Source organism: Pungitius pungitius, chromosome 10, assembly GCF_949316345.1.
Source record: "Pungitius pungitius chromosome 10, fPunPun2.1, whole genome shotgun sequence".
NCBI lineage: Eukaryota > Metazoa > Chordata > Actinopteri > Perciformes > Gasterosteidae > Pungitius > Pungitius pungitius.
Window position 1 is genome coordinate 12,695,585 of NC_084909.1, and position 129,341 is coordinate 12,824,925.

At 42.9% G+C, this 129,341-nt stretch overlaps 5 protein-coding genes across 11 annotated transcripts; 3 read left to right on the forward strand and 2 right to left on the reverse strand.

The window, feature by feature from the left end:
- Nucleotides 1-793: 793 nt before the first annotated feature.
- Nucleotides 794-5,536, reverse strand: fgf9 (fibroblast growth factor 9). The gene is made up of 4 exons (XM_037487661.2): nucleotides 4,482-5,536; nucleotides 3,932-4,060; nucleotides 3,682-3,785; nucleotides 794-3,545 (listed from the first exon to the last, which is right to left on the reverse strand). The coding sequence occupies exons 1-4, from the start codon at nucleotides 4,678-4,680 to the stop codon at nucleotides 3,363-3,365; spliced, it is 615 nt and encodes a 204-aa protein (XP_037343558.1). The 5' UTR covers nucleotides 4,681-5,536; the 3' UTR covers nucleotides 794-3,362.
- Nucleotides 5,537-6,263: 727 nt separating this feature from the next.
- On the reverse strand, nucleotides 6,264-31,145 carry ccdc93 (coiled-coil domain containing 93). Of its 4 annotated transcripts, none has more exons than XM_037487658.2 (24): nucleotides 30,839-31,145; nucleotides 30,434-30,547; nucleotides 28,645-28,739; nucleotides 27,936-28,047; nucleotides 27,429-27,527; nucleotides 26,691-26,747; nucleotides 26,119-26,219; nucleotides 25,486-25,503; nucleotides 25,196-25,232; nucleotides 24,184-24,282; nucleotides 22,991-23,041; nucleotides 22,639-22,725; nucleotides 22,218-22,331; nucleotides 21,716-21,778; nucleotides 20,024-20,097; nucleotides 19,201-19,282; nucleotides 18,997-19,071; nucleotides 18,810-18,881; nucleotides 18,347-18,455; nucleotides 18,168-18,250; nucleotides 18,013-18,050; nucleotides 17,842-17,926; nucleotides 9,159-9,272; nucleotides 6,264-7,024 (listed from the first exon to the last, which is right to left on the reverse strand). In XM_037487658.2, the coding sequence occupies exons 1-24, from the start codon at nucleotides 30,923-30,925 to the stop codon at nucleotides 6,968-6,970; spliced, it is 1,923 nt and encodes a 640-aa protein (XP_037343555.2). In that variant the 5' UTR covers nucleotides 30,926-31,145; the 3' UTR covers nucleotides 6,264-6,967. The 4 variants fall into 4 exon arrangements, with proteins under 4 accessions (XP_037343555.2, XP_037343554.2, XP_037343557.2 ...); XM_037487657.2 differs by having other exon boundaries at nucleotides 22,218-22,334; nucleotides 30,839-31,144; XM_037487660.2 differs by lacking the exon at nucleotides 25,486-25,503.
- Nucleotides 31,146-32,258: 1,113 nt separating this feature from the next.
- si:dkey-251i10.3 (uncharacterized protein LOC553498 homolog) lies at nucleotides 32,259-35,031 on the forward strand. The gene has a single exon (XM_037487656.2). It carries the CDS (start codon nucleotides 32,537-32,539, stop codon nucleotides 34,823-34,825), a length of 2,289 nt encoding a protein of 762 aa, XP_037343553.2. The 5' UTR covers nucleotides 32,259-32,536; the 3' UTR covers nucleotides 34,826-35,031.
- A 3,140-nt stretch (nucleotides 35,032-38,171) lies between these two features.
- si:ch211-277p15.1 (uncharacterized) lies at nucleotides 38,172-46,004 on the forward strand. 2 transcript variants are annotated; one of them, XM_037448553.2, is made up of 11 exons: nucleotides 38,172-38,466; nucleotides 39,179-39,267; nucleotides 39,541-39,690; nucleotides 39,821-39,963; nucleotides 40,115-40,251; nucleotides 41,058-41,151; nucleotides 41,242-41,353; nucleotides 41,428-41,651; nucleotides 41,742-41,913; nucleotides 42,042-42,169; nucleotides 43,105-46,004. In XM_037448553.2, exons 2-11 carry the CDS (start codon nucleotides 39,186-39,188, stop codon nucleotides 43,420-43,422), a joined length of 1,560 nt encoding a protein of 519 aa, XP_037304450.2. In that variant the 5' UTR covers nucleotides 38,172-38,466; nucleotides 39,179-39,185; the 3' UTR covers nucleotides 43,423-46,004. The 2 variants fall into 2 exon arrangements, with proteins under 2 accessions (XP_037304450.2, XP_037304448.2); XM_037448551.2 differs by having other exon boundaries at nucleotides 38,172-39,267.
- A 1,625-nt stretch (nucleotides 46,005-47,629) lies between these two features.
- insig2 (insulin induced gene 2) lies at nucleotides 47,630-56,641 on the forward strand. Of its 3 annotated transcripts, XM_037488848.2 has the most exons (8): nucleotides 47,631-47,752; nucleotides 48,820-48,851; nucleotides 49,015-49,126; nucleotides 49,354-49,526; nucleotides 50,167-50,291; nucleotides 50,478-50,644; nucleotides 52,134-52,233; nucleotides 54,364-56,641. In XM_037488848.2, exons 3-8 carry the CDS (start codon nucleotides 49,023-49,025, stop codon nucleotides 54,403-54,405), a joined length of 711 nt encoding a protein of 236 aa, XP_037344745.1. In that variant the 5' UTR covers nucleotides 47,631-47,752; nucleotides 48,820-48,851; nucleotides 49,015-49,022; the 3' UTR covers nucleotides 54,406-56,641. The 3 variants fall into 3 exon arrangements, with proteins under 3 accessions (XP_037344744.1, XP_062421017.1, XP_037344745.1); XM_037488847.2 differs by lacking the exon at nucleotides 48,820-48,851 and having other exon boundaries at nucleotides 47,630-47,752; XM_062565033.1 differs by lacking the exon at nucleotides 48,820-48,851 and having other exon boundaries at nucleotides 47,630-47,752; nucleotides 52,193-52,233.
- The last annotated feature ends 72,700 nt before the right edge of the window (nucleotides 56,642-129,341 follow it).

Below are 129,341 nucleotides of genomic sequence, written 5' to 3' on the forward strand. Positions count from 1 at the left end.
AATATTACTAGTACTACTAGTATTTCAACCCCAATGGAGGGAATTCTTACTGTAATGTTTGAGGCCCATCAATGACTTTTTAGTTTTCTTAGCTTAGGGCGACTGTGGGTCAGTGGGGAGCCCGGCCGTCCTCCAATCAGAGGGTTGGCGGTCTGATCCAAGGCCCGGCTAACTTGCATGTCAATGTGTCCTTGGGCAAGACACTTATTCCCAGCAGTGTTCCTCTAGCTGTGACTACAGTGTGTGTGAATGTTAGTTACTGGTTGGGCAGGTGCCAATGTGTATGGTAGGTCCTGTCATTGGTGAGTGAATGGGTGAATGATGTTATGTAGTGTTAAGGTGCTTTGAGTGGTCAGAAAACTAGAAGAGCGCTGTACAAATCTATTTTACCAAGTCCATTTGCTTTGAATAACAAACATTCTGTCTCCCAAACCACCCCCACCCAATTCCATTATTTCAAAATAAAAGCCTCAATGATTATCTGTACCTCAACAATAGGTACACCACAATTGCTTTCAAAAACTAGTGAAACTAGAACTTACTTCTTCTACTGCTGCTAGTACCACTAGTACCACAATTACAACTATAGTACTAAACCTTATATTACTACAAAAAAATGTATTTTTTAATTCTCAGCTTTTCCTATTTCGATTATTTCTGTGATTTCAAATTCATAGAAGCTTCTCCCATTTCAGTTTTTTTGCAATTGTTTCAAGTTCATTTCAGCTTTTCTCATTTCTGTATTTTCAGCCATTTTTAAATGTATTTCAGCTTTTTCTATTCTTTCAGCAATGTTTAGAATAATTTCAGCATGTTTCTTCCGCGCCCCCTTTCAACTCCTTCACACTTTCAGCTATTTAAACCGTTCAAATATTAAAATGTTCAGCTCCTTCAGGAGAGGTCTGCTATGACTTTTCAGCTTTTTAGCTCTTATAATTGAATTAATATAAATTAAAAACATCAAACTTTTTAACATGGTTTCCAATGGATTAAATTTTCAAATCCTCTCAAAACTTGTTCAACTTTCAACTTTTTCAGCAGGAAATGCATTTTCTAGTTTCTAAAGCCTCGCATTAAGACGTACATCCCTTTATTTAAGACGCTACGCTACTTGCAGGTCGCTGTGTTGTGCCAGATCCTCAATAAAGTTTACCCATGGTCATGAAGATACTCATTTAACGTTACATGGACTTTGCATGCCGCTTAATACCTAACTGAGATCGGCTTGTGCCGCTCTGAAAAAGGATCCTTCCACTGACCACTTCTCGCACTCGGCGCTACTGCGGTTCCCTCTCATGGAACTCGAGCTGCGTGAAAACGCTGTGGGAACGCCTCTGCGTGACCGCGTCATGAAGCACGTGTGAAATCTAACCAATGGCGAGCTGGTACGTCATAGGCGGGCGACGCCGTGACCAGGGCGCTATAAAGGAACCCGAAGGGCAGGACCATTCATATCTGTACCTTCATCTAGTGCGTGCGAAGTTTTTCCACATAGTAATGGCTGAGCGGTTTGTCTAGTGTGTCCCCCCTTGCACCCGTTTTATTACGGGCAGTGACTCACACGCCTTGTGTGTTGTCTGCCTGGGCGTGGAGCACGCTCAGCTAGCCCTTGAGGTGATGTAGTGCTCACTTATACCATCGTAATCGCTGCATTGGATATGGGATGCATTTTAAACATTTTCAGCAGTATGTTTGCGAATGTGGGACAAATCAGGTGACCGAGGCAGACAACATCTGCCGCTGTCGGGGCAAAACAAACAAACACGCACGCGTAGCCAAACCAGTAGGTACAAAAACCAGTAGGCACGTAACACCGGTCACCATGCTGGCCGACAAGCCGAAGTTGTATTGGGTGCTCGCTTCTTTTGCTTGACGCACGCTCCTGATCTTGAATCTAGAATCGATTGCTCTTCCTTGAGGGCCCGGATGTTGTGCTTGAATTTTTTGCGGTTACATTTTTTGCAGTATTTTAACGTTGAAAAACATTCAGATACATAATTTCAATCCCTCAATATTCAGTGCTAGAAATTCAATCACCTTTTTCTTTCAAAACCCGATGACAGATTTACTTCCATAGAAGTTATTTTCTCTTGTACTTGTACTTCTCTTGTACATACTCTGGAGTTGCCCCCTGTTGGTCCGTAGAGAGAATGTAATTTTAAGCCACTTTAACCTTGGCTCCACTTTTCAGAACCAGAGGTTGCTGCCATGTAGTTCCATTTGCTAATAAACTCCTGCTTTCATATGTTTTTTTGTCCTAGGTTTATGAAAACTTTACTTTACAAAATTTAATGTCAACTTTACTTACAAAACACTGACATGAACCGGCGACTCATGTTTCCCCACCTTCTTCCAAGCACTGAAAGTGCTGTCCACTATAAAACATCATTCAAACATTTATACACACCGATTCAACACCCTTTAAGGGTTCATTGTCTTGACCAAACCACATGCGGACCAGAGACCTGGGATCTAAGTGGTAATCGCTCTACCTCTGTGCCACGGCCAACACAGAAATGTCAACATTTAGTTTTAGGTTTGCAGGTTACAGAAATTATTGTGGTATTGACCAACTATAAGTATTGGAAGAGTTGAGAGTGGAAATGGGTTAGTACTATGTTCTGAAACAAAAGGTAAACTACACAAATAAAAATAAAAGCAATAGATTTTTGTTTTTACATTTTAAAGGCATTTTCTTTTTCACAAACGCAACGCTGCATAGACAAATTATACACATCAAATCTATTACATCCATAAAAATAAAAAAACAGACGATTCTTGTTTTAATGTAGGTGTTTGGTGATCATTCTCTCTGGGTTCGTCCCTACCAGTAATTCTATACAGTGCACTGTAAAGAATGTATTGGTTAGTGCAGGTTTAAGGGCAAACAAATAAATCTGATTGGTTTCAGTATTAGTATCACGCTTGTGCCATTTTTAAAACATCAGAAAAGAATGTTGTAGGTCGAACAATGTTTTTGTGCCATCAGCTACTGTTGAGTGTTTGACGTGTATATTATTGTATTTTCTCTCGGTGTTCGATTGTAGAGTCAGATCATCACCATTAACACAGTGCTGCGTTGCCCCACAAGCAGTGCATATTTGTTGGGGCAGCCTGAGACTGTTTCATGTGTTGAGCAAGTTGGCTTGTGGCAGGATGAGTAGGTGAGCCACATAGGTTTTGAGCTTTGTTCATTACCCTTATATATAGCAAGTAACACTCTTGAATGTGTTACTATTTTCAGTTATTCCATGTTGCAGTCTTGCAGAACCTGATGCTGTTTGGGGGCCAATTTCCAGTGTGTTGCTTGAGTTCCTAATCGGGCCTGAATACTGCAGAAGCTGTCTGTTAGTGGACATTGATCATGATTTCCTTCGAGGTAGAAAGTGCGTGCAGGACTGGTGGCGACCCACACGGTTGCCTTTCCTTAGCTCTCCCTTGTTGGAAAGAGCCAAATAGATTCCTGGTTGGGACCATGAGGAGTAAGTGGTGAAGTGATTTTCCTCCAGGTTCTCCTTCAACAGGCATTCGTCAGAAAACTGCTCCTGGAAAAGACAAAGTCAGGCAGAACTGTAATGAAATTTACTATTTGATTCAATTATTCATTTGATTTAGGAAGCTCTATTATACATGCATCTGTATTCTGTGTCTCTGGTGTGAGCTGTCCAGGGGGCTCCATACCGCTGCATAGGCAAGTCCTTCTCCAGTCAAACAGAGGTACAAGCCACTCTTTACACCTCTTATTCCCACCACTCCATGTTTCATAGCAAAGACATTCAGCCAACCTTGAGGAGATGAAGAAATGCACAGGGCATGGTAAACACTCTGTAGTTGTGTATCACTTTTCTACAACCCCATTCATAATAGAAATCAGGTTCAACGGAACCATTGACACATGGCCGTTGTGATGGAGTCACGTTGTAGGACTCACAGTGCTCATTGGGTTTGTGGACACCTCCAATAGAGCCGGTGGCTAGAATCTGGAGATGGTAGCCTATCCCCACACGACAGTAGAGCAGCTGCTGTTTGACCCCTCCTCCGAATGGTCGAGGATTAGAAGCTGCATTACAAAAAGACGAACGACTAATTGGTTCACTGGATGATTCAAAAGGATAAATTCATTCATTCATTCTCTTTCAACAAAGTCTGTATTTTTAATCATGTAAATGTATATATTAATGAACATACATATTCTGTGTTACTTGAGAATATGAATTCCCCACATCTATCTCTACACTTCGTCACAAGAGGCCCAGGTCTAAGACTAAAAAAAGAGACTTTCAAGTAGGTTTATGGTCCATTTACGATTCTAGGAAGCAATAATTATTTTTAATTAAAAAATAATTAATAAGTATTTTTTTCATACAGCTGTAACATTTCTTTTGAAGCAAACTTTAAACAAAGTAAACCAGCTAAATATTTAGGAGAATGTCTGGTTTCCATTCTGGGGGCAAGGCACAAGAGTTTGTGTGTTGGCTTACCTTTTTCTTTCAGCAGGATGTCCCTCATGTGCAGCTTCCAGAGCCCTCGGAGGCGAGTACCATGGTCCTCCAGTGAAACCATCGCTTTTTCTATCTTGGCTCCTACACTGAAAACCAGGAGCAGCTGTAAGGCAGACATCAACAGCAAGGAAACTTTCATAATGAAACCCATCAGACAGCGGGAATATCTGTTCAGCATCTGTTCAGCAGGTCCAAGTTGCTTCTCCTCTTACTCTGGAGAGTTCCAGCGCCTTGACTGATCATCCCCTTTACACACACTTTTTGTTTTTATCTCTTCAGTGCCTCTTTCTACACTGAAGCACTGATTGACAGTGAGATACTCAACTGTATTCTATCATATTATCAGTGACAGGTCAGTAATAATACAAACAACTGCCTCAACACATGTGATCTCTCTGAAGCTCGCCTTATATCCACTAAAAGAACTCATCCAGTAAACTACTAACTTGTCCACTTTACAGGTTTGCTTCAACCACTTCAGGACGGATTAAAGTAGTCATGCAAACTTTGACACTCAACTATTTAGGTGTAGCCCGTGTCCATGCACATGTTTTATCTGGCCGCTGACGGGGAGAGACATGCAAACTGTTTGTTCAGTATCACAATCACAGAGATTGGAGAGCGAGTGGAGCTGATAGTGGGAGAAGGGAAACACTTACAATTACAACACATACATTTCAGGGCTGTATTTGAAAGTGAATTTTCCAGCCTAGCAATAACACCACATGGCCAAACTGGGAATCCATTTCCATAAAGGGCTGGGCTAGTCACAGAGGCATTGTCATGTGTTATGTTATAAACCGAGTAAATAGGTTAAACCTAGTCAATGAAAGCTCAAATTTATAGCTGTTAGGGGGCTTGAGATGAATCGTTTAATCTCACATTTTAAGCCAATACAGATCTGCCATTTTGTTTCATGTTATTCAACTCTATTTAATCTAACTCTAACCAATCAAATAAGTAGGCAGCAATTCAGCTCCAGTTATGAGAACTGCTTAAAGACAATGCTTGAAGCAGCAATGGTTTAGTTTAGTAAGAATTATTCACTTAAATCTTCAACAGTGAATTTAAGTTATTGAGCTCCCTTTTCCTAGTTTTTGCATTCATGATCACTTAGGCTACCACCATAGAAAAAAGGAATGGGTGGAATAAAAGTAGATTCTGCAGAATTAACCTCTTTTATTTTTTTACTGGCCATCATGAGTGTGAAAATGATCATTTGCATTATTTATCCAGCCCAAACTCACACATTTCCCGCGGTACACATAGTCTCTCCTGAAACGCTCACATCTTACAACTTAAGGGGGGGAGAAAAAATGAAAAACAGGAGAATCCCTCCATCAGGATGACAGAGTGACAGGTGTCATGTGTACCGATGGACACAATAGAATTACAACACCTGAAACTCCATGATAGAAATTATACGTACGGGCGTGGTTAAGGCAACGGATCCATCAATAATAGCGGAATAAAAGAAAAATGACAACTACTAATAAAACCAGCCATGATAATAACGATAAGAAAATGCAACAATCTTTTTATCATTGTATGGTACATTTGAAAGCTCCAGAGCTGCTGCTAAATGGATATGAATGGAAATCGTGGTAAGCGTGTTAGAGGTGTTGATCTCATGACAGGAGATTGGCAGTCACACAGGATGTTTCCTTCAGACTCAGCATGTGACTTCTGATAGCGTGCTGCATTCAATCAGCACATGCTGTCTGACGAAACACATCCTATCTGAATGAGCCATTTGATGCGTTTATTGTTAAATGATGGTTGTACATTGTCATTGGATAGTGAGGCCAATCTAAGACATGAGGTGAATTCAAACTTCAGAGAAACATACAAACAGCATCATAAAACTTCACATACAAAGAGTGATGTTCCAAGTTGCACTAGGAAACCATTCACACATTTTGTTTGAAATTATTTTTATGAGGATTTTCCTAAAATCCCTGTAATATAATAACAAACAACACTCTCTGAAGCAGCCCCACTTCATGATCAACAAAGAGTGGTGGGTGGATTCTGTACAGCTCTCTAGGTCAGGTTTGAAATTCAACATTGGTAAAGTTAAGATTAGACTTTACATAAAGCAAAACATTTCTCAGGTATTGGTTACAGAGCTAATTCAATAAGAAAGGCCACAGTTTTGTTGGTCTGACGAGATGCTAAAGATGTGGTTAGTAATTTGTGATGATTGTGACCAAAACACACAACACATTTAGAGCTTCTTCTGACTTGAACAATTATTTGCAGTCGGTCAGCTGGATTTTGGCCACTGTAAATGTAATGTGCCGTAATCCTCTCACAGTTAAAGTTAGAGGCATCAAGTCAGAAGGGTTAACAGGGTGGAATATTCCAAAAAAACACCACTAATTGTGTTCAGTTAGTCTGCGATCGATTAACTCCGAAAGATGAAATCATTCATTTGACACAGACGTGTTGCGGTTGTGCTGGATCTACGAGGCTCCTTTCGCTCTCAACTTGGACAGCAACATCTCATTCTTGCGGCACTCCTGGTAACAAGAAATAAATGAAGAACCGTCATGACTAGTTAGATCCTCCTCTATCACACATGGGTTTTAATCTCAGGCAGCTACCAATTGGATACATTATTGCAACAACAAAACAGTCACATAGTACCAACACAGTGTTCACAGAATACACTGCCACGATTACAATACAGAAGCAACACAAATACAGTAGTTCAAACATATTGCTCAAACACTGACAGTAAGGTAAAGTCTATTGCTTCAGGATAAGACAATGAGGCTCAAAAACGATATAAACAATATTTAACATCAGATTACAAGATCCATGCGATTGATCGTGGAATGATATTTTTGGGGGGTATTTGTAGCTCATACAATGCGGATACGCGTCTACATAGCAGTGGTAAAACCATACAGGTAACCATTTAGTTACGCTGTTCCCAAACTCAAGGTGTCCATAGTTGATTGTAGGACAACTCTAAATGAGAAGCGAGGGGAGGAGCAACACCGACTTCTGACTCAATGAGGATGTTCAAGTCAAACTGTGTCATTATAGAATAAAGAAAATCTATTGTCCACCATGTTCTGGGACATCAAATTTCTTGCTCATCTTTCTGGGTGACTTTACTCTCAGTCCTTCGCCTCCTAGTCACCCTGTTCTACCCTCATTCTCAAACAACAGAAAACTCGCAGAGAGCATTGTGAGTGCACTTACTGCAAGTCACTGGATTGGTCAGCTCAATGTAAATGTTAATAAGGGGAAGCACTAATGGGTTTGTTTAGTTGTTATTAATATTAGGTTATTATTAATATAATTGTTCAACAGGAACTCGTATCCCTACCTACCAGACTTTAGAACATTTGCAGTTGCCATTGATGTTATGTGTGTGTTTGGAAATTAAAGTTATTCTGAACCCCAGTGGTTTGAGGAAGAACTAAGAAGAGTGCTCCCAACAGTAGCTGTTGCAACAGTGCTTGAACAACGTTCTTGCTCTTGTTGCTTTTGTTTTGTTTCCAACAGCATGAAAGCATCCCACCATGTGAGATCAGAGGAGCTCAGGGCTGACAGGTTTAGAGATAACATCTCGTCCTTTGACTCTGAATTGGGGATATATTTCATCAAACCACATTTGCCGATTGTAGAAACACGTAAGAATTAATGAGAGCTTGTTTAACAAAGCAAATTGCCACTCCCATGAGATGAATCCCGGTACATTTCCCATGCTTTCTTGATCAATACGACGCAGCCAGGGAAACTGATCACTGTTTCAGATAACATTTGATCCTTTTGGACAGTTTGGTTGTTTAATTTACGCTTTAAAATGAGTGTGTATGTCATGTACACATGTAATTAAAAAAGTTAAGTAAAAGTCAAACATTTACCTCTTAAACTTAGTAACGTATAATGTTGAATCAAAATAGTACAGTACAAGTTCCAAATGGTGACTGTGCTGTGCTACCAAGTTTGTCAGCAGTTGGCGTGTGCCTTTTAGTGCACGTTAGTGAATGTTGATGTACGTGAGCGTGCAACTCTGCAGTGTGGTTTTGCAGCTGATAACACAGGCCCCACTGTAGCCATTGTTTGCCCTGGTAGCTCACTATATCCGGAGCAACATATGTATTTCCTAATGAGCACTTTTTACATTATGGGGTATCTGCTCACCAATACAGGAATATTTAGCAGCTGCAAAGTGCTGACCTAATCATTTAACTGGGAGGATGGCCAATGAAAAGGGCCTGAAACCACACAGGATCACTTTGTTGTGTCTCTGCGTGTATGTAGCTCTGCTATCCGGAACTACATCAGCTTGCCTGCCTGACAAAAGTACACTTCAACAGTGTTTTTGTAATTGACTCTTACTTCCAGAAAGGTAAACCAAAAATGTATCTTTAGGGCTTAGAGAAGCATCCTCTTAGCTAGCAGCTAACTGGCGGTGAGAGTATGACCACCAGCTGCTCTCACACAGCCTGCAGGTCCTCACAGCTCCAAAAACATTGCTGCACATTTCCAAGTATTGGGATAAAGATACAATTTTAGACTTAAACATGGTAACTGAGTAGTTACTTTCTCCTTGTATTGTAAAGGTATTTTGTGCCTTTCATTGAATGCAGCTACACCTGTCCTCTCGTTCACCCACAACTAATGAAGCATCCTCACCTCTTTAAAGTCTTTGACAGTTTTAAAGTACAGCCTCTGCTTGTCGAGCAGCTCCAGGTACTCGTCGTTCAGCTGATCTCTCCTCATTTTGTTCTCCTGCTTCTTCTTCTCCATCTGGAAAAGCAGACGAGCAGGAAGTAGAGATCTCACCGATGCTGTGACAGCTTGTGTTATTATATTAACTGTATCTGTTCCATGAATTGTTAGGTAGTGTTTGTGCAGATTTAAATACAGATAATAAATACATGTCCTTGTGATGATCACTGTTTCACGTTTTTACAAATCCAACCTAGAATGATATCATTTAGTTAATGCAAGACCAGGTTAATATTTGAACGGACCCCAAGCTACTTTGTACTTAAAAAATTGGACCCTGAGGTCAAAAAGGTTAAGAACCCCTGCTCTACAGGCTAAAAAGAGAGGGCAGTCTGACTGTCATTAAGTATCGGGATGAAATTCTTCATGGTCAAAACCTACGCTGGTGCAGTAGGTCCTGGGTTCTTGCTGAGTATGCAGGCAGTAGCTGGAGGATGGAGGGATTGATACCACGAAAATCAACCCGAACAAGACTGAACTACGTCTCTTTCCCGGAAAAGATTCTCCGCCCCAGGACCTGACTCAACTTTGGCAACTCCGTGTTAACCCCCACTGTAAGAGCCATATTTGCCTTAACAAGATGTGTTTATTGTTTTTTATGAAAATGTGTCAAGGCTCCTTTAAGTTTTTTAGCTGATGACGTCATAGCTTCAGTCGAGGTTTATCAGTCTGTGGAGCTATACAGTTTTTTGACCGTTGTGCCAAGTCGAGCACTGAATGTTCATTGTATGCAAGTAAATCTTTATAAAACAAAGTTGCTGCCTACTTTCATTACGCGTCAAGCTCACGCCCCAAAACACGGACTGTTAAAAGTAGTGGTAATATCGATCCACGAGGACGGAATCAAGATTGCCGCTATATTCGAGTCAAAAAACTTCGCTCACACTGGAAAGAAGAAAGGATTATCACGCAGAATAAACCCTTCTACATGGATGAAGACCAAGTCAGAGCCTTCATAAAGAATGATGTAAGTTACTGAGGAAGATATTGATGAGGATTTCGTCACTAACTTGACAGTCAGAAAGCTAAACTGCACGAGGTGCTATCTTATTTTAGGTGCTTCGGCATGGAAATGCTGCGTCCCACCTAACCGGCTTAAGCTAGCTAACGTGGCTCGTATGATGTGGAGGTGGTGAATATAAGTGGAACCGCCACCTCTGGGAAATTGGTGCACACTGAAAGACGCTGGCTTTTAATGAGAAAACGGATCGTTTTGAAGCAAATGCAGACGATTTTGTGCACTAAGTGACGTAGCAGAGCGGCGCAATTGCCATGGATGATTCTAACCACAAGAGGGCGCCAAAGCCCACTGAAAAGGCTTCGGATGACAGAATCAGCCGGCTTATTGGAGCCCGAAGAGGTAAACTATCTCAACTTACAGCCATGATGAAAACTATTGAAAACCTTAAAATTGATGGCACAGATGTTAAGAAAGTGGAAGAGATGCTCAGTCAGAAGTTTTGCAAAACGTTCACAGAGTTTGAGGATGTTAATGCTGAAGTGGTAGCTTTATTGGATGAAGATGAAGGTCAAGCAGATCAACATAATTGGTTTGAACCAAGATCAGCACCCATAAGAGACTTTGTGGAAAATACTGAAAACTGGTGTTCTGCAATGTGGAAAAAAGTATCGAAGCAAAATAGTGACACTGGAAATAATTTAGCAAATGAATCTGACCAATGTGATGTTAATGTTGAGGACAGCGTCTCTCAAGTTGGAAAAGAAAGACGTCGTAAGAGTAAACACGGCTCATCTGTGAGCTCTAGCGCAGTAGCTTCATCTGTAACCACAGGCTGCTCAGTGCGCCTTAAGGAAGAAGCAGAGCATGCAGCATTGATTGCACGCTTAGCTGCGTTAAAAAGGAAGCAATCACTTGAATTTGAGGAAATGCAAATAAAGGCTAAATTGGAACAACTAAACATTGATACTGCTATTGCGGAATCCAGTGCAAAGCTTAAGGTGCTTGAAGAGCATGACAATGCCAAGGAAAGAGCCAGCAGTCATACATCGAAGAAATCTTCTCAAAGTAAGAAAGGAAACCATGATCATGATCCCCATCTGCCAGAGAACAATGAAGGCGGGCTGTATCAAGTTATGCAGAGGCAAAATGAGATCACTGCAATGCTTGTCAAGCAGCAGACTATGTCTTACCTCCCTAGCAGGGACATCCCAGTGTTTAAAGGTGACCCTCTTACTTACAAATCCTTCATTAGGGCTTTTGATCATGCTGTGGATAGCAAAATTGACGGCTATCAAGACAAGCTTTACTACTTGGAGCAGTATACCAGTGGGGAACCACAAGAGCTTGTTCGCAGTTGTGAGCATATGTCAGCAGAAAGAGGCTACTCAGAGGCCAGAAAGTTACTACAAAAACATTACGGAGATGAGCTGAAGATAGCCAATGCATATATGGACAAGGCATTGAAATGGCCTCAGATCAAACCAGAAGATGGTAAAGCATTAGGTGCCTATGCTCTTTTCCTGATTGGTTGTAGAAACACTATGGATGATATAGAATACATGGAGGAAATGGATAATCCTACTAACATGCGAGTTGTCATTTCAAAGCTTCCCTACAAATTTAGAGAGAAGTGGAGAACGACGGCATTTGACATCCAAGAGAGAGGAAGAGGACGAGCAAGGTTTTCTAACCTAGTGGACTTCATTGATCGGCAAGCAAAGGTGGTTCTGGATCCTCTTTTCGGAGTTGTGGTGGAGAGCTACCAAGTAACTAAGGAAAAGGATAAAACTATGAGAGAAAGAAACATCAGGAAAATGGGTCAAAACGAAAGCACCTTTGCTACAGGTGTGCAGGACACAACCTCAAGTACCAGCAGCCCAGTAAAAGATGTTTCTACAGCTTTCCAAAAACCATGTTTATTCTGTCAGAAGAACCATGCCCTATCTGTCTGTAATAAGATTAAAGATCTGACTAACAAAGAACGGATAGACTTCCTGAGGTCTAAAGGCCTTTGCTTTGGATGCCTTACAAAGGGGCACCTTAGTAAAAATTGCAAAAGGAGAATGACGTGTCAGACCTGTTCTCAGGGCCACCCAGACATACTCCATGTCATTAAAGAATATGCTGCAACGGAAGGAGTTGAAGAGAGCAACGTTATCTCAAGTGCCTGTGTGTCACCGGATCAAGAGGTTTGTGGAAGCACTGGGGCTAGAGAAGGAGAGTGTGTTCTAGCTGTGGTACCAGTAAAGCTGAAATCCAGAAAGAGCGAGCAGTATGTAGAGACATACGCCTTCATAGATCCTGGAAGCACTGCAACGTTTTGCAGTGAAGAGCTACAAAAAACACTAAACCTTAAAGGAAAGCGCACCCAGTTTCTTCTCGACACAATGGGTCAAGACAAGTCTAACGGTCACAAATTGATGAATAGTTATGTCCTTTCAGACTTAGAAGTGTGTGGTATTGAAGAAAACACGTACATTGAACTGCCAAAGGTGTTTACACACAGCCACATCCCAGTAAAGAAAGAAAACATCCCACAACAGGAAGACGTTTCACACTGGCCTTATCTGAAAGACGTGCGTCTTCCTCGCATTGAAGCAGAAGTCGGTCTACTTATAGGTGCCAACATCCCAAAAGCCATTGAACCATGGCAAGTCATAAACAGTGAAGGTGAGGGACCTTATGCAGTCAAAACTGCCCTTGGATGGCTGATAAATGGGCCTCTTAAAAAGGATGAAAACCTCAAGACAGCCAGTGGTAAACTGCAAAGCTACACCGCTAATTGCATCTCAGTGGTGGAAATAGAAGAATTGCTAGTGAAGCAGTACAATACAGATTTCCCAGAAAGAAGCTGTGAAGAGAAGGATGAGTTGTCTCAAGAGGATCACCAATTCATGCACCTTGTTACGAGCTCAGCAAAGATGGTAGATGGACATTACTGCATGAGGTTGCCATTGAGAAATGAAAACCTCAGAGTGCCAAATAATCGCTGCATTGCTCAGCAGCGGGTTGATACTCTGAAGAGAAAACTCAAAAGAAATCCAGAATTCCACGAAGATTACAAGGCCTTCATGAAAGGCATTATTGAAAAAGGGTACGCTGAGAAAATACCCACTGAGCAAATCAATCGTCAGGATGGCAGGGTGTGGTACATTCCTCACCACGGGGTGTACCACCCGAAGAAAAAGAAAATAAGAGTGGTCTTTGATTGCACTGCTAAGTATCAAGGAATGGCCCTAAATGAACAATTACTCCAAGGACCTGATCTCACTAACACGCTTGTTGGTGTCCTGTTAAGATTCAGGGAGCACCCAGTTGCACTTATGGCAGATATAGAGTCCATGTTCTACCAGGTGAAGGTCCCGGAAGAAGATGGAGATCTGCTACGGTTTCTGTGGTGGCCGGAGGGTGATTTGGATGGCAAAATTGAGGAGTTTAGGATGAAGGTTCACCTTTTTGGTGCCACATCTTCACCTAGTTGTGCTTCCTATGCTCTAAGAAGAACTGCAGAAGATGCAAAAGAAGTGACCAGCGCAGAAGCCGTGAAGACTGTGCTAAAGAACTTTTATGTCGATGATTGCTTAAAATCAGTGGCAACAAAGGATCAGGCAATAAGTCTAGTACGAGACCTACAGGACTTGTGCTCCAGAGGAGGATTTCATCTGACCAAGTGGGTAAGCAACAGCAGGACAGTTTTGTGTTCCATCCCTGATGTAGAAAGAGTTTCTTAAGTAAAAGACATGGACCTCAGCCACAACACACTTCCCATGGAACGTGCCCTTGGAGTTCAGTGGTGCACTGAGACTGACAACTTCAAGTTTCAGATAAATGTGCAAGACAAGCCCGTTACAAGACGTGGAATCCTGTCCACCGTCAGCTCTATCTACGACCCTCTTGGCTTTCTGGCGCCGCTTATGTTGCCGGCGAAGCTCATCTTGCGAGACCTGTGCAAGAGGAAACACGGTTGGGATGAAGAGATTGAAAATGAACACGCAAAAAGATGGCGTGAGTGGTTGTCAAATTTGGAGATGTTAGCAGGATTTAGCATACCTAGATGCATCAAGCCAGATGGATTTGGGACGCCACAGTCAACAGAGCTCCACCATTTTGCTGACGCTAGTGAGGATGGTTATGCCACTGCCTCTTATGTTGTGTTAACCAGCCAGGACAACAAGAGACACTGTTCCCTTCTAATGGGAAAGTCGAGAGTGACACCACTTAAACACGTCACAATACCAAGATTGGAACTAACAGCAGCCGTTGTTGCTGTCAAAATGGACAGAATGCTCAGACAGGAACTACAGGTCTCATTACAGGAATCTGTTTTTTGGACTGACAGCACTACGGTGCTCAAGTACATTTCAAATGAAAATGCTCGCTTCAAAACCTTCGTAGCGAACAGAGTTACCACGATAAGGGAGCATTCCCACCCGACACAATGGCATTATGTCAACTCTGCATTAAATCCCGCTGACCAGGCTTCTAGAGGGCTGAATGCTGAGAAGTTCATCCAGAGCAAGACGTGGCGCCAAGGTCCTGCATTCTTGCTGAAACCACAAAGTGAGTGGCCAAAGCTACTCGATCAAGATGATCCAGAGACAGAAAAAGATCCAGAAATCAAGACATATGCTACAGTCGTCGTGTGCAGCACAAGGGACAGCTTGGATCCAGTTAACAAGCTCATTGCTTACTTTTCGGGGTGGCTACCATTAAAAAGGGCAGTAGCTTGGTTTCTCCGACTAAAGGATACGCTGATGTACCTGAAAAACAAGAGAAAGGAGCTCCAAGCTACTATCTGCGCCGCAGAAAAAGACCCAGAAAAGCAGGAAAGGCTTATTGTACAGCACATGAAGAAATTAAAGTCAACATTGAAAATAAGTCCACCATCTCTGGAAGATTTGGTTGAAGCTGAACTTGAGCTCATTCGACTTAGTCAGCACCAGGAGTACGCAGAAGAAATCGGTGCTTTGCAAGGAAACTCTCCTGTCAAGAAAAAGAGTCCACTCTACAGACTGGACCCCGTCTTGCAGGATGGGATACTGAGAGTTGGAGGCAGGCTGAATAAATCTGCAATGCCACATGAAGCTAAACATCCGGTTATTCTCTCAAAAAATTCACCCCTTGCCAATCTCATACTGCAACACATCCATCAAGAAATTGGACATTGTGGACGCAACTACATGCTTGCAACGCTGCGTCAAAAATACTGGATCCCTCAAGCTAACTCAGCAGTCAGGAAAATAATCTCAAGATGCACAGTATGCAGAAGGTTCAGCTCCAAGGCTGGAAAGCAAAAAATGGCGGACCTGCCAGAAGACAGGTTACTGCCAGATCAGCCACCCTTCACAAATGTGGGTGTTGATTTCTTTGGCCCTTTTGAAGTGAAGCGTGGACGCAGCCTTGTTAAACGCTACGGCGTGATCTTCACTTGTCTTACTGTGAGAGCTGTTCATATTGAAATAGCCCACAGTCTAGACACAGACTCCTGCATTAATGCCATACGTCGGTTTGTCAGCAGAAGAGGACAGGTATCCATAATGCGTTCCGACAATGGAACAAATTTCGTTGCTGCCGAAAGAGAGCTGCGTGAGGCAGTAAAAAATCTGAATCAGACAAAAATACAGAACACCATGGTTGAAAAAGGCATCAAGTGGATTTTCAACACCCCAGCAGCTTCTCACCAGGGCGGCATATGGGAACGACAAATCCGTACTGTACGGAAAGTGCTGAATTCTGTGCTTAGACAACAGTCACTAGATGATGAAGGACTCCAAACCATCATGTGTGAAGTCGAAGCTATCATCAATAATAGGCCAATTACCTCAGCATCAGACGATCCTAACGACGTGGAGGCCCTAACACCTAACCATTTGTTGCTACTGAAAACACAACCCAGCATTCCACCCGGAATCTTTGTCAAAGAAGATCAGTATGCACAACGGCGTTGGAGACAGATACAGTACATGGCGGATCTGTTCTGGACCAGATGGACCAGAGAATACTTGCCACTCCTTCAGGACAGACAAAAGTGGCACACACTACAGAGGAACTTGATACTAGGAGATATCGTCCTGATAATGGATGAAACTGCCCCTCGCAACTCTTGGATCATGGGTCGTGTAGTAAATACACTACCAGACTCCAGTGGAACAGTCAGGCGAGTTAGTGTGAAAACCAAAACAAACACACTGGACAGACCCATTAACAAACTCTGCCTGCTGAAGCCAGCAGAGTAACCAATTAGACATTAGGTGGATAAAAGAATGTAAAATATTTTTTGCACATGATTAAGTTTTATGTTGTTATTTAGTATTTCAGATTTGATAGTTGCTGCCTACTTTCATTACGCGTCAAGCTCACGCCCCAAAACACGGACTGTTAAAAGTAGTGGTAATATCGATCCACGAGGACGGAATCAAGATTGCCGCTATACCCACTTTGACTACTATGAACCTTGGTGTGACACTTGACAGCCAACTCTCCCTGACTCCGAACATCACAGCAACAACACAATCCTGTAGGTACACACTCTACAAAATCAGGAGAATACCCCTTCTCACTCAGAAGGCGATTCAGGCTCTTGTAATCTCCCGCCATGACTATTGTACCTCTCCTGGGAGGCCTCCCTGCTACCGCCATTTGACCACTGAAGCTCATCCAGAATGCAGCAGCGCAACTGGTCTTTAACCTTCCTAAATTCTCCCAAACTACTCCACTCCTCCACTCTCTTCACTAGTTACCAGTGGATTCCCACATCCACTTCAAAACATTGATGCTCACGTGCCATGCTGTGAATGGATCGGTTCCAGTCTACATCCAGGACATGGTCAAACCCTATATCCCAACCCGCACACTGCGCTCTGCATCTGCCAAGCTGCTTGTTCTTCCCCCATTGAGAGCAAAACACTTAACTAGATCATGATTCTCTGCTGTCCTGGCTCTATACCTCGACTAAAAACACTAACATATTGTTGCACTTAAATTGTACCTATAAATGATGTAAATTTGCTAATTTAATGAAATTGCACTTTGTTTCTCGTTCTGACTTTCTTTATTGTAAGTCGCTTTGGATAAAAGTGTCAGCTAAATGACATGTAATGTAATGTTTCGGTCCATCAGAAGGTTGCTCCTCAGACTTCTCAGACAGGAGTTCATTGATGCCCTTGGACAGAACTAGGAGCACATCCCATGAGACACCACCCACCATGCGTTGTCAAGCATGCATACAAGCATGTGAGGGCCAACAAAGATATGAGTAGCATTTTGAGTTGCAAAAATTGATTTTTGGCAAAATGGACTAGCCTGCCACATCAGTTTTTCACTTTCATTTTTGGAGTGAATAAAGGCCTCTGTAAGCTGAAATTTTATTTCAAATCAAAAGATGTGGCATCCTTTCGTTCATAAGACATTAAACTGTCCATCTATTAATACAGCTATCCAACATGATTTTTTTAAAGATCTTGAGCAGTGGTATGTTCTTGAAACAATCCTCAAATAACGTTTCATAGCCCTGATGCCTCACCGACCATCGCTGCTCTCTCTTTGTCTTTGCTTGTCGAGCTGAGGACGAGTAGCCAGCTCTCAATGTGTGGGTTTACAACTAGCAAAGCTTGAAGACGTTTGTACCTTGATGCGACTCTGTTTGATCCCCTCTACTATTTGCTCCATCTGCCTGAGGAACTGCTCCCTGGCTGCTGAAGACGACATGGCCCTGAACAGGAGGTCTCGTTAGGGCTCATTCTCTGAACATTATTCCATCAAATACAGAATTTATACAAATATATGCATTATACTTACTGGTGGAAGTTGTCATGAATAGAATTCAGCAGATTTACCTATAGAAAGGAAATACCATTTTACTTTTCATTGCTCGGCTTATGGACAGAATTGCTAAAATTAGAGACAAACTAAAAGTCTCTTTATCTCCTGAGTTGGCCGGTGTGGGGACTCACCTCCTTCTCCAGATAAACCTTCTTGTCGTCCAACGTGTTATACAGTGTGAAGAACTGCTTGGTCTCCTTATGTGTGGCAGAAACTGAAAAGGCACCAGAAGATCTAATGTCTTTGTTTCTGCTTATTAAAGTCTTTTAGCACAAAGTGCGGCTAGAGTAGATATTGAGGAGGAACCCACCATGGCTGTAGAGTTCGATGAATCTCTTCTGATACTGGGTCAGCTCAGCCCGGCTAGGCACCTCATCGATCTTCCTCTGCAAGATAGCGATCTCCCGGTTCCTCCGAGCCTGAACAGAGAAGTGGTTAAGCTCAAAAACGAGAGCGTATCTAACTCAAAAGCTTATGGAACTTATAGAGCTATATACTACCAAATGGCGTCTTTACCGAGACGCCATTAACCCATAAACATTATTGTTCTTGTGGAATGATCTATGTTTTTAAACAAAACCATAGTAGCTGCAGCTTTGATATTAATAGAATTGAATAAGTAATACTTTCCCTCGAAATGTGGCAGAAAACAAACTACAATATGCTGATTTTTTGTCTTTTTCTTGTCTGTAGACTTATTTTTTGCTGTGGGACACCGCAGCTGATAAGTATAGTTTGATCTAATCTCATGCTGTGTTATGTGAAGAAGTTACCATGATCAGACGGATCTTCTGTAGTTTCTCTCTGTCTGTGTTGTACTGTTTCTCTATCAGCTGGTTCCTCTCCTTAGAAAAGAGAAAGAGAAAGGAGAAGAGTCCAGTTAAAATAAAGTGAGGCCTAAGGAAGGCTTTATGAATCTTTTTATACTGTAGAAGATACAAGATGCAATGAATAAAATACTTTCTCCTCCTCTGTATCCTGTCCCAAGACCGGGTTCAGCGTCTCAATGTTCTGCTGCAGACGAGCCATCTCTTCCTGGACACACATTTCAGAGGACAATTGTGCCATGAATTTAAACACATTCACCTTGTGTTCTGCACAAACACCCACCAGCTTCAGATGGATGTAGAACCCCAGTGTACATGTGTGTGTGGATGAACTCACTCTGCAATGTGTGCGAAACTCCTGCTCCTGCTGCTTAAGGTTCTCATTTGTGGTCACTAGAGCACTCAGCTTCTCCAGCAAGCTGTTGAATAGAACAAAACATTTGAATATGGAAAAGGAAGTCCATGAGCGGGATGGTGGACATCATTTAGCTCTCGTAGCTGGGACTAAGCTGTGTGTGCGTGAGCTTCTGATGGGCAGGTGGCTCTGTGTATGGTAGCCCCTCTTGTCAGTGGAGGAATGGGTGTCAATGCGTGAATGTAGTGTGAAAGAATAGAGTGGATGGTAGACTAGAGAAGTGTGTGTATGTAACAAACTTCCAATGGTGATCATGCCCACTAGCATAAGAGGGTCGTTAGCCAAGGAGGAGCAGTTTGATTGTATTGAACTGAACTGTAAAGGAGGGTTCCAGTTGTAAGGCATCAGACCCTTTGTCACCAGGTAAGTGGAATATTGAGTCCAAGTCAGGAGAATAGCTTCTGGAAGTGGTGTATCAGTCAAGATTTAAATATATTCCAATGGTCTCATTCCGTAGTTGTACTTGGAGAGTGCATTCCTCCTCTTCTGATCGCTCAACACACTTCATCACATCCAAACCCATTTGTACAATGACTACCATGCAAGATGCCACCTGCCCGTCACGACTATCCAGCCATGCATACTGGAGGTGTCTACGGTCCTTCAATCAAACTGTCCATTGAATTGAACAGAGCGTGTCAGAAAATATCGCATCCCTCACGCCCCCCTCGTCAGGGGAGTTAAGTCACAGTATGTGGCTGGAGAAGGTAACACAATGGAGGCACTGATGTCTCATAGCCCTCACCTGATGTCTGCCTGCTCCTCCAGCTCGTCCAAACTCTTCAGCTCGCTCACCAGTTTCTTGGAGTGCTCATTGGCCTGACAGGAAGCACAAATGGAAGAAACCTTTTGACATAGGTTTTGCCATTGTTCATCCTATAAGATGTTTCCTGATGTTAATTTCTTTAAAGGATTTGATTGTGATTGGCTCCACGATATCATTTAATTCCGGATGATGGACACCTACTATGTAGTTCAACTTAAAATGTCTCTTCACTCTCAACCGTACACGTGCACTCTCATTTGTTTATGACAATATTGACACTGATTTGGGGACAATGACAGGATGAGATAGCTAGCCAGTCATCTTGTTTAACAATCATTAGTTATTGACTTTAGGGCTGCAACAACGAATCGATGAAATCGATTAAAATCGATTATTAAAAGCGTTGGCAACGAATTTCATTATCGATTCGTTGTGTCGCGCGACTATTATGTTTGAGTATTAAAAGAAAGTTGCGCGCGCCGCGCAGAGCTGAGAAAAAAAAAGTTGAGCGCTCGCGCAGCAGAACAGAGGAGCCCAGCAGAGCGTTGCTAAGAAAAATAAATAAAGAGCAGAGCTGAGGTAAAGGAAAGACCATCGGAGAGACCCGTAATACTGTTCTGAAACATGCGGAGGCAGAGAAACCAATGCGACCTAAATCCTCCCAGGTATTTCACACTGAAATGAGGGGTGCGGGGTGCTGCGGTTTTCTTTGCAGCGCCAGTAGTTTTACGTTCTAATCGCCGCGCTCGACTTCAAGGTGTAACCTTTATTATTGTTCGAAACAGCGTGCCCAGTGACGGATGGTGCAGCAATATTGTTGTCCGGGTGGAAATCAGGATAAAGGTCGGTCCGGGATATTTTCGGGAGGGGCTTTGAAATTCGGGAGGGTTGACATGTCTGATTGTAAGATATGCAAAAGCGACATGGCCTGGCACGGGAGCACCACGGCAATGATTCATGATTTTGTGCCTAATATATTTAATTTGGCGGCTGTAAAGTAGCTATACATCATGCGATGTGTGTATGTTTTTTGTGTTAGTCCATTTTATTTGCTTACTTAGGGATGTTCAAGGAGCAATCTGTTAGCGCAAAACATATTTAGAAAGTGCACAGTCAGTTCTTATTAAAATAATCGTTAGTTGCAGCTCTAATTGACTTTAAATCTTGCTAATATAATGTAAGCTTGAAAATGGTTGGATAGCTAGTCGGTTTTGTTAAATACCGTATCAAATTATTTTTGACGTCAATAGTAGTATTGTACTGTATTCAAGTCTTACTTGCTTAGCCGTAGCGTATTGGCACATTGCTCTGCAAAAAGGTTGCATGAGCTGAGCTGAATATAAATAACTCCCTTTTGGAAGTCATATTAATGTCATATTTACTACAGCATGTCCATTGCATGAGATCATTATGAGATGGCAAGTAGTTTCAGGTATTCCCACACCAAATTTGCAAAACCAAAAATCGCAAATTCATGTGATTTGTTAATGACTGAAGATGGGGACAGCTGCTAGAAAAAACACAATTTATCAAACTTGGATTCTATTTTTTGCTTGAAAAGCAACATTCATTTTCCAGGCAGTTGTTCACACAGTTATCCATTGTTCCACGTGGCTGCCAGTATAATACTAGCATGCTTACAAAACTGCAGGCATCCTCATTTTGTCTTACCTCAGTTAGATTTCTCTTGGCATCGTCACAGCCGGTTTTCACCTTTTCATAGTTTTCTTGTAGCTGTCAAAAAACAAATACAATTACAGCGGTTAGTCTTTTGGGGAATGTCTCCGCCAGTTTTTCACATCTACAGATGGAAATAATTGTCCATTCTTAGCAAAAAGCTAAAGTTCAGTCAGATTGTCAACAGCAGTTTTTAAATCTGGCCATAGGTTCTCAATTGGATTGATGTGCGGGCTTTGACTGGGCCACTTTAAAACATGAACATGCATTGATCCAAACCATTCCATCGTGGCGCTGGCTGTAGTTTTTTCCCCATTTAAATACATTTCAATCAGTGGTTATACCATGACAAAATGTGGAAAGGTGTTCATGACAATGAATAATAATAACTCCATATATTATAGAGGCTCTGCATATGTTCTAGATGTGGACCCTGTTGTTAAAGAAACCTGATGGTTTTGTGGCTCTGGTTGTAATGAAGTGTTTGACAGCGGACCTGGACCAGTTCTTTAGTCTTCTGCTGGATCTCTTTGTTCAGTAAGGCCACTGCCCTGCGGTGCTGCTGCAGCGGGCCATAGCGCTCTGAACGCTCCTCTGACGACAGCTCTGACTGCTGTAGGAACATATGGGAAATGCAGTATAGAAGGTTGCAACAACAAATTGCAAACAGAAATCCACTCACTCAATTCTGGAAAAGATGTTTGAAAAAAATGGGGGTCAGGAACCCTTTTCTATTCTCATGGAAACTTAGGACAGCAGGACATGTTTGAAAGTGTGTAGTATCTTCAAAACTGTATTTCGTAGTAACTGCTTTGTGCTTTCTACAGTACAGAATCTTGTTTGGGGAGGGGGGAAGCATTGGTTTATAATAGGAGGTATAACCTGGTCTGTAAACATTAGACCTGATTATTGCTCACCCTTTCAGCGTACTCTGAGACGATCAGTTTGATCTCCTCAAACTGTAGTCCCACTATCTGGCCCACTGCATTCGCGGTCAGCTTCCCCTGCACAAGGACAACATTGAATTTCTGATTCAATGTTGTCTAAAATAATTCTATAATTCACATGCATGTTTTAGCAATTTCCTTGTTCTGTTTACAGTGAATACGGGGGAATAAAAATGATTAAATGACAAGAACACAAGAAAAGGAGCTAGGGTGTATGAATAAAAGTGTAGCTAGGTTCAGCTTTGTGTTAAGCAAGAGAATAATGTGGTGATCCGATTCTAAACAGGCCAAAGATCAGAAGAAAACAGGGTCTTCTGTCTACCTCTTCATTTTCCATGGCAGCCATGCTGGTCATGAGTGTTTTGATACGCATCTAAGAGAAAAAACAACCACAGGAACATCACATTCAAGGAAAGGTCAAATTTATAAGTATATTCTCATTCAATATATAGAACATTTTATTAACAATATATCTTGAATCAAAAAGATTCCCATATTTTATCTAGCCTTTAAAAATATATATCACATGTAGGGTTGGGTATCGAGAATCGATTGGAATCGGAACTAGCCTTGCGATTTACCCGGTATCGTTCAAAAGTTTAAAATTCGATTCCTAGTTTCGATTCTCAGTCCGCCGGCGCCGACCGGAAATAGAAACCGCTGAACACCAACGAAGAAGCGTCCACCGGAAGTGTTGGCGTAACAGCGCGATCGAACATGTATAGCGTGCGTCGGCGGTCCAAAGTGTGGTTACACTTCTCGAAACAAACCGAAAACTCGGCAAAAAACTCCCGGTTGTTGTGAATTTGTGACGCATCAGACCAGTGTGCGCGCGCGGGTGCCGGGTGGCCAGAGCGGAGCTGTCCTATCTGTTAAAATGAGCAGTGAGGCTGGCGCTGCAAAGAAAAAAAAAAGATTGTACTAGCACTCCCCGCGTCGACCGCCAGCAGTCCCCAGTCAGCGAAAGTGTCCCTGATTTGAGGTTGGGAGAGTTGCGCGCCCCCCCCTGTGTGCCCCGTGTTTGACGCGCTGCCTCTTCCTCTGATTAAGTACCTGCAGTATCATACACTCACGTGTAAATGTGTTTTTGTGAGTTTTCAAAAATAAAGCTCTCTGGAGGAAAGTGTACCCCTGTTAAAATATATTCATAAATTTATCATAAACTATGAACTTGAATATAATTCAAGTTCATAGTTTGATATTTATATTGTAGTTGAAAACAGCCCTGTTAGAAATTCATAGTAAAGTTAATAAAAATAATTAACATTGATGGAGAAGGTCAGACTATTTCCTTCAGAAAGACCCTTGGTTAGCTAGCTCATTTAAAATATCTTAAACTTAAACTTTTTTGACCCTGCCTCTTAAAAGAATCGGAATCGAGAATCGCTGGGAACCGGAATCGAAACCAGGAATCTGAATCGCTCAAATTCAAACGATACCCAACCCTAATCACATGTGTACTTTCCCGCTGCCAGTATTAATTCTATGTATTTATATAATGCAGAAAGTGCTCACCTCCTCCACTGTCTGCAAGTGGTCTTGGTCTGACAGGTCGGCCATCCTGGGGGCCGCTGCCTGAGAGCCACTGGCCAGCGAAGCCTTCCTCTGGTCCACCTGGGGGGAGGGGGGGGGAGGGGCAAGACGGACAAGATGAGAAGGACGCCTTCCCCTGCGTCTGCATTACACTCCCATATCACTGCCACTCCCGACGCAGTTTGAAAAACTAGTGTCAAGATCAATGGAGCAGACATTCAACTTCCATACAGCCTACATTACCCACAATGCAACTTCAACACGGACAGTTTTGTTAAAAACCTCAATTGAATCAACTTTCTATTTCAACTGCCGAAAAGGCCATCGAGATCACTGAATTATTAATAGATCTTTATATTATTTAGTTTGAAATGGCTATTCTGTGTCTATATACTGCATTGTTATTGAACTTCTTGATGATATATTGTAATTGTTTGCGCTAGGAAGAGGCTCTGTGGAAGAGTCAGTCAGTGCAATAACTGATCAACACACATGTTACAACACACAAGAGTTAAAGCCCCGTTATTATTGGACATGGCTACAATCCGAAGACGAAGGTGTATTGGGTGCTCGCTCCTTTAGCTTGACGCACGCTCCTCATCTTGAATCTAGAATCGATTACTCTGCCTTAGTGTCCCGGATGTTGGTGTCTCACGGCTGAATTTTTTGCGGCTGAATATTTTAACAGTGATTTTTTTTAGGTTGAATTTTTTTGGTGTTTTTTGGTGTTTTAATGTTGAAAAACATTCAGGTACATAATTTCAATGCATAAATATTCAGTGCTAGAAATTCAATCACCTTTTTTATTTCAACCCCCGATGACACAGATTTACTTCCATACTATAACAATAGTGGTGGGGCAGGATGATGCAGAAGGAAGCAAGCAGTGTGTCTTACGCTATTGGGCTGATGAGTGATCAATGGGAAAGTAAATGCTTCTCCAAGGAAAAAAAGAACATTTCCCCGGTAAAAAACTAATCCTTGACAAGCCTACCGTGTCTTGTTTGGACGGTTTGCTGAATCCATAACGCCTAGAGACAGAGAATATTGTCAAACGTAAAAAAGGAAATACATAATCGCCAATACTCCAAAAGACACCATGCAACATCAACACATCAAGTGGCGGTGATCCAGCCCCTTCACAACAGGACTGTCTGATTAGATACATAGTTTAGACAAAACAACAACACAGTAGCAGCCCAGTTTGCATCCATCATGCCATGACAGTTTGAGAACAGAACATCGTGCTGTGAGTAGAGTACTTACAGCTCATACAGTACTTACAGCAGAAAATGGGACAGTCTAATACAGATGTGGAGATGGATGAATGAGAAATCATTGTCAGACAGATAACACACTGTGCATAAGATGTGTGGATAACAGATAACAATAGGCCATGACAGGGGTTCGGGTCAAAGGTCATCGTGGCTTGCTGATGAAAGGAGAAGCAATATGTTGTAGAACTGTGTGTGTTTCATTAAACAGTTTGGCAACAATGTTTTGGGGTTACTAAATTGTTCATTTTTGCAGTTACCTTCCGGATACAGGGAAGAACAAATTAATGACAGATACTTTCTCCAACATGCCAATTTAAAAATAACATGTCATCTGTCACCCTAACACAACGGGGATTGAGCCTTTGGTCTTTCATCTATATCTGTATCTCTATCTGGAAATGCACTTATTGTAAGTTGCTTTGGATAAAAGAGTCAGCTAAATGACATGTAATGTAATCTAATAAATGCTGATGCCAACAGAACAATTCCTGCTGCTGCAACTTCAAAATAGAAGCATCTGATATGGTAACCAGCTACCTTCCCTTTTGCTGTTCATTTGAACATTATACAGAAAAAAGAAAAAGTGAAAGAGCAACAAAACAACAAAAAAAACACAGCACCTCCCGACGTGAAATCTTACCTGCCGTATTCGAGGAGAGTGGAGTGAACCCTGGAATCTTCATCCAGCAGCTGACCTGCATCTTTCTGCCTCCTGTACTTCCTCTGAGGTTTGTAAACATTCTGAACATAACCATACGATAACGGTGTTCATTAGCAAAGACAAACATTTATAGTATCTAAATAAAAATACTAACTTCTCAGAAATGGCTTGTACTTATTGTTTTCAACTTGCACCATAAAACGTAATCTTAATCACTTCAGCAAATCAAAAGTGTTTCCCCCCTTCCTGGTTTCTTGTGTTTTTGGTTATTTGTCAAACTTAAATGGATGGTTATCCAAATGCTTGATTGCAGTTGTTCCTGCCAGTTATTATGGTTAATTACTTTTTCACATACAGCCAGGTAGGTTTGGATATTTTTAGATTTTGTTAATAAATGAAATCATAAGTTAAAAACTGCAATTTGTAAAAATGTGTCCGGTAATCTGAAACAAAAAGAAAAACAGAAACCAGGAAGGGCGCAAATACTTCCCTGGCCCTGGAGTTACCAGATTAATTTAGTTTATGTGCTGCCTGATGGGCTAGCAACTCACCAATACATCCAGAACGGTCCTAACAGCTTTGTTTTTCCTCTGGAGAAACTCTTCATCCTAAACCAAAGAGTTTCACAGTCCAAAACAACCCTTATTTAGAGGACTATATTTATGCAACATTCTAATAAATAAGAAATATCTAAATCTCTCCCACACCAGGTTAATGCATTATTCCATATGACAGTTCAAATTCTAATACTTGGTTGTGTTTTTCTACTATATATTTCAACTAACTATTTAGGCCAATTTTCACAGGACAAACATGGTTGTTAAATAAGGAAAGAGGATACAAATAAGTGAAAGTATAAGACAAATCACCAGACACTAAGTCACTATTCATTTTAAATGTTCTTTCATACTTCTTGTTCAAGTATTTCATTAATTTGAATTCAGATTCAACCATTCTAACATATCCTAGTTCCTAAATTTTCTTTTTGAATTATTTTTATTCTGCAGTCAAAAACACCTCAAAATATTGATATTAAGACCAGTTGAAACATTGTATGGATTTACAGACTTGAACTTGTCTGGCTTGGGTTATTAAGTGTGTGCTGATGTCAGATAAACTTCATGAGCATATAGATATGTTTTATGTTCTGTGCCTTTGTGTGATTTCTGTGTTATTACATAACTGATCCCAACATGGATTACTCACACTCTCTCTAAATTGTCCACTATCCAGATGCCCTGCCGCAAGCCGATACAAGTCCTGGCTTTGCCAGGATACTGTGTAGTTACCTCTGGTAAGCAGTGGGTCTTCTGGAACTGTGAAATAGAGTAGGCCCTCACATAGTCGCCCATCTCTTCCCTGGTCTCTATCGCTCGCTTCACCAACCACTGGCAGGAGACGCAACACAGATGTGATCAGATACAGGGATGAACCAGAGGAAACTGTGCAGGTCAGGCTTCTAACTGGGTAAATGGTCGATTGAATTGTTCTTGTCTTCAGACCACGCAAAGTGTGTAATACTAAATGTCATCATTCATTCCAGCGCAGCACAATCACTCAGAGGGTAGGGCGCTTATTGTTAGCACCACATTTCCAACATATTGATGAGCAAATACTGAATTAGTGTTTTGATATGAATCAACATTTTCCAACTGGCGCATGTGTGGTCACCTGTGTGTGTCAAATATAAAGAAACATTATCAACCTGAACCGCTTAATATAATGGTCGTGGAAACATTTTTGTGAATATTAATATATGGAGAGTTGGTGTCTCAGTTTAGAATGTACTTCCTGACCTGTATCACTGGGAAAATGTGGATATAATCCAGGCCTTGGATTTGATGTGGCTCGAGGCAATGTGGACACTTCATCTTTGGTAGCACAGAGACTATTTTCTCAGTCAGGGCTCTGCAAAATGAAAGGCGCATCACTGAAGAAATATTTCCCCGCAATGAGCTTCCCCAAAAACAATGGGATTGACCAAGACCCTGAAAAGTCCCAAATTTCATAAAAATGTTCCCATAGATTAAGTCAGTATATACACATTAAAACAGGCTTAATCATGTCTAACCTGACAGTTGAATATTACACAACTGCCTTGCTAAGCAGATCTTTAGCGACTAAATAAAACAAAAAGCCATGCCCTGATAAAATTATAATGTGGACTCATGACTTATCCCTAACACCCAGAAAGAAAGAAAGAAAAGTCTAACTGCTAAATAATCTGACCACTGGACTGGACACAAAGTCAGCTTTGGTGGTCATGTGCGTTAGATGTGTAGATTGGCTACACATTCCTACGCATTCGTTGGTTAGCAGGCATGTAGGTTGGAGCTAGAGTCCAGTTTCAAGAACTTGGTTCCACCTTTCTGACAATATCATAGATCTTTGCATTAGTATCTCTTTAAATTGCCCACCACTGGACTTGATCATGCCTTAATTCGTATCGGATGGTGACCAAACACTTACCCACACTTCTTTCCCTTCTGTCGGAATAACACTTACATTTTCTGGCCAATAGTAGAGTTTTCTTGGAAAAGTAGATCCACGTCGATGTCGAAGTTACATGTGGTGATGCACCAGGTCATACCACCTACCACCTGGAGAGGAGAGAGGGACGGCAGCAGAGGTTGACTTTGGGATGAATCAGTGTTTCACTTCACTGTGTGAGGCCTCTTGGGATTATTGATTCATGGGAATTCAAAGAGTCCCTAGTAAAACGTGTCTCTTTATCCCCTGAGGCTTCAATCAGGATATGTCCTTCAACTCTCATATAACGAAGACTTCATGGACTGCCTTATGTCATCTACGGAACATATCGAAAATCAGGAACTTCCTGTGTCAAAGTGATGCAGAAAAACTAGTTCATGCGTTTGTTGCTTTTAAACTGGATTACTGTCATTCTTATCAATTGTTATCAGGCTGCTCTTGTAAATCGCTTTTATAATTTTATTATACTTTTATTTTATTCTATTTTTATCTCATTTGCACTATGTTGTCTTTATTGTACTGTCTTCATGCACCTTCCGCCAAGACAATTTCCATGTATGTACAACATACTATGGCAATAAACGTTTCCTGATTCCTGATTCCTGATTAAACCTCTCCAGCTGATTCAGAATGCTGCAGCACGTGTATTAACAAGAACAAAGAAATGGGATCATATAACTCCTGTATTATCTTCTCTGCACTGGCTCCCTGTAAAATCAAGAATAGAATTTAAGGTACTTCTCCTCACCTACAAGGCACTTGCTGGTGAGGCACCATCTTATCTTAAAGAGCTTTTAACACCGTATTGCCCTACAAGGCAGCTTCGCTCCATAGATGCTGGTTACTTGTGGCTGCTAGAGTCTTAAAAAGTAGAATGAGAGCCACAGTTTTCAGTTATCAAACCTCCTCTTTTGCGGAACCAGCTTCCACTTTCAGTCCGGGGGGCAGCGTTGGTCAGCTCTTTTAAGATGAAGCTTAAAAATGTCCTCTTTGATACCGCTTATAGTTAGGGCTGGATCAGGTTAGCCTGGACCAGCCCTTAAGTTAAGCTGCTATAGGCCTAGACTGCCGGGGGACTTCTTAGGACACACCGAGCTCCTCTCTCACTCTCTCCTTCTACAATAATCCATGTTTTTTTAATGCACATCACTAATTCAGCTTCTTCCAAGGAGTTTGTTGTGATTTCCAGCCTCACAGGTTTCCATGGATCATGGTTCTATCTGGACCCTGTTCCTGCCTCCTGCTGTGGCCCTACGCACACCATCATCATCATTATTATTTTAAATATTTAGCACATTACTATTACTGTCATCATAAACCAACATTACCCCTTCCTAAAGTCTTTATGCTTTCTCTCCCCACAGGCTTCCGTGGATGGTGGTTCTATCTGATGGGGGTTCTATCTGACGGTGGTTGTCCCTGCAGTGGTCCTGCCGTACACCTGGCTTACTACTCACAATTATTTGAATAATTTCTGTTATAGGAATTGAATGTATTGTACAGCTTTTACATTGTTCATTCTGTACACATGACATCCATTGTAGTCCGAGAGGGATCCCTCCTTTGACGTTCTCAAGGTTTCATCTAGTTTTTCCCCATGGAAGGGTTTTTTTCATTGTTTGGGGAGTTTTTCCTGTGCCGATGTGAGGGTTTTGGGACAGAGGATGTCGCATGTGTACAGACTGTAAAGCCCTCTGAGGCGAATTTGTAGCTAATTGAATTGACGAGCTAAAGGTGTCTCGTGATGCCTCATTGTTGCATAAACAGGTTGTCCTATGATACAAGACACAGCTCCTGGGTGTACCTTATCAAAAGGGGACAAGCCTTTAATTCGAGCTCTGAAGTACCCAGCAGCCAGCAGCAGCTCCAGGATCTCCGCCAGCTTGACGCTCTGCTCTTCATCCTCTCGGGTTTCCACCTGAGGACACACATCCGGGGCCCGGTTAGCAGTGTTAGATGGGATAGCTAATAGCTAACTTTAGTGTTGACTTATTACGGGATGTTTACATCTACCGTCATGTGATTCCTGGAATTATGGAGAATTCTTAACTGTTTTCTTTAAACTATTAAATTCAACTTTACTATGAGATATTTAAAGGATTCAGTTACATTCCCCTCTACCCCGTTAAAAGCTATGTTTTAGCTAATGTCAACCAGGTATTAGTTCTGACGTTACAGTCAAGTTTAAATGGATTCAAACGCGCCTCACCTGAATAAGGTTTCCGTCCTGGTCATACTGGGCTCCGACTTTAGAACCAGTTCCCACTCTGTGGAAAACCGACGGAGCCGCCGCCATGATGAGCTGCAGTGATGATGACGTCACCGTAACACATGACGGGCACGTGGTATTTGTTTTTCTAAATCATTTTACGTTTAACTTCACACAAAATGATACATTAGAATATGGCCCTTTCTCAATATGCGTTCTTGTGTATACGTTTGTTCTCGTGGACTCGTGAAACGTCATCAGTCGCAGCCCGAGTACTGTTCCAATTCTAAAGTCCGCATCTGGCCGAGAACGGTCCTAATACCCGGATGTGACTCGCCCATTTTACCGGGCATGCATCGGAGCAGGCTCGTCTGTTCATGTGAGAGCCACATATCCCAGAATGCACTTCACCTCAGCAACAGGCAACAACGACAGAGGAAAATAAACACAACTTTATGTCGAAGTTTTTAAATACTACTTTATTTAACGTGCATTATAACGTAATGCAATTTTATGACTGAAGTTAGTTGTTAAAGCAACTTTTGTTGTTACAATCTGCTCCGTGGATGGAGATGTGAAGTGTAGTTAACGGACCGTCAGACCCTGCAGCACCGGACGGTCAGCTCGTCTCAGGCCCCAGAAAGCAGCCTGTTTTCGGCGAGTCTTCTGTGAAATGCTCCGCCGGTTTTCACGTCTCCGTAGCGGTTATACATGATATTTAACTGTACTATAACGAGTCTTCATACGTTTTAATGTGGTGTCAGAGACTGATGATGTTCACCGATTACGTCTGTTTGAGTACAGAGTTTAGATTCATAACTTCATGTTTAAATATTATTATATTAAACTTTAACCTATTGTCTGTAACCGCAGAGTGCAGCTTGTTCATTGTCCATCATTGTGCATTGAAACTAAAACATGAGGAGACCGTCATCGAGACTCTAAATCGGCAGCAGAACTTCAGCTTCAAAGAAACTCTGAAGCTCTGAATTATAATAATAATGAATAAAATAATTCCACATATGAATTATTGTATAGTTGTCTGTAAGATCGTTGATGTGTGGTCAGCAGCTTGCTGTACGAGGACCACTATACTGATTATTAGCCTCTTGATGTTTGAGAAACAAGACAAACGGTAGGTGTGTGTGCATTCAAGTATTTTAGTATAATAGTTTATTTTTTGTTACTGTATCCAACCTCCTCCTCCTAAAATGATAAAGCTAGTTATTTAATGACTGATTATATATATATATATATATGTAATATGGTGCTCAATATTATATATACCATTTCTAATTATAAATGAAAATGAGAGGAAAGCTTGTTAATAGTAAAATATTTAAGTCAAAAACTAAATTTAAACGTATTAGCAAGACCAGCTGACGTGGTGACGTCATCAAGTCAGCTGCTGTTCCAATTGCGGAAATGACACTCAGTTGGTCTCCTTTTTTGGTTGTAAACGAAAAAGGAGAAAACGGCCGCCGACTTCCGTTTTACCGTTTTGGATTAGAAACGAAAAACGAGGAACGAGTGTTTTGGTTTTCTGTTTTTTACGGTAAAAGGGACGATCAAAAGGTACACGGACCGATGTGATTTGCGACAGTGCTGCCACAATTACAGCCACTCATTTACGACATCAGCTCCATTGACGGCTCACGTGTATACAGTCCCCTCCATTCCGTCGGCGTGTGCTTCAACATGGCTAAAGCTTCGAAGAAGAAAGTTAGTAAAACCGTTGTCAAGGTATTGGATACAACTGCAGCGGAAACGCCATGTGTGGTTTACGATGAAGAAGATGAGGAGGATTTAAGTAAAGCAGATGAAGTCATTACTAGTGAGGAGGAGTGGGAGGACGGCGAAGATGAACGAAAACGGCAAAAGCTGTTGGAAGCCATCAGCGCTCTCGGTAGTAAGAGGAAGAAAACGCTGAGAGAGAGATCCGAACCGTCAGTCCAGATGTCAGAGTTTACCGTTAAGGCGGACGGGGAGGGCGACAAGATCGACCTGTCGGACCTCATCGGCACCGTAGAGAAAACCTCTGCCGTCCCGGCCAAGACCAAAAAGCAGCTGAAGAATCTGCAGCGGAGCACAAAGCCCATTGCGTGCCCTCTCAGCAAGCAGGAGAGTCAGAGGATCCAGAGGGATGTGGCATTCCAGAAGGCCGCTACAGAGGTGACCCGGTGGAAGAGCATCATCAAACAGAACCAGAGGGCGGAGCAGCTGGTGTTCCCCCTGAACCAGGAGCCCACTGGCCCTAAACCCATGGAAAGGGTGGTGAGCGGCTGGAAGGCGCAGACGCCCCTGGAGCAGGAGATCTTTGCAGTTCTGTCTGTTAACAAGCAGCCCATCAACGACCCCATCTTGACCCCAACCGAAGAGGCTTCAATGAGGGCAATGAGCCTGGAGGACGCCAAGATCCGTCGCGCAGAGCTGCAGAAAGCCCGGGCACTGCAGTCCTACTACGAGGCCAAGGCACGGAGAGAGAAGAAGATAAAGAGCAAGACATACCACAAAGTGCAGAACAAGTCAAAACGTAAAGAGTTCCTGAAGCAGTTTGATGAGATGGTGATGGCTGACCCCGCCTCTGCTCTAGAGGAGCTGAATAAGATTGAGGTGTCCAGGATGCAAGAGAGGATGTCCCTGAAGCACCAAAACAGTGGCAAATGGGCCAAGTCGAAGGCAATCATGGCCAAATATGATGATGAAGCTCGCAAAGCCATGCAGCAGCAGCTGGCGGTAAACAGGAAGCTGACCCAGAAGTTTGTGAGCTCACTGAATGAAGAGGAGGAGGAGAAGGATGAAGGCGACGCAGAGGTGCTTCCCAAACTGGTAAATGATGCAGAGCAAGTACTGGATTCTTTAAATCCCTGGATGAGAGGGAAGCTGTCTGAAGAGCATAAAGAAAAAGACATAAGTAATACTGTGGATCTCACGGCAGAGGGGCTTGGAAATACTGTAGGAGAGGATGAGGAGGACGTTGAGGAAACAGAAGAGGAAACGCTTCTCCGAGAGTTTGACAGCAGGAGGAAACTGCGTCATGCTCTGGAGACTGATGTAGCGCCTTTGACATATGTGGACGATGAGGAGGACAAAGTTGCAGCAGAGAACCCAGATGTGTCAGACAAAGAGGAAGAGAAGCTCTCAGAGTTCACAAATTTATTCCGTGGAATAGCAGACAGCCTCTTAGAGGCTGAAGCAAATACCGCTGAGGCAGGTGAAGACCACTCAACTCAGCTGGAGGAAGATCTGATCAGGGTTAGGACTCTGGAAGACATGGAGCTCCTCATTCAGGAGAATTTACCCAGTGGTGTAGCAGCTGCTCCACCTCAGCAGCCCCCAGACACTGAAATCCTGCCCTCTGCAACTCAAAAGATGGACAAGAACAGAAAGAGGAAGCGAGGGATCGAGCTGAAAGAGGTTCTCACCAAAGGGACTAAGGTCATTCAAGTCCCTCTCATTCTAACCACCGAAGACAATGAGGACACTGAGGACTGTGATGACAAGCTGGACCAGAGGGGACTCATTAAAGAGGCCTTTGCTGGAGATGACGTTATCTCAGATTTCCTTAAGGACAAGAGCAAGCAGGAAGATGCAGGGATGCCTAAGGTGGTTGACCTGACCCTTCCTGGGTGGGGCGAGTGGGGAGGGACGAGTCTCAAGCCATCCCGCCGCAAACGCAGGAGGTTCAAGATAAAGACGGTGTCACCTCCACCCAGGAAAGATCAACATCTGCCCAGCGTCATCATGTCAGAAAAGAGAAATGCCTCCACCAGCCTCCACCAGGTGAGCTCGCTGCCCTTTCCCTTTGAGAACCACGCACAGTTTGAGAGCACCATCCGCTCTCCGCTGGGACGCACCTGGAACACGGAGCGGACGGTCAAAAAGATCAGCAAGCCAAAGGTGGTCACCCAGATGGGCGCCATCATCGAGCCCATGGCCCAGGAGGAGCTGCTGAAGGACAGGAAGCAGGTGCTCACTGGCTTTTAAAGTAGAGTGGACTCATGATGGGAAAGAGAGGGTGAACTCTAATAATGATTCTCCACTACTCACACTCGGCTACTTTAATCCTTTTGAGTTGTGTATTTGACAAAGCATTTGATGGCCTTTGACATTACCCTATGTGTAATCAAGTATATGAAGTAAACTATGTAAGGATGAGTTTATGAAATAAATGCTATCTTTGGAGTGAAAGATATGGTTACAGGCTTGTGAATTGAATCATTTCGTGCTATTCCCTATTTACCCACTAATTAGACTGTAGCCGTGTTAATGGTTACACGCATCACATGCGTTTTATTTCTGTCATTGTCTGATCGTGGTACATTCACAGCTGGTTCTCCAAAGCTTGTCCTGTCCTTTATCTCCATGCTTCCCAGGGGGTCCTGTCAAATACTCTATTACAAGTGAAAGTTCAGTGTTTTTTTTTAACTAGAAGCATGGCGGTATTAACAGTAAATTGCTCCAAAAGAATCAAACTTCTTATTGGGCAGGATGGCTAATTTAATTGCTATAACTATTTTTATTTATATATATATATATATATATATATATATATATATATATATATATATAAACACAAACCTATTTTTACCTATATTTACTTTTGATTTAAGTAAATACTCTTATTCCCAGGTATACTGCTGACAAGCCTTTTAGGGCAGACTGAACTTTATGAAGTTTAGTCAAGGCGTGAAAGTCAGGGAAATTCTACATTGAAACCTAATTGGGACTATCTAAGGTGAATGCATTGTAGTTAAAGATTATACTAAATATTACGAGAAAAACATATTAAAGTAGTGTGGTTGCTCATGTATTTGTCGCCTTCTCCAATGAGATATCAACTCTGTCTATTTAAATCATTTAAGTTGTATGAATGGAACGTATTCTACACATGACATCCATCGCATTCTGTCCATCCTGGGAGAGAGATCCCTCCTCTCCCGTTCTCCCTGAGGTTTCTTCAGTTTTTCTCCCCATTGGAGGGTTTTTAATTATGGGGGAGTTTTTACTTCGCTGATGTGAGGGTTTTAGGGCAGGGGACGTTGCATGTGTACAGACTGTAAAGCCTTCTGAGGCAAATTGGTAATTTTCTAATTTATATACAAATTGAAATAATGGTATAAAAAAGTCCTTCAATATTATACTGGTGAGATGCTGGCTAAAAAGCCTTTATAGGACCTTTTCCAATGATGTACAGTCCAGGGCCTAGTGGGCCAAGTAAAAGTCTACTTTTTCTCTGTTAGATAGTAGTAAGGCTCTGCAGCAGTGTCTAAAAGAAAAGCCATTACAGTTGGGTTAAACCTTCACACATGGGTGAGAGTGCATGCTTTGGCACCTGACATCTCTGTAGTTCACGTGATAGACACTCTTATTAAAGCGGGGGATCCTGTAATAGACTATGCATCAGTTCAGGTAATGGCTGTCAGCTTGAGTGCCCGAGAGGCAGTGAAGAATTCTATTACAAACCTTATAGTTACTAAAGCAGTCATTCCCCATCATCCTCTTAGGGGCAATTACTACAGCTTCATACAGCCTTCAACAATGAAAAGAGACCTCGTCCTTGGACTTCCTCCTGCCCGCTAGACTGCAGCGAGACAAGACATATCGGAAGGCTGTAAATCAGAACTGTGGGTAGTAACGGCCTCCAGCCCCCATGATGGAACACGTTTTTCTCCATAATGCACATTTGTTAGATTTGCTTAAATATTTGTTTTAGGATGAAGGTATGCCTAGCTTATTGGTTGGCTGCAGCGCATTGAAGGTAAAAGCCCCACCTGTGTTCCCCAATCCGTTTTTAGATGTTATGGGTACATAATGTGAGTAAAGACACAACTTAACCCACTGTATTTACCATCATTCATAAATCCATCCTCATCGCCAAACATTAGAGTACGATAATAAATGACAGTTACTTTCTCAGTTACACTGAGCAGAGGATGGTTAAAGCAGCAGCCCCTAACCCATCTCCCCTGGGATTCAAGGGCCAACTCAATTTCCACCATGACAGGTGTAAGATTAACTTAGTTAGGTGCAGAGGCGCTCATGCTCACCAAATTAAATTAATGGAACAAATTTCCCTCCTAATTAAGATGAAAATACATGTCAGTTGTAACCTTGCTGAGCACTAATTAGGTACAAATGATTTATCATCTATTTCATCCGGAATAGCAATGGGCTCACCTCTCCGATAGCCCTGGCTGACTGTTAAGAGATGCTCCTGATTAACAGTGACAGGTTGTGCTGCCGAGAAGCTGCATGTCAGCGGCTAGCCAATCGCAGCCTGCCTGAGCTCAGACTCTTCTCCCTTCCATTAACCTACACTGGGTGTGCAGCTGAGGATCACTGGGCCTCGGATCTACTTGTTTCTCTCCTCAGAGAGTGCATTCCAAGATGAAAGGTGGGAGGAGACGGTGTGACTTATGCAGTCTGAAGAAGAAAGAGCAACAAGAGGGGTGAAAGCTGAACCAGGGTGGAATCCATACTGAGACTATTTAAAAGGCTCTCCACCTCAAATAGCCAATGAAATAATCCAGGATGTAGTTAAGCTTATACATCTACATGTTATGCTCGTCAGCAGCTCATTGCTTTTAGGTGCCCTTGAACCAAACCAGCTTGTATCACCCTGGTACCAGCCTGAGACCAGCAGGTGGTGCAGTAGGTTTAAGACACAGTACACATCCCTGTGAGTAAATAAGCGGGGCTTTATTATACAATTACAGCCTAACTGGGATATTCCATCTAATTTTCTCGTGCCTTGCAAGTACAGATATATTTCAAAGGGGGAAGCTGTGATTAGCATTAGAATCAGAGTCCCTTGTGAGTCTAAGGACACATCAGCCAATCTGTAATCATTGTTCAGCAGGCTTGCTCACAGGGGATACAGCCCCTCTTTGTCATTATCATTCAATATGCCATGCACATACTGCCACAGCTTCTGTGATGCTGTCAGTAACAGGATATTTGCATTTTGGTCCTCATATTTCGAGGAAATTGTTCAGACAATCATGCGCCACAGATTATTCTTCTCTGATTCCGCTGCCTGCAGATGAGAGATGCGCTTCTCCCTGATGCTGCTCAAAAAAGAGAAAAGATCCCTCATTCTTTCTATATTTAATATCCTCCTCGTGTGATTCTCCTGCAAATGTCTGTGTGTGTGTCCTCAAAATGTCGTTACCTACAGGTGTCAGCTCTGGCCATCAGGGATCACTTGACTTTCTATTGTGATTCAGGAGTTATTTAGCCGACACCTTGTTGCAAATTGTTTCAACATTTTGCTTGTTGGATGTTCTTGTGTTAAATGTCAGTATGACAACACGGGTGAGGCACCAGTGTCTACACAGTAAAAAATGGGGTGTTAATATTTCAGAGTAAAGTTATTTTAACCCAGATAGAGTATTTTCAACATTTTTGGGAGTAAAGCTGCTCTATCAATGGAGTTAAAAGTGAGTGTAAAATCTGCAGAAACACAATGACAATTTTAACTCTACAGCAGTGATAAATACCCGCCACAAAAAAAAAAAAAAAAAAAAAAAAGAATAATCGCCATTTCGCTGCTCGTCATCAAACGGCACGCATTTCGGTGGATGGAGATCGCGAAAAGAGCAACGCAAAGCTACTGATATTGCTAGGTAAGTAATATTCTGTGTTTTCCACAACAAACCTGTAACTTTACATCTTTTAGAGATGTGCTGATAAATTGAGGTCATATTACAAGTTATATCAATCCGTATCGGTAACGTTAACTGTGTGTGTTTCTTTATGTAACGTTATGTTGTAGCCTAATATTTTCACGAATGAAGTTGGTCCGAATGATTTATGCGTAAAATAACGTTAACTCGGTCACTATTAACAATACAATATTTAATACAGTTAATAGCTAACTTATTTTTAGCTTCCAAGCTAACGTTAATCTGAGTTAGGTTTTAATATACTGGTCACAGTTAATGTTAGCAATAGCATGCTTCTGATAGTTAATGTTGGTCTTATAAAACGATAGCTTAAATCACTGAATGCATGACGTGTTTGTTTAACATGGGTTAACAATTTTAACGGGTTACTGTTCGAACTAAAATAATGAGCTAGCTAACTTCGGCCCAGTTGCTAATGGACACCGGGCCTGTTAACTTTAACTAACGTAACATTAAGCCTAATTTGCTGCAGTTAACGTTATATTCAACCAGCATAAATTTGTCTAATTCGGGCGCCCTATGTAATTGCAGTATAACATCTAAGTAATGCATAGTGCATGAGACAAATGGATGTGTAAGATAACTCTAACGTTAGTTGAACCAGCCCTAAACTATGATTTTGAATATATATATATATATTCTTTGTTAACAGATACACAATGCTGTTGCGTGTTCAATTCAAGGAAGAGCAGAAATATGTCAAGGTGTCTGAGCTGACATTCAACGCTTTCTTGAAAGAAGGTGGGCACATTAGGTTAAAGCTGTATACATCACACAATGACACAATAATCCAGCTTTAACCTATTATGTTATCTGATATCTAGGTCAATAATCATTTAAAGTTTATTCTGTTGTAATTCAACAGAATTCTGTTGTGCTTTATATTTTCAGTTACATAAAATATTGGCTGCATATACTTGTCTTTCATCATTTAGTGAATACATGAGGCAAACTTAAATATGAACTTTGAATCTTGGGAGAAAGGAATTCATTTTTTTATTTATTTTTTTACAGTGTGTCTAAAATTCAAGATACCAGAAAGCAGGCAGCCAGACATTAAGGTGTATGACCAATCAGACACAGAAGTTGACACAGAGGTTTTTGAAGAAATAGTGAAGGAGTCACCTGGAACTTTGAGAATCATGCTGGACAATGGAGGACATGGTATTCATTCAGACAATTCACAAATTAGTTTGTTTATTTTAAAGGCAAGAAATGAGAACATTTATTGTATTAAAATAACTTTTTTCTTGTAAAATGTTTATATGTTTTGTACCAATTTCATAATGAACAGGTGCCTCTCAATCATCATGCCCGGGTACATCTAAGGACACCGTCATCCTGAATTTCACGCGTTGTGACCCCATTGAAGAAGAAGCCGCTGCAGAAGAAAGCCAGCCTAAAAGGCCATGCCACATTAACCTTGAGGCAAAAGAGGTAAGTGGTTGAAATTGCTAAGTCAAAATTACTTTAATTGTTAAATCCAATCTGAATATTGTTTCACCATTATTCTTTAGATGACATTTTTTTTCATCATTATTACATATGGTTTTACAATAACGGAAAGCACATTTTATTCCACCTACAGCTGATTGAAAAAATCTTAACTTCTAAGCCTGGTGGTGAACGCATCATCCAAGAATTTGGGAAAACTCAATCCCTGACGGATGCTACCAGAAGACAGATGATTAACATACTTGCTGCTGAGATGACAGAAAAACATGGGTGAGCATTAAGCATATTGCTGGGCTGTAAAGAAACAATGTTATTATTTTACAAATATGAATTATGTCAATTATGTTGTAGGGCTGTCACTTTTGAAAAAAATCAAATTTGAACGGATATCGAATATCAAGCAATGCATTCGAATATTCTTTCCTTACTGTAATATTGTTTGCTAGAAACACCAATCTATCAACTTGATCTGGAACAAGTGCGGCCCTCTTTTTATTGGCAATGTTCCCCGCGGTGGAGAATGCATGTTTGGAGCACTCACAGATGTGCCACACACAACTTCAACGGTTACTTTACCATCTCCGGTGTAGAAGCCAACATATTTCTCAACACTGCTTTTTAGATGAGTTCGGCTCGTAATTGCATGTCCGTTCAGGCTGGCTGTTCTGTGCATTATCTCTAGAGAGATGCCAACTCTCACGCATATAGGTTTTACACGCCACACCCCCGATTTCTCAAGCTGAATTGTCCACCCGGTCAGTCTAATGCCTGAAAGATTAGTTTATCACGCATATTAGTTCAAATCTCCCGCAATCTAGAGCACGCGCATGCAAGACAGAGACTGTGCTCCGCAGCATGCGCGCGCCAGAGAGGGAGAATGGCAATCAACTAATCATAGACTGTAAAATTGCGCTATTACACGTCACTCTAAAAAACAAATAGTTTATTCATAGTTCGATTACAGATATTTCACGTCATGTTCGAATGTACCTTCGAATATTGGATAAAAAGTGACAGCCCTATTGTGTTGTGCATTGTCATTTGAGTGTGATGTTAACTTTGAATTCATATGCTAGGACATCCCCCCCCAAAAGTGTCAGAGTGATGTATGCACAGGGGATAGTGGCTTTGTTTCCCTTTCTAAAAGACCCATACTCACAACATGGATATGTAAGTAAATGAGTTATTGCAATATTATGCACATATTCACTCTTTGAAATGTTAATAGTACTCCTTTATAATTTATTTATAATCATTTAGGAACATTACTACGATCCAGAGAGTGGTTTGGGATATCTTGCATGGCGGTTAAAGACCATACAAAGAAAAACAGCAGAGGAAAGAGGTGCCTTAATCAGCAAATCTCCTAAAGGTATGTTTACAGATCAGTGACATGTGATTATATTGGTGACCTGTGAAGTTTTTAACATTTTATTTTGTCTTAAGTTGGTGGGCCAGGTATTGGTCGTCAGCCCTGTACCTTTGACAGAGAGCCATCTGATGAGGATGTGGAAGCAGCTATTTCTGTTTTGAGACACTCTGCTGATGAAAAGACTGTCCGTGAGAAGATGAAAATGACCTTCATATATCGGCAAGCAATGGTCAACGATGTAGCCAAATCATCAGATGTCTTCTCTGTTTTTCCACGATTTCTGGACACACCGGGACTGGTATGACATCTTAATTCATAGCATCACCAAAATATCCAATGTAGCATTAGATTTCACTCATCGCTTCTGTCCATGTGTGTTACATTGCAGATAGAACAAGATTTCAGATTTCTGTTTGGTGAGGTCACGGCCAACAAATTATTGGAGAAGTGGCCAACCACTTTTAAAGCAAAAGTAATAAAAGAAAGCCATGGACTTGTACCCACCAAAGAACTCTTGGATTTGATGCGCAATGCTGAGTCAGCGGCTGAAGTTGAAAATGGTATGAATGGAATTTTACTTGTTATTGTGGGTTATGTAGGTGTGTAGTGTACATTTTTATAATGGTGCAAGTTGTCATTTTGAATGCTATGCATAATGTTAACCAGCTTTTTATTTACTTATTTGTAGGCTGGGACAATGAGATGTCTGCCATCTTGCTGCTGCTACATTTGCTTCCACCATCTGCCCAAGGAAGAAAGAGGCCGGGAAAGCTTTCAGCCTATCAAGCTGTAGATCAGCTCATTAGATTTCAAAAGGTATGCTTAAAGGGTTAGTTCACTTATACTTTTTTTTTTTGCTGATTATTTACTTCCCCCCATGTCATCCAAGAGGTCCATGTCTTTCTTTCTTCAGTCAAAAATAAATTAAGGTTTTTATGGAAAATATTCCAGGATTTTTCTCCATATAATGCACTACCATGGTGACCAACTGTTTGTTGTTTTAAATGAGGGTTCAAATTCTGTCTCAATGTAGCTTCAGAGTCTTGATATCATCCCAGCAGAGAAATAAGGGTCTTATCTAGCAACACGATCGGTCGTTTTCAAAATAAAAATTCCACAATTGCACGTGTTGTAGAATCTCAAGATGCGCCACGCTTCTTGAGATTGACATTGGAAAGGTCGCGCGGGACAGACATAAGCCCATTTAAAGGGGTAGGGAAGTGCGAAAAACTTTCCAAATCGTCCAATATCTTTGTTTATTATTAATTCATAAATATATATTTTTTTGATAAAGGGTGTTTAAATTAGTTTTTGCTTTCCAACATCATGATGTAATGTGTGTCTACAAGACGTGCGATTATGGTTAAAAAGTATATTATTTTAATTTTGAAAACAGATCGTTTCTCTTTATAAGACCTTTATTTCTCTGCGGGGAGTGTTGAGTTTTTGAAGCTACATTGAGAGACATTTGAACCCTCAAACCATTGGTCACCATGGAAGTGCATTATATCCAGAAAAATCCTGGAATCTTTTCCTCAAAAGCCTTAATTTCTTTTTGACTGAAGAAAGAAAGACATGAACATCTTGGATGACATGGGGGTGAGTAAATTATCAGCAAACATTTTTTTCAAAGTGAACTAATCCTAAAATATGTCTTCCATCAGCTCAATCTTATGCGCAGTTGGAGGTGATCTGATCTATTGTCAGAAGTTAGTCACCAAAACAATTCTGTTGAATGTGTTTTGTTGTAGGTTGGAAGCAGTGTGCAGCAGCATCTAGACAACATCACCATGAGCAGTCAGCCCTACCTTCTTGCCCAGGGATCCACACAGAGCACCATTCACTCCTACTACATTGTGGTTGACAAGCATGCCATTCCATGCAAGGCAACAGGTTCAGTTGGAGCTTTTGACGAACTCTTTAAAGCCCATTACGTCTTTGGTACCTCATACAGTTACTCCCTTAGCAGCTTTTTCACTTTCGTGCAAACAACCATCTACAACATCGACATGGGGGAAACAAAGGAGACTCCTAGAGTTGCAGAGTTGAGGGCAAGAATGCTGCGTTAGTTAAGACAAAACCATGAAGTGTTTTCTTTGCAAAAGTGACCATGGAAGTCCAAACAACCTCGTTAAGCACTTTAAGGTCATTCATGGGCTATGTACAGGCAGGACTCTTTTTCTGAAGTGTGGTCAAGAAGGATGCTCACGTTCGTTTGGTAGTTTTTCAGGTTTAAGAAAGCATCTTAATAAGTGCCATGGAAGCAGTTCAGTTGATTCTGTAGAAAATGATCTTTCATATCCTCAAAGTACCGGCAATACAAGTAATGTTTCTCATGTTGAAGAGTCGACTGAATATTTAGAGACTGAATCACAGTTATCTTCGCCATACATTGTAAATAGTTGTTCAGCTGTAATTTCTGATCTAAAGGCAGCAGGTGTTAGTCAAAGTACACTGAATTCTGTAGTCATTTCCATGGAAGAGATTGTTCAAGATATCCATCAGCATGCTAAAGAGACAGTGATAACGCATGTATGTAGTAATGAAAGAGAAACGGAAATGTGCAAGAAAGTTGAGGCGTGTTTTGAGGGGTTAGAGAATCCTTTCACAATTCTAAATTCGGAATACAAGCGATCAAAATTTATGACTGACAAGTGGGAAATAGTAGAACCAGTTGAATGTGTGATTGGTTCAAGATTTGACACAAGACGAAATAAAAAGACTGGAACATATGATCAGGTATTTGTTCAAGATAAATTCATGTATATTCCAATTTTATCTACACTGCAGTCAATATTTAAAAGTCAATATGTTGCAGAAATGTTGCACAGCTCAGCTACCAGCGACTCTAGACTGAAAGATATTTGTGACGGATCTTTTTTTAAAAGTCACCCCCTGTTCTCAACTGAGAAGCAGACAATACAGATCCAGATGTTCTATGATGACTTTGAGGTCGCCAACCCTCTTGGTCCTAAGCGAGGTATTCATAAATTGGGTGGAGTTTATTTTACTTTAAGAAACTTCTCTCCAAAATGGAATTCTTTCTTAGCTAACATACACTTATGCGCCTTATTTCATACTCAAGATGTTAAACGTTATGGTTTTAGTGAAATTTTTGCTCCCATTGTTCGAGACATTAAAGTGTTGGAGAGTGATGGTGTTGAGATTCCATTATACAATGGCTATGTTCGTGGCACTGTAATACAGGTTACTGGTGATAATTTGGGTTTGCATAGTTTGTTTGGTCTGGTGGAGTCTTTCAGTGCAAGGTACTGTTGCAGGTTCTGTTTAGCGGAAAAGGAGGACTTTCAGACAGAATTCTCTGAAGATTCTTCCAAAATAGTTTTGCGCACCAAAGATAGACACACCGCTCACTGTCAAGAAATGGCTGGTAATCCATCCCTTCCATACGTTTTTGGTGTGAAAAGGTCATGCATATTAAATTCATTGGAGTATTTTCACACAACAGAGAACTTCTCAGTTGATGTGATGCATGATGTGTTAGAAGGGGTGGGCCAGTACGAATTGAAGTTGTTATTTCTGTATTTGAAGGAAAAACATGTTACATCAGGCGAAATAAATTCAAGAATACTAAGTTTTGATTATGGTTACACAGAGAGAAACAACAGGCCTGTCGCAGTTAATTTAGGTGAAGGATCAAATGATCTGGGACTGAATGCAGTTCAGTCCTGGTGCTTACTTCGAAATGTTCCTCTTATCTTTGGAGATTTAGTAACTTCCACTGACCAACACTGGGGCCTGCTTCTTTTACTACTTCAAATGATAAACATTATATTCTCACCCATGCTATCTCAAGGTTTATGTGTATATTTGAAACATTTAATTGTGGATCACCATACACTGTTTAAGAAGTTGTATCCTCAGAAAAACCTATTACCAAAGCACCATTTTCTTATCCACTATCCCCGCTGCATCCAGAAAATTGGGCCTGTCCTTCATAGTTGGTGTATGAGGTATGAAGGCAAGCATAATTTTTTCAAAAAACAGCTTAAATCGTTTAAAAATATTACCAAAACGCTGGCAAAAAAGCATCAAAATCATATGGCATATTGTTGGCAACGTTCAACAACTTTTAGTCGGTTAGACATTGGTCCAGGAAAAATGGTGTCTTTAAATATGGTAAAAGGAGGTTCTGAAATTGCAATGGCAATGCAAGTGCCCAGTAGCATTCAGGTAATGAAGGTTAATTGGGCTAAACATAATGGGTTTGTTTATCGCCAAAACTTGGTTATCTGTGGCAAAGTTGAATCTGAAGTGCCTGTGTTTTATCAGATTGAGTCAGTTCTGATAATGTGTGAAAAACTGTTGCTACTCACAGTGCCTTTAGGTACAGTAACATTTCAAGAACATTTCCATGCATATGAGGTGATCAGGACAAAGCAGGATTTTGTTTTTTTTCACGTCGACAACCTGCATTACCCTAGGCCTTTTGACTTCAAAATGTCATATGGAGGGAATGACACAACTCTCTTTGTCGTGCCATATTGCTTTCTCTGGTAAACATTTTGTGATGTTAATGGTGTTACAGATGTTATGTTTCTGTCAGAGACAAGGCAATGTGTTTGCAATGTAAATTCAATTACATTGAAATGCTTTATTTATTTTTTTTACAATAAATTTTAAGTTCTGAGATCTAGTGTTTTTGTGCTTGTTTTTAATTGAATTGTAGTGCAGTAACACTGCATATGATTAATATATGCTAGAGAAATGAAAAATTAATATTACACTTAGTGTCTGTTTTTAAGTAAAATTGTAGATAAATTAACTCTGCTGTGTAATTATATTACTCTTAACCGTGTCATTAAACTATAGTGTTAAATACTTTTACACATTTCATTGTTATTTTTTACACAATATTGAGTAGAATTAACTCTAAAAACGTGACACTGACCATAGAGTAAATTCTACACTGATTTCGAGTGGGACCAAATGTTATCTGAAACAGAGTTAAATTCAACTCTTTAGGAGTTAAATTAACACTTCTGTTTTTACTGTGTACCAGCTTATTTCTTTTAGCTTAGTCTGCCCAAAACCTTGCTAATCCCCTACTGCCGGAGACACAGAATCAGAGCATGCCAAGCTACATAGATGTAGGTCATTATAATATGCATAATTTAAATAGAAATAATGAATGTATTGCTTAAATGTAGGATGTTCAAAATAAGCCTTTATTTCACATAAAAACATTGGACTTTACATTTGTGTGTGTTTTGTGATCCTGAGTGTAATCTTTCTCAGGTTTTGTCATTGGTAAATTTACATTTTATGGATGAAGATTCAATAAAAAACATTACGTTTAAGGCCCTTCAATGCAGATTGCTCAGGTCTAACATTTGACACATTCATGGAAAAAAGAGCAGCAGCCATTTATTGGGATTGGGGTATGGGGCAGTGAAGGAGGGGGTTAGAGGTGAACAATAGACAACAAAGAGGCCACTGGGCGTAATATTTTGGAACCACGACGGGCAGCGGTCTAATGGGAATGAGTTTTATGATGTTGGCCCGACCCACCGATCCATCACCATACACACCCACAAACCGCCCTGCGCTCGCCATCTCTCACATTTATACTGAAGAAGCAGACAGTGAGACTCAATGGTCCAATAATGAAAATGCCCTTAGCGTGTGGCACAGGCAGGATGATCAATTGAATCCCTGGCTGCTTTTTGGTGCCCAAGTAGACCCTGACAACTAATCTGAAGGCCTTGATCATTGCACACATACCATACTTCTTTTGTCACTGGGATTTTAAGTGTTAAGTGAGTTCTGGGGAGTAGGGAGTTTTTAAATATGTAGCATGAAAACTATAAATAAACCAGGATCAGTTAACTCTGGGTTATGACATAATGAGAAATCTAGCTGTTTCCATTCAGAGTATTGTGCAGCAAGATCTAATCCCTAAAACGTGTATCAATATGAATACCATGTGGAATTAGGATCAAAAATGAAAATATAAGAGAAAATATATGATGTTGGAGAAAATAAATATTTTTTGTGGGTTTGTGGATGAAGATTGACTAAATAATACAGCTGTTCCTGAGGCTGAAAGCTGTAACACTGCATTCGTTTTAAAAGAAACTTTCAAAAGTTGCAAATGACTTTAATATTAATGCCAACTTAATCCACCATCTTGCAATTCATAATAAGGTGAGACATCCATATGTAACATTTCAAAATCAACATTTTTATACATACCATTATATATAATGTTAAACGGTTTCTGACCTCAGCTTTGAGTAACGTGGTGACGTCATGGCTTTAGACGCTGATTGGTGTTCATTCTTCTTCGACAGCCGGAAGTGTTCTCAGAAAGAAAGATTCGTGCTATACGCTGAGCTATTTCTATATTATGTATTAGAACGTCCATGTTAACATAAGGTAAGATTTATTCTGGACATTAAGCCGTATGCTACGATAACATGCATTTTTGTAACCATTGATAATGTTAACAGTTTAACCATGTTAGCAAACTGACTGCAAGCTAACTAACCTAGCATACTAGCTGCCACCATAGCTAACGTAATTTGTTCTTTAATACATTTTATCACGTATTAATGTAATGTAGTTATTTTATTGAGTCTTCTCACGGTGTTCAAGTGTTAGCAAGGGAAATACGGTCAAATGCTGTCGTCGCTGCTTGACACATGTTTAGCGACTTTGCTCGAAACAGCACGTTGTTAGACAATCCAATTTCAAAAGTAAAATCTTCTTTCTTAGATGACTACACGTAACCTCTTTTGCATTACTATTGCACAGACTGAGGTCAAAGGTGAGTGTAGTCCAACACCTACCTATACTAACTCACCACCTCACTGTAGGCTCAACGTTAATACATTGAGCCCTGGGTCAAAGGCGATCATAAAGCCATCATGCAAGTTTCATGTTATGTTCGGCCTCTGATGACTGAACCAGTGAATTACAGAACACCTTCAAGGGCGATGTGACCGTAGGCTTCAGAACCGTAAGCTCTTGGCAGTGTTCTACTTAAAGAGTAACATGCAGGTTCGAGACCCCCTGTCAATCAAAGAGTTGGACAATGACTCCCATCGAAATATACCTCTTTATGATTTTACATTAGAGTAAATATTTAGCAACAAAATGAATAGTTCATTGGTAATGGCATTTCTAATTATTTCAAATACAATAACAATGGAAACACACACACACACACACACACACACACACACACACACACACACACACACACACACACACACACACAGCACCAGTCAAAAGATTTCACACATTCATTACATTATGTGTCATTTAGCTGACACTGTTATACAGATATCCTTTCTTCTTGCTTCTTCACTGTAAATGTTGTCTATGCCTTCTAGCGTTTTGGAAATAATCTGGCATGTGTGCATGCGCACAAATTACACTTAATTCAATTTACTCTGACCAGCCCAAAATCACAAATCTGAGTGTGCATCAAATCTTCACAGCATACGGCATCCTGATTCCCTGGACTCCAAAGGTACTGGAAAATCCCCCCCAAATAAACCTGTTAAGGGAAAAAAGAAGAAATGTTAGGGAGAGCGGCAGTGTACAGAATGCTGTAATACATTATGTAGTCTAATATACAATTAGTAGAATAGCTGATAATGAAGTCTTCACCCTTCTGTATTTTCCGGACCTAGGCTCACCAATGTCGCTAACGCTGACCGCCATGAGCGACGGCGCAGTGACCAGGGGCCAGCCGCAGATGCCACGGCCTAACTGGGGCCCCTATATCGCAGTCATCACCAACAGGTTAGTCCTGCATCTTCTCTCCCAAAGCTCACCGTAAGCAGGGGCATACACCTTTTGAGACCGATAACTCCCCACAACCTTTCATTCACAGGATATGTTGGAGTTTGCAGGTCAAAGGTTACAGTATGCTGTATAAGTGTACTTAAACGCCTTGCGTTCTATTAGGTTTTGTCATTTTGCACAGTAGAACTTTTGCTAGTACCCTGACTCCTTTCCCTGTTTTATAGGACTACCAACCTAGTAATCCGAGGGGCCATGTTGTTCTCTGTTGGCGTCTTCCTGGCTCTGGTGCTGAATTTACTTCAGGTGCAGAGAAACGTCACCCTCTTTCCCCCTGATGTCATCAGCAGCATATTCTCGTCAGCCTGGTGGGTACCGCCCTGCTGTGGTACAGCCTCAGGTATGTTTGAACCTATAAAACACACACACACACCTGGGAAATACTTTTGCAGTTTCTTAGTGAGTCAAAGGTCAACAGTCAATTTGTATCTTTACAAGCTTTGGACAAGGAAATTCAATAATGACCTTACTCAGTTGAAGTACAACTGACCCATTCAGATTGAATAAAAGAATGAGTACCATCAGACGTTGCCGGGCCTTTTGACATTCTTTTTTAGTGGTAAATATTCTGATTTCGGTTTTACAATGAACACATTTAGTCATCAGACATAGTCAAATTATGTAATAGCTGCAGAACCCTTTGACAATTTGATATGTATTAATACATTTTCTGTTGCTGTACTCTTCCAATCAAGCAGAGAAAATTGATAGTTATAAAACGCAACATTACATCTTTTTGTAAAGCGACAGGGGGAAAACTGAGCAGTTGTGTCCATTTGCTCGTTTCTTTGGATTTCGTTTCCAATTTGCCTCTAATCTGGGGCCTCTGTTGTGAGAGTGACTATCTCTTTTCAGGTTATTTGCATCCCCTGAAGTTGATTACCAAAAACTCTTGCGCCCAGAACGTAGTCTTCATGACTGAGACCACGCATTTGTTGTTTTTTGTCATACGTTCATTCTGTCTCCATTCCCCCTTGCAGCCATAATCGGGCTGCTGTACCCGTGCATTGACAGCCGCCTGGGGGAGCCACACAAGTTCAAACGGGAATGGTCCAGTGTGATGCGCTGCGTCGCTGTGTTTGTGGGCATCAACCATGCCAGTGCCGTATCCTTAAAGTGTTTGGGCTTGTGCACCTGTTGTTCTTATGTCCAATGATTTGAGATGGTGGGATAGGCTGCAATGTTTCTCTCCCTATAGCTGTTTACACAAACTGCTTAAGTAGAGAAATGCAGTGCTGTTCATTTGATGGATTAGCCATCACTGCTTAATCCTTGACCCTACTTCTGTCAGAAAGTGGACTTTGCCAACAATGTCCAGCTGTCTTTGACTCTGGCGGCGCTCTCCGTTGGTCTTTGGTGGACTTTTGACCGCTCCCGCAGCGGCTTTGGCTTGGGTGTCAGCATCGCCCTGTTAGCGACGCTGGCAACCCAACTCCTGGTGTATAATGGAGTTTTCCAGTAAGTTTGAATTCTGTGTTCTGAACAATTACAAATTGAATAGCGATTAATCCTATTGTTAAGCGCAAAATTCAATAATGAATTCAAAAGTAGTGTACTGCACACTTTATTTTTTAATATAAGTGCAATTAAATTTGGTTTGCACACACGAATACGCTGCTTTTTATTTCCACTACAGTAGATCTCAACTCAAAACATTAATGTCATCAAATATAAAATCAAAGCTATTTGCCACTGCCAGGGCATTAAAGTTTTATCGAGATGGTTTTAGAAAAACAAGTTACCCTCCACAATCTCACAAATATAACAGGAAAGTTAATATTTAACGCTAACCCTTATTTAACCAGGGAGCAGCCTAGATTAATAGTCTGGATGTCCCTGTAAAAGTGAAATGGTCCAGCGCCAAGGATTTACTGTGCACAGCCTTTTTACTCTTAAGTCCATCCTGGACTGGATCAAAAAAAGAGAAACACACTCAGTGATTCAGGTTATGAATAACTTTGGTTCAATTGACTTTGAACCAAAGTTATTGAGATTAAAAATTAAAAGGTTGGTGTGTGTGTGTGTGTGTTTATATATATAATAGGGCTGTCAATAGATTAAACAAATTCATTAATCGCTTATTTTGAAATTCATTAATATTGATTAATGAATCTTGTTGTTGTTTTTAATGAATTTTTCTTCTAAAGACTCAATCTTACAAGTAATGAGTAATCACTTTAGAAAACGTGTATTTGATCATCTTGGAGGCAGAATTCCACCTGGGGGAACATGAACTAGCGACTCTTCCTGCTGTCCTCGTGCACTTTTCTCTCAACTCGCCATAATTTAACGGCTGTGTTTCAAGTACCAATAGTCGCCCCACATTTAGTCAAACCACTGTCTTTAAGGGACACAGTGGTGGTCTACTGCAGACTGCCACGCAGGGTAACGTTGAGATGGAAGTAGCCTAGCAGATAGCTTAGCCGAGCAGTGCTTTAAATGGTCCGTTTGCCACTCACCCCCCTTCTGTTTGACACGTGGAGTAACTCCTCTCCACAGTTCTTTGCTGTATGTCGCGCCCCTGTTTTACTTCTGATGGAAAAAGCTCTCTCAATCTTGATGTAACTGACTGCAGCTAGCGGCCGTTTTGTTTCTGCGGTCTGAAGTAAACAAACGTCCGTTATTATATATTTTTTGCATTAATTCGGCCACATTAATCGCTTGGATTAATGCATTTGTGTTGACAGCCCTAATAAATGAATAAATAAATAATACAAATTGTATATATATATTATATCATTACCTGGCTAAATGTCTAAATCCTCCACCAGCAATGCCCACCTAATTGTCTACATTTTCTCTTGTGATTTGCATTTTAAAACTCTTAGCTTTAGATATTTGATAAATTGGGTCAGTCTGACCAAGATAACTCGCATCTGTTATGCTCTGGTTAAGTTTAGCTAAGTATTGTTGAAGAATTAAGAGCTGCTGCTTCTTCTCTGCACAGGTATACATCACCAGACTTCCTGTATATTCGCTCCTGGTTACCTTGCATCTTCTTTGCAGGGGTGATAACTATGGGAAACATTGGACGGCAGCTAGCCTTGGTAAGAAATTGGAATCTTTTCCAAAATTCTACTTTGCTAAAACTCTTTAAGTTTATTAGGGTCCTCGCTACGACTAGTCGTAGAGGAACCTATTGTATTTCCAGGAATTATTATTATTATTCTCAAAAACCGTGGGCCTTTTTGGGGCCTTTATCATATTTAAAAAGTTATTAAATTTGGATATCTGGACTGTTAAAAAATTTGATAATTTTTGGGTCTCACATTTGGTTATAAAGAAATGTCTCTATAGCGCCCTCTATAAATTAAAAAAAGACCACTCTAGGCCAGTTTCCGCCCCGATGTCTGAACAACTGAACTAGATTTTAACTAGATTCTCCGCCATTTTGAATTTTGTGAAAACACATTTTTGGCAATTTCTCCTAAACGCTGAGTCTGATTGTCACAAAACCTTCAGTGGATCATTGTTGGTTCAATGTGCCCTTGATATATAAGAAGTGCGCATTGTTTTGATAAGATATGGGCTAGTAAACTTTGCAAGGGAAGTGTCACTTCCAAATGACATGGCCTTCCCTCACCAAAATTATAGCATGTGTAAACATTGAACCCTTGAACACACCCTAATTTATTTTATAATTTTTGAATAGGGGGCGCTGTAATTAATGGTTGAACATTTGCCTTTTTTTTTCCTGTTTTTGGCCTTTTCTCATTAATTCATTAATTTGTAAAAGACCAAACTCCTCCCAGGGATTAAACCTGATTCTTTTCAAAATCGCGCAATGTGATCTTGAGACCTTAGGCTCTAAAAATTGCATTGCAAAAAGAATTTCCAAACTTTGTGTGTAGGGAGCATTTTCAAAAAACACCATTCGCCAGAAACGTTGAAGTTGTTTTTAACTCCACTTTACTTTATCTAATCTGCTCCATATTTCTCATATAGCATGAACCTCTCGCCATCCATTTTATCGTTTCTAACCTGTTTTATGGTTTTAAGAAGATATTACGGTTAATGAATTTTGCAAGGGGTGTGGCTTAATCTGGCAAGATTTATAACTTCCAAATGGCTTGGCCTGCCTTCACCAAAATTGCAGGATGTGTAACCATTGAACCCCTGAATACACCAATTTTTTTATAATTTTTGAAGATTAGGGGGTGCTGCATTTAATCATTAAAGATGTGCCTTTTTTCCCGTATTTTCATAATTTCTTACAGTTGTAAAAGACTGAACTCCCAGGGATTAAACCCGATTCTAAAAATTGGTGGATGTGTACTATCAACCTGAAGTGGCATAGTGATGAAAGTATTAATTGTTTTCCTTTTAAATCTAATCTGAAAATGACCAAATGTAGTCTGGTGATAGATTTTGAAGAAAGTTGGGTCATGTATGGTATTTTGAGAGGCTTCAATTTTCAAATGGTACATCCAAAGCTCCTGGTTATCACTAAGTCACACCCTGGCGATGTCTACTCTCTGCCTGAAGTGGAATGGTCATGAAAGTATTCATTATTTCCTTTTAAATCTAATCTGAAAATGACAAAATGTAGTCTGGTGATTGAGATATTGAAGGAAATTGACTTATCTACGGTATTCTGAGAGAGGCTCATTTTTAATGGTATATCAGAAGTTCCTGGTTATATGTTGACATAAAAGGGCTAAGACCATGATAAGGTCAAAGATAAAGTTTGCAAAGTGGCATTCCCGGCGTTGCTCCACGCGGTTAACAACCACTGACTTGCGAACGCTTCGTCGCATTTTTAACCGTTCGGCCAGTACCCCGACGTGCAAGGAGTAGCGAGGACCTGTCCAACGCTGCTTGCAGCTTTAATTATTATTGGATTCATGCTGCATTGTGCACGTTATGTAAGGTAAAGTGTCGGATCAGGAGGCCATCTCACAGTGCCTCTAATTGAATGTCTCCGCAGTGACCAGCATGAGGCCCCCCTTAGGTCTTATAGAAGTCTATGAGTAAACATGAGTTAATGGTCTCTGTATATAGTTTCAAGTCTTCTTTAATACAGCATGGTGTAATATCTGCAAACTATGATCCACTTATACCACAAACATGACACTGCTCACTTTCTGCTGTTACATTGGAGTCTTCTGAAGTTTTATGCTATAATAAACTGGCCATGAGAGTGGGTCTAATGGTATTTCTTGATTGTGTTTTTGCAGTATGAATGCAAATTTTTTCAGGAGAAGACCCATCGGGACTGAGGGACGTCAGCAGGGCTCTGATCACAACATCGTCCTTGCACCTACCTGAAACCAGAGAGCATCTGCATGCAGTCCTGGAGAAGCCAGTTAGGCATGTCAAACAAGACCTGAGCTTCTGATTGGCTGCCCAGTGCTTTCTTCTGACAAGACAGTATTTAATTGGCTGTCATCGGGTTATTCAGATCCTGAGAGGTCTGCTGGCTCGATCATTACATGAGCTGAACAATGATAGTTTTTTCTTCTATACTTACATTAGATGCTTTGCTGCTATCATTTTTCAGATCAGCTGGAATGTTTGAAACCTTTTGACTTTGTGTCAACAAAAAAAAACAAGTGGGCAGAGGTGGGGGGGGGGGGGAAATTCAGTTTTGAAGTCACCTCTTACATGCTTCAAATATCAATGGAGAACCTACAACTGAGCTAAATGATATCTAAGTATACAATAAACTGTTCATGTATTGTATAGTGTATGTAATTAGCTTATATCTACATTTAAGTTTTCTTGAAGTAATGATGTGTACTATACAGTCTGCACTTGGTGTGAGAACAAACCCAACAACATTGTAGTACCAGCCACACCTGCTTATCACCAACATGCGTGGAGTCATCTGATCCAAAGAACCAAGGATGGTGCTTTATTATTCAGTGTTTAAAGCTCTGAGGCTGTGAAGTGAATGCTCCCTTTGGAAAATACACATTAATGAGATTAGTTTTATCCTTTAGGTTCATTTGAAATCACATACAGACATATTCAGAAAGAATTTCCTCCTTATGGAACCATATCTATTTTTATATGAATTATATATACATACCTTTTCAGTTTCTTCATCAGCTACCCCACAACAATAAGAATGGCAAATTATCAAGCCGCCTATCTTTCCCAAACTTCCTTATCCTTTGTGAACCAGAGGTGTTAGAGCCCCAAAATATATGTTCATTGATGGATAGGAGGCTACAGAACCGAAGTCAGTAATGTTTGGGGGTGTAAACAAAGAGTGACGTTACAGATACAACACATTGATAAGCATAAACTCGTGCATTACGTTTGCACTCTGTTATAAAGGGTATTTATGGTGTTCTGAGCAATCCTTTAAGATACTGTCTCTGCTCATGCTTAGCAGCACATTAGACCTGCAGTTAGACGTGATGTATTCATCTGTCCTGTTGAGTCACTGGACGAGCTGTTTCTTTGGATTTTAACACTGCTGGATTACTTTCAACAAAGTCTGTTCAAAATATGAAGTGGTCTGCACGCAGTAGGTGAGAGGTTGGTGAACGTAACGACAACTCTCCTGGTAGGAACTAATACAAAATCAGGTAGAATATCAGATTTGATCTGTTTGAGGTATTATTGGATTGTTTAAGGCAGTGGCTCTGTCAGGGGTCCCTTTGAGGAAATGGGGACATTGTAAGACCCACCAGTTTGAAAACTACTGGTTTATGGGATGCTTTATAACCATTTATAATAAATCATGATAGGTAGAGTTACACCATCTAAATTGTATTACGAATTGTTTTTGTAATACTGTTGTATGAGTCAGTAACGAGGCAAACATGGATAACCTTTAATATGCATTTTATACACTGCAGTTAAATTCAGCAGTCCACTCAAAGCAACCTGTGACACCTGGATACGTGCAATGTGTTGCTGTATTAAAGACCATGGCCTTATGGGTAACTGCATCTGATATGTGTTGGTCTCATCCAGATAGTAACATAAGCAGTTAAACAGCAGTGAAGGATTTGCCTATTGATGGAACACTTTTCCAGATGAATGATCTGCTAAATATACTCTTAAAGGGTAAAAGTGATTTTGTTTATAACCTTTATATTATAGGAAAACGCTGGTGAGATTTAACGTGTTTCTCTGGCTCAGATTACGGCAATGCAAGTAACACGCCACCCAGATACAAGTTTTTACAACTATATGTAACAAAATCCTTATTGTATTCATTTAGTAATACAATCGTATTTAGCCAACAATCTTGTTTTCTTAAGGAACGGTGCAACAGGTTCAGTTATCTGCTGTAACCAACAAAGCTCTTCACCATCTTTACTCCTGATGGAGAACCTGCATTCTCCCAACAATGTCATTGCTTGATTATTAGCTTGTGAATAATATAGATTTCTCCTAACTTACTAACTTAAAGGCAAAAGTCAACTATAGTTCCATGTGTCCTTGAGAGAATACAATCTGCTTTTTGAAAGCCTATTTGAAGTAAACTGCTTAATATTGTATTTTGTTTTTGTAATTATTTATACAGTGCATATGTATATACATCATAACATGTATCAATATTTTACTAAATCAGTCCAGTCGTGTGTGTTGCATTCAAGTTGTGACGCTTTAAAGCTGTGGCTAGTCAACGAGATACAACATATCGTACAAATGCTCAAACACAGGCTCTAGTATCTATGCGAAACTTCACACATCAATTGTTACAGTGTTCTCTGCTAATGTGGATTAATGCATCTTGTCTTTTAATGGCTCCCAGAGTCTGGCTCGAATAGACAAAAGTAATTAAGATTAATAATCAGGATTTAAAGTGCCTTTGTTTGCATTATTGCTAAACTCCAGGATAAGGACACAGTTTCTCAGTTGTTTACATGAGTGTATGAGGACATTTGCTGTGTGAATGTTATTGTTCGTGGCTAACTAGCTAGTAAAACAATAGCCCTGATGTGTCATAGCCGAAGAGATAAATTCCCCACCACTAATGAATTCATTAATCTCTCTATTAATTCCTGACAAGCAATTATCTAGTCTCACAGAATAGGGGCCAGGAGGCAAGGTGGCTCTCACATTTATGCTGAGAAGGGGACATTAAAAGTCCATTGCTTCTTTCCATTAAGCAAATCCTACTAATTTTTGGGGGATAATTCAGGTGCTGATCCAAAGTATTCATTCAAATGTGCTATTGAGTTGCTGCCGCGTCTTTTCTTGATTGGGGGGGGGGACCTTTCTGCCGGAGGCAGGACTAAGCAGCTGACAACTCACAGGCATCACCCCATCTAGTCTTAAAAACTATGATTAGCAAGAATGTATTCAAAGTCAATGAAAACAGGCCGTTTATGGGCCAAATAGTTGAGTCATGATTAACTTCAGCAAAAACAACATTAAAAGAAAAAGTATGCTGCCACAAAGACTCCACAGTCTTAGCAGATGGTTAATCAATGAGCACATTGGTTTGAGGTCTGGCTGGGTCAAACAGAGGACACTCACCTAAGAGGGGTGTTTGTTTCCCATGTGACACTAAAAATCAATGATGACAATTGGATAAACCTTTTCTTTTTAAAATTCAATCTGAACCATGAAACAGTAGCGGGAACGGTTGAACCTCTCAGCTGCTGTCTCCTGTCGTCATTGTTGGCGTATCATGGTCCTTCTTTCCTGCTTGTCTCAAATCGTTCTTTTTAACAATTCATTTTACATATGCTGCATATCCTCTGAATATCGCGGAACACCTGTTGCCAGATCTGTTTTTCTTACTTTCTCTCACGCAGCTGCACTCTTGAAACACAGGCACAACATTTGTCTTCAACTCGTCGACTAGAATGTTTGGATTCAGGTGGGTCTGTTGGTCTAGGTGGTTTGCAGAATGGAGCTCATGTGTGATTGAAGAAGGAAACCAAGTGTAAAGAGTTAACACTTCTGTCTGATATCAGATCCAGTGTGACAAGACGAAAAGTACACTGACCAGCTCCACAGCAGCATTAGTTCACAGTGCCAGTTAATCATAAACTTGCACAATAACCCAGAATCAAACCTACCTTTCAAGTGTGGGATTCCTACACCTGTGTGTAACTGGATGTGGACAGTGGGCAACAAAACATATGAAATTCATGCAGTTATTGCCAATAAGGAGGACAGGCCAAATACAATAAAGTAGGTCTTAGTGGGGAACCACAGCACTCCATCTCCAGCCAGTCTCTGAAGGATGACCGTCTAAACCGGAATACAACCCTGTTAAACGGTGTCACTACATGAATCACTGCCCTGGAGACATCCATCACTGCTTCAAAGGTGACCACGACTTATCTGTGAACCACTAGATATTGATTACTCAAGTGCTGCAGGTGTTAGGTTTAATGTTGCAGCGGCCTGATAATGTCGCCTCTGACAGTCGCTGCCCTAACTCTCCTCTGATAGGTTTTAATGGTGAAATATTGATTTCCTTCTGGCCAAGGTCTGCCAGCAAGGGCCAAATCATTTGTTGGTGTAATGCAGGAGACTGGTCCCTATCAATCATTTTGACAGGAAGCACCAAAGGGTAAAAGGAAAAAAGAGGAAAAAACTCAGACCTGGTGACAAGACATACATCCACAATTAGGACAGACAGAGCGATGCAGATACCTCCAACAATGGCTCCACTACATATGAATACTAATGATGTGTTTATTGAGTGGGAAGGCTCAGCAAATCACAGCTGGCAGCATAGCAGCCAGAGTGAGCAGGGAATGAGGATCTTGGAGAAAGGTGTCTATATTTTATATAAGCGCCTTTCGGCTGGGGTTGGGCAGAAAGACCCAGGTAATGTGTTGTGTTACAACTCAGTGGTTGTTCCCCCCAGCCGGAGCGATAACAGACTGGCTAATGGGAAGCCATCAATCACAATCAGCCTCCTATTCCACTATTGTCTCCACTCTCTTCAGCTTTGTAAGAGGGAGCTGCAATAGAGGTAATAATGGAGTGGCTACAGCAGCGTCATTTTTTCAGCCAAAGCAATAGATTCTTTGCCATGTCAGCATGTCTTTTAATAAGAGAGCCACAAAACGCCATGAGGAGTAGGTAAAGGTAGAACGAGGCCTTGGAACACAAAGCCTGTCTCAGGTGGGATGAGTGCATTGGGTGTTTGGTGCCAAAAGCAGCTAATTGGTTTTTCATTACAATGTTCAGTCTACTGTTACATCCACACAGCAGACAAAGGACCAGAGAGTGTACAAATAAATGAATGAACCAAAGAGCAATCAAAGGTGTGCATGTGTATATCATATATTTTTCTCCATTTCAAATATATTTTATGAATTTTACATTTTATGTTGCCTTCCAGTTTAAACACAATAGCTGTTACAGCAGATTTCAATGTACGGTTTTAATATACAACAGAAAGGAAGAAAAGAGAGGGTTTGTGGGTTGTCTTCCCTCGAGCTGAATGTCTTTAAACCTGCACGCTTTTACTTGGAGGCAGGTATGATCCCACATTTTTATACAGTTTCCATTAAACGAGCACAATGTGCTTCACCGTCTCTCATTACCTAACTTTTACCATACTTGTGGTATTACAGGGGTCCCAAAAAATAAACAATAGTATGCAGGGGACACAAATGTCTTCTGAAGGTCTGTACCAAATATTTAAAATGTGAAGCTTTTTTTCTCATGAACCGTTGCTGTGGCAGTTTTCATCCCGTTTGCTGACAATAGAAAAACTAAAGATACCTAACAGGCCAACATTATCCTGTATATTGACTGTTGTTATGGAAAAATTTGAAGTTAAAATATTGTTGAATTCTAGAATGTAAAATGTATGGTGAGAATTGTGTTTACAGCACAATCACACTTTATTTGTCATAACTAATACGTCATTATACAACCTACCTACAGTCACAGGCATTCTCTGTCTGTTTTTGGTCTCACTGACTTCATGTCTGGACAGCTGTTCCCTGTGCGTTGGACCAGAAGAGGGCACACTACAACACGTCTCCTGATGTGTCAATCCTTTATCTACTACACCTCACCATCCTGACTCTAATAGATGAGGTGATCTCTACCGGGGTAAATAAATATACTCAGGTTATGGACGTCACCATTATTCATTTTGTTGTTTTTCTAAGGCCTTTCAGCGGATGACATGTAAAAATCATGTAATACGAGTCAAAACTCCAGTTATCTTATTAATGGGCCTCTCTGTCTAGTAAAAGATCCACACATATACGCACGTACACACGTGCACACAGACACACACAGCTTCCCAAGAGGGATCAAGTGGAGGTTGAAAACATGCCACCAGACTAATAGCTGACTTCTGCCTTGTATTGTTTTGTCGTCTTCAGGCTGTCTGAGTGGAGAGCGTATGTTAATCAAAAAGGTGTCACCATGTTGCCATGCCGACCTTGGAGCTGATGAGCAAATCCTGCTAGACAGCCCAAATATTCCAGGGAGCCAATGTATCTTTCTTCAAACAAGAAGGACTTATCATGCAAGAACAACAGGCAAGTATTTCGGGTCACTGTATTGTTACTCATGTTTATTGTTTATTGATGTTTCAAAACATCTGGTGCTAACATGATGCTGGGATGCTGTGGTGGCCATACCCACAGACCACAAGATTCCAACACATCAAAGGGAGGGCCGTGTATGAATGGTGAGGTCACACATGAAGGCCTGTGTTTTGTGGGGAACCATCCCCGAATTTCCATAGATGTTGAACCAGTGGGGATCCAACGGACTGGAGCTACAGCAAAGACAGGAGAGTTAGACTCACTTTATTAAAACACATACAACAATCAACTATCAAGACAAATAATGTGTTGGTGAAAATAATACTTCACAGATTAAAAAATTTGAAGAGTGAAAATAATGAACCAAAAACTGCATTAAATATGTGAGAGAAAATCCTTACATAGTAGACAACTACTAGCACCTAAACAAAGACAAAGCTCGATCATGATTTGACCAAATATACAAGAGGAGTCACAAGAGTAGTAAATGCCTTTCATCTAAACACAGCCCTACAGCCATGACAACCCCCTATTGTCAGGGTGCTGAGAACAAAGGCTGGATGTGACAGAAAGTCACTTTGTGTCTAATCACACATGGCATTGTCATCATAAAGTGATTTCCTGCTCTGACACAAACTCCACAGCCACTCTGTCATGGAGGTCAAATCACATTTTCTCAAAGAGGTTCTGAAGATTCAAAGGCACGGTCACGGTCCCCTTAGTGATTTTGACCGACCACCCTCCCAATTTCTATCTCTGCTGGGAGCGTCCAAAGCGAAACTTCAAGCACAGATCCAGTTGGTCATGTGTAGCGAAAATTGAGAAAAGATTTGCGGGCCAAAATCACCACTTTTGGGGATTGCACCCTCATGATGCAGTTTAGTATGAAGATAAATTTGTGTCTTTATCATACAAATAAAAAAATGTTTTGAGAGCAAATTTCTTGCATTGCAGGCAAAAATAAAGTTTGTAAGTAAAAATATATAAACTGAGAATTAATTATTTGTTAGTTTTGCTTATAAAAGTATTGTTTTTGCTCTCAAAACAAAAACTTCTGATCTCAAAACAAAAACTTTTGGTCTCGAAAAAAACCCCTTGCTCTCGAAAAAAAAAACCTTTGGTCGCGAAAAATCTAAAAGTTTTGCTCTTAGATTTTGTACGTAGTGGGCGGGGCTTACGCCGCTGAATGAACCAGGAGTTTCAATTGGTGGATCGACTGGGCGCTGGGCGTTTGTTCCGCCATTAAACTCTGACGGGAGAAGACTGCGAAGAGCAACACGGAGGTAAGCGGACTTTGTATTTCAAATCATTTTAAATGGAGCAGCACTTTACGTTGTTTTTATGTTGTTAGTGTTTTAAGAACGACATGGAGTGCTCCTGTGTTGACATGAAGCCCCACTTTCTACGTGCATGTAATGTTAGCACACATAAGCCTGCAGTGGGCTGACAGTGGTTGCGCGCACCTGGACGTGTCCATGTTAGCTAACGTTAGCTATGCATCAATGATACAATTTAAATAAATCCTATGGGCTTGGTTCTCGCCGACCGAATCTGATGTGTTGGGTCTCAGATCCTCCAGGCTGAAACATGATGAGGAACCTGATTGCTGATCCACAGCCTGGGTCACTGTAGTAGAGGGCCATGAAGGTCCTGCTGCAGTGCAATAGATTCCTCTTCTTCTGGATGGGACATCTACATGCATGTCTTTCAAAAGGCTTGATATTTTGGATGACGTTTCCAATTGACATACTTGATACACATCTCATGTGTTGATTTTGTATGCACAAATAAAGCACAGTAAATATATGTGTGTATATTTTTCTCATACACATTTTAATGAAGTGGCATAAAAAGCTGTAGGATAAAATTATTAATTATTAACATTTTGTTTGTTTTACTAAAGAAAAAAAAAAAGATCACAGAACCATGCTCTTGCCAACATATTTATCACAGCACTGACTGTCAAATTACCACACCATCCAACCAATTGGTTCAACACAGTCATCAGGTGTGCAAACACTCGTTTACTTAATTGCAGACACACCAATCAGGTGCTTACAGTTTTTCTCAATTGTTTACACACAAATACTGGTACTTGACACACAATGACCACAACATATAACTCATGCACCAACACCCTGAATCAATTCTGCTAAACTACAAGCACAATTCCTGCTTTACACTCAAATTTCAGTTCTAAAGCACACTTTTTTCAAAACCCTACACACAATTCTCTGCATTCTCTGCACAATTTTCATGAAGAAAATCTTGTTTTCACAAGAAACACACTGTCATTCAAAATTCTAAAGTCAATTGCCCTACTATGCACACTGACTCATCACATGGGCAAACACCTGTCACACAGTGTTACAATTAGGAATCAGAGCTTTTGCATAAAAGGGCAACAGGTGAGCTCTTCTGTTTTTGAGCAATGGATGCCAACATTAGAAACAGAGCCAGAGCCAGAGAAGTGAGAGTAAGAGTAGGAGGACAAGGGGAGGACAAGGATGAGGAAGGCCAAGGACCGTAAACTCTGATGAGATCTGAGCCACTTTTGTTGACCAAAGCTATTGAGGAATTCTTTTCTGCCTGGAGATGGAAAGTGTATGACCGAAATCCACAAACGCATATACCCCTTCTCTAAGCTATGGATGACGCATGTCGAGATATAGCAGTTGATGCTTTCATGGCTGGATTCGACATGCTAAGCGATATTTCCCCCGCTGCTTGGCCAGGGAAGACATTGCTTGTGATGTGGATGAGGTGCTGTGGAACAGACCGAAACAGAAGAGAGGATGCAGTGTAGTTTTACAATTTTTTTGAAATGTAAGTGTATATAGTAAATTCTTCTGTTGTTTTGTATGTAGACCACTGTATTTGCAACTCTGTGTTGGTTGGGATGTACACTGTGTGCATTGTTGTTGTGGGGAAAATAAAATATATTTGTTACCGTGTATTTGTGTGTTTTGAGTATAAAAACAATATTCTAAAATATTTTACACCACACGTGTAGAAGCCATTCCACTACATTTGTACTGTACGTAATGAAACTGCCTTTTCTGTTGATTTACTTGTGATGAGTTAATGATGACGTCAGGGGGCGTCGGTTATTTAAATGTTACCTGATTAAGGCCAGGTGGGGTTTTCTATTTTGAGAGCGGAAGGAGATACTATTTTTGACCGCATTACGCATTAAGCATTGAATTCTCCGTTTATTATGAGTGTGATTTATGTTGTTTTTTGGCCAAACAATGAATAAAAGAATATTGAAGTGACAATACGAGCAAATGCGCTTTGATTTTACCGACCGCTCCTACAACAAGTCAAAAATACCTCATCCGAACGCGAGGAAGGAACGCCAGGCAAGGTGGAAGTGAACAGGCTGTCCCGGGAGTCACGTCGTCTTGGATTGATCTGGACTGCGGCCAGAACCTTAACATTAAAACCTTAAAACCGACAGAAGGAACCAAAGGAAACGTTCAATAACAACAAATAAATCCATAAAATTTAAATTACTAGATCACTTAAAGACACCGCGGTTCAAACAAAGCACGGCCGCGCGCACAAATAGTAAAAAGTAAAATTAAATAAAGACGTAACTGAAACACTAAAGAATATTGACAGCTGACGCTGAAAACCCAAATAATGGCAGAAGGAACTGAACGGGGAGTCACGGAAGCCGGTATGAGTGAGACGGCACAACAAAATAAAGCGCCACGCGTAGAGGAAAACTCCAACTGTACTCGGAAAATTAATGAAATAAAATTAATGATGAAAGAAGGTGCCAATGTTCATAATGTATATTATAATGTTCATAATATAAGATTGCTGGAGGAATTTAAATTGTGTCATGAATCTGTTCAGATTCTGCTGCCTGAGGAAGCAAGAAGGAATGAAAGTTTGGACTGGTATGATCCAAAAATCGCAGATTATGACATTTTTCTGACTGATGTGGATCAATGGAAAAGGGCTCAGCCCGACCCACATACTCTGGTGGATGTTGGAGACAGTGTCTCACAGACTGGCTCACGACGCTCCAGAGGTTCCAATTCTTCATCTATGGTTTCAGCACGCATGAAGATAGCTGCAGACAAAGCTGCTCTGCAGGCCAGAGCTAAAGCTCTGAAAAGGAAACACGAACTGGAAAAGGAAAAGCTTGAGCTGGGGTTAAAAATGGAATCCCTGGATCTGGAGGCAGATATTGCTGCAGCTGATGCAAGGTTAAAGGCTCTAGAAGAATTCGAAAGTGACGAAGCATCAGAATCAGGAAAAGAAATAGAGGCATCTGACAAAAGAGGAGATCTAACACAAATGGAGTCTGCACGGATAGGAACCATACCGAAAAGATCCTTACAAGGAATAATGCATACTCTGAATCCAACATTGACTGGAATCTCAAAAGGACCTGAGCAACCACCAAGGGTGACAGCAAACCCTCACACACACAGAGCTGTGGTTTCTGACCGACCACACAGAAGAGGCGAAGCCACACCCAGAAGTGAAACACCTCAGAGCATAGATCTCACAAACATTCTACAAAGACAGACAGACTTGACAGATTTGCTAGTGATACAGCAGAAAGAGTCTAAACTCCCCCAAAGAGAGGTGCCGACGTTTGACTGCAATCCTCTCAGCTTCAGATCATTTATGAAGGCTTTTAAGCACAACATCGAGGATAAAACCAACAGTAATGAGGACCGACTGTACTTTCTGGAACAATATAATTTTTGGACAGCCAAATGAGCTAGTTCAAAGCTGCTTTCACATGAACGCCACAACTGGCTATGAGGAAGCAAAGCGCCTGCTTAAATATCACTTTGGAGATGATTTCAAAGTAATTTCTGCATATATCAAAAAGGCCTTAAACTGGAACCAAATCCGTACAGATGATGGAAAGGCACTTCATAGCTACGCCCTCTATCTAAAAGGCTGTGGTAATGCAGTTCAGAACCTCTCATACATGTCAGAGTTGGACTCACCATCATCTACTGTGTGTGACATCACGGAAAGAACACACCAGAGACCTAAATTCAATGACCTTGTCTTCTTTCTGGAAAGGCAGGTCAGAATCATCCAAGATCCAGTCTTCGGGGGATATCCAAGACCCTGCCGGAAGCACAAACAGCAGAACATTCCAAAGAGACCAACAGTATACAAGACCTAGCAGCAAGAAAAGCTTTGCTACAACTGTCATGCCCAAGACAGAAACCCACATGAAAACTAATGCACAGGAGAGGCCGGAGAGGCCAGAGGGCATCCGTAAACCCATGGACGCCTTCATCAAACCTTGTGCTTTCTGTAATGGAGATCATGTGGTGGAAACATGTGAAATGATAAACAAAGATTCCCCACAAAGAGAAAGTTGAGCTACTAAAGAAAAATGGACTCTACTTTGCCTGCTTGGTCAAAGATAATATGAATTAACAATGCAAGAAACGTCTAACATGTCGTTACTGTGAGAAAAAACACCCCACTGTGTTACATATAGATAACTTTACTCCAGGAGACAATAGGCCGGTAGCTAAGTGGGATTCAGACACCAGGAGCAAGTGGATGGCTAAGGTTTCTTCTGCAGCACAAATTGCTATGGTGTCATCAACAGCACAAAAGTGGGGCAGAACCACAGATCATAGATTAGCAGTAGTACCTGTAAAAATAAAGGCACACAAAGGCATCCGTTTGATAGAGACGTATGCATTCATAGATCCCGGAAGCACTGCTACCTTTGTCACAGAAAACCTGATGGAACAGTTGTCTGTCCATCAGGTTTTCCAGAAAACCGAAATCTTACTCAAAACGATGGGTCATGAGAAACCTGTGAAAACCCACGTGATAAGAGGACTGGAAGTATGCAGCCTGGAAGGCAACAGCTTCATAGAACTTCCTGAAGTCTTCACACAAAACGCCGTTCCTGTCAATCAAGAAAACATCCCTACAGAAACGGACATAAAGGAAATTCCTTACTTAAATGAGGTCCACATAAAACCCATCAAAGCAGAAGTAGGCCTATTGATCGGTACAAATGTCCCACAGGCTATGGAGCCACTGAGAGTGATCAATAGCCAAGGCAAGTGGCCCTATGCAGTCCTTACATGCCTAGGTTGGACTATAAATTGACCTCTCTGCAGCACTGCACCTATGGATGAGGACGGTCGACCACGGATAGCATCCAATAGAATATCAGTAGCTAAGCTAGAAGAGCTTCTAAGACACCAATACAACCAGGACTTTTCAGAGTTGGCCTACAATGAAAAACAAGAGCACTTGTTTGAAGACAAGAAATTTTTGAACCTGATGAACAGCTCAGTCAAAAGGAAAGATGTCCACTACAAAATACGACTTCCTTTCCGTCAGGATAACATCAGTATGCCAAACAACAGGAAGGTGGCGGAACAAAGAGTATTGAATCTTGCCCGTAGATTCCAGAAAGACGAATCCTTTCGGAAAGACTATAATGGCTTCATGTGTGACGTCCTGAGGAATGGGCATGCAGAAAGAGTGCCAGAGGAACAACTATCCCGAACAGACGGAAGACTGTGGTATATTCCTAACCATGGTGTCTACCACAAAAGAAAAAAGACTATCCGGGTGGTGTTCGACTGCACTTCTTCATTCCAAGGAACTTCCTTAAATCGTGAGCTGTTGCCGGGTCCTGACCTTACGAACACATTATTGGGTGTACTCCTCAGATTCCGACAGGAACCAGTGGCAGTGATGGGGGACATTGAAGGAATGTTCCATCAAGTAAGAATACCAAAGAATGATGTGGAGTTCCTCAGATTCCTGTGGTGGCCAGATGGCGACACCAACCAACCGCTAGCAGAATACCGGATGACTGTGCATCTCTTCGGAGCAGTCTCATCACCGAGATGTGCCAATGTTGCACTGAAGCGGACAGGTGATGACAACGAAGGAAAGTGTAGCACTGATGCTCTAAACACCATTCGCCAAAACTTTTATGTAGACAACTGTCTGAAATCTATCCCAAACGAGAGCCAATCCGTCTGGTGAAAGAGCTTCGATCAGTCTGCACCACAGTTCAATTCAATTCATTTTATTTTATTTTGTATAGCCCAAAATCGCAAATTACAAATTTGCCTCAGAGGGCTTTACAGTCTGTACACATGCAACATCCTCTGTCCCGAAACCCTCACATCGGCACAGGAAAAACTCCCCAAAATATGAAAAAACCCTTCAATGGGGAAAAAAGGGAAGAAACTAGAGATGAGCCGGATACTCGGCTGAAACGAGTATCCGGTACGGATAAAGCACTTTTGCCGAGTACGAGTATTATACGAGTAATACGAGTCAATATCTGTGCTCGGATTGAATTAAAGTCCTCATTGGGTAGCTGTCTGTGTCTGCGTTCTGTGATTGGCTGGTAGTCACAGCGCCCCTCCACTACACACATACTGTTTGTGTTGCTGTGTCCCGCTCGGCTCACTCACACACAGAACTCCTCTCTCCCTACCTCAGTCACCAGGTTCTTTCTCGATAAATTTAAACGATTTCTTCGCCTTTATTTTTTTTTACTTTGGTTTGTTGTTCTTAACTAGTAGAGTTCAGGTAAACGTGGGGCTTGTTACAGTTTTTTTCAGTCGCTAACTATGGAAGTAAATCTGTGCCATCGGGGGTTGAAATAAAAAGTTGATTGAATTTCTAGCACTGAATATTTATGCATTGAAATTATGTACCTGAATGTTTTTCAACATTAAAACACCGCAAAAAAATTCAACCTAAAAAAAAAAAATGTTGAAATATTCGAAATGGAGGCTACAATATTCAACCCCAAAAAATTCAACCTTGGCACACCAACATCCGGAGGTTACAATATTCAACCCAAATAAATTCAACCTTGGCACACCAACATCCGGGACACTAAGGAAGAGCAATCGATTCTAGATTCAAGATCAGGAGCGTGCGTCAAGCTAAAGGAGCGAGCACCCAAAACACCTTCGGCTTTGGATTGTAAACATGTCCAATAATAACGGGGCTTTAACTCTTCTTCATGTCATCAGTGTGGTTTGTTTCTGTAAGATTCCGTAATAGACAGCTGACATTTGTACATTGTACAGACTGTATTGGACATGAACTAAGCGGAAGTTAAACGAGAACGTACAGCCGCTCACAATACGCCTCTTCTTCTAGTTTTGAATTCATTTAATAATGCTGAGATCCTTGGACAAGATGTTAGGAGTGATTGGCGGAGTTTTGAATCCAGGAACGCGCTTGAAGAGGCACATGAGCCGCTGTATCGTAGTGGGGGGGGCAGCGGCTTTAGCGGAGCGTGCAGACGCATAAACCCGACAGGACATGCAGGAATAACCGCAGTAGCGTCGGTGGAAGGATCCTTTTTCACAGCGGCACAAGCCGATCTCAGTTGGGTATTAAGCGACATTCAAAGTCCACGTAACGTTAAATGAGTCTTCATGACCATGGGTAAACTTTATTGAGGATCTGGCACAACACAGCGACCTGCAAGTAGCGCAGAGTCTTACATAAAGGGATGTACGTCTTAATGCGAGGCTTTAGAATTTATCTCAAAGGGATCCTGTATTTGCTCGTAAAGTCTGAAACGAGAACCCATTTTTCAGTGACGGTGTTACGTGCCTACTGGTTTGGCTACGGGTGCGTGTTTGTTTCCCCCCGGCAGGCAGGTGTTGTCTGCCTCCGTCACTTGAGTCGTCACACATTTGCAAACATATTGTTCTGAAAATGTTCAAAAATGCATCCCATATCCATTGCAGCGATTACGGTTGTATAAGTGAGCACTACGTCACTGCCACGTATGAAGAAATACATTAAAAAAACATTTATTAAAAGTCCGCCACAACCGGGATTCAAACCGTGTCGTGCAAAATGACAGTGTGCCACAGAGCGGCTGTGCTACCCACTCGGCCAACCAAGCTTAAGGAATATTAGTTGATTTGTATATTTTAATAGAGTTGTATATCGTCAGTGGCAAGCAAACGTTTTGGTTTAGGGTGAACATTATATGTTCTTTTATGTATTTCTTCATACGTTGCCACACTGATGGCATGAAGAAGAGTTAAAGTCCCGTTATTATTGGACATGGATACAATCCGAAGCCGAAGGTGTTTTGGGTGCTCGCTCCTTTAGCTTGACGCACGCTCCTGATCCTGAATCTAGAATCGATTGCTCTTCCTTAGTGTCCCGGATGTTGGTGTGCCAAGGTTGAATTTTTTGGGGTTGAATATTGTAGCCTCCATTTCGAATATTTCAACATTTTTTTTTTTTAGGTTGAATTTTTTTGCGGTGTTTTAATGTTGAAAAACATTCAGGTACATAATTTCAATGCATAAATATTCAGTGCTAGAAATTCAATCAACTTTTTATTTCAACCCCCGATGGCACAGATTTACTTCCATACTAACAAGCGTTTGTCCAAACAGTAGTCACATTTTCAAAACTCTAAACACAATTAGCACAGCATCGGTCTTTTGTGGCCATACCATTCACACATTTAATGTCGTTTTCACACAATATGCAGTCAATGAACACATTTCCACAATGCTTACATTTTCTTAACAGACAAGCTATACCTCCCAACAAAATTATGGATTGTTTTTGTAGTATTTACAAATGTTAACACACAACATCCCACAATAGCAAAAACAATATTCCAAACCTTAAATACAGTATAAAAACCTCTGCTTCTGAAATGATATCAGTTCAAAAACAAAATATATCAAAAATATATCTCTATAGCTCTCTATAGCTGATAATAAACAAACAATTGAATAATTGACACAGCTGATTTATGTTTGGTGAATTGGGCCAACCACAGCTGATTCCAGTCTGACTTAGACTCAGTGGCAGGGGCTTATTTTTTCTATTACTATAAAAGGAGGACTTTAAGGAGTGATGTTTTTGGAAACAGTAACAGAAAAAGACAAACATTGTAATGTCTGGACGAGGAAGAGCAAGGGGCCCAGGGAGAAGACCAGGTCCAGTGAGAGGAGCAGTAAGAGGTGCAGTGAGAGGTGGAGGTGCAGTGAGAGGAGCAGTAAGAGGTGCCGTGAGAGGAGCAGTGAGAGGTGCAGGTGCAGGCCCAAGGAGAAGGCAAGGTAGAGGTGTAAGAATGCGTGGTGGTGGCATTCCAAGGGCTGCAAGAAAAGTAGTCAGTGATGAAATTCGTGCCACTATCATTGACCATGTAATCAACCACGGTCTCTCACTAAGAGAGGCTGGTGAAAGAGTCCAACCCAATTTGAGTCGGTCAACGGTTGCCTCCATTATTCGCATCTTTCAACAAACCAACAGGTAAGTATTGCATTTTACATGGTTTGTTTCTATTCTCATTTGACATGTCAATAAGGTCATACAGTAATGCATATGTTGATATTTTTATTTTTCTCTACAGAATGCAACGTCTTCCACCCTCTGGGGGAAGAGGAAAGCTCCTCAATAATGATCAAGAGCTTGCCTCTGTAGAAATGGTTGTTGCAAATAATGCAATTAAACTGCATGAAATCAAAACTAGAATTGTGGAGGACCATGAGATATTTGCCAATATAGAAAGCATCAGCCTCACAACCATTACGCGGACATTGTCCAAACACCGAGTGCGGATGAAGCAACCAGGCCCCTCATGAATTCATTTACATTGATGAGGCAGGATTCAATCTGTCCAAAAGGCGTCGACGTGGACGAAATATAATTGGAAAAATGGCCACAGTTGATGTGCCAGGACAGAGAGGGGCAAACATTACTATGTGTGCAGCAATGGCAAATACAGGATTACTCCTTCACAGATGCCAGGTTGGACCTTATAATACTGAGCGCCTCCTTGCGTTTCTTAATGATCTCCACCAGCGCCTGGTACCAGAGCAGGGTCAGGAGGGTGAAAACATGAGGACCTTGGTAATTACCTGGGACAATGTTGCTTTCCATCATTCACAAGCAATAACAGCATGGTTTGAAGTCCACCCAGTACTGGTGAGTCTCTTCCTTCCACCCTATTCACCTTTCCTCAACCCCATAGAGGAGTTCTTTTCTGCATGGAGGTGGAAGGTTTATGACCATCAGCCACATGACCAGATGTCCCTACTTGAAGCCATGGATGCTGGATGCAGGGATATCACAGTTCAAGATTGCCAAGGGTGGATCCGACATACCAAGCGGTTTTATCCCAGGTGCATCGCCTTAGATGATATTAGATGTGATGTTGACGAAAACATGTGGCCTAACCCTGAAGATCGCAGGGATTAGATACATACATTTTGTGCCATTTTTAGTTCCCCCCCTTTTTATTTGGGCTTTTTGCTGTTTTTTTTTGGTCAGAATGCTCTTGTGTTTCATGGATATTTTGTGAATAAACCTTGAAAATAAAATAAACCGTGTCTGTTCTACTGTACCTTCTTTGGTAAACAGTTACTGTAAGAAATAACTGATTTGCTTTTTACTGGAATGTGTTTGAATGTGAACATTACTGTACATGTGCACATACAGTTCCAAACCAATAAATTTAGTGTAAATGGTGGATTGCATGTTACCTGAAACATAAAAATCTATGCAGTTTTTATAATTTTAACAATAGCCAAAATTCTGAAACCTGGTGTACTTCGTTTGACTGCATGTACCTTGTGAAGTGAAAACAAATGTTACTCTTTGACAGAATTATTTCATTTTGAGTCAGATTTCCAGTGTTTTGGTAAAGTTAGTGTGTGTAAAGAAAAACATGTTCTGTTTTGAAATTAAGAGTTAGTATATATTTAACAATGTGTTTTTGAGAAGAAAATGAACAATTTGGCCAATTGTGTTTTGTATGTGAGTCTGTGTTAAGAGTTTAGAAAAATTATCTAAAGTATGGGCAAGCGCTTGTTAGCGATTGAAAAAAACTGTAAGAAGGAATGCTGTTTTAACCGCAGAAAGGCTTAACCCGACAATTTACGGGGTAAATCCTTCCTACTTCCGGGTTAGGCCCCGCCCAGTCCGAGTACGGATACGGATACAGATAATTCATATGGTTCAACAGATACAGATACAGATAATGCTGTACTCGCTCATCTCTAGAAGAAACCTTAGGGAGAACGTGAGAGGAGGGATCCCTCTCCCGGGATGGAAAGACTGCAATGGATGTCATGTGTACAGAATCAACAATGTAAAAGATGTACAATACAATACATTCAATTTCTCTAACAGAAATTATACAAGTAATTGCAAGTAGCAGAACAGGTGTACGGCAGGACCACTGCAGGGACAACCGCCATCAGATAGAACCACCATCCACAGAGGCTTCTGTGGGGGGGGAGAGCAGAAAGAGGGAAAGAAGGTTTTTGATGACAGTAATATGAATTATATTTAAAGTAGGGCTGTCAAATGATTAAAAATTTTAATCAAATTAATCAGAATTTTCAGTGGATTAATCATGATTAATCACACCTGAATCCTAACCATTTTTTCTTTCTGAAATGCATACTAAAGATAAATAACAGGACACAGATACATAATTATCATTATTATCATCATTATTATTTTTTACATAAATACATGTTATTGATATTTGATTTTTTAATTCATTTCAGAAAATAATCAAAGCAATGTTATTTGACAAGTCACAGACTGATTTCCCTGCATGGCTCTAGAAGGGTCTCGAGCCTCTGCAGTTTATCCCACTCTGCTGTGAGTTTGTGCTCCTGATGGTTCAGGGCTGCGATGACCAGACATGACCAGACATGTCAACCCTCCCGATGTTTCAAAGCCCCTCCCGAAAATCTCCCGGACCGACCTTTCTCCCGATTTCCACCCGAACAACAATATTGCTGCACCACCCGTCACTGGGCGCGCCGTTTCAGACCGAACAATAATAAAGGTTACACCTTGAAGTCGAGCGCGGCGATTAGAACGACTGGCGCTGCAAAGAAATCCGCTACCACCCCCATTTCAGTGTGAAATATCCCCATACCCGGGAGGATTTAGATCGCATTGGCTTCCCTTCCTCCGCATGTTTCAGAACAGTATTACGGGTCTCTCCGATGGTCCTCTACCTCAGCGCTGCTCTTAGCCAAGCTCTGCTGGGCGGAGCTTTTTTTCTCTGTTCTGCTGCGCGAGAACGTGGAGGGGGGGGGGGGGAGGGGTGCAGGTCTCTGGCGCAAACGACTTGCTGAACCTGACGTCCTGACATATGCCTGCAGGTGGCAGTAATGTGTTGTATAGGATGAAGTGCATTCCCTAGAGGAAGAGGCACTTTACTGACCTGAATAATTTGTCACACTGCGCATGCGTGAAATGCGTCAAAAAAATTGACGTAATTAACAACAAACAGCTGATTAACGCCGTTAACGCGCTATTTTTGACAGCCCTAATTTAAAGTAATGATGATGGCCGCAGCAGGTGTCAGCAGAGCCGTGAGCCAGGAGTCAGAACCGGGGTCCGCACGAAACTATGATCCATGGAGACCTGCTAGGCGAGAAAGCACAAAAAAACTCCCGGAAAGAAGCTTAATTAGTGATGTACATTAATAAAACATGGATGATTGTGGGAGGAGAGAGTGAGAGTGTGAGAGTGAAAGAGGGGCTTGGTGTGTCCTAAGAAGTCCCCCGGCAGTCTAAGCCTAAAACAGCTTAACTAAGGGCTGGTCCAGGCTAACCTGAGCCAGCCCTAACTATAAGCAATATCAAAGAGGAACGTTTTAAGCTTTATCTTAAATGAACTGACCGAGTCTGCCCCCCGGACTGAAAGTAGAAGATCATTTGTAATTCTCACCAGTGCCGTTTCTGTGCTATGATGCACTCGAAATCCTGACTGGAAATCCTCGAACAAAGCATTGTTTTGTAGAAAGTCACATAATTGATTCGCAACAGATTTCTCCAGGATCTTAGCGAGGAAGGGAAGATTAGAGATGGGTCTGTAGTTAGCCAACACCTCTGGAGCTAGAGTAGGTTTCTTCAGAAGAGGTTTAATTACAGCTACCTTGAAGGACTGTGGTATATGTCCTGTCAACAAAGACAGATTCATAATATCCAGTAGGGATGTGCTAATTAACGGAAAAACTTCCTTAAGCAGCTTAGTTGGAATCAGATCCAGGAGACAAGTGGAAGAGTTGGATTTCAAAATTGTAGAAGTCAGTTGATCAAGGTTGATGGAAGAGAAACCATCCAAGTAGGTATCAGGGCCCACGGCTGCATCCAAGGATCCTACATCCGAGGACGGGTCGGCTCCGGTTGGGGGTAGTAGACCATAAATTTTCTCTTTGATAGTCAGAATCAGGTGGATTTAAACTCACCAAATGGACCAGTAACAGTCGTGCAGACCTTGCATCTGTTCCAGTGGAGGAGAGAGCAAAGGAAGTCAAAGATCTAGACCTCGACAAAGAGAAACTGCCCATCGAAAGGGCCCTCGGCATGCGATGGGACATTCAGTCAGACACGTTCTTCTTTTCAATCACCCCAAAACAACTATCAGTAACACGCAGAAGCATTTTATCGGTGTTGAACTCTGTATACGACCCCCTAGGTTTCATAGCGCCAGTCATGCTGACAGGAAAAGGAATACTGCAGGACCTGTGCAAGCTAAATTGTGGATGGGATGAAAGAATACCAACTGCTTACACAGAGAGATTGGACGGAATGGCTAAAAGATCTTAACCTGATTTCCAACCTAAGAATGGCCTTAAGCCACAAGATTTCGAAGTTTCTAGAGCACAGATGCACCACTTCTGCGACGCAAGTGAGCGAGGTTACGGGACAGTCAGCTACTTGAAACATGGCAGTAAAGTTGGACTACCTCACATAATGTTTTTGATTGGAAAAATCAAGAGTTGCACCCTTAAAGGTGGTGACAAATCCACATCTAGAGCTTGCTGGTGCAGTTGTCGCTGCTAGGATAGACAGGATGCTGAGGAGAGAGCTCGAATTAATCCTCGAGGACTCAGTCTTTTGGACCGACAGTACCGCTGTCTTAAAATACATCCAAAATGACGCCAGAAGGTTTCAAATCTATGTAGCCAACAGAGTGTCCACTATTCGGGATCTGACACACAAATTCCAATGGCGCCACATAAAGACAGAACTCAACCCCGCAGACATGTACGGTGGCCGAGAAGGTTCAGACAAATACAAAAGCCACAACACACCCGCAAATGCCACAACACAACACGAACGCCACAACACAAAATACAAAAGCCACAACACAAAATACAAAATGCATCTTTTAGCTAACATTAGTTAGTTAAATAGCAGCAAGGAATCATGTTTCACTTACTTAAACGATCTGGCATCCTCCAGCTCCGTTCGTCAAAAATACGCTCGCTCCCGTGGGCAGTTACTTAGCTACTTCCGTTTTCGCTTTTGTGTTGTGTTGTGGCATTTGCGATTGTGATGTGGCATTTGCGGGTGTGTTGTGGCTTTTGTATTTGTCTGATCTTTCTCGGCCACCGTAGACATGGCATCAAGAGGAATAAAAACAGAGAAGTTCATTCAAGAAGGACATTGGCTGAGTGGTCCAAATTTCCTGATGCAACCGGAAACTGACTGGCCAGTGATTCAAGTACCACCCATGCTCTATGACAGTGACCCGGAGGTCAAGAAGGTGGCCATGGCTTTCACTACAAGTATACTGCAGAATGAAAGGCCACTGACTTGTTTTATTGAGCACTTCTCATCATGGAACAAATTGATCCGATCATCAGCCTGGATCTTAAAATTCAAAGAAGCTCTGAGACGAAAGAAAATGACTAACACGTACGGAACTAGGTCGCAGATGTCCGTGGAGGATTTAGCCAAGGCAGAGCAATCACTTGTGTCTTATGTCCAACAACAATCCTTCAAAGATGAGGTGACCTCTCTACAAAGGGGCTTACCCATAAAGAGAAACAGTAGGATCTATAGACTAGATCGCATCCTCCAACATGGAATCCTGAGAGTCAGAGGAAGACTAAGTAAGCTGGCAATGCCAGAGGAAACCAAACATCCTGCTATTCTACCCAAGGACAACCACCTGTCAAAGATACTACTACACCACACTCATACCTCGATGGCTCATTGTGGAAGAAATCAACTTATCGCAAAACTCAGGACAAAATACTGGATTCTAAGAGTAAATTCTGCTGCAAGAAAGATAACAAGGGACTGTGTACTTTGCAGGAGATGGCATGGCACAGCAATGACACAAAAAATGTCCGAACTACCGCTACACAGGATAACACCTGATTTTCCGCCCTTCACCCACACAGGACTAGACTACTTCGGGCCCATAGAAGTCAAGCGCGGCCGCAGCAAAGTAAAACGGTACGGAGCCTTGTTTACGTGCCTAGCAAGCAGAGCTGTACATCTGGAGATGGCCTACTCAATGGATACAGACTCATGCATTTCTGCACTGCGAAGATTCATCTGCAGACAAGGCCAAGTGATGAAATTGTTTCCGATAACGGCACTAATTTTGTCGGGACTGAACGAGAGCTTCGATAAGCACTTACACACCTCGACCTCAGCAAGATCCAGCATTCGATGCACGCTGAAGGTATCAAATGGACATTCAATCCCCCATATGGTGCTCATCATGGAGGCGTATGGGAACGACTCATCCGGATAATAAAAAAGAACCTCTACTCCATCACAAGGGAACAGATCCTGGATGACGAGAGTCTCCAAACAGCTCTATGTGAAGTAGAGGCAATCATGAATGACCGGCCCATCACGATCTTATCCCAAGATGCGAAAGATCCAGAACCTCTGACACCCAACCACCTGCTTCAAATGAAGCGAATGCCGACTCTTCCACCTGGACTCTTCGACAAAAGTGATACCCATTCTAGACGAAGATGGAAGCAGACTCAGTATATAGCGGATCTTTTCTGGAAACGCTGGATACGAGAGTACCTCCCATTGCTATAGGAGAGACAGAAATGGAATAAGATCAAAAGGAACCTAAAGCATGGAGACATAGTGCTGATCATCGATGAAAGCTCACCACGCAACTCCTGGCCTATGGGCCGAATCACGGAAACCTTTCCCGACAAAAGGGGACAGGTACGTCGTGTCAAGATCAGGACACAAAATGGCACCTTTGAAAGGCCCATCACAAAGCTGTGTCTTCTACAAAACATGCCCTGATTAGATCCTCGAATAGACTTTGCCCCATCTTTTCTTCGACCCTTGAGAGAACTCATTTTCCTTTTTTGAAAAAACTTTTCGTTCACATTTTTGGAATTTTTGAACCCGTTTTGCAAAAAGGACTATCGAAACTAAATGGATTATATTTTTGGCCTCTTTTCTTAATTCTATGGACACGAGACAAAGGACTCTAAAGAATGGCCTTCATTTGTTTAAATGTATGAATTGTCCTATACTGGTCAATTAGGGGCCGGAGTGTAGAAGCCATTCCACTACATTTATATTGTACATAATGAAACTGCCTTTTCTGTTGATTTACTTGTGATGAGTTAATGATGACGTCAGGGGCCGTCGGCTATTTAAATGTTACCTGATTAAGGCCAGGTAGGTTTTTCTATTTTGAGAGCGGAAGGAGATACTATTTTTGACCGCATTACGCATTACAGTTTTTTTGGATCGCTTACACACTAAAATTAAAAGTATTACATTATTAGCAAAACATTACACTCAAGATGCAAAACATCAGCCCATATTTGCACAACTATAAGCACATTGTCAACCTCACACCTGTTGCACAACTCTACACACAGTGATTTGCAAAACACTAAACACACTTAACATACATTACTGTGCACACTTAACTTACAGCACTGTGGTGGCGGGCGTGGTTTCAGCCCGGCTGCAGGTGGGAGAGAGGGGGAGTGGCTCGGGGAACAGTGCCAGGTGAAAACCATGACAATCAGCTGGGGATAATCATGTGTGTGTGTGCTCTCCCCTATATAACAGTGAGGCGGGGGCGAGCGAAGGGGGGGCGCAAACGAGCGAGCAGGACATCGGCGCGTGTGCTTGAACAGCAGCAAAATAAAAGCATTGTATACGGGCAACCTTGCTTCCAGCGTCGTTCCTACCGAACCCGACACTGCACACCGTACAAGCACTGACTGTCAAATGACCACACCGTCCAACCAATTGCTTCAACACAGTCATCAGGTGTGCAAACACCTGTTTGCTTAATTGTAGACACACCAATCAGGTGTATAAGCACAATAAAAAGCAGCAGGTGAGTTAATCGGTCTTCAAGCACAATGGAAAGAGTAAGACGAGGACGAGAAGAACGACCAGGAAGAGGAATAGGAAAAGGACGAGAAGAACGACCAGAAAGAAGAGGAAGACAAGAATGTGATGAAAGAGGACCGAATCTGACAAATGAGATCCACGCAACACTGGTTGACCACGTTGTCAACCATGGCCTGACGATGAGGGAGGCTGGACTGCGAGTACAGCCAAATCAGAGGAGATCCAGCATGAGTTCATTTACGTAGATGAGGCTGGGTTCCACTTGACGAGAACACGAAGTAGGGGAAGAAACATCATTGGCCACAGGGCTATAGTCAATGTCCCAGGGCAACGTGGGGGTAATATAACACTCTGTGCAGCCATTACACAGAATGGGGTCCTCCTCCGCCATGCCCATATGGGCCCTTACAACACAGCACTCATACTTGCATTCTTGGACCAATTGCACAACATAACGGCATCAAATCGATCATATGCAATACATTGTTGTCTGGGACAATGTCTATCCAACGCTCTGCTCTGGTTCAGAACTGGTTTCAGCAACATCCGCATTTCACAGTCCTATATCTTCCACCATACTCTCCATTACTCAACCCTATAGAAGAGTTTTTCTCAGCATGGCGGTGGAAGGTATGTTATCTCCGTCATCCAAGCCATGGAGGAGGCTAATGACAACATTGCCTGCGATGTTGATGAACTTTTCTGACAAGATCCAGCTAGGCGAAGAGACAATGTCAATTTTTTGTTAAACTTACAATACGTAAACTGACACAGCAGAGTGTAAATTGTGCAAACAGAGTATAGTAATATGAAATGTGTGTGTTTCATATGGTAAAAAAGTATAGTTTTTACAAGAGTGTTTAATTTTGCAAAGGATCTGTAGTGCTTTGCTCATTGGGTGTAGTGTTTTAAGAACACGGGCCCTTTTTAGAAAATCGTGCTGAAGCAATCCAAAAAAAACTAACTGGACATGGTAAAGGGACGTTACAGTGAACTGAAGCCTGTATTGAAAGAAATTAAGCTATTACCGGAGGTAGCGTTGGTGATAGCATCAATGTTTGAGTGTACAACATAAAACAAAAGTTTTTGTTTTGAGAGCAAAAACAATAGTTTCATAAGCAAAACTAACAAATAATTCATTTTCAGTTCATATTGAGGTCCGGTTAATATAAAGCACGTTGAAATACAGCTGGATAGTAGTCCGTCCTCTGATAGAAAGGCCCTACCCTTTCCGTAAGAAGTTAATGCCATGTGTTCACATTTGTCATTGTTTTGTAGTGTTTCCATATTTGCTGTCGTGATTTGCACTTCAGGACCACCGTAGTTTTCATATCTTCCCCGTTTCCCGGCAAAATTCTAAGTCCCGCCTCTCTATGGAATCGTCAGAGCCAATGGAATCGAGCCAGAACCACGTGGGATCGCGTCCCTGGCAAGGTTACCGTAACGCCCCCAGTAGAATTTTAATCACCGCAGCCAAAAGCGTGGGAATCCCACGCTTTCCTAAAGAGACACTAAAAGCTTTGTAGAAACTAATAAACGGAAGGTCTTCGACATTCTCTGATAGAAGATTATGAAAATATAATTCATACTTTGTCACGGTTTGGTCCCTCTTCCTGTTTTAGTTTGAAGTTTCATGTTCCTTGTGGTCCTGGGTTAACTTCACTTCCTGCCTTGTCTTGTGATTGCTTGATTGTTTCCACCTGTGTCCAATCACCTGCACCTCCCTTGTGTATTTAAGCCCTGTGTGCCTGTTGTCCTTTGTCATTGCCTAATGTCACTCGTTGTTGGAGCACGTCTCGTTTTCGTCTGGAATAAAGAGCACTTGGTTTGGAAAACTCTGCGTTTGTGTCCTGCCTTCCGCCTGCGCCAGCATCCGATCCCTGACATACTTCTCGCTAGAAATGCCATACAAATGCTGATGCTTTCTTATAATATTGTGTTTTTCACAGATAAGCCAAAAGTCAGCCATTTTCTTTTTTTATCTGGAAACTTGATAGTCACATGACCTAGTTGCAACACTACTTTTTCCCTTGTGGACCAACGTAGCTATTACACATTTTTCTGTGAGACTGGGTTGAATAATATACCAGTGTAGACTGGAAAATAGTAATACCATTTTTAACATGAACACAACAGTCACCTGCATAGATCATTAAGTCTGCCATCAAACTGGTTTTGAGTCTATTGAACCATAATGCGGGTAGAGGATAACAGGGCAACAAAACAAAAAGCCTAATACTGGTGTTGCACTTCATCTGGTGTTGATAATAACTGCAAACCTTGAACACAAAGTGAAAACTCTTAACCCTCTCCCACTGATCGCTGTTGTTTATCCAGTTGCTCTCCTCAGACTGTCGCTGAAAGCCTGTTAGCTTGGATGCTGACGTTTAATCACTGACGCCATTAGACATGCCCACTGACCAGGCGGATGACATGCGCCGTGACTAAATGCCTTTTGTCAAACACAAATCATAAGTGTATAATCCACTTAACACACACACACACACACACATATAAATATATTTTGGAGGACAGAAAATATCCCATAATAATATAGGGAAAGTGAGAGAGTGATGGAGAAAGAAGAGTCTATGCGTGGGCTATTACAGTTTTTGCCCGTTGCTTGAACACTATAGACACAGGCTTAAACAAAAGTAACTATACCTTAAACAAAAGCACTGCTTTGCACAATAGTTGCAATTCTGTAACACACTTGCTCCTTTTTGCAACACACTTGCTCCTAGACATTTTTCATATATAAGACACTTAGTTTAAAACTTAATTCTCAGGGTACCATTGGGAAAACACATCTATTGAAAATACAACACACATTGGTTAATTGAAAAGACTTAGACACACACCTGAAAACACTTACTTACGTATGTCTTCAACTCTATACTCTAAAAGTGGTATTTTGTGAAACATATTGTGATAACATGTTGAGATGTGTCAGTACTGTGTATGGTAAATACAGTATACACAGTACTGTAAAAAAGAAGCAAACGAGAACAATTTGTGGTTGCCTTTTTCTACAGAATAGCTAGAAGACCTACTGGAGGTGGACGCCAAAGTCTGTTCACCCAACAGCAGGAACTTGCTATATTGAAACTAGTCAGAGCAAACAATACAATCCGTCTCCACCAGCTACAGCAACACATACTTGCAGATAGGCAAGATTTCAACTATCAGACGCATCTTGGTAAAGCACAACATGACCATGAAGCAGTTGTACAGGGTCCACGAACTTCAACATGAATATGTACAGGTCAGTCCTTTACATTTACAATAAAGAATGGGTGCAGTCCAGTAACAGATTACAGTTTTTTTGGATTGCTAAAGCACAATTTTCAAAACGGGGCCGTGTTTTCAAAACACTACACACAATTAGCACAACCACACACCCAATTAGCAAAAGATAATTTGCAAAATTAAACACACTTGTAAAAACTATACACTTCTTTCTAAAAAACACTTCGTTACCATATGTATGGAGGACTAAAAGTGCCACAATTAAATAAATAAACACATCATCAAATAATTACTTAAATGTGTTAATAAATGGTTAATTAATTAATTCAAATACAGATTCATGTTATGTAAAATACATATATACTTATTTTACTATTTACATTTCATGATCCTGCGTTGCAGTGCTTCATCAATTACTTAAAACTGTCAAACTGACCCAAGTTGGTAGGCGGAACCTAACGCCTGATTGGTTATTCTGTGTATCGAGTCAAGACAAATCAATTCCGGATACTGGATTGATGCAGAGCTACGACTGAATCCATCCACCCCACCGTGGACAACAAATCTCCACCTGTTGCAAACACATGAATTGTAATGAAACATCTAGAAAGATGCATTGTTTATCTGCTAATATCACTGACCTGACCTGATGAGCTTATGGTGGCCATCTATATGCCACAAAGAGTTTGGGCCAGGAACAAAATACTGCCGTGGCCAGGTACTCTACCAAAGCAATGGATCAGACTGGATTCGCGTTAGCCCCGCCCACTGACTTTGATGGGTCAGTTTGACAGTTTTAAGTAATTCATGAAGCACTGCAACGCAGGATCATGAAATGTAAATAGTGAAATATGTATTTTTTTTATAAAATGAATCTGTATTTTAATTAATTAATGACACATTTAATTTCACATTTATGTATTTAATTCTAATTTTAATTAATTAAAAACACATTTATGTAATTATTTAATTGTGTATTTATTTACTTAATTGTGGCACTTTTAGTCCTCCATACATATGAAGCACACATGTTTCATATTACTATACTCTGTATACTCTCTGTAAAACACTTTTAGCACTTCTAATTTCCTATGATTAGAGTAGGCTACTACATCAACAAAGTATAAATATTATGTAAATTCACCAAACACTACACAAGACCAATGTTGCTGACTGAAGATACTCATTTATTTCTCAACACGCCCAAAATGTTGACATGGAGATTCATAATACTGTAACCATGCATCACTTTACGTATTGTAAATAAAAAACATTTTAAAAAAAAACTAGATATTGTCTCTTCGGCCAGCTGGATCTGGCCAGAGAATTTCATCAACATCGCAGGCAATGTTGTCATTAGCAAGACACCTTGGAAAGAAACGTCTTGAATGACGAATCCATCCTTGCATTGCTGCTACCTGGTCACAGGCCTCCTCCATGGCTTGGATGAGGGGTACGTCAGCCTGGAGACGGAGATCATATACCTTCCACCGCCATATTACCCCCATGTAGCCCTGTGGCCAATGATGTTTCTTCCCCTCCTTCGTGTTCTCGTCAGGTTGAACCCAGCCTCATCTACGTAAATGAACTCATGCTGGATCTCCTCTCCATCCATTTGTAAAACTCTCTGAAAAACAGTGTCAGGCAAAATGGTGTAGATCTAGTAGACATATTACAGTATGTAAGATCACACTGCTAAAGTGAATAAATACCTCTGCATAATCATGCCGCGCTCGTTTCATTCTTTCGGAATTGTCTATCGGAAACAGTATACAATAATTTCACAAGAAAAGGTAACAGAAGTGCTGATAGTGCATAGAATCCAGTACTGTAAGCAGTTACTGAAACCGTGCAGATGTTTTTGATATATTTTTACAATACCTATTTTCCAGTCGAAATGTTCCCATCACACTTGCCACTGTATTTCGGCTTAGATTTGGCTGTACGTGCAGTCCAGCCTCCCTCAGCGTCATGCCGTGGTTGACAACGTGGTCAACCAGTGTTGCGCGGATCTCATTTGTCAGATTCGGTCCTTTTTGAGCACATTCTTGTCTTCCTCTTCCTCCTCTTCCTAGTCGTTCTTCTCGTCCTCTTCCTCATCCTCGTCTTACTCTTTCCATTGTGCTTGAAGACCGATGAACTCACCCGCTGCTTTTTATAGTGCTTATACACCTGATTGGTGTGTCTACACATAAGCAAACAGGTGTTTGCACACCTGATGACTGTGTTGAAGCAATTCGTTGGACGGTGTGGTCATTTGACAGCCAGTGCTTTGGTATTGCAAAGACATGACTTCATGATAGATTTTTGTGTGTAATGTATGTTAAGTGTTTTGCAACAGGTGTGAGGTTGACAATGTGCTTATAGTTGTGCAAATATGGGCTGATGTTTTGTATCTTGAGTGTAATGTTTTGCTAATAGTGTAATTGTGGTGGCGGGCGTGGTTTCAGCTCGGCTGCAGGGGGGAGAGAGGGGGAGTGGCTCGGGGAACGGTGCCAGGTGAAAACAATAACAACCAGCTGTAATACTTTTAATTTTAGTGTGTAAGCGATCCAAAAAAACTGTAATACTGGATTAGTACCACATAGATACATTCTGAAAGATACATAGATACCTGTGTGGTGGGGTGGTTCGGTTCGGTATGTGCAGTAGTTTAGGTGTGTGCTTTGAGTAAAGCCATCCACAATATGTATGTTTTTGTTACAGAGAATCCTGGACATGTATGGAGCCGTCCAGCCACATGAATGTATTTACATTGACGAGGCTGGATTCAACCTTAGCAAAAACAGACGACGAAGACGTAATATAATTGGCCAACGGGCAATTTTGCATGTCCCGGGGCAGCGCGGGGGAAATATTACATTGTGTGCTGCCGTAAGTCTTCAATGGGCTACTGCACCATCATGCCAAACTGGGTCCCTATAATGCGCAACACATAATCACATTTCTAGATGCGCTTTATAATGCATTTGTACAGGATGGACCAGATCAGCCCAGATTTATTGTTGTCTGGGATAATGTTTCCATCGGGCTGCTCTGGTCCAGAACTGGTTCACCAACCATGATCAAGTTGTGTACTTGCCCCCTTACTGGCCATTTCTAAATCCTATAGAGGAATTGCTTTCCGCTTGGAGATGGCGCCGTATGCCTCTTCTGCAGGCAATGGAACAGGCCTGCGGAGACATTGAGATGAGGTCAATCCAGGGATGGATTCGGCACAAAATAGGATATTTTCCGCGATGCTTAGCGAGAGAAGATATCGCATGTGATGTTGATGAGATCCTGTGGCCAGAACCCAACAGATGGCAGGATCCATATGTCTGCTTGCGCACAATTGTGTTTTTTTTAGGGCTGTCAAATGATTAAAAATTTTAATCAAATTAATCAGAATTTTCAGTGGATTAATCATGATTAATCACTTGAATCCTAACCATTTTTTCTTTCTGAAATGCATACTAAAGATAAATAACAGGACACAGATACATAATTATCATTATTATTATCATAATTATTATTTTTTACATAAATACATGTTATTGATATTTGATTTTTTAATTCATTCCAGAAAATAATCAAATCAATGTTATTTGATAAGTTACAGACTGATTTCCCTGCATGGCTCTAGAAGGGTCTCGAGCCTCTGCAGTTTATCCCACTCTGCTGTGAGTTTGTGCTCCTGCGATGACCAGACATGTCAACCCTCCCGATGTTTCAAAGCCCCTCCCGAAAATCTCCCGGACCGACCTTTCTCCCGATTTCCACCCGAACAACAATATTGCTGCACCACCCGTCACTGGGCGCGCCGTTTCAGACCGAACAATAATAAAGGTTACACCTTGAAGTCGAGCGCGGCGATTAGAACGACTGGCGCTGCAAAGAAATCCGCTACCACCCCCATTTCAGTGTGAAATATCCCCATACCTGGGAGGATTTAGATCGCATTGGCTTCTCTTCCTCTGCATGTTTCAGAACAGTATTACGGGTCTCTCCGATGGTCTTTCCTCTATCTCAGCGCTGCTCTTTATTTATTTTTCTTAGCAAAGCTCTGCTGGGCGGAGCTTTTCATCTTCTCTGTTCCGCTGCGCGAGAACCGGGGGGAGGTGCGGGTCTCTGGCGCAAACGACTTGCTGAACCTGACGGCCTGACGTATGCCTGCAGGTGGCAGTAATGTGTTGTATAGGATGAAGTGCATTCCCTAGAAGAGGTTCTTTCCGGACCTGAATAATTTGTCACACTGCGCATGCGTGAAATGCGTCAAAAAAATTGACGTAATTAACAACAAACTAAGCTAATTAACGCCGTTAACGCGCTATTTTTGATAGCCCTAGTTTTTTTGTGTTTACAGTAGTGTATTGTTTGTTTAATTTTTGATTGAACTGAATTTACTGTACTGTAAAATATACTAATGTAATGATTTTGAATTCAGTATTTCATTTTTTGGTTGTTGTGAAAACAACTGACTGCAGTTTTTTATATAAAGTAGGCTAGTGTGTTGCTGCTGATCTGAAAGTGTATTCAGAGGATGCATGTATGTGTCATTTTGTCATCAGACTTACATTTTGACAAAGGAATGTTTTGATAGTAGACTTTCAATTTGACACAGATGTGAATGGTCTATTTCCCAGTGTTGTGTCATGTTTTGTCACGGAACGTCCGACAACGCCTCCTCCTGGTTTCACCAGATCCCTCTCTCCAGAGTACTAGGACCGCATCCCCCCTAATCATTATTAGTGTCACCTGTGTGTCATTTACTCCCCTTTATTTAGACTCCCCCGTCCAGTGCTCATTTGTGAAGTCTTGTTACACCCAGGCCTAGTTTCTAGCGTACTTCCCGTTTGGAGTTTTGTTATGCAAGTCCTGTGTGAATAAAGTTCTGCAAATGGATCCGACTCCCCCTGCCTCTTCGTCACAGTTTACATGTGTGTAGAGTTTGGCCACAATGAGCGAAATATTGCAAAATGTGTTCAAGCAACGGGCAAAAACTGTAATAGCATAACAAACAAACACAACAGCTTTTAAGCTTCCATATGCCCTATTAGCTAATGCTGAAGCTTTTTGGTAAAGTTGTTGTACTAGCCTTGCAATTAAACTGTTAAAAAAGATCACTTGCTACTAAGTAGACTGGCTAAATTAGACACATTTCTCTCCATTATTCCAACTGAAATTCAGATTGTGCTGCATTGAGAGGCTCTGATAACAACACACACAGTTCTCAATTTTCCTGGAACAGAATTACATGATACAGTCTTACTTCTGCTTTCCATGAACACACAAAAGCCAATTCCAACAGATAAATTGTGTTAATAGTTATAAGTTGATGTTAATACATGTTGGGTTGGGTATCGTTTGAATTTGAAAGATTCCGATTCTTTAAGGAGGCAGGGTCAAAAAAGTATGTTTGAGATATTTTAAATGAGCTAGCTAACCAAGGGTCTTTCTGAATAGTCTGACCTTCTCCATCAATGTTAATTCTATTAACTTTTTATTAACTTCTAACAGGCCTACATTCAACTACAATATAAATATCAAACTATGAACTTGAATATTGTATAAACATAAATTATGAATATATTTTAACAGAGGTACACTTTCTTCAAGAGAGCTTTATTTTTGAAACCTCACAAAAACATTTACACATGAGTGTATGATACTGCAGGTACTTAAACGTTGGAGCCAGTGGAAGAGGCATCAGAGGACAGTTGTGGTGGAAGATTTTGCACAGGCAATCGTAAAGTAAGAAACAAAGGCTCAGAGTCAAATATGTCTTTGTCAGTTTATTTCCTTGCAAGGGAAGAAAGGTCACAACAGCTACGTGCTCTGCAGACTGTCAAGAACCTCCTTGCCCCCTAACAGAACGAGGCAGTTCTTATACCCAAGTTCAGTTATCGGTGGCGTCAACAGAAACCTTGACCGCCTTGTTGAGTATCTACAGCCAGGAGACTGGGGACATCTAATCCATGTAAGACACATCAGTTCTTTGACCATGGACTCGCCCTCCCAACACTTGAAAACAAATCTGGTTACACAGATATGACCTTATTTGTTTAGTCTCTACAGCTAGGATGCTGGGGACATTTATCAGTGTGGAACACTTCAGCTCTCATACCATGGCCTTTCCATCTCAGCACTTGCAATTAATAAACTGGTTATACAAATGAAGCATTTGGAAGAGTTACATATATTTTTGCCATTACATTCCACTCTTTTGATTACATAATAATCACATACTTTGCATCAATTTAGGATGCCCACTCTAAAACATTTACCATCTGATATTTACCACATCTGTTACGCCTCCACCCCGGCTCGGAAGAGGAGGTGGGGCGTAACTGCCCAAGACCACGCCTGTTGGAGGCCAGAACCCGTACACTATGCACTTCAATAGCAAATAAACACACGCTGCTACAAAAGTACAGAACGGTGGCTTTATTTTTCCACAAAATAATAATGAAAAGAAATAACCAGTACATACCATATAAACACACACAAATAGGTAGACAGGGGATAGGAGGGCTAACAGGTAGCAAGGCCTGTGGAGTAGGGCGGTGCCAGCGGTCTGTCAAAGCAAAGAAACAAAACAAAAAGACCCTGAGCTTCCCTATTCCTCTAATCCTACCTACCACAATCTAACCTATCACACCACTTACCTAACTGCTACAAAAACTGGGTGACAGCCACTGGCTTCTAACCTAGTGTGTCTAACAGAGGTTTTCCTACGTGTGTATGTAGACCCCAGGGTATCTTACCTAGCCCTGCTCCACAGCGCTCTTGGGGGTAGGTACATAAGACACAGTGTTAACAAACAACATAAACGACATAAGTTTCAATGTTAATTTCAATGTTAATCTCAATGTTTCTCTATCCCAACAACCCTCCCTCCACGCTCTCACAACCAAACATTTGTAGAGGAGAGCCGCGCTGGATTGGCTGGAGAATCACCTGGCCACGCCCGCATCATCAGTAGCAACTCACCACACCTGTGAAGAACAGATTGACAAAGGAGGACACGGGGGGGGGAGGAGAAAACACAACCAGCAGCCGGACGTAACAACATCAAATATCATACATCCGGACATCGCTCGCAAAACTTGGCCTATCACAAAACAAAAACTCCCTACTTTCCTACGTGTGTATGTAGACCCCAGGGTATCTTACCTAGCCCTGCTCCACAGCGCTCTTGGGGGTAGGTACATAAGACACAGTGTTAACAAACAACATAAACGACATAAGTTTCAATGTTAATCTCAATGTTTCTCTCAATGTTTCTCTATCCCAACAACCCTCTGTGGTGGCGGGCGTGGTTTCAGCTCGGCTGCAGGTGGGAGAGAGGGGGAGTGGCTCGGGGAACAGTGGCAGGTGAAAACAATAATCAGCTGTTGGTGATTGTGTGTGTGTGCTCTCCGGCATTTAAGTAATGACGAGCGAGGAGAGAGGAGGTCGAGTGAGCTGGACGCCGGAGTGGTTTCGCCTTGAAACGAACAAATAAAGCTGATTACATTACCCGACCCTGGCCTCAAGTCCCTGTGTCCGGAGCCCAAACGACCCACGTTACGTACAGTGGCGCTCAACTCGGCGGATGACGGACGAAGGGCAGCAGGGGATGCCGACCCAACCGGCGCTCGCACTGGCGCAGATGATTGGGGAGCTGGCGGGGATCCAACGCGAGCAAGCAGAAGCGAACCGTCAGTTCATGGGGATGCTCCAGGCCCAGGTGGGGAGACAGGCCCAGGCATTGGAGCAATTGGCGGCGCGGTCTGGACTCGCGCCTCCACCACCGGGGCCGACAGCACTAATGAGCCCGACCCTCCACCGCATGACGGGGGAGGACGACGCCCAGTCGTTCTTGGAGGCCTTCGAGGCGACGGCGGAGGCATGCGGATGGCCGGCGGGGGAATGGGCCGTTAGGCTGCTCCCGCTACTGACCGGGGAGGCACAAACGGCCGCCATGGGGCTACCGCCGGCGGCCCGGCGGGAATACCCGGCGGTGAGGAAGGCGGTGGTGGATCGGCTGGGGCTGCTGCCTGAGGACCACCGGCGGCGATTCCGGGATGCCAGGCTGGGACCGGAGGACCGGCCGTTCGCCTACGGACAGCGGCTCCGGGACGCGGCCGCCAGGTGGCTCCTACCGAACGGGGTGGGAACAGCGTCGGAGGTGCTCGGAAAGGTGGTACTGGAGCAGTTTATGGAGGGGCTCCCGGCCCGAACAGCGGCGTGGGTCCGGTACCACCGCCCACCGACCCTGGAGGCAGCCACCACCCTGGCGGTGCACCCCAGCGGGCGTGGCGACCGGGAGGGCACGCCACCATCGACCCGGGGAGCAGCCGTACCACAGGGCGACCCCGACCAGCTCCACGGCGGCAGCCGGGGGCCCTACACCGGGACCCCCCGAATACAGCAAGCCCCGGCACCCTTCCTGACCCACACGGAGGTTCTCAAACGCCAGGGCAGGAGTGCTGGAAGTGCGGGCAGCCCGGCCACCTGCGGAGGGAGTGCCCGCTGATGGAGGTGGGACAGGTGATCCGGGTTGCCGGTGCTCCATCACCCTCCCCCGGCCCGGGAGCGACGTACCGTGTTCCGGTAAGAATCCAGGGGGGTACACGCCAGGCGATGGTGGATTCGGGCTGCTCGCAATCCATGATACACCAGAGCCTGGTTCGGCCCGGGGCATTGATGGAAGCGTCGCGGGTGAAAATTAGGTGTGTGCACGGGGACATTCACGAGTATCCTATTGTGGCCGTTGAACTTAGGTTCAGGGGGAAAAAATATAGGATAAAGGTTGCGGTTAGCTCCCACCTGACGCACCCCGTAATCTTGGGAACGGATTGGGAGGGATTTAACACGCTAATGGGGCAGGCGGCGGGGGTGCGTTCACGACCGACAGGGATATGCGGTATGTGTGCGGTGCTCAGCGGTGACGCGAGGTCGTCCGACGCCGCCGGGGGAGAGGGGGAACTGGCGGTGCCTCCGCTGGAGACGCCGGCGGTTCCCGAGTTCCGCTCCATGGAAGATTTCCCACTCGAGCAGTCTCGTGACGATACTCTACGCTCAGCCTACGACCAGGTGATAAGAATTGATGGTCATTTGGTGCGCCCTGACGCAGCACAGTCATACCCACACTTCTCATTGATTAGGGACAGACTGTATAGAGTGAGTCGTGACACTCAAACGGGGCAGGAAAACACACAGTTACTGGTACCGAAAAGCCGCCGGGAAATGATTTTCCAGGCGGCTTTTCGGTACCAGTAACTGTAATATAATCTATAATCCGATGGCGGGTCACATGGGATACGGGAAAACACTAGACCGGATAATGGCCCGATTTTATTGGCCAGGCATCCGGGCGGATGCGCGCCGCTGGTGTGCGTCCTGCCCGGAGTGTCAGTTAGTCAATTCACCAGCCATACCACGTGCCCCGCTGCGGCCGCTACCGTTGGTGGAGGTCCCGTTCGAGCGCATCGGCATGGATCTAATCGGGCCATTTCACCGGAGCGCACGCGGATACCGCTTTGTGTTAGTCCTCATGGATTACGCAACCCGGTATCCGGAGGCAGTGCCGTTGCGCAATATCTCTGCAAAGAGCGTCGCGCAGGCTCTGTTTCAGGTCATCTCCCGGGTTGGAATCCCGAAAGAGATTCTAACAGACCAGGGCACCTCGTTCATGTCGCGCACACTGGGAGAACTTTACGGGTTACTGGGCATTAAGTCCGTCCGCACAAGCGTTTACCATCCCCAGACTGACGGGTTGGTGGAGCGGATGAATAGGATGCTGAAGTCCATGATTCGTAAATTTATTAGCGACGATGAACGTAATTGGGACAAATGGCTTGACCCTCTGTTGTTTGCAGTCCGGGAGGTCCCCCAGGCCTCCACGGGATTTTCTCCCTTTGAGCTTCTGTTTGGCAGATCACCAAGAGGGGTGCTGGACCTTATTAAAGAAAGCTGGGAGGAAGGTCCGAGCCCCGGAAAAAACGAGATCCAGTACGTCCTGGACCTGCGAGCAAAGCTCCACACACTGGGGAGGATGTCACGAGAGAATTTGCTCCAGGCCCAGGAACAACAACAACGGCTGTACAACAGAGGAGCCAGGCTGCGAGAATTCACACCGGTAGAAAAGGTACTTGTATTACTTCCTTCTTCCAACTCAAAACTCCTGGCTAAGTGGCAAGGGCCCTTCGAGGTCACACGCCGGGTGGGGGATGTTGATTATGAGGTGGTGTGGTCTGACAGGGGCGGTGCTACACAAATATACCACCTCAACCTCCTGAAAGCCTGGAGGGAGGTGGAGTCTGTTTCTCTGATTTCCACTGTATCGGAAAGAGAGGACCTGGGGCCGGAGGTGCCAAAAGCGGCTAATCCCACCCCGCTCCCGTGTGAGGGTCGTCTCTCTGAGGACCAGAGAGCAGACATTGCCCAGTTGCAGAAGCGGTTTGCTGATGTGTTCTCCCCCCGGCCAGGCCGCACCGACCTGATAACGCACCGAATCGAGACTCCCCCGGGGGTGACGGTAAGGTCACGACCCTATAGACTACCCGAACACAAACGAAAAGTGGTCCGGGAGGAATTAGCAGCTATGTTGGAGATGGGAGTAATAGAGTCCAACAGTGCGTGGTGCAGCCCCATCGTTCTGGTGGCCAAGAAGGATGGGACTGTGCGGTTCTGCGTGGACTACCGCAAGGTGAACGACGTGTCACGATTCGACGCCTACCCAATGCCCCGGGTCGACGAACTCCTGGACCGGCTGGGCACTGCACGTTTCTTTACCACCCTGGATTTAACTAAGGGCTACTGGCAGATTCCCCTGTCGTCAGAGTCCAAAGAGAAAACAGCTTTCTCCACTCCGTATGGTTTGTACCAATTTACCATGCTTCCCTTTGGCTTGTTCGGTGCCCCGGCCACATTCCAGCGCCTCATGGACAAGGTGCCCGCACGCCGCATATGCGGCCGCATACCTGGATGATGTTATTATCCACAGCACCACCTGGGCGGAGCATGTGCGGCGGGTGGACGCGGTGCTGGGGTCGCTGAGGCGGGCCGGGCTCACCGCCAACCCGGGGAAGTGTGCAGTTGGACGGAGGGAGGTACGGTATTTGGGGTACCACTTGGGGCAGGTGCGTCCTCAGGTGGACAAGACAGCGGCAATTGCAGCCTGCCCGCGCCCCAAGACGAAAAAGGAGGTGAGGCGGTTTTTGGGGCTGGCAGGTTACTACAGACGGTTCATCGCCGGTTTCGCGGACCTCACCAGCCCCTTGACCGACCTGACCCGGAAAGGTGCGTCAGATCCGGTCCAGTGGTCGGAGCAGTGCCAGCGGGCGTTTGAGAAGGTAAAACAGACTCTCTGTGGGGAGCCGCTCCTCCACACACCTAACTTTTCTCTCCCGTTTGTTCTGCAGACCGACGCGTCGGACAGAGGGCTGGGGGCCGTTTTGTCCCAGGAGGTGGAGGGGGTCGACCGCCCCGTGGTCTACATCAGCCGGAAGCTATCGGAGAGGGAGGCCAGGTACAGCACGGTGGAGAAGGAGTGCCTGGCCATCCGGTGGGCGGAGGGCTCCCTGCGCTACTACCTCCTGGGACGCTCATTCACCCTCTGTTCGGACCACGCCCCGCTCCAGTGGCTCCACCGCATGAAGGATACTAACGCCCGGATCACTCGGTGGTATCTGGCCATGCAGCCGTTTAACTTCAAGGTGGTCCATAGGCCGGGGACGCAGATGGTCGTGGCGGACTTCCTCTCCCGCCCTCTGGAGGGAGGGGCGGGGGAGTAAGCTAGGCCGGACGGCTCCCCGGCCTAAGTCGGGCGGTGGGGGTATGTGGTGGCGGGCGTGGTTTCAGCTCGGCTGCAGGTGGGAGAGAGGGGGAGTGGCTCGGGGAACAGTGCCAGGTGAAAACAATAATCAGCTGTTGGTGATTGTGTGTGTGTGTGCTCTCCGGCATTTAAGTAATGACGAGCGAGGAGAGAGGAGGTCGAGTGAGCTGGACGCCGGAGTGGTTTCGCCTTGAAACGAACAAATAAAGCTGATTACATTACCCAACCCTGGCCTCAAGTCCCTGTGTCCGGAGCCCGAACGACCCACGTTACGTACACCCTCCCTCCACGCTCTCACAACCAAACATTTGTAGAGGAGAGCCGCGCTGGATTGGCTGGAGAATCACCTGGCCAGGCCCGCATCATCAGCAGCAACTCACCACACCTGTGAAGAACAGATTGACAAAGGAGGACACGGGGGGGGGGGGGGGAGGAGAAAACACAACCAGCAGCCGGACGTAACACGCCCCCCCAAAAAGAGCAACCCACGGGGTTGCGACCAAGCTGTCCACCAAGAAACAATGACAACCAGGCATTACCAACCTTTGGCATAACAAACTGTAAATACCCTGTAGTACAGCCCCCCTCCCCTCAAGCCCGAGACAAGGCGTCGGCGAGCACGTTATCGGCCCCCTTCTTGTGCCGGATTTCAATATTGTACCCCTGAACAAACAAAGCCCAGCGCATAAGGCGCTGGTTGTTATTGTACATGCGATTCAAAAAAACTAAAGGATTGTGGTCGGTGAAGACTACTACAGGCAGAGCGCTAGAGCCAACATAAACTTCAAAATAATCAAGTGCCATCAACAATGCCAGGGTCTCTTGCTCGATAGTGGAGTATCGAGTTTGGGCACCAACAAACTTGCGTGAAAAGTAGCACACTGGATGGTCAACCCCTTCCTCATCCTCCTGCAGTAAAACGGCTCCAGCTCCAACAGAACTTGCGTCCACGTCCATTTTGAACACCTTGCTGAAATCGGGACTGCCAAGAACAGGAGAACTACTTAGTAGGACCTTGACCGTATCAAAAGCACGTTGGCAGTCCGCTGTCCACTCGAACGGGACTGCGGGACTAAGCAAGCTGGTCAGCGGGGCTACAACTGAAGAGAAGTTCCTGCAAAAGGAACGATAGTAACCCGCCATACCCAGGAACCGACACAACTCACGCCATGTTCTAGGGACAAGAAAACCAGCAATAGCGGCCACCTTTTCGGCCACCGGGCGTACCTGCCCCCGCCCAACCTGCTTCCCAAGGTAGGTAACCGTAGCCTTACCAAACTCGCATTTTGCTAGGTTTAGCGTCAATTTAGCTGCAGCTAAGCGGGTAAACACAGCTTTCAATGCATTTACATGGATTTCCCAGGACGCTGAATGGATAACTACATCATCCAGATAGGCACAGCATTCTGGGACGTCGCCTAAAACGATGTTCACCAAACGCTGGAAAGTGGCTGGAGTGTTGCACATTCCAAAGGGCATTACTGTATACTGCATAAAACCGTCAGGAGTAACAAATGCGGATATGTCGGACGCACGCGCTGTCAATGGCACCTGCCAATAACCTTTGAGCAGGTCCAGCTTTGTGACAAACGCCGCAGAACCAATTGCATCAACACAGTCATCTATACGGGGCAACGGAAAGGAATCAGGTACTGTGACAGAGTTTACCTTTCTGTAGTCTGTACAGAACCGATGGGTGCCGTCAGGTTTTGCGACTAGCAGACAGGGCGAGCTCCAAGGACTAGCGCTCCGTTTTGCTAACCCATTCTCCAATAGGTAGGCCACCTCCTGTTTCATTATCACCCTCTTGGTGGAATTCACACGGTAGGCATGCTGCTTTATAGGGACAGCACCATCCACGTTGACGTCATGCTCCAAGACAATCGTGCGAGTCGGTATGTCACTAAAGAGAACTTGAAAAGCATGAATAACATTTAAGATATCCTGTCCTTGTTCTGTGTCTAGATGTATCAAGAGTGGGGAAAGGTTAGATAACATTTCAGAATTCCTTAATCGGGCACTCTGCTGGGGGGCATTGCAAACTCTTAACCCGTCCTCGTTTTCTGCAGGCGTCTCGCATGCAGGTGGCACCACCACAACTGCTGCCACTGAAGAGACAGTTGGCTCCGCTGGCACGACCAATGATACTGGAGAGTCATCCCTGGAATGGTAGAGCTTCAGCATGTTAATGTGACATACCCGACTTTGTCGTCTCCGATCAGGAGTTTTAATAACATAATCAGTCTCACTAAGTTTCTCCTGCACCCTATACGGACCAGTGAAACGAGCGGAAAGAGATGAACCAGGCACTGGTAAAAGCACCAAAACACGGTCACCAGGCTGTAAGGAGCGAGGCACCGCCTTGCGGTCGTAATGACCCTTCATCCGTCCCTGCGTAGAAGGCAGGCAGAGTCTCTTTCGCCAGTGCACATGCAGCATGCAACCGCTCACGAATCCAACTGACATAGTCCAGCACTTTCTTTGGAGAACCTGGGGCTTCCATCAAGTGTTCTTTTAACACTTTAAGTGGCCCTCTAACAGTGTGTCCGAAAATCAGCTCGGCCGGACTAAACCCAATTGACTCCTGCACAGCCTCTCGGATGGCAAACAACACAAATGGAATGCCTTCGTCCCAGTCCTTTTTAGTGTCCATACAATATTTCTTCAACATTATTTTGAGTGTTTGGTGCCAGCGTTCTAACGCTCCCTGACTTTCAGGGTGGTAGGCACTGGAAACCTTGTGCGTGATGGACAGTGTTTTCAGTACTTGGGCAAACATGTTGGCCATGAAATTAGTACCCTGGTCTGTCTGAATGACTTTAGGCAGACCGAAAACCGCAAAGAATTGATTTAGTGCTGATACTACTACCTTTGACGTGATCTTCCGAAGAGGAATAGCCTCCGGATACCGGGTAGCAGCACACATTATTGTTAGCAGGTATTGGTTTCCTGACCTAGTTTTAGGCAACGGGCCAACACAGTCGACAATCACTCTCTCAAAGGGCTCACCCATAACAGGAATCGGGCAGAGTGGAGCCTGAGGAATGACCTGGTTCGGCTTTCCGGCGATCTGGCAGGTATGACAAGTCTTACAGTAATGGACCACATCTTTCTTCAATCCTGGCCAAAAGAAGTTTTGCAACACACGGTTATAGGTTTTCGTGACTCCCAGGTGCCCAGCCCATGGGATGTCATGGGCGAGGGACAAAATGTGGGTTCTGAACAGTGTCGGCACCACAATCTGCAATACAGATCTCACTGAGTCTTCAGCTTGGTGTGAGGACCATTTACGAAGCAAGAGCCCATCCTCACAAAGGTAAGCAACAGCCTGTGCCTTAGCTTGCTCTGGCGTCACAGCAGAACTATAACATTTACTAAGTGTAGGATCTGTCTTTTGTGCCTCAATCAGGTTCACACGTGTAACAGGTAATATGCACTCCTCAGTGGGAGATGCATAACTTGGATCCTGCCGTTTTATTGATGCTGGTGAAATGGGAGATAAAGAGGATATTTCATCCGTACGAAAAACTGAGTCAAATATTGTGTCATTTAAATCAATCACATCGCCCAGCCGACGTGACTGTGCACGCGTCACCACACATGCTGGGTACACAGAGCTAAGCTCAACAGAGTTAGCAAGCTTTTCAGGAGCATTTAAAACTTCCAATACTGGACTCACCAGACCCCCAGCAATGTCGTTTCCCAGTACCAAGGTGATCCCTTTGACGGGGAGAGACGGTTGTACAGCAACTTTGAAACGTCCGCTAACCAATTCAGACTGCAAATACACATAGTGGAGCCGCACCGGAACGTACCCCATCTCAATGCCTTGTAACAAAACATTGTAGCCACAAGCCGAACTGTCAGACCAAGGTAACACGCCCGACAGAATAATGGACTGCGTAGCCCCTGTATCTCGCAGTATACGAATAGGAACCTGCGTCTCGGACTTATCAGTTAATGACACAGTCCCTGCAGATATGAAAGGATCGTAACAAGAATCAGCAGATTGACGTGACACAGGCAACAATTTCACAGAAGTACGGGGCATAGTGTGAACTAGCCCCACAGGTTTGGTAGAAGCCTGTCTACGTTGCAGCTTCAAACAATCCGCCATTAAGTGTCCTTTTCTATGGCAGTAAAAACATTCACGCTCCTCTCTGGAACGAGGCGGAGAACGGGGAGATGTGCGTCTCACCGGTGCAGCAGACGTGGCGGCAGCACCCCCAAACTCACTATGAGGTAAAGTGAACACTGTCTTGTGCGTTAGTGCAAACTCGTCAGCCAGCACTGCGGCCTGGGACAATGTCGCAACCTTCTGCTCATTTAGGTACACTACCAACCTGTCTGACAGACTATTTTTAAACTCCTCCAATAACACTAGTTCCCGCAGGGACGCAAAGTCATTGCTCTTACTGACCGCACACCATCTATCAAACAGTGTCTGTTTTTCACGGGCAAACTCCACATAGGACCTATTTGGGTTTCTTTTATGGCTTCGGAATTTTTGTCTAAGCCTCAGGGACCAACTCATATGCACGGAGAACTGCGTTTTTCACACAGTCATACTGTAAACTGTCCTCCAGCTCCAACGCAGACACAACCTCTTGGGCTTTACCAAAGAGCTTACATTGTACCAGCAATGGCCAAACCTCTTTGGGCCACTTTAGCGAAGCAGCAATACGCTCAAATACTCCGAAGTATGAATCAACCTCAGATTCTCTGAACTGTGGGACAAGTGCAATGTTCTTACTGACATCAAAACGATCAGATATCTGATCTGGAGATGTGGTCTGCGCAGAGGACAAGGGTGAAGACGTTTGCCCAGCGCGAGCCACCGCAATTTGCCCGTCGATCTCCAGCTGCCTTATCCTGTACTCTGCGTCAAGTTCCATTTTCCTAAAGTCAAACTTGTTCTCTGCTTGCCTAGCCTGCTCCTCCATCTGGAGCCGTGCAAGCCTCACCTTGACACGAGCATCCAAACTGGATCTCTGGCTGGATAATGGATCAAAGCGGGGCAGAGTGACTGGGGTTCTCACCCCATCCTTTTCCTCTGCCTGCCTTCCCGTGGGAGAGCCAAAGACACTGACAGACTGCTCACCTTGCCCATCTCCTCTGCTAGGAGAACTTGCCGCCTCAACTGGAGGCAACACACCTCGTATAACAAGCTCTTCCATGACACAGCGTCGCAACTCATGCTTAACCTGGTGCTTGGGCACAGTTAGTGAAAAATGGTCAATTATCGCGCCCAGGTCTGCCTTGCGACACTGCTCTAGCAGCTCAACGGACGGCTGCGCAAGGAACAACTGCGCCAGCGTCGTAGCCATCCAAAACCCTGGTCTCTACCCAACTACAATAACCAACAGGCCCACAACCCACAGACGGTGGACTTGAGCTAATGATTAACAAATCCCGGACGAGCCCCCACTTGTTATGCCTCCACCCCGGCTCGGAAGAGGATGTGGGGCGTAACTGCCCAAGACCACGCCTGTTGGAGGCCAGAACCCGTACACTATGCACTTCAATAGCAAATAAACACACGCTGCTACAAAAATACAGAACGGTGGCTTTATTTTTCCACAAAATAATAATGAAAAGAAATAACCAGTACATACCATATAAACACACACAAATAGGTAGACAGGGGATAGGAGGGCTAACAGGTAGCAAGGCCTGTGGAGTAGGGCGGTGCCAGCGGTCTGTCAAAGCAAAGAAACAAAACAAAAAGACCCCGAGCTTCCCTATTCCTCTAATCCTACCTACCACACCACTTACCTAACTGCTACAAAAACTGGGTGACAGCCACTGGCTTCTAACCTAGTGTGTCTAACAGAGGTTTTCCTACGTGTGTATGTAGACCCCAGGGTATCTTACCTAGCCCTGCTCCACAGCGCTCTTGGGGGTAGGTACATAAGACACAGTGTTAACAAACAACATAAACGACATAAGTTTCAATGTTAATTTCAATGTTAATCTCAATGTTTCTCTATCCCAACAACCCTCCCTCCACGCTCTCACAACCAAACATTTGTAGAGGAGAGCCGCGCTGGATTGGCTGGAGAATCACCTGGCCACGCCCGCATCATCAGTAGCAACTCACCACACCTGTGAAGAACAGATTGACAAAGGAGGACACGGGGGGGGGAGGAGAAAACACAACCAGCAGCCGGACGTAACAACATCAAATATCATACATCCGGACATCGCTCGCAAAACTTGGCCTATCACAAAACAAAAACTCCCTAAAAACCCTCCGAAATGGGGGAAAATAGGAAGACATCTGTTAAAAAAAGAAAAGACTGGAAACCTTCTCCCAGGATTGAGCATTACACCACGGATGTTCTGTGTACAGTATAACCATTTACTTATAGGAAAATAAAAACATGTTTATCACAATACTGGAACTTAATCCAAGTACAATCACACAATATAGAAAGAATATGTGGAAAAACTTCTGTCAGAAAAAGTCTCACACCTTCATTTATCACATGATCCAGAACACAATGTAACTCTGTCCAAGAGAGGACAGACTTTCGGTCGTACTACGGTGGAACAACTAAACTAAATGATTTCATAAAACCAAGACATAAAAGGAGAATTTCACATGGATCACTGTGATGTGCAGCGCGTCAAAGACGGGGCACACATAGGGGGTTGCCAACTCTCTCAACAAACAGGAGTTTTTCGCGCGTCATTGAAAATCGGGACTGGAGGGAAAATTGCACATAATTCGGAATGTCCCGGGTAATACGGGACGGTTGGCACACATTTACTTCCACTCCATGAGCTCGGAGGTGCTTAATCATATTTGACGTGCACCCTCTTATGCATGAAACAATTTTGCTGCAAATGTTGCATTTTGCCGAGTTTTCGGTTTGTGTAACCACAATTTGGACCGCCGACGCACGCTATCCATGTTCGATCGCGCTGTAATGACAACACTTCCTCTGGACGCTTCTTCGTTGGTCTTCAGCGGTTTCTATTTCCGGTTGGCGCCGGCTGACTGAGAATCGAAACTAGGAATCGAATTTTAAACTTTTGAACGATACCGGGTAAATCGCAAAGCTAGTCCCGATACCAATCGATTCTCGATTCTAGATACCGAACCCTAGTTAACACTGAAGGTAAATTCCGTGTCACATTGAGTAACAACATCCAAGTAATGTTGGTTTATTGCAAAAACAAAAAACAGAACTTGGTATTCAGTGTGACCATATGTGTGCATGTTCATGTTCTAAGTGTGACTGCCTGTGCAATGTGAAGGTCTTTCATGAATATCAAGGTATTCAGGGGCACTTAAAGGGTTTATATTGCTTAATCCCTGCTAGAGAAAAAACTATTTAGCTCCCACAAAAGCGCTGCCTCTTCTTCTCCCTCGCCTCCTCTCCCTCGCCTCCTCTCTGTCCCAATAATGAAAATTAGGCTTATTAAGAGGGTTTATTGTCTGTGGTGTCATGGATACCCAGTGATTACACACTGCTCCTCTGTTCACCCTCAAACCTCAGAGGGATTTGATGCTTCCAAAGTCAAATCAATTACCCCCCTCCCCCACCACATTCACCTCTGATATCGTGCCAGACAGACTGTGCTCTTCATTGTTAACAAGCATGGATGGCAAAGGCAGGAAAATATTTGAAAGGAGGCTCTGATTTGAATGGAAGAGAGTAGTGAATGTCACAAGGTGGCTCTTGCCATCCTTCAGGATAGAAAAAAAATGGTTTGCTTTTCCAGATTTGTCCCAATTTCCTTTTTTATCAGGAAGAACTATGTATACACACTGGTCTACACAGTTTAAAAACTCAAGGGTCGTTTCTTTTAACTCCTCCCACAGACTGCACATGAATAAAAAATGCTTCCTGAATTCGAAGAGATTTCACCTTTGACCTTGTAGTTACCAGGACTGTTGTGAGACAATGATTTGTGATCTTTAGGAACCCCCAGCTGCTGTGTGCTCACAGCGTGGATGTTAAACCCTATAGAGCCTGTAAGCCCCGGCAGACCTGGCCTAAAGAGCCTTGAGAAGTAGGAGAGAGGAGGCAGGAGGGGTGGGTGTAAATGTAACCCTGCTGCCGTGGCACTTGACCCCAGCTGCCTCGTTGAAACCAAAAAACACTCTTGACGTCTCCTGACAGCCGTTTTTTCATGTGTCAATATTTCCAGGCTTTTTGGAAGACAATAATACACTGAGCAGTGGTACACTCCGCTACTACAGCTTCAGCCCTCACAAATCATAAGAAACGGACCACAACTGTTTACATTATGAATATTTTTTGTTGGATCACAATACTTGCAGCTGTAGAGTTAAGAAGCACCCTGACGTTTGACACTGGCTGGATCCTAGCCAGACCTTACAGCTGCAGGAGGGTTGAAATGTCTCATGAGAGTTGTTGACCTTGAACTCTGCTGACCCAAAGAGAAAAGCCTCATTGAAACTCTTCCAAGCAAAGAAATACGGTCGAGAGGAGGAGACAAACAGAGGGTGACAAACAGAATGTATAATTGAGCTTATGCATGAACGGGTTTTCTCTTGTCAATGGACCCTGAAAACAAAGGTTTGTATGTGAGGAAACAGAGGCAGGCTTGCCCCATGTAGGACCAAGGTGATTGTGTTTGTGTTGAGGTGTGTGTGTATGACCAGAGAGCAGGAAGGTCTGGAACACAGGACACCCTGGCCACTGATAAGACATTATGGAGCTTCATCGGCAGGTTAATAGCAACATAATTAAAAAGATAAACCTCATGAGCAGGGTAGAGAGATAAGGGGTGTAATGAGAGCAAGGAAGGAGATCATCCAATGAGAGGAGAACAGGGTGGTTAGAAGGCGGTCTCGGGGGAAATAAACCTCGACCTGTCAATCATCTGCCAGAGATACGTTTGGGTATGGAGCCCTGGAAGAGCATGTTCAGTACTTTAATACATATATCATATTAGGGGACTAAAATGACGGATTCTTATAATGGGTCTAACTATCAAGAAGACGTCCATCAAATACCAAACTTGATGACACCATACATTTTAATAATCAGTTAGACATTTTGCTTCTATGTGTGAAAGGCTATTAATGACAAGGACAATGTGGATATGCTAAATGTTTAGTACAATCCACAAGTCATCTAGATCCGTGTTTCTCAACTGGTGGCTCCCGACCCACTAGTGGGTCGCGGACCCGTTTGTAGTGCCATTGCACGGAAAAAAAATAAAAAATAAAATTCCTCCTGGGATTTTATTTTGAAGGGACTTTCTCTAATGCAGCGGAGTGTCGGTGTTTTTCCGGCTCGCCCGTCCATGTTTTCAGTCAGCGCGGCAATTAGAACTACTCGGCTGAAACGAGTATCCGGTACGGATAAAGCACTTTTGCCGAGTACGAGTATTATACGAGTAATACGAGTCAATATCTGTGCTCGGATTGAATTAAAGTCCTCATTGGGTAGCTGTCTGTGTCTGCGTTCTGTGATTGGCTGGTAGTCACAGCGCCACTCCACTACACACATACTGTTTGTGTTGCTGTGTCCCGCTCGGCTCACTCACACACAGAACTCCTCTCTCCCTACCTCAGTCACCAGGTTCGCGGGTCTTTCTCGATAAATTTAAACGATTTCTTCGCCTTTATTTTTTTTTTTACTTTCGGTTTGTTCTTAACTAGTAGAGTTCAGGTAAATGTGGGGCTTGTTAAGACGTGGTGCTTAAGAATGCGACTCACATTGAGTCTTTTTTTTTTCAGTCGGCTCTAACCATTTTTTTTTTTTACTTCACGCACTGACCTCTCTCTCTCTCTCTCATCAGTTTTTTTTACCGTCTGCTGGCTCTCTTCACGCACTCAGTGTCTGACGTTGACTAGTTGTGTTGAATAACTAAATATTAATATTGCAAATTAAGCCACACACACACACTTCCCCTCTCTCTCTCATGATCATCAGTGATAAGAATTAAGAAGGAATGCTGTTTTAACCGCAGAAAGGCTTAACTCGACAATTTACGGGGTAAATCCTTCCTATTTCCGGGTTAGGCCCCGCCCAGTCCGAGTACGGATACAGATAATTCATATGGTTCAACAGATACAGATAATGCTGTACTCGCTCATCTCTACTAGCTAGCACTTATCGCTCTCCCATGTCCCAAATATCTAACCGTCCTGCCTCCACATTACTTAAGGTCTGCTCATCCCGGGCCTCCGTCCCAACTCACGACACGCACGTCCATGTACCGTTAGCTAAACACGGTTAAACCTACACGACCCTGCACAGTGGATGACTCCTGAGCTCCGGTCTTTATGGCCATCGAACACTTAGCCAGCGCTCAAAAAACGAAACAGCTGGTCACTAATGAGCTCACAGCGCAGACAGTGATTTACACAGAATCCACACCTCAAACAAATGCTTTCTGGAGCCAAACTATTTGAGGTAGCCAAAAAATGATGAGATTGAGAGACACAAGACTCTACCGAACGCATAACTGTAGTTTTCATGTCTCTATTTGTTTTAAAACTGCTCAACATGTACCTTCTGTGTTTTTTTTTTTTATGTCAGCAGATTTGTATTGAAGCTTATGGGGCTTGGGACAGACTTTGTCTCACTATCGGGCTCCTCACACAAAAAGTAAATAACTGTGGGATTCCATACTCTATGAATCCGACCAGCACAAGCATGACATTGTTTTTCTTTAGAAATGAAGCCTGAAAAGTTAATGAAAGTTACTGAATCCTGACACTGCTCCCACTCTGCCTATTAATTAACAATAAAACGTAAAACATTCAAAATCAACTCTCGTCTCAAATGGAAAAAGCCTGTAAGTCAAATAAGAGAATAAAAAGGATATGGATATCAATTGTAAATCATATTTTTTTACATTGTCATGGTGACGTGACATGTAGCAGCAAAGTGCTGTCTCTTCATACCACCACTTGCCAGGTGATATCCGTTAAATACCTGACGGTACAGGGTTTAGGGGGAAGTTGGGTCCATGAATGTCTTAAAACAACAAAACCATGGAACACGCCTTTTACTAGGACACACAACACAGTAAATGTAATGGTTCCTCATGCAGATGTAAATGTGATTGGAAATACAGGGAGCAAGTTTCACTTGCCTCCTTCTCTCTTTTCCAGCGAATCCTGGAACTTTGCACGGCTTTAAAGGGTCACTACTATCCAAGCAGTGCTCCACAGGTGCATAGATGTGTGTTCTGGCCCTGAAATATTCAGTGCCATTGTGGCCTTTTACTCCACAACCCTCACAGCTGCGTAAACAACAGACATTCGTATTTGTACAGCAAATAATTCCCACCCTTCAAAACACACATGAAACAATCTGTTCCAGTTGCAGACGTACTAATCTTTCTCATTCGGCTGTGTAAATGATCTGGGAAAAAGTATACTCTTCCTGCACCAGCCTACCATTTGAGCTGTGCACTCGTGATTGACAGTCAGCATGTCTCTGGCACACTCGGCTGCTTGTATGTAGAATTTAGAGCTGTGAATCTCCTGTGAGATGCCCAATCTCTCCCTCCTCTGTCTTTGACACCCCCATTTACAAGGGAAACTTGCGTGGAAAGAAGGCATCTCTAACAGGAGCAACGTGTGGTGCTGTGAGGTGGAAAGTGATCTCTCTTGTTATAGGGTCTGCTGTAGAGGTTGTTTACATGAGCACCTGAGGAGAACAGCCTGACAGCTGCTGCTGCTTCTAGTTCATCTCGTGGTAGAGGAGGCAACCAGGAAGAGCAGGAGGAGTACAGGCCAACAGCTGCTGTTGCTTCATTGGAGGAGCAGGAGTTGATGGAGGAGCAGGAGAACATGATTGATGGAGTAGTAGGGACACAAAGGGATGGAAGAGAAGGAGTTGACTGAGGAGCATTGCATGCATTCCAACTATTGTTCTTCGACTCTTTATTCTACTTATTCTATTTCTTCAACTCCTTCACACTTTCAGCTATTAAAGACCATTCAAATATTAAAATGTTCAACTATCAGGGGAGGGGGGCTATGACTCTTCAGCTTTCTAGCTCTTATAATTAATATAAATTAAAATCATCATCCTTTTTAACACGGTTTCCAAAGGATTCAATTTTCAAATCCTCTCAAAACTTCAACTTTTCAAATCTTTCAGCTAGAGATACCATTTAAACTTTAAAATGTTGACACAAGTCTTAACAATTTCATAAAATATGATACTGTTTTCATAATCGCTAATTATGTTTCATCTGTTTTTGGATCCTTTTCGAAGTTAGAGTGCGGACAAAGTCAGAAAACAACAGAAGGTACATGTTTTGTAAACTGCTATATGAGCAGTTTCAAAACACAGAGACATGAAAGCTACACTCATGCGTTCGGTAGAGTCTTGTGTCTCTCAAAATCCCATACATTTTTTAGCTACCCCAAATAGTTTTGCTCCAGAAAGCATTTGTTAAAGCTGTGGATTCTCCGTAACTCACTGTCTGTCTGCCCCTGTGTGCTCGTTAGTGGCCGCGCTTGCCGTTGTCACGGCAACTAGCTGGGGCTCTTTCTGTGACTCACAGCTGATCCACATAACCTGATTAGTGCAACCTGACATAACAACTCCCCACGGAGGGAATTCTTACTGTAATGTTTGATGAGGCCTATCAATGAATAGCTTCTTAGTTTGAATAACAAATATTCTGTCTCTCAACCCCCCACCCACTACCATCATTTCAAAATAAAAGCTGCAATGATTATCTGTAATTTAACCATGAAGCTTATGATAAAGCTGTTTCGTTGAATACTTATTGCTCTTTCAAATAGTACTACAACCACTACTATTATAACTGGTAGTATTACTAAAATGACTTTTACTACTACTAATATTACTAGTACTACTAGTATTTCAACCCCCCATGGAGGGAATTCTTACTGTAACGTTTGATGAGGCCCATCAATTAATAACTTCTAAGTTTTCTTAGCTCAGGGCGACTGTGGGTGAGTGGGAAGCGCGGCTGTCCTCCAATCAGAGGGTTGGCGGTCTGATCCCAGGCCCGGCTAACCTGCATATCAATGTGTCCTTGGGCAAGACACTTAACCCCAGCATTCCTCCTCTAGCTGTGACTACCGTGTGTTACACTTGTAAAAAATAATTCTTCCTCCCATTCACTGTGAAAATGATAAGTTCTCTTCCTCTTTTCTGCCATGTTTTTTGGGGTAAGAATGTGCGTTCAGCTCCGCCATCATTGCTGTTCCCGCACTCACCTTTGTTGTGGAATATTTCAATAAGTTTGGTAGAAGAGAATGATTTGTCTAATAAAACAGAGTCTTGATGAATGATCAAAGTTGCAAAAAGTCCATTTATTGCTTGCAAGCAGGAGGTCAACTACACAGGCACGTATCACGGTGCTCTGTGGAGATCGCGTTTCAAAGCAGTGAAAACGCTGAGTTCTTATACACACACATGAAGGTCATTTCTAGTGGTAGGCGGCCACGAGAGGTACTGAAACCTAAAACTCTAAATCACCTGTGAGATAACAGAGATGAAAAGTTATAAATCAAGTGTCACAGCGCGGGGTGCGAGGGCAAGGAGGGAGGACTCAGATGCAGAGATGATGAAAAATAAAAGGACTTTAATAGTCAAAGAACTCAAACTCAAACCAAAAAAACAGGAAGGAGGCGAAAACAAAAACCAAGAAACACAAACAAGGACCTGGACTTGAAAACACAGACTTGACTTACTTGAACACATGGACATTCGACAAGTAATGACGCCACACAAGACAAGAGACTCACAAGGCTTAAATACACAAGGGAGGTGCAGGTGATTGGACACAGGTGGAAACGATCAGGCACGGCAGACAATTACGGGGGAAGACAGGACAAGGCAGGAAGTGAAGTTACTCAGGAACACAAGAGACATGAAAACTACAAAATAAGACAAGAAGCAGACCCAAACCGTGACATCAAGCAGGAAACGAATCAAGGTAAAGATGGGAGTAACCGAGTTCCTTGGTTCGAGCATCTTGTCATTTTCACATACATATGCAAGTGTAATTAAAAAAAATATTTATTTTAAAATTAATTTAATTCTTTTTAGACCGCTCACTAGTGGTGAGTTGTGCTATTTTTAGAACAGGCCTGCGGGAGCCTCATATGGTCCTTGTGGGCGACCTGGTGCCCGCGGGTACTGGGTTGGTGACACCTGCTCTACACGGTACAAGCTTCTTCCTTTCCTCAATTTAGAGGATCTGTGTTGTGAGTTTCACAGGACGCTCTGAGGTCATAATGTGTCTGTATTCTGAATTATATTATAGGCAGGTGCAAGCCAGTAGAGGCATAAGAACATTCACATTTTTCAGCTGAAATGGGAGTATTATGCTGTAGCAGCTGCGCAACAAAACTGTTTCTGCCCCACGGACACCTTTATTTAAGTTAAAGGTAAACAACCGAGGAGATATATTTAATAACTTAATCAAAGTTAAATGTAACAATACAACAGTGCAACAAACTAGGAGAATTAAAGGGGGACTTTTGAATATTAGATCTCTGTGCTCTAAAGCTGTTTTAGTAAATGAACTAATATCTGACAACCAAGTTGATATTTTCTGTCTTACTGAAACATGGCTATCGAATGGGCAGTACTTTAGCTTAAACGAAGCGACTCCTACAAGTCATGTTAAAACTCATATCCACCGAGGCACAGGCCGAAGGGGTGGAATGGCAGCTATTTATGACTCCTGCCTTTTAATAAACCTTTAACTTAAACTGGATTATAACTCATTTGAAAGTCTGCCTTTCAGTGTTTCGCAACCAACCTGGAAAATAATCCAGCCGGTTCTCTTTGTAATAGTGTACAGGGGCCCAGTGTCAGGGTGTCGAGGGTGCAGGTTGAAGGCAGGACTCAAACGCAGGATTCAGATTTCCGGAATGTGCTCTTTATTTTGCACAAAAATGAACACGAGCCAAAGACCGTGCACCAACAATGACTGACATTAGACAATGACGCGACAAAGGACAACAGGCACATAGGGCTTAAATGCACAAGGGAGGTGCAGGTGATTGGACACAGGTGGAGACAATCACGCAATCACAAGACAAGGCAGGAAGTGAAGTTAACCCAGGACCACAAGGAACATGAAACTTCAAACTAAAACAGGAAGAGGGACCAAACCGTGACACCCAGGTCCTTATTCTGAATTTTTATGTGAATTTTCACAGTTCTTAACGAGTTTGGTCCTTAAAACGGACAAGGTAATTATAGTGGGTGATATTAACATTCATGTGGATGTCGATAACGACAGCCTTGGTACTTCATTTCTCTCTCAATCAATTCAATCAATTGGTTTCTGTCAAAGTGTAAACAAACCAACTCATTGTTTTAACATGCTCGACTTGGTTCTTGTGTATGGTATTGTGATACAACATTTAACAATCTTTCCACTCCTGTCGGACCATTGTCTGATAACCTTTGAATTTCTACTACCAGAATCTCCTCCTCCTGCCAAGGGTTTCTACAGTCGATGTTTATCGGATACCGCTGTAGCTTCATTTAAAGAAGCCATTCCCTCTGCTCTAAGTTCAGTGTCCTGTCTCAAGATATCAGAAGACTCCTGTGAAAACTTCAGTTCATCACAAATCGACCATCTTGTTGATACTGCCACAGGCTCTTTGAGAATGGCGCTGGACGGTATTGCTCCCCTCAAAAGAAGAATGGCAACAAGAAGGAAGTTCGCCCCTTGGTATAACTCTTAAACCCGGAACTTAAAGCAAACTGTGCGGAAACTTGAACGATTATGGCGTTCCACTAAATCAGAAGGATCTAGGCTAACTTGGCAAGACAGCGTTAAAACATATAAGAAGGCTCTCCGTAACGCAAGAGCATCTTATTACTCATCATTAATCGAGAAAAATAAAAACAACTCCAGGTTTCTCTTCAGCACTGTAGCCAGACTGACAGAGAGTCACAGCGCTGTTGAGCCGTGTATTCCTGTGGACCTCAGTAGTAACGACTTTATGAACTTCTTCAATAATAAGATTCTGACTATCAAAGACAAAATCGATGGTCTACTACCCCCAACCGGAGCCGACCCGTCCTTGGATGTAGGAGCCTTGGACGCAGCCGCGGGCCCTAATACCTACTTGAATGGTTTCTCTTCCATCAACCTTGATCAACTGACTTCTACAATTTTGAAATCCAACTCTTCCACTTGTCTCCTGGATCCGATTCCAACTAAGCTGCTTAAGGAAGTTTTTCTGTTAATTAGCACATCCCTACTGGATATTATGAATCTGTCTTTGTTGACAGGACATGTACCACAGTCCTTCAAGGTAGCTGTAATTAAACCTCTTCTGAAGAAACCTACTCTAGCTCCAGAGGTGTTGGCTAACTACAGACCCATCTCTAACCTTCCCTTCCTCGCTAAGATCCTGGAGAAATCTGTCACGAATCAATTATGTGAATTTCTACAAAACAATGCTTTGTTCGAGGATTTCCAGTCAGGATTTCGAGTGCATCATAGCACAGAAACGGCACTGGTGAAAATTACAAATGATCTTCTACTTGCATCGGACCAAGGACTTGTATCTTTTCTTGTATTGCTGGACCTCAGTGCTGCATTTGACACCATCGATCACCGTATCCTGCTGCAGAGACTGGAACACTTGATTGGCATCAAAGGAACTGCACTCAGCTGGTTTAAATCTTATTTATCGGATCGATCCCAGTTTGTGTTTGTGAACGGTGAATCATCGAGGACCACCAATGTTGGTCACGGAGTCCCACAAGGTTCTGTGCTTGGACCGATTCTATTTACCTTGTATATGCTTTTGGCCGACGTTATCAGAAAACACCGCATAAACTTCCATTGTTATGCAGACGATACACAACTGTATCTATCGATCAAGCCAGAAGACACCAACCAGCTTGTTAGACTTCAGGATTGTCTTGGAGACATTAAAACTTGGATGAACTGCAGCTTCCTGATGTTAAACTCGGAAAAAACGGAAGTTATCATGATAGGCCCAGAGGGCCTTCGAAGTCAGCTGTCACGTGATACAGTCTCTATGGATGGAATGGCTCTGGTATCCAACAGCACCGTCAGAAATCTTGGAGTTCTCTTGGACCAGGATATGTCCTTCAACTCTCATATAAAGAAGACTTTAAGGACTGCCTTTTTTCATCTACGTAATATATCAAAAATCAGGAACTTCCTGTCTCAAAGTGATGCAGAAAAACTAGTTCATGCATTTGTTACTTCTAGACTGGATTACTATAATTCCTTGTTATCAGGCTGCTCTTGTAAATCGCTTAAACCTCTCCAGTTGATTCAGAATGCTGCTGCAACATGTGTATTAACAAGAACTAAGAAATGGGATCATATAACTCCTGTATTAACTTCATTGCACTGGCTTCCTGTTGAATCAAGAATAGAATTTAAGGTACTTCTCCTCACCTACAAGGAACTTGCTGCACCGTCTTATCTTAAAGAGCTTGTTACACCGTATTGCCCTACAAGGCATCTGCGCTCCGTAGATGCTGGGCTACTTGTGGTTCCTAGAGTTTTAAAAAAGTAGGATGGGGGCTAGAGCCTTCAGTTATCAAGCTCCTCTTTTGTGGAACCAGCTTCCACTTTCAGTCCGGGGGGCAGACTCGGTCAGTTCATTTAAGATAAAGCTTAAAACATTCCTCTTTGATATTGCTTATAGTTAGGGCTGGCTCAGGTTAGCCTGGACCAGCCCTTAGTTAAGCTGCTCTAGGCTTAGACTGCCGGGGGACTTCTTAGGACACACCGAGCCCCTCTCTCACTCTCACACTCTCACTCTCTCCTTCCACAATCATCCATGTTTTAATTATGTACATCTCTATTTCAGCTTCTTTCCGGGAGTTCTTTGTTCTTTCTCGCCTAGCAGGTCTCCGTGGATCATAGTTTCGTGCAGACCCTGGTTCTGACTCCTGGCATGGCTCTGCTGACAAGTTCTATTGGGAACTTGAACTGTTCTTAAGGATGCATGGAAAATGGTTCCTCTGGTGTAACATGGTGTCAACATGCTCACAAGTGCCGCCCCTCCCGCCTAATCCGCTTGGTGCTCGTGGAGCGCCAAAAGGTTGCAGCATCGTAAAAAACAGGTAATGATGGTATTCGTGCAATCCCCCAACGTTTGGTGATAAATTAACAACAACATTAGAGCCGCTGCAAACATTACGTCCCAACTGGTCCAACGTTTTCCTAAAGAATGAACAAACAAAAAACATGATTTCAAGGCCTTGTCCAGCTGTTTACTGACGTTTGTCATGTTCCATGAAGAGAGAGGGAGAAAGATACAGGCAGGCAGATGGAGAATTTCCTGTTCTACAAATTAGACTAGTTCACTAGTTTTGTTTAATTGAAATGAAAGGTCTTAAGATGAGCTAAATGACTGTCTGGTGAGATATATTGTGTTATATTATTAGTGTAATGCTGCTTATGTTTCAACTCTGTCAGAAACAGTAAATAACAATAGTACAAAAGTACTGCCTCGCCTGGAATACCTTCTTGCAGTAGTGCAATATGGCCTTGTTTTGTCAGTTTTTGCCTGTAATTTATTTATTTATTAAATTAGATAAATTGAGTTAGTTTGTTAACAAAAATAAATATATAAGTTGAAAATATCATACTGTGTTTTTAAAATGTATTAATATTATTTTTAATTTCATAAATAATTTGGGCAATGGGTGCCCTTTGATTTTGGTTTGAGCACCTGCCCCCAAAATATCTCACTAATTGCCACTAATATCTTACTAATTAACCATTTAATTTAATTCATAATGAGAGGCGCTACTGGACAAAATGCTGTGCGTGTTGCTAAGTACGTCAGTGAGCAGAAGGTGACGGATGCGCCTGCAGCAGCAGCACTCACTGCTAATCACGTGCTTACGCACGGAAGTGGGATTTCACTGGGCTGAGAATGCTGAAATAGGCATGGTAAAAGATTTTCGGTTAAAGTATGTATGGGACACTGGAAGGTCAAATTTCAATGCTTGAAACTCCTGCCTAGAAGACTACATAAAAAATGTATATTTACAGGGTTTCCCCCAGCTTCACAAATTTGTGGGGGCGTATTCATACAATCAAGTATGATCATAAATGTTCTTAATCACGGTTTTCCCAGATGACATTGTTTTTAATATATTTTAGCTAATACCAGTTAGCCATTGTAATGCACCACAATATTTTCTTCCAGGTGAGTTACATTTTGCATAATTTTCTAAGCACATTATATATGTGTCTAGTGTTTAGCTTGCATTGAGAAATAAAAACTCACCTGCAAGAAACGCTTTAAAATATGGGGTACTACTTGTCAACTTGTGGCTGAAGTGAGGATTGCAATAACCCAATTTCCAACTTCCTCAACCAGTTCCCACCTATAAAGTAACTCATAATAAAGATTACAGAAAGAGAAAATATGCTGCACCCGTATTGATACAGGCCTGCTGCAATGATCCTATATCTTCTCTAGAGTAATACATTTTAATGGCACATCTAGAAGACATTATGAAGTCATGGTACAGGGAGTCTTCATTTAGAACCACATATGAAATGAACTGAAGGTCAACTCTTTTATGGTGCCCTGACTGCTGACCTGTAATGACCAATCCATTATGATTAATTGGATCCTTTAACGAGCATCCAATGACTATTATTTGCACGCTCCAGAGGGAGTGGTGCAGGATGTTAGGATGGGTTCCCTGTGGAGAACTGCTTCACTGGTCCCAGATTCTTCCAGGGACCCCCTGAGAGCACCATGGCTCCCTCTCATTGAGGAGGAGCAGCAGGCTGGGGTGAGACAAACACAAAAGATGGCTGGACCCGCTCTCCGGGGAAGGGAGTACACCATTGTTGCTCATTCAAATGATAAATAGTTAATTTGGCTGTTGTGGATGTGATGTTCAATTCATTTCAATTGATCTCATTTTGTGTTGCCACAAAACTGCAAATTTAAAATTTGCCTCAGAGGGCTTTACAATCTATAGACATGCAACATCCTCTGTCCCAAAACCCTCACATCGGCACAGAAAAACTACCCAAAAATGAAACGCCCTTTGATGGGAAGAAAAAAAAGGAAGAAGCATCAGGGAGAACTTCAGAGGAGGATCCTTCTCCCAGGATGGACAGACTACAATGAACACTTACCTGAAGGATTATTAGGAACGCCATACTAATACTATTAAACGGCTCTCTGCAGTTCAGCATGCAGCAGGCTAAAGGAACTAAAGGGTCATTTCAACGGTGGGCAAATATTTAGGCAAATTATCCCTCATCAATTGCCTGTCTAAATCAGTGTTTCTGAACTGGTGGGTCCCGACCCACTAGTGGGTCGCGGGCCTTTGCATGAAAAAAAAAAAAATTCATCCTGTCCATTTGAAGGGACAGCGGAGTGTCGGTTTTTTTTTCGGCTCGCCTGCCCATGTTTTCAGTCAGCACGGCAATTAGAACGCAAAAGCACCCCGCGCAACCTCCTCCCCACCCCCCCCCCCCCGTCGGCAACACCGATACCGCTAGCACCCCCCCCCCCCCCCCGTTGACCGATTCATTTGGGTCGCGGCTTGTCATTAAGGGGTGATGGGTGGGTCCCGGAGCCAGACCAGTTGAGAACCACTGGTCTAAATGAACCTCTGTGATTAGAACCAACAACCTCACTGATACCAGTCACTGCCTTTAATTCAGCCTGTGAATGAGACTAGCAGTGCTCTCTGTCTGGGCAGTGATAGGACACTCTTCATTAACCACCATTATAGTTCTCTTGAAACTCGTTAATTATTGTGAAGATATGGCTAGGGCACTATACAGATGGTAATTGAAGAGATGTGTGCAACCCACCCGCCCCTACACACATTATTAATCCACATAATTTCTCCTTTAATTTTTAAATTAATTGGAAAAAAATACTTGCTATGTTGGCCTCATAATAAAAGGAAATTCTCTACAAAAGATATGTTCTCTGCAGGGTCAAATTAATGAAATTATTTTTTTTAATCCATATTCATTAAAATACTCTAATTTCAGGCTAGCCAATATCAGGCACTGATAAAGGAAGAAGAAGCAAATTGTTGAGAGAATCCTGCTGACTACAAATTTAGTTTAAAAAGATTTTTTTCAGGCTGATAACACCTTTCATCTCTTTTGACTCATTTTATAGAAAAAGCCAATTATGTCAAACATGCTCTCTCCTTTTGTGCGGCAGGCAGGTTGATGGCGATGTTTACTGTAAAAGGGACGGGAGTTGATGGTTGAGTGGTGGGTGTGTGTGTGTGTGTAGGGGCATGTTCGCGAACAGCCCTCCCCTAATCTCGACACACCCATCAGCCAAAGAGCTCGTTATCTAGGCACTGAGGGCCCAGGATGCTTTTGTCAGGAGCAAGGCTCTAACAACAATCCGGAGGAAAATGTTGGAGCTCTATAGTCAAGCACTCACACACACACACACTGTCCATTGTTAGACAATTCACTCAATTAGCCCACCGCACTCAGCCATAACTGTAATGAGCTAAGGAGTGTGGAGAGAAATTTGAGGGTCAAGAAATGTTGTTTCTCATTGGAACGTACATTAATGTTTTTATTGACTCCCATGCAACACTATGTTTTAATTATTGTGGTCGTGTTGCGGTAAATGTCAAGGTAGGCACAATACAAAACAATTCATGCAGATCAGCCTGGTGGAGAAGATGATGGTCTACATCTAAGGTTAATTACCAACATTTGTTTTTTGCCCAGAGCCTCCCTCAACCCCTCTTTTAGTATGTTTATCTTTCAGTTATACATTTCAGTGCTAGAGAAAAGACTTTAATGTCCAGTCTTATTTTGTAGTTTCATCCATCTTGTGTCCCTGGGTTAGATTCACTTCTTGCCTTTTCCTGTCCATAATTGTTTCCACCTGTGTCCAATCACCTCCCCAGTATATTTAAGCCACGTGTGTCTGGTCCCTTGTGGAGTCTTTGTTCGTCTTGATGAGTGCAGTCTTGATGTCATGTGTTGTATCTCGTTCCTGAATCTAGTCTGTTTTAGCCTTTTTCTGTGTCTGCGTTTTCCCCCCCCCCCCCCGGCATTTTTGCATTCATAAAAAGTACCTTTTTGTTGTTCGAAAACTCTGCAACTGAGTCCTCCTTCCTGCCCTTGCTTACACCTGTCGTCGTGACAGAATAGACGCGACCACCCAAGGACTCAACGGAGTTTGGCTCCCAGAACCCGTCCCGGGGAACCAGTCCGCTCCAGCGCACCAGCTTCCGCGCTGGGCTGCAGCGACCTCGCTGGGCCGCAGCGAGATCCCATCCTGGCTCCACTTCTCACACCCCCAATGCCAATCCCGGCCCCACGACTCACGCAAAAGATGCCGATCCCGGCTCCACAACTAAGGTCCCCTCCCTCTCGCCCTTTAGTGTTTTGAGCACCGAGAAGCTGGGGCACCTCTTAGCAATTTCCCAACAACCATAGCAGCCAGCTTTAGCCGAGGCTCATGGCACTGGGATGGAAGAAGCCCCACAACCTTCTTCCAGCCCCCCACTGCTAGGCGTTTCCACCGGCATGGAGACCTTCACGCCAAGAGCTTGAGCTACCAGCTAACAGTAATCTTCAGGAATTACACATAACAACAAGATAATCATCAATGCAACTCAAGAATGTTACCCAACAAGAAACGATACAAGGTAACGCAGCAACCTAGCACAAACAACGCAGTACGTAATGCAAGCTGTTGGCAAGCCTCACAGTCACACGAAGGAAACCCAACGCTGTCAAGACTGGAACAGCAGGAAGGTAACGCAAGCTGTAGGCAAGGCTCACAGCACCAAGATGCCCGCTCACCCTCTCCCAGATTTCTAATCTCATACATCTTCCAACGTCAACTTCTTTATCTTCTGGGCCACCGAAACCTGCGATACGTAACGTCCCTCAAGGAAGATCATCCAGCTTTCACTTCTTAGCATTAGCCCATCCCTCCTAGATTCCATCCCCCCGGACAGTTCAAGCCGCGCCGAACTCAGAATCTGCTCTCCAATCAGAACTGGACAGCTTGGAAGAGCTTCCACAACCGACACCAAGTAACCTTCCCGCCATTCAACCTGGTATCCATGACACAAAACGCCTACTATCATAAACTTCTTCTGCAAAATCTCAACCGGGAAACCACGTGCAGCCTCGAAGCATCCCAAATTAGCCTCACTCCTCAGTCTATTGAGAAAGAGCCCTTTTCGCCACCCCCTCACCTTTGACCTCCTGTTCCGATCGACCAGACTAAATCAATTACACGTTCACTCATGTTCAACCCCTTCAGTGGGTGGCGTGGTCTTAGCTAGTGAATATCACATATATTACCAACATTGCTTCTTTCGGGAAGTTATTATGCTTTCCCTCCGCACATGTGTCTCAATGCTGGTTTGATGGTGGTTATGCTACCCGCGTAGTGTTCGCAGAATGTTTAAATTGTTATTGGGCCACAGTCTAGGTTCGTTGGGAGAGGTTACAGGATAAGACTTTGACACACACAAAAGGAAATGGAGCCAAATGAAGCCAAGGGTCTGATTTCAAATATTATATTGAATCAAATAAACACAAGAAAACATACTATTATTTAAAATCCTGCACAACATGACTATTCTTTGTCAGGGACGGGGTAGGCAGAGGCAGGCAGGAAGGACCCAAACGCAGACTCTCAACGAAAAAATGGTCATAAAAAAATCACAGACTACACTCCTACATACATGCAATGACGCAACAAGGGGGCACAAGACACACAGGGGACCTTTCTCAATATGCATTCTTGTGTGGACTTTTGTTCTCGTGAACTCGAGAAACGTCATCAGTCGCAGCCCGAGAACTGTTCCATTTTTAAAGCCCGCATCTGGCCGAGAATGGTCATAATACACGGATGTGACTCGCCCCGCTCAATTTACCTGGCATGCGTCGGAACAGGCTCCTCTGTTCTTGTGAGAACCACATATCCCAGAATGCATTTCACCTCAGTAACATGCAACAAAGAAACAGGATAATAAAAACAACTGTATGTTGAAGTTTATAAATACCACTATATTTAAGTAACGGAATGTCATTTAGGAACACCTGTTCAGTTTCTCATGAATGCAATGATCTAATCAACCAATCACATGGCAGTTGCTTCAATGCATTTAAGGGGGTGGTCCTGGTCAAGACCATCTCTGAACTCCAAACTGAATGGGAAAGATGATTTAAGCAATTTTGTTGGTGCCAGACGGGCAGGTCTGAGTGTTTCACAATCTGCTCAGTTACTGGAATTTTCACGCACAACCATTTCTGGGGTTTACAAAGAATGGCATGAAAAGAGAAAGACCTCAGTATGCGGAAGTCCTGTGGAATAAAATGTCTTGTTGATGCTAGAGGTCAGAGGAGAATGGGCCGACTGTTTCAAGCTGATAGCTGAAGAGCAACTTTGACTAAATAACCACTCGTTACGAGGTATGCAGAAAAGCATTTGTGAAGCCACAACACGCAGAACCTTGAGGTGGATGGGCTACAATAGCAGAAGACCCCACTGGGTACCACTCATGTTATGACCATGGTCATTTTTGTATGGCTGTGTGCCCTGTGTTTTTCCTTTTTGTTCTTTTTCTTGGTTTGTATTTCTTCCTCATGCAGATCGGGGTGTGCCACCGCCAGGTGTGGATTGGCCGACGATCCTCTCCGTGCCGTGATTGGCTGCCGCGGGGGGACTACGGGTAGATAAAAGGAGCCAAGATGGCGTCTTTTGAGCGAGAGAGGGGAAAGCAGCAGCAGCAGCAGCAGCAGCAGCAGCAGCAGCAGCAGCAGCAGCAGCAGCAGCAGCAGCAGCAGCAGCAGCACACCCTCCTCGTCCTCCTCGTGTCCCAATTGGCCACCCTGTGGGGTTGTTGTGAAACTGTTGTTTGTACCTGTTCCTAATGAGTTTGTTTTCTCCTGTTTTTGTGATAGTTAGGTAGGTAAGGTTCTCTTGTCATTCTTTTCCCTTTTTGGTTGGCAGGTCAGCTATTTTCTTTCTAGACAAGATTACTTATTTTTTTGTTTAGTTCTTCATACTGGATAGGCCGTTTTGTGCCACCTGGTATTAATTACTTTATGGAAAGGATTATTTCACCTTATTTATGTTTAAATGATAAACTTATTTATTTTCACAAAGTGGTTACAATTTGCAAGAGCTAACCAAAATTGGACAGTTGAAGACTGAAAAAATGTTGCCTGGTCTGATGAGTCTTGATTTCTGTTTAGACATTCAGATGGTAGAGTCTGAATTTGGCGTAATCAGAATGAGAACATGGATCCATCATGCCTTGTTACCACTGTGCAGGCTGGTGGTGGTGGGGGATGTTTTCTTGGCACAATTTAAGCCGCTTATTACCAATTGGGCATCATTAAAATGCCACGGCCTACCTGAGCATTGTTTCTGACCATGTCCATCCCTTTATGGCCACCATGTACCCATCCTCTGATGGCTACTTCCAGCAGGATAATGCACCATGTCACAAAGCTCGAAAAATTTCAAATTGGTTTCTTGAACATGACAATGAGTTCACTGTACTAAAATGGCCCCCACAGTCACCAGATCTCAACCCAATAGAGCATCTTTAGGATGTGGAACGGGAGCTTCAAGCCCTGGATGTGGATCCCACAAATCTCCATCAACTGCAAGATGCTATTCTATCAATATGGGCCAACATTTCTAAATAATGCTTTCAGCACCTTGTTGAATCAATGCCACATAGAATTAAGGCAGTTCTGAAGGCGAAAGGGGGTCAAACACAGTATTAGTATGGTGTTCCTAACCACTAGTGGTTCGCGGACCCGTTTCTAGTGGGCCTTTGCATGGAAAAATAAAAAATCATCCTGTGATTTTATTTTGAAGGGACTTTTTTAATGCAGACGGCGAGAACAGACTTGCGTTCCCGCGAGAATAGACTCGAGACAGACTCGGGAGTCCTGTCTCGCAGGTACGGGAGAACGGTCGTTTCCGCAATTGGAACAGCAGCTGACTTGATGACGTCACCACGTCAGCTGGTCTTGCTAATACTAATAATAATATTTTTTGACTTAAATATTTTACTATTAACAAGTTTTTGTCTCATTTTAATTTAAAATTAGAAATGGTATATATAATATTGAGCACCATATATATATATATATATATATATATATAATATCAGCCATAAAATAATTAGCTTCATCATTTTAGGAAGAGGAGGTTAGATACAGAAACAAAAAATATTATACTAAAATATTTGAATGCACACACACCTACCGTTTGTCTTGTTACTCAAACATCAAGAGGCTAATAATCAGTGTAGTGGTCCTCGTACAGCAAGCTGCTGACCACACAAAGATCTTACAGAGAACTATACAATAATTCATATGTGGAAGTATTTTATTAATTATTATAATTCAGAGCTGCAGGGTTTCTTTGAAGCTGAGGTTCTGCTGCCGGTTTAGTTTTTAATGTCCTTTAATTAAAACATTTAGTTTTAATGCACAATGATGGACAATAAACAAGCTGCACTCTGCGGTTACAGACAATACGTTAAAGTTATGAATCTAAACTCTGTCCTCAAACAGACGTAACCGGTGAACCACATTAGTCTCTGACACCACATTAAAACGTATGAAGACTCGTTATAGTACAGTTAAATCTCATGTATAACCGCTACGGAGACGTGAAAACCGGCGGAGCATTTCACAGAAGACTCGCCTGAAAACAGGCTGCTTTCTGTGGGCTGAGATGAGCTGACCACCCGGTACTCGAGGGTCTGACGGTCCGTTAACTACACCTCACATCTCCATCCACGGAGAAGATTGTAACAACAAAAGTTGCTTAAACAACTAACTTCAGTTATAAAATTACATTACGTTACTTAAATAAAGTAGTATTTATAAACTTCGGCATAAAGTTGTTTATTTTCCTCTGTCGTTGTTGCCTGTTGCTGAGGTGAAATGCATTCTGGGATATTTGGCTCTCACAAGAACAGACGAGCCTGCTCCGATGCATGCCCGGTAAAATGGGTGGGGCGAGTTTTTTTTGTCCATGTTTTCAGCAGCGTGTGCCAGGTTGGGTCAAACCATTCTGATATGGGGGAGACATTGAGTTTTTAGCATAATTAAACATCCTGAATATAAAATGCAGCTTATGAACTGGATTTTGAATCAATTTGAGATGTTGAGAATGTTCCTCGATTTGGGTCGCGGCTTGTCATTAAGGAGTGATGGTGGGTTCCGGAGCCAGACCAGTTGAGAACCACTGCTTTAGGTGAAGGTATACATACAATACTATGAGGTTAATCACTATTAACATTCAGACACAGAAGAGGTTCTCGCCGTTTGAGGTATTAAGAAAGGGCCAGGGCTTAAATACACAGGGGACACTACAGACAGGGGGATGACAGGACAAGGCAGGAAGTGAAGTTAACACAGGAGCACAAAATACATGAAACTACCAAAATAATCCTTGGTGTAAGGAGATGATCGGGTTCAGTGGTGGCTCACCATCCCCCTAGTCAGGGAGAATTCAATATCCAGAAGGTATTCAGGGAACCTCAAAAACCTAGCCTGTAGAAAACAAGGCTATTACTATCGTGAAATTGTATCCTCTAACGAATTCAGAATTATATATAGCTATTTAACCATCAGTTAAACATTATGTGTTCATTTTTCTCTTTTGGAATCATTAACTGAGTAACAACAAATGAATATTTTGTTAATAAATATAGTGTAGTTTTCTTAAACACACTTAATATTATTAGTAACACTGGCAGTTTAAACAGAGCAGTCCCATTTTAAACATGTACAGTAGAACATGAAGAAAGGTGCCAAACAACCAAGAATAATTAATTTGGCAACAATCTAATAATTTGTTTTCAGCAAGCTATCAATGAACACTTTCCTGCTGATTACACCGTATTGTCCTACAAGGCATCTGCGCTCCATAGTGTTGTGGAAGATTTTCTCATGCAATCGGGAATCAGTTGTAAAGTCTCTTGTAAATCAAAGTTGCATTTTCCGTTTATTTCTTGGAAGAAGAAGTCTGCAACAGCTATACATTGACAGGCAGTGGCAAGCTTCTTCTTAATGTTTGAGAGGAACATGGCTATATTTATACATCGACAGGGTTAACACCTTGGTTTTGTTATGCTAAAGAGTTTGAGACAGGCAAGGAGGTCCCAGACCTAAAGGAAAACTCAAGGTGCTTACAACAGATGTTTGATTAGATCTAGGACTAGGTCTGAAGAGATTCACACCTTCTCCTTCCTCCACGCAGCGGTGTTATGCAAAGACAAATGGGATCAAAGAGGAGGGGTGCTCTGAGATTCTTCTGCTCAGATATTTCCCACACGGGTGTCTTGGAACTTCCTCAGAATTAAATCATGATTGGTTTTAGACATTAATCTATTAAAACATTATGGTATCATTATATTTTGCCATTACAATAGATACTGGGTTACTTGTGGTTCCTAGAGTTTTAAAAAGCAGAATGGGGGCCAGAGTCTTCAGTTATCAAGCTCCTCTTTTGTGGAACCAGCTTCCACTTTCAGACTCGGTCAGTTCATTTAAGATAAAGCTTAAAACGTTCCTCTTTGATATTGCTTATAGTTAGGGCTGGCTCAGGTTAGCCTGGACCAACCCTTAGTTAAGCTGCTCTAGGCTTAGACTGCCAGGGGACTTCTTAGGACACACCAAGCCCCTCTTTCACTCTCACACTCTCTCCTTCCACAATCATCCATGTTTTATTAATGTACATCACTAATTTAGCGTCTTTCTGGGAGTTCTTTGTGCTTTCTCGCCTAGCAGATCTGGTTCTGACTCCTGGCATGGCTCTGCTGACACCTGCTGCTCTCATCATCATTACTTTAAATATGATTCATAATACTGTCATCATAAATCAACATCTTTCTGCTCTCCCTCCCCACAGAAGCCTCCGTAGATGGTGGTTGTCCCTGTGGTGGTCCTGCCGTACACTTGTTCTGCTACTTGCAATTACTTGTATCATTTCTGTTAGAGGAATTGAATGTATTGTACATCTTTTACATTGTTTATTGTGTACACATGACATGCATTGCAGTCTGTCCATCTGAGAGGGATCCCTCCTCTGACGTTCTCCCTTAGGTTTCTTCCCTTTTTTCCCCATTGATGGGTGTTTTTAGTTTTTCCTGTGCCGATGTGAGGGTTTCGGGACAGAGGATGTTGCATGTGTACAGACTGTAAAGCCCTCTGAGGCAAATTTGTAATTTGCAAAATGAATTGAATTGAATCATTGAGGCTTTTAATTTGAAATAATGTAATTATAATTTTTTTATTCAAACTAAATGGACTTCCCACTCACCCAGAGTCGCCCTAAGATAAGAAAACTAAGAAGTTATTAATTGATGGGCCTCATCAAACATTACAGAAAGAATTCCCTCCATGGGGGTTGAAGTACTAGAAAAATTATTAGTGGTTGTAGTACTATTTGAAAGAGCAATAAGTATTCAACGAAACAGCTTTATCCTAAGCTTCATGGTTAAATTACAGATAATCATTGCAGTTTTTATTTTGAAATGATGATATTGGGTGAGTGGGTGGAGGGGTTGAGAGACAGAATATTTGTTATTCAAACTAAGAAGCTATAAATTAATATGCCTCATCAAACATTACAGTAAGAAGTCCCTCCATGGGGGGTTGTTTTGAAATGATGAGAGAAGGTGGAGAGAAGGAGGTCATGTCAGGCTGCACTAATCAGCTAATATGGATCAGCTGTGGGTCACAGAAAGAGCCCCAGCTAGTTGCCGTGACAGACAATGAGTTACTCAGAATCCACACCTCAAACAAACGCTTTCTGGAGCAAAACTATTTGGGTTCGCCTAGAAATAATGGGATTTTGGGATGCGCAAGACTCTACCGAATGCATGAGTGTAGATTTCATGTCTCTATGTGTTTTTAAAACTGCTCATATAGCAGTTTACAAAACATGCACCTTCTGTTGTTTTCTGACTTTGTCCACACTCTAAGCGCCACTCTAGGTTTGAAAGGGACCCAAAAACTAATAAAACATAATTAGTGATTATGAAAAAAGTGAAATTGATATCAACAAGCGGTTTTTTATTAAATTGTTAAGACTTGTGTCAACATTTTAAAGTTTAAATGGTGTCTCTAGCTGAAAGATTGGAAAAGCTGCATTCCAACTAATATTGAAAGATTCAAAGAACAATACTTGGAATGCATAACTGCATTCCAACAATTATGCCACTTTAAATATATGACTGTAGTATTAACGGAAACTGCCATATTGGTACCGTTGCATCAACAGACACATGGCTAATACAATTAGTATGCTAGCTGACTCAGCAAAACTCACCGAGACGCTGCCAAAATTGTAAACTTCTGGTGTTTGCTGAATCACCTCTCTTATGTTGCATAAAATGTAAGTCTCACGACACACACTCTGGAGTGGCCCATGGTGTGAGGGGTCAGGCGGGTGTGGGGATACTCACATGTCCCCAGCTGAGTGCTGCTACATTGGGGTTTACCCCGGTGGACAAAAGGGTCGCCTCCCTACGCCTTCAGGTGGTGGAGGGGGAAACTCTTGTCTCATATTCGGCCTTTTTGGAGACCCTGAATGGAGCCTTGAATAGGGCTCCAGTAGGGCGCTCCATAGTCCGATTGGGAGACTTCAGGAGAGGCGTGATTGGGAGGAATGGCCTCCCTGATCTGAATGGATCTGTCCATAACAAACACCATGTTCAAACATAAGGATGTTCATAAGTGTACGTGGTACCAGAGCACTCCAGGTCAAAGATCAACGATCGATTTTATAATCGTATCATCTGATCTGAGAACGCATGTTCTGGACACTCGGATAAAGAGAGGGGCAGAGCTGTCAACTGATCACCATCTTGTAGTGGGCTGGGTCAGAGGATGGGGGAAGACTCAGTACAGACCTGGTAAACCCAAGTGTGTAGTGCGGGTGAACTGGGAACGTCTGGAGAAGGCTCCAGTGCAAAAGATTTTCAACTCACACCTCTGGCGGAGCTTTGCTCACATTCTTGTGGAGGTAAGGGACATTGAAGTGGTGCATGTACAAAACTTCCGATGCTGAAGCTGCGGCAGTGAGTTGCGGCCTCAAGGTCTTAGGTGCATCAAGGGGCGGTAACCGTCGAACCCCGTGGTGGACACCGGTGGTCAGGGAAGCCATCCGACTGAAGAAGGAGGCCTTGGGTTATGATATCCGGTGGGTCTCCGGAGGCAGCTGCAGCGGACCGACAGGCCCGAAGGGCAGAAGCCTCTGCCGTGATGGAGGCAAAGCAGCGAGTGTGGGAGGAGTTTGGGCTAACTATGGAGAAGGACTTTCGGTCGGCACCAAAGTGCTTCTGGAAGACCATCCGGCACCTCAGAAGGGGGAAACGGGGAACCATTCAAGCTGTGTATAGTAAGGATGGGACCCTGTTGACCACGACTGAGGAGGTTATCAGGCAGTGGAAGGAACACTTTGAGGAACTCCTGAATCCAACTACTACGCCCTCTTTGGTAGAGGCGGAGCTGGAGTCGGACGACGGAGTGTCGTCAATTTGCCTGGTGGAGGTCACTGAGCTAGTCAAACAACTCTGCATTGGCAAAGCCCTGGGGATTGATGAGATTCATCCAGAGATGTTGAAAGCAGTGGGTGTTGGGGGGGTTGTCTTGGATGACACGCCTCTTCAACATTGCGTGGAAGTCTGGGACAGTGCCAAGAGAGTGGCAGACCGGGGTGGACCAGAGAGTGTGTGCCAATTACAGGGGTATCTCACTACTCAGCCTCCCTGGTAAAGTCTACTCCAAGGTGGTGAAAAGGAGGGTTCGCCCGATAGTCGAAGTAAGGATTGAAGAGGAACAATGCGGTTTTCGTCCTTGTCGTGGAACGACTGACCAGCTCTTTATTCTGTAGCAGACTGAGGGGAGTGGTGGTAGAAGGGAGGTATGTGGCGGCCCGGTGGATCCACCCCCGAGCCTGCTATGGACCTCCCCCGCCTAACGAGGAGAGGCTGCCGGCAATCAGGGCAGGAGGAACTCAGCCATAAAGGAAGCAGGGAGAGTGAATGAGGTTGTTTGGAGTAGGACAGAGCAGAGAGAGGTGTGGTGACGGCGAACGAACGAACAAACTGAAAACTGTGGTAATTGTAGTGACTTGGACCGGCTGACTAACCCCCCCCCCCCCGTGTATTGACCCCCTTTGGACGAGGACCCGATTGAGGAACGACACGTGGACCCAACGACGAAGGGAGGGAACGGTGAAGTGTGGCTAAACCTCCCTCATTTGCCTCCAATAAAACACTACCCATTGTACTCCTGGTGCCGGCGTGTCTGATTGAGCGTGTGACGTGGACACCCCCCCCCCCCCCCTCATCCAGTCTATATTTTGTGGATCTGGAGAAGGGGTATGACCAGGTCCCCCGAGATAAAATGTGGGAGGTGCTGGGGGAGTTCGAGGTGAGGAGGTCCTAACTTGGGGCCATTCAATCCCTGTACGCCCAAAGCGAGAGTCTGAGTCGTTTCCGGTGGGCGCCTTATCACCAATCTTGTTTGTGGTTTTCATGGACAGGATATCGAGGCGTGGTCGGGGGGAGGAGGGTCTGAGGGCTGCAGATTTCATCGCTGCTTTTTGCAGACGTTGTGGTCCTGATGGCATCCTCGGTGTGTGGCCTCCTCTTCTCACTGGAGCGGTTCGCAGCCGAGTGAAGCGGTTGGGATGAAGATTAGCCCCTCAAAAATGGGTTTCCTCAGGAGAGTGGCTGTCGTCTCCCTTAGAGATAAGATGAGAAGCTCAGCCATTCGCGAGGAGCTCTGAGTAGAGCTGCTCCACCTTTGCGTTGAAAGGAGCCAGTTGAGTATGGAAGTAAATCTGTGCCATCGGGGGTTGAAATAAAAAGGTGATTGAATTTCTAGCACTGAATATTTATGCATTGAAACTATGTACCTGAATGTTTTTCAACATTAAAACACTGCAAAAAAATTCAACCTAAAAAAGAAAACTGTTGAAATATTCAGCCGCAAAAGAAATGACTGTTACAATATTCAACCCAAAAAATTTTAACCTTGAGACACCAACATCCGGGACACTAAGGAAGAGCAATCAATTCAAGATCATGAGCGTGCGTCAAGGTAAAGGAGCGAGCACCCAAAACACCTTCGGCTTTGGATTGTAGCCATGTCCAATAATAACGGGGCTTTAACGCTTCTTCATGCCATCAGTGTGGTTTGTGTCTGTAAGATTGCAAGCAGGTGTTGTCTGCCTCCGTCACTTGAGTCGTCACACATTTGCAAACATATTGTTGAAAATGTTCAAAAATGCATCCCATATCCATTGCAGCGATTACGATTGTATAAGTGAGCATTACGTCACTGCCACGTATGAAGAAATACATAAAAGAACATTTATAATAAAAAAAAATGCATGACTCTTTCATCAGCATCTCCTCGCAAAATCTTCTCCCCTTTGTTTCATTTCAATTATAGTTAAACGCAATAAAAGCTTACAGCATAAACATTTTTACAGAGAAGCTAATAGTAAATTGCACATAGGCTAATTATTGTAAAAGGGGTGCTTTTTCCTTTTGAAAGACCCTAAAAACCCATGAAAGTCGATGATGGTGTTTGAAGGAATGTGTCAGTGTGTGTACTGTGTGAAAGCTTGGGTGTGTCTGTTTGCACGTGAGGTATTTTTATTTTTGTTCAACCAATTCCAGTGTAGCAATAGCATATTTAGAAATATAGTACTTTCAGAAATTCAGGTAGCCTATAGGTAAGTAGACCTTCTGTAAACTATGTTTTTTTAAGTAGACCAATACTTTCAAGTACATTCAGAACATTGGTTATTTTTTCAGACATGGTCTTAGTTACCCTGGTCCTTAAACCAGTCATCTGGTGCAGTGTGGGTTGGGTGTGGGTCCTTGTACTCGGAAGTCGGGCTAACGTCCACGCTAGCTGCTAATTGTTTTGCGTTGAGGTGATACTTGAGGCTCGATGCGAATTCCTTGTTATAGCTTGCACACCACCATGCTCATTATAATAAGATTTCCCATTCACGGGGCCAACCCACACGGTCTCGTCAGCTTCTTCATTCATGTTCACTGTGGTTTGTTGTTGTCTGAAGTCATGAACGCTAGTTGGTGCTCTAGTATAATCGGTCCGCCGGAACTCATCCAGTGAGAAACGTTCCGCGGTGCAAAAAATAAGTGTAAAAATGCGTAAAAAATGTTTAATGCGTTATTTTTGGTGTAATTAATTAATCGTAATTAACGCGCTAAAGTCACGGGCCTAATTTCAACGTTTAGATACACATTGATGAATGCTTAATTAAAGCTGCACACAATCTTATTTCGATATTTGCAATGGTTGAAATGTAATGTAATGCTTATCGTGAGTCACGGATAGCGTGACGCAAGTCACTTCCTGTTTCCAGCATGTCTGATGCGATTGAACTTTTCACAGTTCTAGCTATAGTAAGTTCATTGTGTCGTGTTATTTTTCAGCACAAGCGGCGAATTATCTGTTATCTATAAGCCATTATTAAACACGCACACCCCTCCACCGTCTAGTAGTTTTTTGTTCAATCAAACAATTGTTCTATTAGCATTGTTTAACGTTACATTAGATTAGCAGCTAACGTAGCAATGTCTTCCCTCCCTACCTCTCCTGCTTGTTCGATGTGTCAAATGTTTAGCTATACCTCTGCCTCCCTTACAGATAATGGTACATGTAAGAAGTGGTAGTATATTTGATAGGAGGCGAGGCTCAGTGAGTTAGATGCACGGCTCTACACCCTGGTAGCTCAGTAGTTAGCCAGCCATCACCCATAGTCGGTGCGGGCCACAAAGACGTAGCGTTGGCTCCCGCTAGCCGTCCCCCGGCAACCCCCGAGCAGCTGGGTGACTGTCCGGAGGATGCATAAGTTTAAGTCGAAGCACACGGTTCACCAGCAACCACTTCACCCCACTCAGTGACACACCTGCTGAGAAGCCAAATCTGGTGATAGGTAGCTCCATTCTGAGCAACATGAAGTTAATGAAACCAGGGACCATAGTTACTGCATACCCGGGGCCAGAGCGGGCAACATAGAATTTTATCTTAAACTGCTGGCTAAGAATTAGAGATGAGCCGGATACTCTGCTGAAACGAGTATCCGGTACGGATAAAGCACTTTTGCAGAGTACGAGTATTATACGAGTAATACGAGTCAATATCTGTGCTCGGATTGAATACAAGTCCTCATTGGGTAGCTGTCTGTGTCTGCGTTCTGTGATTGGCTGGTAGTCACAGCGCCCCTCCCTTACACACATACTGTTTGTGTTACTGTGTCCCGCTCGGCTCACTCACAGCTCTCTCTCCCTCTCTGTCGTCAGGTTCGCGGGTCTTTCGCGATAAATTTAAAGGATTTCTTCGGCTTCAGATTTATTTTTTTTACTTCGGTTGTTGTTAACTAGTAGAGTTTAGGTAAACGTGGGGTTTATTAAGACGTGGTTCGTAAGAATGCGACTCGCGTTGCGTCTCTGCCTGTCGGAGATTTTTTTTTTTTCATTTGGCTCGAACCAGTTTTTAGTTTTTTT

Excerpts from the sequence above, each read along its gene's own strand:
- fgf9 (XM_037487661.2), bottom strand. The coding sequence starts at position 4,680 with ATGCTGAACAGATATTCCCGCTGTCTGATGGGTTTCATTATGAAAGTT. Across the intron at positions 3,786-3,931 it reads CCACAAACCCAATGAGCACT|GTTGGCTGAATGTCTTTGCT; the intron begins GTGAGTCCTACA and ends CATCTCCTCAAG. Across the intron at positions 3,546-3,681 it reads AAGGACTTGCCTATGCAGCG|GAGCAGTTTTCTGACGAATG; the intron begins GTATGGAGCCCC and ends TGTCTTTTCCAG.
- ccdc93 (XM_037487657.2), bottom strand. The coding sequence starts at position 30,925 with ATGGCGGCGGCTCCGTCGGTTTTCCACAGAGTGGGAACTGGTTCTAAA. Across the intron at positions 28,048-28,644 it reads TCTACTATTGGCCAGAAAAT|AGCCCTGACTGAGAAAATAG; the intron begins GTAAGTGTTATT and ends TTCATTTTGCAG. Across the intron at positions 19,283-20,023 it reads GAGGAGCAGGCAGACATCAG|CTTGCTGGAGAAGCTGAGTG; the intron begins GTGAGGGCTATG and ends TCTATTCAACAG.
- si:dkey-251i10.3 (XM_037487656.2), top strand. The coding sequence starts at position 32,537 with ATGGCTAAAGCTTCGAAGAAGAAAGTTAGTAAAACCGTTGTCAAGGTA.
- si:ch211-277p15.1 (XM_037448551.2), top strand. The coding sequence starts at position 39,186 with ATGCTGTTGCGTGTTCAATTCAAGGAAGAGCAGAAATATGTCAAGGTG. Across the intron at positions 39,964-40,114 it reads TTAACCTTGAGGCAAAAGAG|CTGATTGAAAAAATCTTAAC; the intron begins GTAAGTGGTTGA and ends TTCCACCTACAG. Across the intron at positions 42,170-43,104 it reads AGCTCATTAGATTTCAAAAG|GTTGGAAGCAGTGTGCAGCA; the intron begins GTATGCTTAAAG and ends GTTTTGTTGTAG.
- insig2 (XM_037488847.2), top strand. The coding sequence starts at position 49,023 with ATGTCGCTAACGCTGACCGCCATGAGCGACGGCGCAGTGACCAGGGGC. Across the intron at positions 50,292-50,477 it reads GCATCAACCATGCCAGTGCC|AAAGTGGACTTTGCCAACAA; the intron begins GTATCCTTAAAG and ends TACTTCTGTCAG. Across the intron at positions 50,645-52,133 it reads GTGTATAATGGAGTTTTCCA|GTATACATCACCAGACTTCC; the intron begins GTAAGTTTGAAT and ends TTCTCTGCACAG.